Source organism: Mytilus edulis, chromosome 14 (genome assembly GCF_963676685.1).
Source record: "Mytilus edulis chromosome 14, xbMytEdul2.2, whole genome shotgun sequence".
NCBI lineage: Eukaryota > Metazoa > Mollusca > Bivalvia > Mytilida > Mytilidae > Mytilus > Mytilus edulis.
The window spans coordinates 32,585,387-32,729,565 of NC_092357.1; the positions used below are offsets into that span (position 1 = coordinate 32,585,387).

Below are 144,179 nucleotides of genomic sequence, written 5' to 3' on the forward strand. Positions count from 1 at the left end.
TAATTTGATCTCTTTATGAGAAATGTCTCATTGACAGTCATACCACATCTTCTTTTTTATAATTACCACTTTTAACTGATGCAATATATCTTGAAACAGATTGTACCTTCTGCTGTTGACGTTTATGTGTTCAATTTAAAAAAAGTTTCAAATGAATATTATAAACAAAGTTGGAACAAAAATTCTTACCAATTATTCAGTTAGGGACATGTACAGTAGCATGTGTTATATTTATTGCATTGGAAACAATATCCCAACAGGTGTTTTTCATTCGTAAATTCTATTATGAAGGAATTTCTATTTCTTGACACTGGCTTGTATTTCCTATCTTGATTTCATTGATAGATGATTGCTGCTCCAATAAACCAAGAGTTTTAAATTGAAATTTTACGGATGCCATCACGAGTTGGTTGACCATTATGGAATAACCGTTTCACAGATGATAACGGCTATGTTATGTATGTCGTAACTTCTACAATACCTTTCACTATTCACGATTGTGACCTACCGAATTAGACTTTTAAACGGATTTGTAATAACATAAGCAACACGACAGGTGCCAAAGGTGGACCAGGATCTGCTTACCCTTCAAGAGCACGTGTGATCGCACCCAGGTTTTGGTGGGTTCGTGTAGCTTAGTCTTTAGTTTTCTATCTTTTGTCTTCAGTACTATCATTTGTCCGTTTGTCTTTTATTTGTAGCCATGGCGTAGTCAGTTTATTTTATATTTATGAGTTTGACTGTCCCTCTGGCATCTTTCGTCCCTCTTTTATAGAATGTCTACATGTAGAGTTTTTGCAACACGTTTTATTTCTTCTCTGCAAGGGGTTAATGTCTTTAATATTCCTCTGTTCTAAATTAGTATATTTGTCAGCATTTGTTTTTACATTTTGATACCAAATCAAATATATGAATAGTTTTTTCCATATCCTCAATATACATAAGGTAAAGTAACATAAAACGTCCACACATGTACCTTTATCTCTTAAATGTATGGTAAAATAAGCCTCTCCAAAAGAGTTTGCAGCTTCAAATGTATAATTAGTAAAATCTGAACTTTCTAACGGAGGAGTCACAAACAGAATTTGGTATCCATCAACCAGCGCATTAACTCCATATGCTGTATCTCGGAAAACTGCACTTCTCTCTTGAAAAAGGTGAATGTGATTCTTTTTGCAAAGTTTCCATTGGTTTGTAGAGCAACACAATCTGTCATATTTTGGAATGCTTGTTATAAACAAGTTTAAGGTTGCAATCTTATGGTATAATCCATATTGTACATTTTCATTTCTATCAACAAAGACTGGTAATCCTAAAATATAAGTCTACCTTTATTTTTTCAAAAGTTCCATCCAATATATATACATGATTAACTTGTAAAAGATAAAATGATGATTTTTTTAAATTAGACTGAAAATTGAAATCATCGTTTTCTGATATATCTAAAATATTCGGTTCTGAGCGTGCTTGATAAAGGTAAATCCAGAAAAGCATTTCGAACGCATAATGTTATTTAACGTGCTGTTCCCATTTTATCATGCATACCGCAATGCAAAATTAGGGAAACTATTTTTGACATAGTTAAGTATAGTTTTTTGGGGGATTTTAAGTTTTATTTTGTAAGGTATATATTCATACGAAGATATAGACATTATTCTGAATGGCAACCATTACTGTACCTACCTCCAGAATCAAAATATGCAGAACCGTGTTGATATAAATGCCCATCTGTGTCTAGAATACCATTTTCAGCTTTGCATTTATAAATCCCCCTGTCTTGATCGCTGAAATTTAATGGAAATATCAACTCCCCATTGGCTGAACCATTGAGGTACCGGATATGTTGGCCAAAATATGACATGTGTTGCCATTTATCAAATCGATACCTACTTGGATTTCCATTTGGAGAGCATACTAGTTTGAACTTCTTTTCAAAAAATATTAGAGTGACATTTATCACTGGTGCATCTACAAATACAATAAGTATGAAAGACACACATATGAAAGTTTTTGTTATAAATAAGGCATATTCTACTTTTCTGGTGTTGCTCTTAACGTATATCACTCCAATGTGTGTTATGCGACAATAAAACCTTTAAATATCAAATATTTGAATTATGTTCCGTCAAAAATTATAATTTTTTTCATAGATTTGTTTAAGAAATAATTCATGGGGGCTTGAATATATCGTGATTTTACCACGGGTTGGTCCTTTATGACAAATATTTTTCCCTGAGCGATAGACGCACTATTCAATTTGCGTAAAAGAATGGAGCAAAGTGAAAAAGTGAAATGCTTAACCTATTTACAATAACATATTTAGATATGTTTGGATGAATCTAAATGATAATTGTACTTATATGTCGTATTGGTATACACAAATGTCTTATACATAACCAATAAGACATATAAGTAACACATTTTAGCATCGTTTGTTTACGTGTCCTTGTTGTGATGATTTTCGGTTTAACAAGCGTGTATTTTCCCGTAAAATGCTTATATTCTGACGTCATTATTCTATGACGTCAGGTAGCTCATTCATAAAAGAGAATATAACGTGGGAGTACAATCGGAACATCCTAAAAAATATATTCATATTTTACCACGGGTGTGTACTCAAAGCGTTTGAAGGACGTCATGTTATAATCAAAATTGGATCCTTTTTGTCGATCAAGTTACATTGGGATATTCTTTTTCATTGCAATTAAATATAACTACTCCAAACTGCACAATTAGAAGTAAGAAAGACATTGATAAGTATACACATGAACGCTAAAAATCATTGTCATGTGTATGTGGTGAAACAAAAAGTTGGTGCACTGTTATTTAAGGTAACATGATACATTTGAAAAAACAACAACATTTGATTAAACATTCATATTCATATGATGAAATCATAATCTTTCAATTAGTTTAATTGAAGTCTGGAGCTGGCATGTCAGTTAACTGCTAGTAGTCTGTTGTTATTTATGTATTCTTGTCATTTTGTTTATTTTCTTTGGTTACATCTTCTGACATCAGACTCGGGCTTCTCTTGGACTTAATTTCAATGTGCGTATTGTTGTGCGTTTACTTTTCTACATTGGCTAGAGGTATTAGGGGGGGGGTTGAGATCTCATAGACATGTTTAACCCCGCCGCATATTTGCGCCTGTCCCAAGTCAGGGGCCTCTGGCCTTTGTTAGTCTTGTATTATTTTAATTTTAGTTTCTTATGTACAATTTGGAAATTAGTATGGCGTTATTATCACTGTACTAGTATATATTTGATCAGGGGCCAGCTGAAGGACGCCTCCGGGTCCGGGAATTTCTCGCTACACTGAAGACCTATTGGTGACCGTCTGCTGTTGTTTTTTTATTGAGCAGAATAAATCTCCTTAGTGTTATTTTTAAGGGCCAATTCCGATGATATTATCATTAGGACTGAGAGGATAGACTGTTTGCAATTTTCGAATCCAATTTAATTCAAATATTTTCCATGATGCATATGGTTTCAAACTTTGAAAATTATTCCACAGGCTGCTTATTAATAACCTCTAAAAATTGGACTATTTGAAAATAATAACAGGATGATTGTGCTTCGTAATGTGCTTACAAATGATAATTTATGAGTCTTTCAAAACAATCAAGGTGTTCGTGTGTGTGTTCAGATAGATATCGTCACCTACGAACGGAATACGGTATCCCAGTTTGTTTCATGTAAGTAAATATATAATGCAGTTAGTTTTTTTCAAATTTAAATAAAACTGTGACAATTAAACGTTGACCTTACCGGATTGGTGTTGAAAAGACGGTGACATATAAGTCATTTTTTTACATGACACTTATAGATAGAAAGGTAACCACGATTTTCATTATGAAAAAATATTAGCGATTGTAAGATAAGTAAGATTATTATACTTACAAAGTACTGAGATGTTGATTTTGTATGAACCGTCACCAAGTTCATTATATCCAAAACATGTGTATTCTCCAGTTTGTGATCGATCTATCTTTGTCACATTGTAAACAGAAACATTCGCTAGCACTCGGTTATGCTTTTGCCATGTGTATTTCTTAACTTCAGGATTTGCATCGGCATTACATTGCAATGAGATATCCGAACTTTCTCTTATCTCATTGGAAGGATACACTTTAGCTATAACCGTAGGTGTATCTGTCAAAAAAGATAGGATACTTATATAAATTAGAAATTATGAAATGGTACAATAAATGCATGACGTATATGTACTTCTGTGAATTTTAAATACAAAAATGCGTTTTAACTGAAACATGTGAAAGTGAATAGTCGATTTAAATGTTTAACTAGGGTTTATAATAATTTTACTATTCTAACAAAATTTTACACACCTGCTACAAGTATAGTGCGTTGTTTACAACCCTGCTATACCAAGGAATGCCACGATATACACCCTGATTAGTTTTGCGAGAATAGCGCGGTAATTTTTTAAAAACTATTTTACCTCGTGTAAATGGTACATTAACACCCTTCCACTGTCAAGTTCATTGTCTAACATGGATTAATGTGATTGACTTAATTTATTAAAGTAGAACACAACATTTTCTTTTTCCATATGGATATGTTTGTTAGAGGTATAACATGTATAAAGAAGCATAGTAATGTTATCTTCCATTTTATCGTACTTTCTATTTCAATTTCCCTATATTTGATATTAACGATCAATAATCATTCCTACAAAATTTGATAGGAATTGAACTGTTAAAAAATATTTCATGACATCATATCATTGATTAAAAATTAATATATAAGGTCGAATTTCTTTCCTTTTGATACGATAAAATTGAGAATGGAAATGGGGAATGTGTCAAAGAGACAACAACCCGACCAAATAAAAAACAACAGCAGAGGGTCACCAACAGGTCTTCAATTGAAGAGGAAGGGCTATACAGGTGTAGTGTTATTGTAAATGGATACATGTATCTATTCAAGTACATACAGTAAACATTGAGGTACACGGTCTCCGAGAGCGGTTCTTCTGTAATGGAACTTTCTGCTGAGCATGTGAAGTTATCCTTATTGTCCTCCCTGGATGATACAAATGAATATTGGATGATTGCTATTTCAGAAATGTTATCTTTTGAGATTGATAGAGAGACATTTTGGTTCTGAATGTTGATGCCGTTTCGCGTCCATTGTAAAGTTTCAACAGGATTTCCCCTTCTGACTGAACAAGACAAAATTAACTCAGTGTGTTCAATACTAAATATGTTATGTGTGTTTGTCATATTGGTAATAGTCAGATCTGTAGGCAATCCTGAAAAAAATGAAACATGATTTTATTGTAAAAAATGCTGTGTTATTTTAGTATAGATTTTTTTTTAACGTGGGTATTTTTATTGTATTTCTTAGTTAAGCATTGTAATCTGATACAGTGTATGTTTTATGTTTTTGTCTTTGATTTGTTTTAATTACCATGCTTAATGTGCAGCGCCTTAAAGAAATCTTAATTAATTTCATTATTATTATTGCAAGAACATTAACACAAAATGTATGCTATTTTTACTTTAAATTAATTATGATATATTATCAATGCTGACAATGCTGTTAATATGAAATTTGTTTAGTATAAAACAATATGACTTTACAAAAGTATTCCAACACACGAAAAATAAAGTTTTTCACGGACTCCAAAAGTCTAATTTTTGAAGATATTAAGTTACGCAGCAGGAATGTGGATTCTGTAAATTTACGAACTATGTTATTTCCCTTGTGTTATAGCACATTTTTCAGAGGTTGAAAGAAACAAAGCAGTCTAAACATTTATAGTATATCTTACTTTCTATTTTTAATTCTGTATCATATTCACGAGGAGATCCATTTACAATAACACTACATCTGTATAGCCCTTCGTCTTCAATTGTAATATTAACAATTTGTAAATAGAATTCTCCACTAGAATGCTTTCCGGTAATTTCCAATCGATCACTTTTCCTTAGATCATTATTTATTTCTTTACCATCAGTATATGGAATAAGATTAGGTGGTCCAAGCCACGTCACTGAAGAATCATCAGCACCTCTAGGACAAAACAGTACTGTTTCTTCTCCGATTCGACAGTAAACTTGATCTTTCTGATTGTTTCCTGAAAGAAAAACGATCCGATATCCGACCCCAATTCAATAAAAAGATACAATCGGAATAGGGCACAGTTTAGATAAAACAAATGATATCTTAAGATCCGAAAATGTGAAGTTGACAATTGAATAGTTTAAATAATTACGTTTGTAATCTGCAGGAGATAACTGTATTTTATTCTAGGAACCGATGGAATCCATTAGTGACTTTGGGAACACAAATTAAGTTTACTGGCGACGCGTTAGCATAGCCATTAGTATTTACAGTCGTTCATCGGTGTCATTATCGAGTAGAATATCAAGATTTAATAGTATTCGTAAGCTCGAGGTGCACACTGTGCACTTTTCGAAATATCGACTCCGTGTTGAAATATCAGTCCATAAAACTCAACAAAAAAGATGTTAATAAAAATGGGTGCAGCATTATGATGATAGAAAAATGTTACGATGACAACTTTACAAAATTACACTTTAAGCAAAATTGACGATTAAAGGCTCTTCACAATTGTAGAAGTCAATGTTGTTTATGTACTTTTAATCGTAATTGGCTATTTGCAATTGAAATCCGTCAAAAATTTCCTTTTTGGGGAAATGAAACTTTACATGACTTGTGTAATGATGTATAAATGTATTAACGGAGAATTGAGGTACAAATGTAAAGGTGTGTTATTAACCGGGGACTAACAAGCTCCTTGCTGCTATTGCATGCTAGTAAAGCACACTTCATGAAAATGCACGTTTGGTTTCAATGTGATAAAATTCATCAACGGTTTTTGAAGTTGTTTTTGCTTATTGTGTTTGTATTGTTGGGGATCTGTTGTTTAGCTGTTCGTTCGCGCAATCTAGGAATAATTAAGGTGTTGTTCTCTTCTTTTTGGTTGTTTAAAATTTCTTTGGTATCTTTTGTGTACAAGAATAGGTATATTCTTTCTCAATTTGATTCGTTCAAATAGATTTTCATTCAATGTTATGAATGAATGTACAAATCTGTTTTTTTAAACAAATTTAATTGTACATAGGTTCTGTTTCTAATTCCATGGAAAACAGATAATTATTTGAATGTATCATATAAAAATAACAATATGACAAAATTCAGACAAATTCCTGAGAGTTAAATACGTGTAACAATTTGTAATTCAGCTTCACGAACTTAATTGACATACATGCTAGAATATACATAGAAACAGGAAGATGTGGTATGAGTGCCAATGAGACAACTCTCCATTCAAAAAACAATTTATAAAAGTAAACCATTATAGGTCAATGTACGGCCTTCAACACGGAGCATTGGCTCACCCTTAACAACAAGCCAAAAAGGGCCGTTATATATTTGAAAAGGTGGGAGTTGTCAGAACTTACCTTTAGTAACAAATTGTGCATATCCTGCAGATACAATAACGGAAAATGTGAATATTATTACAGGCATTGTGAAATGCAACACACATTAACTATGGGGAAATCAAATATGAAAAAATTCCTATTTGAGTCAGTACTTAATATTTATTAATAATTTTAATCGCAACACTTTGAACCATTTCCTATGAAGTTATTGTTTTAATTACGAACGCTTAAAGTTTCAAGTGTTATAAAACAAATATTTCCTCAAACAGAGTTTAATGTTATATAGTATGGTAATGACAATCATCGTTTCCAACATCCACTATATTGATTATTGCACATGTGTGTGCCTGCATATGTTTCGTGGAAATATATATAAAAGCAAGACACTAATATCAATTAAAAACACTTAGATACAAATATAAATCAATTGTTTATAAAACAATTGTTAGATGGTCTTTCCCCTCCAAAACATGAATAATTGATTTTTTGATTGATTGATTGATTGATTGATTGATTGATTGATTGGTTGGATGGTTGACTGGATTACTAATTAAACCCATTGATTGATTGATTGATTGGTTGGTTGGTTAGTTGGCTAATATACTAATTAAACCCATGGGATAGGGTCTCTTTGAACAAGCAAAGAAGAAACTAATGCGATCTTGGAACCCGTATTAAACAGATTTATTGATTAGTTGATTGGTTGGTTGGTTGGTTGGTTGGTTGGTTGGTTGGTTGGTTGGTTAGATGATTGATGATTGATTTATTGATTGATTGATTAATTGATTGGAAGTCTGCATGGCACTCTCCTACTCTTAGAGAGGCCTAGGACTTAAAGCCGATATTTTGACCGAATACGTGGCTGCGTACTTATACATCTTGCACTCTCAAACAGACAGCCTAAGGATATCCTAAAGAATAAAAGTCCTTACATCTTCTTTTATTTTAAATTTACTCTATTTTATATTGGAACTCGTACTTCGTGGTTTCTTTTACATGCTGTTTGCATTTTGTTCGAACTTGTAGAAATAAAAACTGAGTAACATTTTGTCTTGGAAGTTTCACATTCTATTTTTGGATATTTAATTTTCTATTCTAATTTTAGGTCCGCGCGCGCGAAGGTGTTTTGAAGTTATGTGACGTTCAAATATATATGTCTTAATTTCTTTTAAGGGGAGACCGTTGAACAGAGCACATGTGTATTGATCGGAGAAACACGATCACTATTGGTTTTATTATTTACAGGTCATTGATGATGGATCATGCATGCATCTTACGTTCACATGTTTACGGAAGCACAGACTTATATTTTACTGCATGTTTGGAAATTTGATTGTAGGATTTCAGCTGTATTAACGAATTTAGGAGCAATCTTTTACGTCATTGAATTTTATTTCTCAATCAAGCGCACCGCACCTAAAGGGAATGTTTTTTCTTGATTCAGTTTATATATTTTACAGGTTAACTATTGTCGTTCAATGCATTCACACAAACATACTGCTGTTATTTTAGTATTCTAATAAATCGATCTTCCATTAATTTCAGAAAACACATGAATTGGAGCAGATTTTTGCCTGGATGAATTTCTATTTTAGACGTTTGTTTATAAGAAGGATTTCATTTTTAAATTAAATTGTACAGGACTGAATTTCAAGGCGAAATGGTATTCCTCCAAAAAGAAAGAAACCAAGAAAAAAGTGTGTGGGGGGGGGGGGTTCTGAGGATGGCGAACCTTGGTTGATAATCACAATAAGATGCATGTATACATCATGATAGCTGCAAAGTTTAAGCCTAACATTCGTTCATTTTGTTCATTTTGCTGTTTCAGTGGCATGGAACCCCTTAAAAGAGGGACGAAAGATACCAAAGGGACAGTCAAACTCATAAATCTAAAACAAAGTGACAACGCCATGGCTAAAAATGAAAAAGACAAACAGAAAAACAATAGTACACATGACACAACATAGAAAACTAAAGAATAAACAACACGAACCCCACCAAAAACTAGGGGAGATCTCAGGTGCTCCGGAAGGGTAAGCAGATCCTGCTCCACATGCGGCACCCGTCGTGTTGCTTATGTGATAACAAATCCGGTAAATAGTCTAATTCGGTAGGTCACATTCAGGAAAGGAAAGGGGATTGTAGTTACGACGTAAGGAACATATCCGATATCATTTGTGATACGGTTATTCCATAACGGTCAACCAACTCGTGATGGCGTCCGTAAAATTTACGAAGGGATTTAAACCATGACGCATACCATTTCCACAAAAACTTACCACTAATACCATGTCGCGACTAACATTTTGGTCCAATTTTTTTCATACGGCTTACGGTTTACTTGTTTCAAAAATAATACTACAAATTTATGTGCTGAAGGCAGATAACTCATTTAAAATTTTGACGAATCAATTCGAACCAAATTATCCAAAATTTCCAGAGGATGTAACGATACAATATGAGAAATATCTAAGCGACATCTTGCGAAACAAACATTTATCGCACGAACAAAATTTGGCGGAAAAAAGATATTAATAATTAAAAACCAATTGTTCAGAGAACAATTGAAGGTATTTCCACCATTTAATATCTATTTTGATATTAAAATATTAAAAATCAGTCTAAAATATCAGTTCATATGGCCATGATGGCTTTATGATATAAAGATATGAATTTAAAGCAAAGGTCAAAATCTAGAACGTCAAATTAACCTATGACCTTGACCTCAATTTCAAGGTCACAAACTGAGGATCTCAAGTCAAAAGACCCTAGGTCTCTAATATGTATGGTTAGTAAGTTATATCACTTTACATATAATTTTAAAAATGATAGGGGCAAAAACTCCCATTCATTGTCTACACACCCTTTCAACTAAAATTATTAAGTTACGACATGTCGCAACTAACAATTTAGTCAAAATAATTTGTCGATATCTTATAAGGTTAATGAAAATGAGTGAAAATAAGCCAAATTCAAAAATTAGAATATGACCTTGACCTTTGATCTTGACCTTATTTTCAATTTTTTGGACCAAGGACCTCAAATAAAAAAATCCTAGGTCTGTATCACTTATGGTTTACAAGATAGAAATGCATATCCTTTATATCAAATGCATAAGGGGAAATAACTCTCATATAGAGCGTTCATTTCGCTTCGGTAAAAATAGGACAAATCATGAGAAGGATATAACTAGCAATTTTGTAAAATCAATTTGTCGTAATCTTTTACGGTTGTGAAGGAGTCGTGGACACAAGGAAAACAGTTTTTGGGGAGATAACTCCTACAAAAAAAGTATTCAGTTACGCAGGGTAAATTTCAAAAGCGCATAAACTGTTCGATGTCATATACCAAATATCTAAGCGACATATTGAGAAACAAATGTTTATCGCAAAAAACAAAATTTGGCGGAAGAAAAAAAAATAATCAGAAGAAAAACAATAGGTCTTTCCACAGAAAATCTATCTATAAACATGATTAACATATGAAACATTCTCATGATCCTGTACTGTATCTACTGTACTAACAGAGGGACGAAAGATACCAAAGGGACAGTCAAACTCATAAATCTAAAATAAACTGACAACGCCATGGCTAAAAATAAAAAAGACAAACAGAAAAACAATAGTACACACGACACAACATAGAAAACTAAAGAATAAACAACACGACCCCACCAAAAACTAGGGGTGATCTCAGGTGCTCCGGAAGGGTAAGCAGATCCTGCTCCACATGTGGCACCCGTCGTGTTGCTTATGTGATTACAAATCCGGTAAATAGTCTAATTCGGTAGGTCATATTCATGAAAGGGAAGGGGATTGTAGTTACGACGTAAGGAACATATCCGATATCATTTGTGAAACGGTTATTCCATAACGGTCAACCAACTCGTGATGGCGTCCGTAAAATTTACGAAGGGATGATTTCAACTTCACCATTTGGAATTCTTGGTTTAATATCTTCCTTGTGAGCAGCAAACCTCTATCAAGAAAATCATGATAGGAAATGCAAGCACGGGAATATCGTATCAATTGGGAGATATATACCCCGTATGCAGGTGCTGCTGGAATGTTGCTACTTAGAAATGGAAAGTTCACAATTATATCCATTTTTCCAGTTCATTTGGATAGAATCTTTTAATCTAATCATTATTTTCTTAGATGTATTCTTCTGACGTTTAGTCTCGTTGAAATCTCGTTCTGGAATTATTTCCAAAACATATGATACAAGTGGAAAATATCAAGGAATTTAAAAAAAATTATAATAACACTTAACTCTGTGAAAAAATTGTGTATATACAATATGTAGTTTTTGAGTAATAACTTTTTCAAATTGTATAACCAATTAAGTCAGTCCTTTTAGACAAAATTTGTTAGAAAATGGGTGATGGGCACAAGATATGATTTTACTAGAAACATGTACATCCCATATCACTTTTTTCTTTTCAAACTTCTTAGATATGTGTTTTTCTTTTTAATCATTTATAACTAAGAACTTGAACAATTATGCATTTTGTTCTTAAAATAGAGAAAAATCACAAATTTACAAAAATGACAGCATGGTTAATTTTACATAAAAAATCATTAAAATGTGATAAAACTTTCTAATATTAACGCCTAACTATAGTTTATTTAGTTGAATTTATTCAGATTAGTCGCCTTCATCTTTATTGAAAGTATGACAAAACGTTTAATGGTGGAACTGTGGATTTTTTTCACGATTAAAGCCCCAAAATAGGTCAAAATCGATGATTTGGGAAATTCATCAAAATTGGGTACTTACAAAGCGTCGTAGCAAACAAAGGAGTGCACCACCATATGATTTTTTCTCCACCATTTTTTTTACAGTCATATAACCCAAAAATCAGGTTAAGTAAAAAAGTTTAATTTCATAAATGTTTAGCTCCTCTGAGGTGCACATCCTTAAAGACATCATATAAAGTGCGGATCATGCAATGAAATAAATAGGCCCGTTTTTGTTCTCTTGCATTAGAGAACCTTCTTTATACAGTATCCCACGTCCGAATAAAGGAAAAAATAGGTCAGCAGATGATTAAAGTTGCTCTTATACTTTGTGTTGTATTTAGTCGTTACGAGTTTTAATAAGAGGGTCACTGGTGAGTTATTTATTTACAAAACACGCGTTTAGAGTCACATATTTAAGCCTATAAAAAAGAAGATATGGTACGATTGCCAATGAGACAACTCTACACAAGCGACAAAAAATGCCACAGAAAAGTATAAGAAAATAGAACATCAATCATGATGATGAAATAAATAGACAGCTCTCTAACAAGCTAACAAAACGCTGACTGTAAAAATATAAGGGCATACACTACAGGCACGGGGACACATTCTACTGCATCCACACATCACGAGAAACAAACCCTGCGGTAAATTTAAAAAAAAAGAAGATGTGGTATGATTGTTAATGAGACAACTGACCACAAGAGACCAAAATGACACATAAAAGTATAAGAAATAGATCATGAATCATAATAATGGATGAACTTGATAATGCTGAAACAAATAATGATCAAAAAAGTACACATAGATATTTTCCTTTTACAGTTAGTTAACGTCATCCCAAATTTGGAAACGTCCACATTATGCAACACAATACAAAAAGTTAAGTACTACAAGACTTAGTGTACTTATTCATATTATTCTGAAAGAAAGCTTAAGTCATCAATCAGAGCTGATGTTCCACATTATTGTTGTACTTGGCAATAAATGTCAGGCATCAAATATGACGGAAGTAGATATTACAGACAAACAATAGATAGAGCATGTTTTCGAGATGTCAAAATGTAAGAAGCTTATCAACTGCCGTGGTAAAGAATGCATGTGATGAGTATCTGTACATTCTATATACTGTTAAATGTCGTGTTTCCATTAAGCTTGTTTCCAAATAGAATTCATTTATACTTTGTTTTATTATTGTTTCCGTTTAAAGATAAAAAGAAAAAAAAATCAATGCACAACATAATTTCATTGAAAATTAAAGTTGATGCTTTCATTTTAAAACGTCTTATTCTAAATTAAATTGATGTCTTATCACCATCCTGCATAATTTAAATTGATTTAAAAATCTAATATCTTTTACTATTCTCACAGACAGAAAACGGATCGTTTTCCTCTTATAGTTGATGTGTTTTCTTCGGATTTAGTTTGTAACCTGGATTTGTTTTCTTTCAATCGATTAATGACAGCGGTATACTAGTGTTGCCTGTATTTATGTGTAAAACAACAGAAGGAATTATGTTTGTAAAATCTCCATTAATATCCCATCGAATTTAACAGGCTAATAATTTTGTACGCCAGACGCGCGTTTCGTCTACACAAGACTCATCAGTGAAACTCGAATTTCTTTTCTTAATTAGAAGAGAAAGGAAACTCAAATATGATCTGTTTTTGTGTTTGTATGTGGTTTGTTTGCTGCCCAGTTGCATATTCCTCCCATGTCTTTTTGTAAATAGTTTTATCATTGTAAAGCATATCACAACATACATTAAAAGGAACTTATTTTATTGTAAGTAGTATCCAACGTTTTTGTTTGATGGTGTGTTTGCTGTCCCCTTGCATACACCTTCTATCTCTCTCTGTTCATCGTTTGATCATTGTAATGCATATCACAACATACAATTCATGGATTTAATTTTATTGTAAGTACTATCAAACTTGGTGCAAACTTATCATGCTTATAGTACTGCAATCTTATATCGTTGTTAATATAATGGAATTTGATGCGACTGTCATACAAGTGAGAGGTTGAGCGCTATACAACCACGTTCAATACACCGTTTTCTAATTTTGAAAATGCCTGTAGCAAGTCAGAAATATGTTCATTCTTTTGATGTATTTTATCATTTGATTTTGACATTTGATTACATACTTTCCGTTTTCTAGAAAAGTAAAGTAGACAATGAGAAAACTCAAAAAGTAACTCTGTAACAGATCCGATGATGAAGTTTTTTTATCTGTGTAAATATCCGAAAATGGAAATTAATATAATGCATGCCCTTATAATTGTTGTATTAGCAAATCAGATTCGCTGAGATATATGAGATGCAAGTACTGGACCCTGATTCCTTATTAATAATTTTTAATGGAAATTTATAATTCTAAAAATTTGTTTCGAGTTTTATTCATTAAACCTAAGCTTATAACATTGAACATGTGTAAAGACAAAGAATACAGAAATCAAGAATTCTAACATTACACAATTCATTAGTAGCTTCAGTGATTTTCATACTGAAAGTCATAGAACATGAAGCTACATGTATTTCCATTTTCATCATCAATAACATTATCTTTCTACAAGTTGTTTTATTTTTTTAATCTTTGATCTGATTTTATGTGTTCGAAAAGAAATATCGATGTGTTATAAAACCTGATTAGTTTTCCTTGTTTATTTGCACCCTCCTTGTGCTGAAGAGATCAGTACAGTGATAAAAAAACTCAAAAAATAATATAATATATATAATATACTTGTATCTGTGATAACAACCTAAAACATTGCGAAGAAATTCAAAATAAATACGAAATCCTTGTAAAACATCTCTAAATTTCTATACGAACCTAGAATAGTAAAAGGAATAATTATATCATGGTTTCAGAGCATTCACTCTAATGCAAGGAGAGTGTGTTTACATTTAAGGAATAGCTGTAATATTTTTGATCTATAAAAAATAACATAAAAAATGTGGTGCACACTGAATAATCCGCGTAGCGGGTCATTTAAAGTTGTGCAACACATCTATATGTTATTTCGACAAAATATTACAGTTCTTCCTTATAATTTGATTCTAAAGATGGTTTACAACATGAAAAAACAATCATGACGTTACAGTCACATGACACAATTATGTCTATGAGCTGATAGACAAAACACTCTCAGCCAACCAGAAGACGCGTTACATCCAAACTTCATATCATCTATTGCAACATATAAATAACGTATCCAACCTCATGTTGGATACCATCGCACAATTCTTCATAGTCAAATATCAATCTACATTCCGCAGTATCCATACACGTTTCGAAAGCTCGGCAGGAAGTGGTGGATAAGCAATGCAATGCACAGTGTGACACGCTGCTTATTCGTATTACTCTCCTAGTCTGTGTTGTTAACTTATAGTCTTTTGCAAGTGCATTGTAGAAGGTATTTTGAATGTTCAAAGAATGAAACCCTATTAAAAAAGAAATAACGTTATTTTATTTATCAGTGTCGTTGCACTCATATTTTTTATTCAAATTTAGACGATTTTTAAAAATTGATCTGCATGGTTTTGTGGCAACAGAAAAATAATGCTGTTAATAAAAATGATACTTAAAATCACATAGTTTATAAAATTGAGAATGGAAATGGGGAATGTACCAAAGAGACAACAACCCGACCATAGAAAAAAAACAACAGCAGAAGGTCACCAACAGGTCTTTAATGTAGCGAAAAATTCCCGCACCCGGAGGCGTCCTTCAGCTGGCCCCTAAACAAATATATACTAGTTCAGTGATAATGAACGCCATACTAATTTCCGAATTGTATCCTGCGGACAAAGCTTCAAATAATATTGTCTTTGTATGTAAATCGTATTACTACGAATGTCTTGTAAAAGAATTGGGTATAAAGGAGCACTCAGGTAATCCCACATACAAAGACATATCATTTGACAAGGATGAGATTTTAGCAAATCATAAGTCCTTCATGGCTTCAATAAACATTGCATTGAACACCAAATCGGAGGACTTACCTTGTTTGTATTGGATACCAAAGCTTCATAAAATTCCGTACAAACAACGGTATATTGCTGGCTCATCTTCATGTTCCACTAAAGAATTGTCCATTAGATTGACTAAAATTCTGTCCGCAGTGAAACTGTTTACTCGCGTAGTGGTATTAACCATATGTGGATTCTTAAAAATTCTAAAGAACTTCTAGACAATTGTAAATCTCGGTCTTTTTCTGAAATTAGTTCCATCAAAACTTTTGATTTTTCAACCCTGTATACCACCATTCCCCATGTGAAATTGAAAAATCGCCTAAAAGAAACAATCCACAATGCCTTTCAACATAAAAATGGTAGCATACGCTATAAATTTATTACTTTGGGATTTCATAAGGCATATTTCGTATAAATAGTGACAAACAAAAAGGTAAAATATGCTACACAGAAGAACAAGTGGTCAGTATGCTGGAGTTTCTTATCGACAACATATTTGTTGAGTTTGGAGGTAGACTTTTCCAACAAATTGTCGGCATTCCTATGGGAACAAACTGTGCGCCTCTTCTTGCCGACCTCTTCTTATTTTCATATGCATCGGAGTTCCTCCAGACACTTGTTAAAAACAAGAGAATCAAAGAAGCCAGATTATTTAATTTCACTTTCAGATATATTGATGATGTTCTTTCCATAAACAATCCGAACTTTTCTGATTGGGTTCCATTAATATATCCCCCAGAACTAGAGATTAAAGAAACAACAGACACGGCTTCCTCCGCCTCATTTTTAGACTTATATCTCGAATTTGACTTACACAGTCATCTCAGTACCAGAATCTATGACAAACGAGACGATTTTAATTTTGAAATTATAAATTTCCCCCACCTTAGTAGCAATATACCAACTTCACCTGCATATGGGATATATATGTCCCAACTTATTCGATATTCAAGATCTTGCAGCTCCTACTCAGACTTTGTAAAACGTCATCAGTGTCTGAGTAGAAAGTTGATGAAACAGGGGTATGTCAAAGAACGTCTCGTTCTTTTTCTAAAAAAGTTCATCGGAAGGTACCAAGACCTTGTTGATAAATATTCCGTATCAACTTCTCAAATAATACACGATGGTCTTGATGTATAGATTCTGCGTACTGATGTTGTTTATCATCTTTACAACGTGTTTTATAGTTCTTTCATTTGTCTTTGTTCTATTATTAATATTACTTTTACTGTTGAATGGTTTCGTGTGATATCCGTTTCACGTGGCTCGGTACTTATGCATCTCGTCAATGTGTTTGTATTGGCTTTCATTTTTTTGTGGTTTGTTTTGTATTTGCGACTTTTTGTATTTCGTTTGTTCTTATAACGTGACTCTGTACTTTAAAAGATCCCGTCAATATGATATTGTTCTATTATATGTCATTATGATATATTTCTATTATGAATTACAATATACGTTGAACCACAAACGTCAAAATCATTCAATCGCGTAGTGGAATTAACTATTTTTGAATTCTTATAAATTCTATATATAACTTTTGGACTAGTTTAAATTTCGGTCTATTTCTTAAATTTATTCTTACATACTTTTGATTTTTTATCCCTGTATGCTAACATTCCCATGAAAATTTTAAAATTGTTTATACGCACATTGAACGACAAATTTATGTGACGTATAAAATTTTCTGACGTCAGACACTCAAATCAATAAATGTGTTCGTAGATAGTAGATGTTTTTGTGTTCTGTTAAATTGTTCCTTTTAAATTGGTTAAACGATGATGACTGATGTACCCATATTTTGACTATTTTATTTATTGTGTCTGTTTATTTAACGCATCAATGTAAAAATATCGGAAATTGATGAGACTGTCATTAAAGTGAGAGGGTTAGTGCTATAGAACCAGGTTTAATCCACCATTTTCTACATTTGAAAATGCCTGTACCAAGTCATGAATATGACAGATCTTGTCCATTCGTTTTTGATGCGTTTTGTTATTTGATTTTGCCATGTGATTATGGACTTTCCCAATTGATCTTCCTCTAAGTTCAGTATTTTTGTGATTTTACTTTTTGTATGAAATGTATAAGGGGAAATAACTCTCATATGGAGTGTTCATATTGCTTTGGTCAAAATAAATTTGTCGTAATCTTTTACGGTTGCGAAGGAGTAGTGGACAAAAGGAAAAACGTGTTTGGGGAGATAACTCCTACAAAGAAAAGTATTCGGTTACACAGGGTAAATTTCAAAAGCGCATAAACCGTTCAATATCATATACCAAATATCTAAACGACATATTGCGAAACAAATATTTATCCCAAGAACAAAATAAGGCGGAAGAAAAAAATAATCAGTAGAAAAACTATAGGTCTTTCCACAGAAAAGTGGAAAGACATAGTTATGCACCGAAATAACAGATAGATATTAAATAAACGTAGAAAATATAATCATTTATCAGACAATCAATACCTATTATTTCACGGTATCTTCTTATTAATCACAACACTTAATCCATTCATATGATAAGTCACCATTGACGTAAAATTGACTACTTATTCGATCCTTACATTTGGGATTTACACTCGTAACAAACTTATATATACCACTTGATAGTCTTGAAAACTGTAAATCTACTTTAAAATTCGTTGTTTCTATGTGTTATAGCATTGCTGTCGTATTGTTAAAAACTCTTACTCTTTATATATTATTCAAATTTAGTGAATGACAAACACACTTCTTTAACCTGTTGATTTATAGAACACAAACTATAACTTGTATAAACATATGAAACATTCTCATGATCCTGTACTGTATCTAATGTACTAAATATCCATTTTTCCAGTTCATTTGGATAGAATCTTTGAATCTAGTCATTATTTTCTTAACTATCAATGTAAGGATATATTCTTCTGACGTTTTAATCTCGTTAAAATCTTGTTCTGGAAATATTTCCAAAACATGTGATACAAGTGGAAAATATCAAGGAATTTAAATTTTTTTATAATAACACCTAACTCTGTGAAAAAAATTGTGTATTTACAATATATAGTTTTTGAGTAATAACTTTTTTCAAATTGTATAACCAATTAAGTCAGTCCTTTTAGACAAAATTTGTTAGAAAATGGGTGATGGGCACAAGATATGATTTTACTAGAAACATGTACATCCCATATCACTTTTTTTCTTTTCAAACTTTTTAGATGTGTGTTTTTCTTTTTAATCATTTATAACTAATAAGTTGAACAATTATGCATTTTGTTCTTAAAATAGAGAAAAATCACAAATTTACAAAAATGACAGCATGGTTAATTTTACATAAAAAAACATTAAAATGTGATAAAACTTTCTAATATTAACGTTAACTATAGTTTGTTTAGTTGAATTTATTCAGATTAGTCGCCTTCATCTTTATTGAATGCATAGCAAAAATTTTAATGGTGGAACTGTGGATTTTTTTCACGATTAAATCCCCAAAAAAGGTAAAAATTGATGATTTGGGAAATTCATCAAAATTGGGTACCTTCAAAGCGTCGTAGCAAACAAAGGAGTGCACCACCATATGATTTGTTCTCCTCCGTTTTTTTTACAGTCATATAACCCAAAAATCAGGTTAAGTAAAAAAGTTTAATTTCATAAATGTTTAGCTTCTCAAAAGTGCAATGAAATAAATAGGCCCGTTTTTTGTTCTCTTGCATTAGAGAACCTTCTTTATACAGTATCCCACGTCCGAATAAAGGACTAAATAGGTCAGCAGATGAATAAAGTTGCTCTTATACTTTGTGTTGTATTTAGTCGTTACGAGTTTTGATGAGAGGGTCACTGGTGAGTCATTTATTTACAAAACACGCGTTTAGAGTCACATATTTAAGCCTATAAAAAAGAAGATATGGTACGATTGCCAATGAGACAACTCTTCACAAGAGACAAAAAATGCCACAGAAAAGTTAAGAAAATAGAACTTCAATCATGATAATGGAATAAGTAGACAGCTCTCTAACAAGCCAACAAAACGCTGACTGTACAAATATAAGGGCATACACTACAGGCACGGGGACACATTATACTGCTTCCACACATCATGAGTAACAAACCCTGCGGTAAATTTAAAAAAAAAAAGAAGATGTGGTATGATTGCCAATGAGACAACTGACCACAAGAGACCAAAATGACACATAAAAGTATAAGAAATAGATCATGAATCATAATAATGGATGAAGTTGATAATGCTGAAACAAATAATGATCAAAAAAAGTACACATAGATTTTTTCCTTTTACAGTTAGTTAACGTCATCCCAAATTTGGAAACGTCCACATTATGCAACACAATACAAAAAGTTAAGTACTACAAGACTTAGTGTACTTATTCATATTATTCTGAAAGAAAGCTTAAGTCATCAATCAGAGCTGATGTTCCACATTATTGTTGTACTTGGCAATAAATGTCAGGCATCAAATATGACGGAAGTAGATATTACAGACAAACAATAGATAGAGCATGTTTTCGAGATGTCAAAATGTAAGAAGCTTATCAACTGCCGTGGTAAAGAATGCATGTGATGAGTATCTGTACATTCTATATACTGTTTAATGTCGTGTTTCCATTATGCTTGTTTCCAAATAGAATTCATTTATACCTTGTTTTATTATTGTTTCCGTTTAAAGATAAAAAGAAAAAAAACAATCAATGCACAACATAATTTCATTGAAAATTAAAGTTGATGCTTTTATTTTTGAAAACTCTTCTTCTAAATTAAATTGAAATCTTATCGTCATCCTGCATAACTTAAATTGAATTAAAAATCTGATATCTTTTACTATTCTCACAGACAGAATACGGATCGTTTTCCTCTTATAGTTGGTGTGTTTTCTTTGGATTTAGTTTGTAACCTGGATTTGTTTTCTCTAAATCGATTAATGACAGCGGTATACTAGTGTTGCCTGTATTTATGTGTAAAAACAACAGAAGGAATTATGTTTGTAAAATCTCCATTAATATCCCATCAAATTTAACAGGCTAATAATTTTGTACGCCAGACACGCGTTTCGTCTACACAAGACTCATCAGTGGAACTCGAATTACTTTTCTTAATTAGAAGAGAAAGGAAACTCAAATATGATCTGTTTTTGTGTTTGTGTGTGGTTTGTTTGCTGCCCAGTTGCATATACCTCCCATGTCTTTTTGTTAATAGTTTTATCATTGTAAAGCATATCACAACATACATTAAGAGGAACTTATTTTATTGTGAGTACTATCCAATGTTTTTGTTTGATGGTGTGTTTGCTGTCCCATTGTATACACCTTCTATCTCTTTCTGTTCATCGTTTGATCATTGTAATGCATATCACAACATACAATTCATGGATTTAATTTTATTGTAAGTACTATCCAACTTGGTACAAACTTCTGGTACTGCAATCTTATATCGTTGTTAATATAATGGAATGTGATGCGACTGTCATACAAGTGAGAGGTTTAGCGCTATCAAACCACGTTCAATCCACCGTTTTCTAATTTTGAAAATGCCTGTAGCAAGTCATTTTTTTATGTATTTTATCATTTGATTTTGACATTTGATTAGATACTTACTTTTTATTGGTGTTAACCTCCAGCTTAGGTGAGATATGTTAATGCCATACGGATAGGCAGTGTGAATGTTTCTGTTTAGAAAAGTAAAGTAGACAATGAGAAAACTCAAATAGTAACTATGGATCCGATGATGAACTTTTTTTATCTGTGTAAATATCGGGAAATGGAAATTAATTTAATGCATGCCCTTATAATTGTTGTAGTAGCAAATCAGATTCGCTGAGATATATGAGATGCAAGTACTTGATCCTGATTCCCTGTTAATAATTTTTATGGGAATTTATAATTCTAAAAATTTGTTTCGAGTTTTATTCATTAAACCTAAGCTTATAACATTGAATGTGTGTAAAGACAAAGAATACAGAAATCAAGAATTCTAACATTACACAATTCATTAGTAGCTTGAATGATTTTCATACTAAAAGTCATAGAACATGAAGCTACATGTATATCTATTTTCATCATCACTAACATTATCTTTTTACAATTTGTATTATTTTTTAAATCTTTGATCTGATTTTCTGTGTTCGAAAAGAAATATCGATTTGTTATAAACCCTGATTAGTTTTCCTTGTTTATTTGCACCCTCCTTGTACTGAAGAGATCAGTACAGTGACAAAAAAAAACCTCAAAAAATGATATAATATATATAATATACTTGTTTCTGTAATAACAACCTAAAACATTGCGAAGAAATTCAAAATAAATAAGAAATCCTTGTTAAACATCTCTAAATTTCTATACGAACCTAGAAGAATAAAAGGAATAATTATCATTCACTCTAATGCAAGGAGATTGTGTTTACATTTAAGCAATAGCTGTAATATTTTTTGGTCTATAAAAAATAACATAAAAAATGTGGTGCGCACTGAATAATCCGCGTAGCGGGTCATTTAAAACTTTGCAACACATCTAAATTTTATTTCGAATAGACAGACACAATATTACAGTCATTCCTTATAATTTTATTCTAAATTCAATTTTAAAGATGGTTTACAACATGATAAAACATTCATGACGTTACAGTCACATGACACAATTATGTCTATGAGCTGATAGACAAAACACTCTCAGCCAACCAGAAGACGCGTTACATCCAAACTTGATATCATCTATTGCAACATATAAATAACGTATCTAACCTCATGTTGGATACCATCGCACAATTCTTCATAGTCAAATATCAATCTACATTCCGCAGTATCCATACACGTTTCGAAAGCTCGGCAGGAAGTGGTGGATAAGCAATGCAATGCACAGTGTGACACGCTGCTTATTCGTATTACTCTCCTAGTCTGTGTTGTTAGCTTATAGTCTTTTGCAACTGCATTGTAGACGGTATTTTGAATGTTCAAAGAATGAAACCCTATTAAAAAATACATAATATTATTTCATTTATCAAGGTCGTTGCACTGGGTTTTTTTTTCAATTTAGACGATTTTTAAAAATTGATCTGCATGGTTTTGTGGCGACAGAAAAATAATGCAGTTAATAAAAAATGATACTTAAAATCACATAATTTATAACATTCTTTTCCTGCAGCTATCACTTTTTGCATGTTTGTTTTTCAAAACATATTATCATAGTTGGTTTTGTATGATCCATTAAACTTAAATCAGATACATGGAATCTGCAATCAAACATCATTGAACTTGAAAGTCAAATTTGATAAGTTAAAGTATACATTAATAATCGTTGGTATTGCTAATTATGTGGTTTACATGTTGTACTGTTATATTATATATACGACTGGACGTCGGTTTGTTTTTGCAACAAATGACGTCACATTGGAAGTTGAATATAGTTTTAAATTTTTGAATAATGATATGAAAATGTGACGTCAGATCTGGACGTCGATTTAAGGGACTAACTTTAATCTGAGTTTAGCAAATATATATCATTTATGCGAAAATAAAATAAATATCCAACATGGAGATTTTTAAACCGCATATTTTGATCGTTAACACCCTCTTCAAATAACCTGGTGAACATGATTAAACTGATACACACTCTTTTTTTATATATAGATCAGTATACTCATATAAACGGTACCCATTTTTGTTTTGGCACCAGATGCGCATTTCGAAAATCAATGTCTCTTCAGTGATGCTTGAGTCTAAAATATTTGAATATCTAAAGCTTATTAAGAAATACCTGTTTCATACACAGACATTATTCCACTTCCTCCACAAAATTGTGTTGAATCACCTCTACAATGCATAAAACAGTCGGAGCTTGGAAGATAATAATCGTCAGTCTTTGTTCTATTGAGGAAAGAATTGGTTCCACAATAGCACATGTGGTCATCCTATTGAATATAAGAGATACATTGAAGAATGTGCTAGTACTTGTAACTTTCAAAATCCCATAACTAAAACCGGAAGAGATCCTGGATTTTCTGATTAGCAAATTTTATAGATAAAAAATCACGCCTAGCTTCGTCGATGTTTAGTCTAGATCTCTAGACAAAACCCAAATACATGTAGAAAGGATATAGACAAACATATTAATTTAACTCCAAGAGAGAAGGTAACTTCATTTGCTACTAATTATATGTATAGAGCTGTTAATTTCTGTGTCATGTTGTTCTCTTGAAGAGAGTAGTCTCATTGACAATCAAACCACATCTTTTTTATATTCAAAAAGAAGTATTTGTATATACGATTTGATATATGTATTGTTGACTTCTTATTTCAGTCATTAGACATAGTATGCTTACAAGTGGGGAATACCCCTAATAGAGTCTAGAATCAGAAAGATACCAAGTGGCACAAGATATTGTCCAAAGGAATCCATAGTAGGAAGCATGACGTATTATGACGAAAAAAGAAGGGATTCAATAGGAAGACCATGCGTTGCCTCAAAAGTCTAGTGGCAAAAAACAAGATATACAATAAGGGGTTCTATATGAGTATGATATTGCTGTACTTATAATGGGAATTCTTATTAAGCAATTAGTTACAATTTATGGTACAATGATGAAAACTACCTTGAACTGATAAACCATATCAAAAACATTTAAATCATGTTACGTACTCACATTCACTACTACAAGTGCAATGTCGTTTAACGTATTTTGCTGATATTGTGCCTTTTCATTAACATTTATGTAGTTTACTCTCACCAGACATTTGTTTCCCTGAATGACAATATTAACATAAACCAAAATTGTCATGGAAATTTTATGTGTTTTTTCCATAATCAAAATTATATTCCAATATGTATTGTCATATAAAACTTCAAATTAAACACAAATTATGTTAATTTGCATCCATTTATTTGGTTCAACTATTCAATAACATCAAAATTACAACAACAAAAAACTCGATCTATATGACTTGAAGAATATTTGGGACCTGATTCCCTTTGAAAACATATGCCAAAAAATGTTGTAAATTAGAAAGAAGTTTTAAAATGTTATGGGTGTCTGTCGCTATATAGGATTGTAAAATCCAGAGAATCTGAGGTCATATCAAGTTAGGCAGATGTGAATTTAAAAGAACAAAATTTTAAGATTATAACTTATAAATATTAATTGTTTAACAAGTATTGATTAATTCTGTTTGATTTGCAATATTTTTAAATTGGCATTTTAAGGAAAGGTAACTCTGAAATAGTGCATTGTCTGAAGGAATCTACATGGAATTTTGCTCTTTTGTATTTTAGTCTGAAAAAAAACACACAGTGACCCTATCTTTTTTTTTGATATACTAACAGCATTTACTAAAAGCATCCTCCTCAGTTTTTTTTTACATTTTTATCATTAATAAATATAGTTTAGCATCTTAATACTTAAAGGTGCTTCTTCCTGTATAATACATAAAAAATGTGTCATTTTGTCACAACCAGTAGCTTAAGAAAATGCGCGGTGACCTATCATTTAAATAATATTTTTGAACATATATCAAAATATACTACATTTTTTGCAAAGTATGAACAAATGTTATAATTTTTAATTTAGACTCCCATATCACCTGAAAATATGTTTACATAGTTTAAAAACAGAGTTAGCAATGCAGCGATGAATATTGGATATATAAGAGTCAAAATGTTGCTGATTAGTAGCTTTTGACTTGTAGGAACCGGAAATTGTTTCATTTCAAATGTAAGTAAAAAAACTTGAGAATACGTAAATTCAACTATGTGATTATTTTACATACCGCCGTACCGGCATAATTGTAGCCCTTTTCCTTACAGTAAAGTATGCATCTACTGTTTTCCATTTTAGGATGATATCCATTTCCATTATAACGGTGTTGAAAAATTCTATCATAATTATAATTCGCAAAATCATAATTCGCAAAACAGCCTATGTAATTCGATGAATCTGTACAAATATAAGAAGAAGTATATATTAGCTGTTTAAATCTTACATAGAAGAAATATTGTAATTCATCGATCCTTTAACAATTTAGGATATTTAATTTTCTTTAAATCCTAACAGATGATTGTAACATGTTTTTATGTAAGGGTTAAAAAAAACATCTGATCATAGGTTTTAACATGATTTTGAAAAATAACTGGTTTTTTATTGAAGGTACCAGTATGTATGGTATCTGTGACATGCGGATATAACAGTAATAAAAAGAAAATTCACAAAAATACTGAACTTGGAGGAAAATTCAAAAAATGAAAAAACTTAATCAAATGAAAAAATCAACAGCTCAAACACATCAAACGAATAATGTTAATAATGCGCTAACTTCTGGTCAAAATTAAAGGAAGAGTTATTTACTACTGTTCAAATCTGTGTCTGAAGCTGGCATGTCAGTAACTGCAAGTAGTCCTTTGTTCATCTATTTATCATTGTCGTGTTGCTTAGTTCCTTTTATCACCTATTTTGACAAAAATTAAACCTCAAACACATCAAATAAATAATGTTAGTAATGCGCTGACTTATGGTTGAAATTAAATAAAAAATTAGTTTACCATTGGTCAAATCTCGTGCGTTGATTTAAAAATGATAAATCTAGGTAAAAACAACCATGGCTGATCTCGAATAACCAACAAAACCAATGCAACTGATGCGTTGACAGAGTAAAAATCTCCTGCTATGCCTGCGTAGCCAGCCATGTGCATCCAATCTCAATCAATGTATCAAATTCGATAAACTGGTAGATCATAAGGTATCTTAAGATAAACGTCAGAGAGAAACAGACCGCTAGTGTAATGATACACCTATATTTGTACCAATTAACCAATGCAAGTATGTAAACTGTTGATAATAGGTAAATGCCTGTATCAAATCAGGATATAACAGTTGGTATTCTTTCGTTTGATGTGTTTTTGATTTTGATTTTGTCATTTGATAAGTGACTTTCTGTTTTTTATTTTCTTCGAAGTTCGGTACTTTTGTTACACTACTTTTTCTCCGAATGACCATAATTCTGACTCGGAATAACCTTTTGATGTCATACTATCATATGTTTTGAATGTAAAAGGGAGTTGATTTATGACAGACGTGCACAAATGTAGATATGGGTTAAGTTTTTCTCATATATATTATGACGGTATAAAACTAAACCACGAACGGCAAATATTGTACTTGATTTTTATATGATGAAGACATAATCGTGCAATCATATTAAAGCTATTTTCCAAAGGCATGTGGAGTAAAACTTTGTTTGGTTAGCTTTTTTTGTTTGCATAAACCTGTTATGAAGGTTTGTAATTTAATTGACATCTTGGAACAATATATATTCAGGCATAGATAAACCTGTATATTATATTTAAATTTGATTGGAAATTATCCCAATTACAGTAGTATGATTTAAAAGCAAAGCAAGCAAATTAAATACAGTCTTGTTCTACATGCATTAGTAAATAAGCTATACATGAGGTCTGGAGCTGGCATGTCAGTAACAACTAGGAGCCTTTGTCATTTATGTATCATAATCATTTTGCTTAGTTCCTTTAGTAATCTATTATTACATCAAAGTCAGACTTATGTGAAGCTGAGTTTTACTGTGCGTATTGTTTTACGTTTCTTCATTCTATATTTGCTAGATGAGAGGGTTGAAATCTCACACAACATGTTTAATCGTTGCGCCTGTTCCAAGTCAGGAGCCTCTGGACTTTGTTGGTCTGGTATATAGATATAGGAAGATGTGGTAAGAATGCTACTGAGACAACTCTCCATCCAAATAACAATTTATAAAATTAAACCATTATAGGTCAATGTACGGCCTTCAACACTGAGCCTTGGCTCACACCGAACAACAAGGCCCCAAAATTACTAGTGTAAAACCATTCAAACGGAAAAACCAACGGTCTAGTCTATGAAAAAACGAGAAATGAGAAGCACGTAAAAATTACATAAACAAACGACAACTACTGTACATAAGATTCCTGACTTAGGACAGATGCAAACATTTGCAGCGGGATTAAACATTTTGATGGTATCATACCTTCTCCCTTTTTCTGAAACAATAGTATAACATCACAACATAGAAAAACACACAATAAAATATCAATTGAAAGGCTTGACTCAATCAAAAACGTAAAGTAACACACTATGAACGAATAAATGTGTATTTTTTTAAATTTTAGTTCATTTATATGGTTTGGAGTTTACTGAACTAGTACACAATTTTATTTATGGGCCAACTGTAGAGCACCTCCTGATTTGGGATTGTCTCGCTGTTTTGAAGACCCATGGGTGGCCTTCTGCTGCTGTCTGCTCTTTGGTCTCTTTGACATACTTCTTATTTCCATTCTCATTTTTTTTCTTTTCGTGATCGTAACCGTTTAACTTATTAGTTATTTATAGTGTCAAAAACATGAAATTTTTTTCTTCTAGCTCTCATGTATCACGTGCATCAGTTCTTGTAAAATGTAACATCCCGGTTTACCAAGTACAAAAAGTTTAAACATGAAGAATGAGAAGTAGACAATTGAAAATTTGTCCTCAGCAAGTTTGTGATCTTTTTTTGCTTAAAGTTGTGCCAATGTTGAGCTTCTCTGTACAAGTTGAAAGAGATGACTTTAATGTTTTGTTTTGTTTTTCAACATGCATTGTCAGTTTGGTTTCGACTGCTAAGTTAGGATCTTTCGTCACTCTTTTCCAAGGTCATTAAACTTTTTACACTACTTTACAAAGCAGACACACACACATCGATAAATACAACATAGATGGAAAATTAAACATAACAAAATACAACACTTAATTTATTAAGTATTTCATTTATTTGCTGATATGTTACTTGTAAAAAGCACAACTAATGTTATCTTACCGTGCACTTGTTTTGGACACTGAAAAGATACAAAACACAACATTGATAAAAAGTAAGTCAACTTACGAATGCCACTAACAGAGAGGGATCTACTTAACCTGCCGGAACAACTGCGATCATCTCCGGTTTTAGTTGGCTTTCTTGTTGCTCGGTCTTTGATTTTCTCTATCGTGTTTGATAAATGTTGCTTACCATTTGGCCATTTTCGTTATTGACTTAAGAGTTTTAATATCGCTTTTGGTTTTTTTTTCACCTCCGTATGAAATCATATCTGATTAATAAAAAAAACAATAATAGAAAAGCGACTGATATATACGGGACATTCGAATTCATAAGTCATCATAATGGCAATGCCACGGCAACAGTGTACAAAACACAACAAAAACTTGTCAATTTTTATAATTTCCTGACATTGAACTTTAGCTGATATAGATTTTGTATTGTCGCTATACATTATTTTTGTTATTTTCTATTCGTATGTAAAAGTAAAGATAATTAATCAACCAGTTCATTTATATGATTTAAGTTAAATGCAACTATATGCAAACTTTGCAAAGGATTTATTTGTTTCACACATTTTAATTTAGAATAAAAACCGACATTGTCAGATTAAACAATTAGTTACACAGTAATAAACACAATTCTTTATTAATATTCTTATAACATGCATCAAATAATACAATTACTAAACTAGTCTTGATGTATATTCAATTTGTAGAACTTTACCTGTTAAGTCACTTGTTGTGGCGTTGGTAAATTCGTGTGACTCACAGTTCGTTAATGACGTTACGCACGGTAGTGAGTCCGGATTAAAATTGCGTGATAATATGATTTTAGAACAACAATCATTCACCTATACAAATATAATCCATTACCATGTATATATCTACAGAAAGGCCTTCATGACATGTGTTTCTTGTTTTAACTTATTTCTTTTATGGTTTATGGCCCATTCCGTAGCCATTTTTGTACGAACTTTTCAAACTTCAATTGTATCAAAACTACAGATATAATGAATACTAAAAACAAAGTAAAAGAGATAGGCCATTTTGTTCATATTCCAAAGGGAAACTTGATGCAAAGCATTATTTTTTACTGTTTTCATTGCGTTTAATAGAAAAAGAGGACTTTGTGGCATATAAATCAAGATTTTTATAGAAAATCCACAGCATTTAATACAGAGATTTTTGTTATAAAATTTGAAACATAAATTACTCCCTTGATTTTCTATGATCGATGTTCTAGTGTTAATTTTTTACAAAAAGTTCTAAGCAACCTGTAAATTCTAAAACACTTCGTTCTGAGTCACTAAAGACGAGCGCAACCTTAAAAGTGTACTTGATTTGGTCCATATTTATATTTGTTTTAACCAATAACTACATTAATAAACTTGTTTTAAGGAAATCAATGCTAGCACTGTATGCAATAATTCTATATCTATCAGTCATCAAATTGCCAAATATGAGAGTACAAGGATAAAGGCTGTAGATTTCTATAAAATTTCCATATATTTAGCATTGAATCAACACAAAGGTACATAATCCTTAATTTTCGTATCACACATTTATTTCATCGATCACTCAAGTTGTATTTTTACTTAGATAATTGCTTGTCCGGTGTAACATTTACAAATGAATAAAATGCATGTTCCTATGTTCTGTTGTAATTTTATACATGAAATCTGCGACATGTGGTCAGCAACTTTCTACTAGATTTATATTCTGACGTCATATCCTTTTTTTGGATTTGGCCGAAATTTGAAGCAAGTCTTCAACAAAATATTACACCGATGAACCCGTCTTTCTTTGCGCGAGGAAATTATGCAAAGTTTCGGATTCTAAAATTATCACTATAATATTATTAAATCATATTGAAACTATACTCAGTAAAAATTTCTGAAAACAAATTATCTCTTTCAAAGTTTCAAATGTAAAAATAACTTTCGCAAGGAGCAACTATATTTTCTATGAATCGCATGTCTAGCCACTATGTCCAAACGTTATTTTTTTCCAAGTATGTAATATAAATAGAAAATGTGCATTTATAATACTAAATTAACATATTTAAAAGGTACAAACTTCAAGTTCATTAAAAAGGCAAAATAACTAACATCGTGACCTTTTAATTTTTTTAGTAAGCATTCCCTATGTCTAGCCGTTATGTCCAAGGGCGTCATTTAGACGTTTCTGAACACCGGTGTCTTTCATATGAATATACACTATTCCGTCTAGGCAGTAAAAATGATGCCGGGCAAATGTTCATTCAAAAAGTCTGAATCAAAATAACATTCAGATAAAAATAAAAACCATAAATTGTAAATAAAATTATGTCCTTAAAAAAAAGAGAAAGACTACTCTTGCAAATATAGTATTTTAAAACTTGCACAAACACATACAGATATAAGACAAAAGTGAGTTTTATCTCAAAAAATTATTTCAACTAAAATCGAGATATGAAAAATATTGTTAATAATAATATGACCGATTTTTATGAAATAAATACAATGCGATGTAGAAATATTAATGTTTTTATGTTTATTCTGAATAATAGAAATAGAAAAGTTTGCAATTGCATCTAACTAAAATAAAATTGAAAAAAATTGCATTTGCCAGTTTCATCTCATAAAAAACAAAAGAATGATACTTACGAAATTAGTGGTCTTATAAACAACAAGACTTGATTTCCTCATCTTATGGTATTCATTTGATAACATCAGTTTAGAAGGTACTCCACAAATTTTTTTTCAACGAAACGTTTTGCACAACTTTTTGGAATTTTAGATCCTCAATGCTCTTCAACTTTGTACTTGTTTGGCTTTATAAATATTTTGATATGAGCGTCACTGATGAGTCTTATGAAGACGAAACGCGCGTCTGGGGTACTAAATTATAATCCTGGTACCTTTGATAACTATTTGCGACAAAATACCGTGCATAACGTCTATTATAGTGTGATGTTTTTGTGTACTGTTCTAAATTAATTTTAGGTATTCGTTGTTATTCTGTCGTTACATGTCAAAAATGTTCTATTGTATCATTTATTTGTGCATTTCTTTGTCCTGGGTGTTTTGCTTCTATTTGTACTGTATTCCTGCCATGTAATGTTGTCATATAAGCGATACATTTTACATTGCCATAATGCGCAAGGTTTGGCTAGCCACAAAACCAGGTTCAACACACCATTTCTCATAAAATGTCCTGTACCAAGTCAGGAATTCCGCAGTTGTAATATAATAGTTTGTTTCAATGTATACTGTAATGTCGTTTGTTTTTTGTTGCACTTCATTGTTTCTGTTGTTTAGTTGTTTTCCTCATATCAAGTTAAACTCCGAATACATCCGATTATCATATACTACATAGTCCTAGAGTTAAACAACTGGGTAAAACTTTAAGAAAACACTGGCACTTAATTGCGAATGATGGCACACATTGTACTAGTAAGCGATATAAACATAAACATATCACTCGTACCTAGTGCCCCTTAAAATTATGATCACAACACAAAATAAAACGATAAAGTTAAGCGCAAAACTATTTCTCCGAGTTCAAATATTATTTATTTAATCACATTTGAAACGCATGCTTTGCCGAAGAGATCATTTTTTATTTTGTGCAACGTGCTCAGATTAAATTTAAAAAAAACACATTCAGTCGTTAGAATTTTAGAACAAAACCCTTTGTACATGACAAAACATGACTTCTGTTGAAATAATTCAGCGACATGATGATGTTTGTAAAATAAACTTCTCAATTCGGAATATCGAATAGTCTGAGTTTTATCACTAAGAAACTTAAAATATCAATAAAATAGAAAATAAGGGTCTTCATAAAGATTTAATCTTCAAAAATTACACTTTTAGAAAGTCATTTCTTCCATGAATGCAATTATTTCCGTAAAATCACAAAGTATGAAGTTTTTGTACGATTGTATGCTCAAATCGAAAATAAAAACAGATTGATAAAATTAAGTTGGTTGCAACTCTCTGAAATACCGGGTTTCTGGTTAATAGCGATTGCGAAATACTTTTAAAAAAAGATTTACATACTGTTACTTTGAACTCGATTTATTGGTTTACCTTCATCGGGACCGTTCACATCTAAAAGTTTATATTTATGAAACAAGGATGCATACAAACCGACACAGTTGAAGCAATTGTTACATTGTATAAACATTTGTGCATCAACCATATTTTTTTGTTTGATGAAGTTTTTAGTTGAACAATAAACAAAACATACAAAAGCAATCCTTCAAAAACTTTTTTTTTAATTGCATGGCTTGGTCCTCGAAATGAGTTCATATTATATTGCAAAAAGAACAGGTCAAGCATAGTTTAAAGATAATGAAGATATCACCTATAACTGAAGTTTTGAATGTTTCAATAAAATTACATTGATTCAAAATTTCATAATTTTTTGAAAATAGTCATGCTTTGATTGATAAGTCTACAACCTAAGTACTTAGTATATCATTTACCGTAAGCGAATTCCCATAATCCACAAGAATAATGACACACATTATATCAAGCAGAATAGATATCCTCAACATGACTGTACAATCACGTATAGACTGAAGTCTGTCTCAATACTGTAATAGATCAACTTATTCAGGTGATATATGCATATCTGCAATTTATAATTGTTTGTTACGTCATTAATTCGAAGATAATAATTGGTTAAAAGTGACGTATTATTTTGATTGATAATTGCTATACTCCTACTTGTCCTAAGTTGTTTATTTTAAGAAATAGAATTAAAAGAATAAACATTTTCAGTTGTACCCGGAGAAAATTATGGTAAATCTTTTAACAGCAAGATCTGCATCCAATTTATTTAATAATGAAAAAAGGTTTTTACGTTTTACTTCTGTCCGTTCGCCTGATAATTTTGAATACATACTTGCCTTTAACATTTAATATTCTCGAGTTCAATAATAAATACGTGGGTTTGAATGGTTAGTAATTTATTTCATTATTCTTTAATTTTGTATTCTATTTTTTTTTATATTCCTTGTATATTTTTAGAACACCCAGTATTGTCTATTTCTTCTATTTCTAATTTTTGATTGTCTTTTATTCTTTACTGTTGAATATGTTCCTCTATTCTTATATTTTTTTGTTTTCCTTTATTCTTTACTGTTGAATATGTTCCTCTATTCTTATAGTTTTTTGTTTTCCTTTATTCTTTACTGTTGAATATATTCCTCTATTCTTATATTTTTTTGTTTTCCTTTACGTTTTGCCAATAAATCATATTGTGCATTCCCTTCTCACATCTTCAATTAAAGTTCAGAATAAAAAATAATTATTTTTGTTAAGCATGTTGTTTTATATTTATTTCTGTTTTTAACACATTATATATTTAACAAAGGGTTCTAGCTATTTCAGCTAGTCTTCTGCAGATGCGGGCATATTTCAAATCTGCTACACGAATAGGTAGGGGACTTTCTACCCCATTTACAAGTAACTGGGGGTACTCCTGTTGATATTTGGACTATATATGCCTCTTTATATAATTGTGTTTCTAAAGTTTATTGTGTGAATGAGCAAAGAGGTTAGTTTGTGTATGCACTCAGCAACATGTGTTGCTATTTGAAGGTTTACTTGACATATTGCCTAGGTAGATTTTGATTTTTTTCTTGTTTGTTGAAAAGTCAGGAGCTAACGATTGGTGTAGTTTGTTGCACTGTTCAATATTTTTGGCATTCCTAATATCAATCTTAAGCAAAGACTTTATTTGTGTATGCGCTCAACAACATTGGTTGTATACAAGAAGATTTCTTGACCTCTCGGTCGATTTTCATCTTGTTTTTGGAAAAATTGTGAGTTGATTGTTGGTGTAGTTTGTTGCACTGTTCAAAATTTTGGGGTTCTGACTTTATATCTTTTATAATCAAAGAGGTCATTTTTGTATGAACTCAGCAACATGTGTTGCATAAAGGAAAGTTTGACGACCTGTTTCCTTGGTCGATCTTGATTTTTTCTTGTTTGTCGAAAAGTCGGGAGTGGAAAAGTTTTTGTGAAAAAGTCAGGAGTTGATGGTTGATGCAGTTTGTTGCACTGTTTAATATTTTAGGAATTCCTTCTATCTTTCAAAAGCAAAGACGTCATGTTTGAAGGAAGGTTTGTTAAACTTTTTGCCTTGGGCCATTCTTATTTGTCTTGTTTGTAGAAATGTCGGGAGTTGTTGGTTGGTGTAGTTTGTTGCACTGTTCAATATGTTTGGGGTTCCTACTCTCTGTTAAACATCGTTGATCAGTTTTAACAACCATTGAGTCGGTGCCATTGATGGGTGACATTGTCTTCAAGGATTTCACTCAAAAAGTATTCAGCTCTTTGTATTTACACGAGAAATATTCTCGATATTGTTATACTTGTTTTAATTTTCTTTGATAACAATCTGAATTGTTCGAACCACTAAGGTTATTTTAGCCATATGCATAGATTGCCTTGGTCGTATTCTTTTCAGTGAGCTACCTGTGAAACATTTCCTTCGTATTCTATTCTGTATGCTGCAGTTTTTGTATACTAAAAAGTAAAAATAATCACAATAGGAAAGCTATGGTTATCTCTTTGATTAGTAAAAAGTAAGTTCTCAACACAACCAAGTTGCATATAAGAAGATGTGTTAACCTTTTTCACTATGTTGAATTGTAGGTTAAGATATATAGTAGAGGTAAACGTGTCGTAAACAACTCTTGCACATCAAAAGTTGCGTTTCAACACCAAAACAGTACAAACATGTATAGATACTTCCATCAACTCGCAAATGAATACATGAAATATTTATGATTTGAGCTAATTGTGACAATGCCTTTATATCTAAGTCAGAAAAAGAAAAAGTGATTCAGCAGCATTCACTAAATTTTGCTATGAATAGACAGGAAGATTTCCTAGACTATCTTTCTTGTGACAAAAAAGATAAAACAAATTACATTTTTAAACATAAAATTGAGAATAGGAATGGGGAATGTTTCAAAGAGACAACAACCTGACCATAGAACAGACAACAGCAGAAGGTCACCAATAGGTCATTAATGCAGCGAGAAATTCCCGCAACCGGAGGCGTCCTTCAGCTGGCCCCCAAATAAATATATTTCTACTTGTATCAACAAAGAAGAATGTCTATGAGGCTTAGTATTAACCACTGTTAGAACATACTAAGAGAATACCTATAAACACAATATTTACAATAAGTATGTGTGCATAACTTCGTTGTCTTGATTATTAATAGAAACCGATGGTGTAGGTTTATTTGGTTGTGGTGAAGTTCAGAAAAGAAGCAACGTTCGGTAAGAATGGAACGTTAAGGGCATACGATACAGTTACAGGAGAGGTAATGACGTTGCTAACGTCAATTATTATTTTCGCGACGTTAAACTATGACTTATCGGAAAAAGATTCAGTTTTCGACTGATTTTTATCATTCAAACTTGTTTAACTTGAAAACGAGTTCATGGACCCCTCTTTTTTTAAAAGCCATTTGGTTTGATTACGCGACAAGATTATTTGTACCAATTTTCATGAAAACGTAAAGTGCAATTTCTTTTTAATTGGATAAATATACAGCATAAAATGATGTTTTTTTCTACGTTCATGAACATTTGATAAATATGAGTTATTTCTGAATAAAAAATGGTGTAAATTTTTAGGATACTTATAAAATACCGAAACTACAAATTATTTTACAAAAAACAATTTGTGTTTATCTTTCAAAACAAAAAAGTTATGTACTTCTTTCGATAGGGAAAATACGACCACAAATCCGAATTTTGAGCAAATATACAAAATGTCGACCTTATTTTACTCAAAAAGTAGCACATGAAGATATATTTTTTATAACATATTTGATTTTATCAGGTAAATAATATTCTATATCGAAATTGTTATCAAAATGTAAATACGGGAATAAAACTGTATCGTATGTCCTTAAAATGAAAGTGTCGTGTTTTGCAAGAAAACGTACTACTCTAACTCTGTCGGCATCTTACCTACAGTCTACCCTTACCCAGTTTATCTTTCATTCAGCGTTTATTCTGAATTGTATCCTATAATGACGTTTAACACGTTTTCTAGAACATAATATGAATTATTATTTTGATTCCTTAACACTTTGATGATAAACCAAATCACACTTTAACAATCATCCCATTTAAAAGTGAAATAATGTAGATGAGGACACGAATTTGGTTTTCGAAGAAGTGGAAAGTAAGACGGAACTAAAAGAAATGTATATAAGTATTTAATTTTAACAAAATAATAATGACTTGGGAATATGATATTAGGATTTAAAAATGTTAAATCATGTTTTTTAATTGTATGTAGTTCATAGTTTTCAAATGCTGATCTCAGCATTTCTTCCTTAATTAATATTCAAAATAGCCAAGTGATCGAAAAACATATAATAACTATTAGACTATTGGAAACGAGGAATGTGTAAATTATGTGTTGTAAACCCGACCAAAGAGCAGAAATCAGCTTCGACACAGCAAGAAAATCTCTCAGACAGATGAAGATTTCAGCTGACCCTTTGACAATAATGTATACAAATTAAGCGAAATGGACGCCACGTTAAACTCCCAAAACTACAAATAAAACAAGATTTTAAAAAAGCACACAAGAGTAACAAAAACAAGAGGTTCATGACTTGGGATGTGCACAATAATATGGTTGGGTGAATCATGTTGGAAATCGCAATTTATTGTAGTAGCTTAATCAGTGATATTTATTTGAATAGTATAAATAGATACCACTTTTACAATCAGTGTTCTGGCTAAGATTTCACAAGTCTTGGGTTTCAAATACCACATTCCCAGATTACGCGAACAAAATGGTGTTGTTCGGCTTTGTCTGCATCTACAACAACATCTTCTTATAATGTGATAGAACAAGTGTTTAGCGATATTTGACACTTTAAGATTGAGGTAGAACGAACGCTCATAGAAGCATTGCAATTTTTTTGTATATATAGTGTACATACTCACACCACATCTTCCTATATCTATTGAAACTTCTGTCAGTGAATAAAAAATCGTAATTTAAACTGGACGCCTATATACTTGATTTATTATATTGGCGTTTTTCAATAAAAGCGTAACTTTCAGACCTAAAAAAAATGGAAAATCAACTGGTCTAAAATTTAATTTCACAAGTTATTTTGAATACCTCTATTGTAGACTTGTTTGTAAACCAAAAGTGCAATCTTAAATATTCTTTAAAATGATATTATTTTCATAATTTGTGTACTGTTTCGTAGGGGACTTTTGTCCACTACGAAACTTCTTCTAAACACACATATTTTTTGCAAATTTAAATGTTCCCTATAGACATTCCAGTTTGTTTACTTTTAAATACTAGAAAAATCACATGTTTTCCTGAATTGGAAAACCATTTTTATCGATAAAGATTAGACAGTACTTCACATATGAAGGAACAACTCATGTTACGTAGTGGACATTTTGATGCGTTTCGTAGTGGACAAAACCGTTTCGTAGTGGACAAAAAGTTTCGTAGTTGACATCAACCCTATTATATATTAATAAAAACATAATAAAAATTACATGAAACTAACCCTTGTTATTTGTTTTGCACGAATATAATTGAAAAAAGATTAAAAAAAAGACTGCATAGTAGTGGTAGTGTCCACTACGAAACGTTTTTCTCCCATACTTGTTTCGTAGGGGACCGTTTCGTAAGGGACGTATTCGCATGTTTTAATTTTTTCCCCACAATCCCTATACTGCAATAGTAACAAGACTTATTGTATTCATCAAAGCATTTATTAAGCTGTACACTGATATTTTGTTCATAATTTTAAAACCAGATAGGAGATTTGACCCGTTTCGTAGTGGACATTAACAAAAATACGGTATCACTCTGGTCCATTTGATGTGCTCAATTTTTCTTACCAACAATTTAATTGGCGTTATAAAAGCATCACTTCTTTTGTAAGACCCTAATGTTTATATCTCTTGCAAACAAAAATTACATTGATTTTATAAAACTGTTTATTGGCAAATTTTAATGACTTCGTTTCGTAGTGGACATTTTGTGAGGGACACACCTTCTGAAATTAAAAATCCTGTATTGAAAGCTGTTTATTAAAATATGTAGGCTCTGAACATACTTTTGAGTTATTAAAGAACTTATTTTTCAGGAATCTGATGTACAGTAGTTGTCGTTTGTTTATGTAATATATACGTGTTTCTCGTTTCTCGTTTTGTTTATATAGATTAGACCGTTGGTTTTCCCGTTTGAATGGTTTTACACTAGTAATTTTGGGGCCCTTTATAGCTTGTTGTTCGGTGTGAGCCAAGGCTCCGTGTTGAAGGCCGTACTTTAACCTGTAATGGTTTACTTTTTAAATTGTTATTTGTATGGAGAGTTGTCTCATTGGCACTCACACCACATCTACCTATATCTATTATGTAAAGTAAAAATAACATTTATTTCTTCATTTTTTTATGATATTTTAGAGTATGAATGTTGAACAGGCGGTCTAGGGACATGCCATTTTGGTTGTTTTGGACCATTCAGGAGTCAATATCTTATCAATCCCTCTAAAAATAAACTGTTTCTTTGCTTTAAAATGTTAAATCTAATTCAATGTGCTGACTGCACAACAATTACTTGCAAAGATCAAACACATTTTTTTTAAAGAGGCTGGGACAAGAAAATACGTTTTTATTGAAAAACGCCCATATGTGCATGTGATTTATAGTTTTATAATCTTCAAACTTGCCCAAGAATATTGCAATATTGTTTTTGAAATAAGAGGCCAAATTTTTACAAATAAGTGATAATTAATGCCAAACGGAATGTTTGTGTTTTGATCAAAAAACATTTAATCTAAGCGCGTTGTACAGTCGGCACCATATGTTTGATGTTATTTAGTCGTAGACAGAAAAAAATTAACAGTCAAGCCTTAAAGATTATATATTTTTTTGTGTAACACCAAAATCCGTTTGACGTATCGGGTTATCTTGAAGTGTGCACAATATGTTTATTTTATTTCGAATAGACACAAAACAATAAACATTCAGTCCTTATAATTAAAGTTTAAATTCCATCTTAAGGGGTTAATAAAACACTTTAATGACGTAACGGTCACATAACAATAGTATGTCTTTGAGCTGATAGACAAAAAACTTTCGGCAAATCAGAAGACTAATTCCAAAATCCACGTACATTTCATCTGAATAACTAAACATTTGTGGTGTAGGTTTGCTGTCTCGTTGAACTTAACTATTTAACTTTTTTTTTTAAACAGAAATGTTTTATGAAAGCAATTCAGCAGTCTTTTTAAATTTATTTGAATCAAACTATTGACAGATGAAAGTCTAGTATATTTTGATGATCATGAAATGTGAATAACGTCATTTTTCCACTGAGGAGTTCTGAATTACCCATACAGTGTCATGTTTCTTTAAATTCATAACTATAGTAGTTGAATAGCTATGCCATTCATTCCCATCTGGTGATTCTGTACACGAATACAGCGCTCCATTATGTTGAATGCAAAAAAAAAGCTCCATCTGAGTCTGTAGATCTAATAGACAAAGATACAGACACTAAATAGGTTCCGTCCTTCTCACAAACAAATTTTCCATTGCTCTTAAAAGTAGCTAAATTGTTAATTACAAAGCTTAATTACACATCATTGAACTGGATGACATTACTAGATATAGATGTAGCGTGTGCCATTAAAACCACTGAAAAATAATAATCATGTATTATATCTCACCATTTTAAATTGTAATTGAAAATAAATGTACTAGAAATGTCTCATTGAAATAAACAAAGATGATATATTTCCTGTTTACTATTACATTGGTAGTTATACGGTTTTCTTTATTTGAATTTCGATGTGAATTTGATATTAACTTTAGATTTTCAATTAACTGTTGATTTACACGGGATTTTCTTTTCAGTCTTAGAAAAGCACATAGTAGAAATCAACAATATTGCGTCAGAAATCAATAACCATGAAAAAACCTAAATGACACTTTTATGTAATATAACTGAACAGTTTCTAACAAAAATGTCTAAGACAGAATAAGAGTTTTTGAATATAAGGGTAGCTTTACAAAAAAGTGAGGCTCCGGATTTTATTTTTTTTGACAAAATAGCAAATATTGTTAAGAAGTTAAAAAATTGAGAAAAAATTCGTTAAATTTTTTTTATTAAGAATAGGATAAATAGGATGATAACATATGTAAAAAAGAAATTAATTATAGGCAAAACAATTATCCAGATGCTAAACGCTTGTAAATTCCTTTTAATGCGGAACCTTGGAATCAAACTACCGTAAATGATGTCTGATAAATAATTACACTAATAAAAAAAAATGTATTTACAAACTTTAAGAACTCCTGCAACATGACAAAATGTACTCTTGGTATCTATATATTAAATACCTTGTTCTCCATTTAGAGTCCCTGCTTTTCTTATTTCCTTTAACGAGGCATTATAAGTTGTCTGCAGTTTCATCAGCTGATTGTTCGTGTATGTTTGGTGTTAGAGTATTCGACCACTGGTGTTAGTTTCTAATTCACTTAACCTTCTATTCGAGTCAGGGGTAATATTATACAGGGCAAGAAAATCCTGACGACGGGCCTGTTCATGCACAGACAAGAACTGAATGCTATCCGAGTTAGACTTGACACTTTGTTGTAAAGCGCTTATTTCGCGTGACAGCTGAATAATTCCTAGTTGTTGGAGGTCCTCTAATTTTCGAGAATGTTCAGATAAAGTATTATTCAAGGCTGACAGTGCATTTCATTTTTCATAATCATGTTTTCTCGTTTCAGATCCGCGTTATCATTTATCACGTCATTTAATTTTTGTTCCAGGGCTCGATATTCATTCGTAGTCATAGTGCTCTGGTTTGTTCCATTAGTGTTCACAAAAGCCAATTTTGTATCAAGAATGTCAAATTTATTTAGCTACTGAGTTGCAAATAACGCGATAGTTTTGTCCAAATCAAGTCGTAAATCGGTAGTTTTCTGTTGTAGCGACCGTTTTGCTTGTAGAAATTCCGATTGTGTAAGTAATTGATTACTACTCGGTGTTTGTCCTTTCCCTGTGTCCAGAAGGAAACCATCGCATTGTATGATAAGCAAAAAAAAAAACGGACATCATTTTTCATAGCTATGGTTTCAAATATATTATGTCTTCACAACAACGACTGTGATATAAGACTGTGACTGATGTAGGGTATGTTTATTTTATAAAATATTTTTCCTTACTAACGGGCTTATTTACAAAACTATAATTACATACTTTTATGTATATGTAGCAACTATACTATGTTGATTTCGTTTATCACAATATAAATCAATTATCATTGATATTGTTATATTTATAAATTAACTGTTTACAAAATTTTGAATTTTTTGAAATACTAAGGCTTTTCTACCTCAGGCATAGATTACCTTAGCTGTATTTGGCAACACTTTTAGGAATTTTGGATCTCAATGCTCTTCAACTTCGTACTTTATTTGGCTTTTTTTTTTTTTTTTTACTTTTTTGGATTCGAGCGTCACTGATGAGTCTTTTGTAGACGAAACGCGCGTCTAACGTATATATAAAATTTAGTCCTGGTATCTATGATGAGTTTATTCACATAGAAATATAGTAACTAAAATATGTTACTAATGTCGTATGTCACTAATCAAATAGAAAACCTGAATATGTACTGACGAACTTAACACATATTTTGATTATTTTTTATCATCAAATCATGACTTATATTCATTTTGAATTATTGTTCATTATACTTCCATCTTGAATACAAAAATTAATAACTGAATTTCCGTCAAAGATCAATCATAATAATTTCATGCGTGTAATGTGTATTTTAAAATGAAAACTAAAACACTAATCGAGTGTTGCGTTTCTAAAGTCTGTCAGTATAATTTATTTCAATACCTCACCTCCCATTATTTTTCAAACTTGGGGCAGTGGTGTAACAGCACACCATAAGTAAATATTGTGTTAAAGTCAGTGGGAAACAGAAAATCAGATTCCTCTTTTGGTGATAAAACTTTCTGAAATTTAAAACGAGTGTTGACTTATTAGCATACTTTAATTAAGTTTTACTCCGAGGTGAAATTATCTGATTGATGATAATTTTTATTGTTATCCGTTTTCTTCCCTATTATTGTATAATAACGGCGAAATGTTTGACGTAAAATTGGTTTGGGTAATTAACTCTTTAGAAAGTGGCAATTTCCCAATTTATACGGAAACCGTCTAGAAATTAACCCAAATGCTAAAATTTCTAAGATTTCAGTAATTAAGCATGACTTAATTATGTTAGTATCTGATACACGTGTATTGTGTTGTCCAAAACAGCCCATATTTATGGAACAGACGTATTTTACTTTCCAATAAATAGCTAAAACTTTACATTTAATGAATTTTGTTAAACAGCTATATTTTAGGGCCAAAAAGGGGTCTTACTGGGCTTAATTATGCACGCAGCGCCAATCACAGAATCACGTACAGATTCTGGAATTAGGATCAAAACTTATTGAATGCTGCAGGCGATCCCTCAATCTAACCTGGAACAATGGTGTCTCGGCACAACATTAAACCATATTATAAAAGTCATTTAAAAACGGCATAACTCATCAAAGTTTTCGGGGTCCTGAATTTTACGAGAATGCATTGAATCCATACATAATCTTGTTGTAAAAGTCGAAAATATGTCTCAGGAGTATGGAATGAAAACGATCCTTTTATTGGCGGGCTTGGTGATAATATACTCATGACGTGCTGCAAACCCTGTGTTTTCTTTGACGTAACTCTGTGCTTATGTATCCCATCATACTTTGAACGACAAAATTATTTTATGATGTGACTCTGTACCTATGTATCTTGTCATACTTTGAATGACAAAATTATTTTATTTATTAATATTACTTTCACTGTTAACCCACTTTTTTGTGATATACATTTGACGTGACTCTGTACTTATGTATCCCGTCATACTTTGAACCACACTATTATTTTATTTATTATTATTACTTTAACTGTTAAGTCAGTTTTTGGTATATCTATTTTGCGTGACTGTATTTATGCATCCCGTCATACTTTGAACGACAAAATTATGTCATGTCTACCTGTGCGAATTTCAAACGCGCAATTTTACACCAGTACTGAAAACCCTCCTTCCTTGATGGGTGCATTTTACATAGACAAATAAAATCGTATAATATAATCAAAATGAGGATGTTAATTTGATGTGTGCCTTTTTGTGCTTCTTCATTACATTTGTTGTTTTTATAGTGATTGAGATGATAACACAGTGTTGACTGCTGTACCCCTATTTTTGACATTTTTGCCTATTGTGTCTGTTTGTTTTGTTCACGCATCGGTGACAATATAATGGAATTTGATGTGACTGTCATACAAGTGAGAGGTTTAGCTAGCTATAAAACCAGGTTCAATCCACCATTTTCTACATTTGAAAATGCCTGTACCAAGTCAGGAATATGACAGTTCTTGTCCATTCGTTTTAGATGCGTTTTGTTATTTGATTTTGCCATGTGATTATGGACTTTCCGAATTGATTTTCCTCTGAGTTCAGTATTTTTGTGATTTTACTTTTTTCGGTTGATGCATTATTCAATGCTGACAGTGCATTTCTCATTGCTGCCATTTCATTTTTCATATTCATGTTTTCTCGTTTCAGATCCACGTTATCGTTTAGCACTTCATTTAATTTCTGTTCCAGTGCCCGATATTCATTCGTAGGCATATTATTCTGACTTGCTCCATTATTTTCCACATTAGCCAATTTTTGGTCAATTAAGATTGTCAAATTCATTTTGCAACTGAGTTGTCAAAAAGGCGATATTTTTGTCCGTATCTCGTCGTGGCTCATTAATTTCCTGATTATGTAACTTTTGGCTTCTAGAAATTCCGATTCTGAAAGAAATTGACCACTACTAGATATTTGTCCTGTTCCTGTATCCAGAAGAAAGCCTTGACAATGCATGATAAGCAAACAGAGAACAGAAATCATCATTTTAGCTCTTAACAAACCCGTGTCTGTTGTATTAAATATATTATCTTGTTTTTCAACAACGATTGATATAATCACTTCAAATATAGGGTATGTTTACACAGTGATAATTTTTTGCTTAATTTTTTGTTTATTCACACAATATTTGTTTTACACAATGATTATAAGGGGAAAGGCAACTCGTATATGTTAATGGTAATAAAGCTTGTCACAGTAATCTAACAGAAAATTAAAGTATAATAATAAAATGCATGGTTTGGTGTCAATGAAAAAGTGTACTGTACTACGACATTTGCTTGGAATTATATTCCATAATATGAGGGGACTATACAGACTTGATTATTTAACTTTTCAGAAACATCTAACTCCAATTTAAATTTATGGCCCAAAATCATATCACTCTTCTGTTAAAACATAAGGAAACAAAACTTACATATTAATGTTCTTTATCTATCATCACGGTGAAGCTTCAACTATAAAAAACATTCACAGCGGAGTTAATCTCTAAAAAAAAAAAAAAGGGGGGGGGGGGGGTGGAGGGCAATAATACATACCCATGTTTTTGCTGCCCAGAAATGTTTGTGAGGCCCTGTGTGCTATGACTTATCAAAATATAGTCTCGAGTTTTAAAACTATGTAAGAAATAATGTATAATGTCATTGTGGTATCCGTGGTACATATATAGTTTCAAGAATTTAAATTAATTCATGCTAATACGATATATTGTAATTGATGAAAACAAAATGATAAATTGTGTTACACCAAATGAGCATTTCGACAGTGAATGTCTCTTCAGCGGCGATGTTCGATGCTTAATTCTTTAAAGTCCTCATAACTAATAAGACTAAGTACAGCCAGAGACACACATATGTGTATCATGTCTCTGGTACAGCCAAACCCGGACAAAAAATAGACCTATGCAAGAGGGAGCTACATTCCTTAAGGAAACTTCTAAGTAACTTTTTTTTTAGTTTTCCTAAAAATAGTGTTACTTTTTTTTTCCAGACCACTGGGAACATTAATTATTGACTCTTTTTGAAATCATAATAAACTAAACATTGTATTGTAAATAAAATATCAGATACCATTGGCGGATTAAGGGGGCAGGGGGAACGCCCCCCCCCCTTTTCTGGGAAAAAATTTGGTTGCTTATATAGGGAATCATTGAAGCGTGACTAGAGCGGGCCCCCACTTATGTAATTTTCTGGATCCTCCACTGGATACGGGGATTAGTGCACGAACTTTTCGATTTATAAGTTTAAACAATCGTTTTACTGGTAAAAGATTATTACCTTTTGTCTTTTAATACTCCAAATTTTGGAGGTGTTTAATACTTGGCAGAAGATATACGGATTCAACTACAGTTCTTATCCGACATTGGTAAAGATTTATTTTATGCAGTTCCGAATAATCTATTTTTAGAATTCATTTTTCCTTCAGTTTCGGTTTACGAATCATCGTCGAATGACATGAATAGACAATGCCAGATGGATAAGCGGAATGCCAAGATAATGAAGAACTAATAGGTGATACATTTTCTTGTGATCAAGTTCGTTATATGTGTTTGACTTTGTCCCTGGTACCAAACAAACGAAACAAATAAATCTAAAAAAAAAAGTATAACAAAGAACAGCGAATAACTTGACCGATTTTTTACTGTGATTGTACAATCCAATATTGTGGTACACAATGTATCTACCTCAAATAGTTTAGTCTGCATGCTGAGAGTGGACATATCACTATCAGTACGACAATAGTTGATTGGTTGATTAAGTCTAGTAAACTTGAGAATGGAAATGGGGAATGTGTCAAAGGGACAACAACCCGACTGTAGAACAGACAGCAGTAGAAGGTCCCCAATAGGTCTTCAATGCAGCGAGAAACTCATGCACCCGGAGTCGTCCTTCAACTGGCCTCTAAACAAATACCTATACTGCATGTACTAGTAGCAAATATTTCATGCATGTTTTGTGTTTAGGATGAATCAATAGTTGAAAAAGCAATCTCCCATCCATCATGTCTATATAGAGGTATTTATTTCACATACATGTATATGTGCATGATTTTTTTATTTTACCTTATTGCTATTTATATTTTATCCACCGTTACTATTCTTCATCATGTTCATAAAAGGTTTCTGTTAGATATATTGCAATCAAATTGTCTGATCCAAAACTGAAAGTGATTGTTATATGAAGTCAATAGTTCATGCGAAGTAAATTCTTGGGTCAAGTGTTGCAGATTCCCAAATAGCAGTTGCACATGTTACACTATTGTCCCAGGCGAAGTGGGAGGGTTTGGCGTCTGAGACAAACATTAATTAACTTGCGGCATTCTATATATATGCCTGTCTCAAGTCAGGTGCCTGTAAATCAGTGTTAATCATGTTAATTGTTTGTTGCTGTATAATGTGTATATCAAATTTGTTTTTGTTTATTGTTTTTTACATTAATCATAAAATAAAATTGAAAATGAAAATAGGGAATGTGTCAAAGAGACAACAACCCGACCAAAGAGCAGATAATGGCCTAAGGCCACCAATGGGTCTTCAACATGTTCAATGCAGCTAGAAAATCCCGCACCAAGATACATGCTTTGATCAGATAGCCCCAAAACAAAATTGTATAGTTAGTTCAGTCATGTCAGTGTTAATGGACGTCACATTAAACTCCGAAATACATTATAGATGGCTACATGTATTTTGTTGAATTGTTTTACATTTGTCATTTTGCAGCCATTTTTAAGTTCACTATGTGGTATAGGTTTTGTTCATTTTGAAGGTCAATAGTGATCATTTGGTCTCTGATGGAGAGTAACAGTATATGTCTCTTCGGCAATTAAGGTCTCATATTACTTTATTTTGCTTTTTAAAACATAACCATCATGACCATAGGGCATCACAAGGGTGGGGTTTTATACATGTATGCTATGAGAATAAAAATAAAAAGATGTGGTATATGTGTGCTAATGAGACAACTCTTCACAAGAAACCAAATGACACAGAATTTAACAACTATAGATCACTGTAAGGCCTTATATAGCTTCCGTTACTATATGATGCAGTATGGGTTTTGCTTCACAACGTTACTTAAGGCAAAAATAATGTCTAATTGTCTGTTCACCAAATCCTATAAATTACCCTGTAATTAAAGGATCCCTGTTTAAGTTGTCTCCCTTAGCAGGAACATAAATTTACAATCGACAATGAAAAGCAACAATGTAGCTGAGTGAACAAATATATGTGTGAGTAATATGAGTAGCCTTTGAGTTTACAAATATTTTAATTACATTTAATTTGTTGTTAAGCTAGTATAGATACTTTTGCATGATTCCAGAAGTTATTTTTTGCTGAAAGATTGTTAAAATGTTAAAGCGCCCATATAAAACTTTTTACCTACCTTGCTTTTCGTGGGCAAAAGCCAATTTAGCGTGAGGTAGAACCAGTGTTTGTACGATTGACAAATTTTAAGGGAAGTTTTAAGTTTGTTTAAAACGTGTGTAATATTCACAGAACTAAATCTGTAATTGGCAAATGCACAATTTGAACATCCAAACTGACCACAAACTTTAAGGAAAACATTAAAATTACACTTTTAAAGGATAGAATGAATTGAAATAAGTTAAATCATATCCGATTATCATTATTATCATTTTTCATGTTTTATGTCTAGCATTTAAACATGATTTATATGATCTTAAAGTCAAGAATGAAAGCAAAACCATTTTTGGATTCCTCACGATTTTTGCAGAATTCACATTTTATTAATTGGAAACCGGGAAGGCGTCAAAAAGGCAACAACCCCACCAAGAGCAGAAATAGCCAAAGGCCAACAATGGGTTGACACGGTGAGAACATCCAGCACATAAAGGTGTGCTCCAGATTACCCCAAAAATAATGTATACCTACTTTCTTTACTTTTCAATTATCAAAAATAAAGGTTTAACAAGAAAGGTGGTTTATTAAGCACCATGAGCATGTTAAATTTAAGATAAGAACACATGATGATTAATATTATGAATATAAACATGATGAAAGAATGGTTTAATATCATGAATATATTATTAGGTACCATGTCTTGTGGCTCTGGTCTCTAAGTTGAAATGAAATCATATTTTAAGTCAATTCTTTCCCTTATAGAAATATTTAACATATATGTGTGTATTGTGTTCAATTGGTTTTTTTTTAATGCCCCCGATGTAGAGGAGGGGACATTAAGTTTTACCCTTGTTCATCTGCTGGCTGTTCATACTTCCCAAACTCTAACTTCAGTTTGCCTCAACCAAATGTTATGAAACTTAAACGTAGTGCTTATTATGTATTACCACAAAACACAGATCAAGTTTTAATTTTTGTGTCGTCACTTCAACTGTTCTACAGTTATGCCCCTGTATAAATGGAAAAATTGCAAAATGTTCAGTTTCTGTTCTTTATCTTAAGTTTGACTCAACAAAATGTTATGAAACTTATACAAAATGCTTATTACCACAAAACACTGATCACGTTTGAAAATAGTGGTGTCACTTTAACAGTTTTAGAGTTATAAATACCTCTTTATAAATGGAAAAATTGCCATGATTTTAGTTTCCATTCTTTAGTTTAAGTTTGCATCAACCAAATGTTATGAAACTTATAAACAATGCTTATTACCACAAAATACAGATCAAGTACACATTTGAATAGCATCTGACACTTTTATCTTTCTTGAGTTATGTCCCTTTATTATGTTGTATGCAAGCAGGGGTATCATCTGTGTCCATTGGGACACATTCTCCATTTTTTTTAAATAGGAAAAGCAATTTTGAAATAACATGCATATGATACATAGCTACATGTATATAGTGATTATAAGTGCCCCACCCCCATTACATTTATTGCTAAAATAGCCTTGACTTCTTATCATACTTAAACAAAGTTATAATTCTTTTGATTTCATTGCAGGTATGAGGTTACACTTTTATTATTGTGAATCATAAAAACAGAAGTTGAGTTGTGATACAAAGGACAAAATGGCTAATTTAAGGTTAAGACAAATTTTGGTGGAAATTTGCAGTGACCTTGGTAGTGATGACCTTGAGAAATTAAAATTTTTGCTAAGAGATGTGACTGGATCAGCAAAATTAGAAATGGCAACTATGGCAATAGACATATTTAGTGCCATTGAAAGAAATAAACATGTTGCATTACATGATGGTAGTTATTTAGCAGAGTGTTTTTGGTTAATTGGACGAATAGATTTAGTGAGAAAGTTAGAGTTAGATCCCAGACGTGTAGAGGTTGGCATGGAAACAGATCCTAGGCTATTACCTTTCAGGTTAGTAAACAGGATGATAGTTCTGAGGTGGTTTATAAATTTTGGGTTTTGACACTCTGAACATGCTGAATAGTCAAACTTTAATCTGAATCTCTGCTTAAATATTCCAGAATAATTTATTTCCGGATGGAGATTCGTCCAAATAATAATTATCATACTGGAACATAATTCTCATGATTGAACAACACTTTAAGCATTGTTTAGCACTAATTATAAGAAAGAAGAAGTGGTATGATTGCCAATGAGACAACTGTCCACAAGAGACCAAAATGACATAGAAATTAACAACTATAGGTCACTGTAGCACTATTTGCTATTTAGTGATATTCTTCTAAATGTATAATACTATATTTATATGGCATGCACATGTTCTAAATACATGAAATAAGGAAAAGTATGTTACTTAATTCCTTGAAACTAAGCTTTAAACTCCCCAAGGCAAAGTTGACCTTAAATGAATTTGGCCATTACTCTTAGGCCTTAAATAAAATATTGTTTGTTTCCCCAATCCCGACTGACCCTGTAAAAACGGTCCCACCCTCAAAATTTGATTGTCAAAACTAAGTCGCAGATTATTTTATTCATTTCCAATTTGCAGGCTTGCTGGATCGACCGACACTGTTCCAGCTTATTGGATAAAATAGAATTATTTACCTACCTACCTACCCACACCTAGATTTGCAGGGTCGGGATTGGGGAAACAAACAATATATTAATTTAGGCCTTAGGTTATTCATGGTGAAATAGCTGTACTTTTGACCTACATGTATAATGGTTTACTTTTATAAAATGTGACTTGGATGAAGAGTTGTGTCATTGGCACTCATACCATATCTTCTTATATCTAAAATATGTAGCACCTTAACTGATTTGGTTCCTTTACATCCTTGGTTTTTAAATATTCAGCTTTAAGAATTTCATTGCACCACCTTTTACAATGAGTAAAACTGAAAAAACAAATTCAGCTATAATAGACTGCTAAAATGATAATTTGTAAATTAGTTCAAACAAGAAAAATAATTTATGTACAAAATGATGAACAAAAAACAATACGATATACTGCAACAAACGCCAACCACTGAATTACAGGCTCCTGACTTGGAACAGGCACACACAGAATGTGGCAGGATGAACTAATTAGAAGGCGCGCCAACCCTCCTCCTAACTTGGTACAGTGGCTGAACAGTATAACAGTAAAATAAACTATAAACATCAGTTGAAAAAGGTTTAACTTGTCAGATTGATACAAAGCAATAATGCCACTATTATATTGATTCATGGATGATATGAACATATTTTCAAATATTTTCAAAGTAAAACATTTTACGTATTATTTGTTTCAGAATTTTACTATATAAGATATCAGAAGATTTATCTGACAAAGAATTTGAACAGTTGAAATACCATTCTAGTAAAGCATTAGGAATTAAGAGAGGACAATTACAGAAAGTTAAACATGTGTTTGACCTGTTTGTTCTATTAGAAAAAAACTCATTAATAATTCCAGCCAGTATAAATGTACTTAAAGACATGTTAAAAGTACTAAATCGAGGAGATTTATTGGAGCTTGTTGATGAATATCAAGGTAAAGATATTATATATCATAATTGTTTCTAGCTGTGTCCTAGCTTTGGAAATGTAGCATAGATTATCTTGTATCTTTTTTCTGATTTGCATATTCGTTTTTTTTATGCCCCACCTACGATAGTAGAGGGGCATTATGTTTTCTGGTCTGTGCGTCCGTTCGTCCGTCCTTTCGTCTGTCTGTCTGTCCTGCTTCAAGTTAAAGTTTTTGGTCGAGGTAGTTTTTGATGAAGTTGAAGTCCAATCGATTTCAAACTTAGTATACATGTTCCCTATGATATGATCTTTTTAATTTTAATGCCAAATGAGGGTTTACCCCAATTTCACGGTCCACTGAACATAGAAAATGATAGTGCGAGTGGGGCATTCGTGTACTGGGGACACATTCTTGTTTCAAATATAAAAACAATCTCAAATTTGAATTGATAGCAAAGTCAAATCTAATTGTTCCTCCAAGGCTCACTGATTTTTTAGACATTGTTTCTCAATTGCTATCTTATAAAAAATAAGGTCAGTTTTAACTTTTCATAAGGTTTACCTTTATATACATGTTTTCTGTATTGTTAATTGAAAATTTTGTTGTAAAGTTATTTTCTTTTATTTATTTAAAGCTAAAAGAGGGACCAAAGATACCAGAGGGACAGTCAAACTCGTAAATTGAAAATAAACTGACAACGCCTGGCTCAAAATGAAAGAAGCATTCTCATTAAGAAAAAATTCACACACCTAATTAAATGGGCATTCAAAAAATCAAAATGTGAATATATATGTTCAAACTCTTTTAGGTCATTTTTTAGTAGCAATAAACAAAAAAACTATGTTAATTGGACATGCTTTGATACTATATATGCCCTTGAATTTTTACTAGATAACATTTTTGTTCGCTTTGGGGATTCCGTATATCGTCAGATTATTGGAATTCCAATGGGGACTAACTGTGCACCACTTATTGCGGACCTGTTTTTGTATTGTTATGAGTTACAATTTATGACAAAAATAAGCAAAGACCCATCGAAACAACATCTGATAAACAAATTTAATAATACTTTTAGATATTTGGATGATATTTTGGCTCTCAATAATGACGACTTCAGTATGTATATTAATGCAATTTATCCTGTTGAACTTACTTTAAATAAAGCTAATACTAACAATGACCACTGCCCTTTTCTCGATCTTGATATCTATATCACTAATGGAAAGCTGAATACTAAAATTTATGATAAAAGGGATGATTTTTCATTTCCTATCGTTAATTATCCGTTTTTAGATGGTGACGTTCCCTTGTCACCATCTTACGGTGTTTATATATCTCAACTTGTACGATTCGCTCGTGTATGTAACAATGTTTTAGATTTTAACGAGAGAAATTTATGTATTACTGAAAAATTATTACACCAGGGTTTTCGATATCACAAACTAGTCAAAACATTTACAAAATTTTATCATCGGTATAAAGACATTATTCGTAAATATAGCTCAACATGCAGACTTTTAATACGTTCAGGTATTTCACATCCAATTTTTTATGGTAATATTCTTTATAAAGCACAAAGGTGTCAGTATTCACCTCAGAAACTTACAAAACCTTTGAATAGACTTATTAAGAAGGGATATAATTACGATACTGTTGTCAAGTCATTAAAGATTGCATATTTTGGCGTTAATATTGAGTCATTGATAAGGTCTTTGCATCGGAACTAAACACATTTATTCTAAAAACAGTTGTTGGCATGACACGGGTTATGTTCTTCTCATATATGTTATGATGGTATGATACTAAACCCCTAACGGGAAGGATTGTGCCTGATGTTCATATGATGAAATCATAATCTTTCAGTCAGTTTAGTTGAAGTCTGGAGCTGGCATGTCAGTTAACTGCTAGTAGTCTGTTGTTATTTATGTTTTATTGTCATTTTGTTTATTTTCTTTGGTTACATCTTCTGACATCAGACTCGGATTTCTCTTGAACTGAATTTTAATGTGCGTATTGTTATGCGTTTACTTTACTACATTGGTTAGAGGTATAGGGGGAGGGTTGAGATCTCCCAAACATGTTTAACCCCGCTGCATTTTTGCGCCTGTCCCAAGTCAGGAGCCTCTGGCCTTTGTTAGTCTTGTATTATTTTAATTTTAGTTTCTTGTGTACAATTTGGAAATTAGTATGGCGTTCATTATCACTGGACTAGTATATATTTGTTTAGGGGCTAGCTGAAGGACGCCTCCGGGTGCGGGAATTTTTCGCTACATTGAAGGCCTGTTGGTGACCCTCTGCTGTTGTGTTTTATATTTGGGCGGGTTGTTGTCTCTTTGACACATTCCCCATTTCCATTCTCAATTTTAAACAATAGAACACATGACACAAAATAGAAAACTAAAGAATAAGCAACACGAACCCCACCAAAAACTAGGGGTGATCTCAGGTGCTCCAGAAGAGTAAGCAGATCCTGCTCCACATGTGGCACCTGTCGTGTTGCTTATGTTGTAACAAATCCAGTAAATAGTCTAATTTGGTAGGTCACATTTATGAAAGGGAAGATGATTGTAGTTACGACGTAAGGAACATATCGGATATCATTTGTGAAACGGTTATTTCATAACGGTCAACCAACTCATGATGGCGTTCGTAAAATTTACGAAGGGATGATTTCAACTTCACCATTTGGAACTCTTGGTTTAATAGCTTCCTTGTGAGCAGTTACCCTCTATCATGTCTATCAAGAAAATCATGATAGGAAATGCAAGCACCGAAATATCGTATCAATTGGGAGATATATACCTTGTATGCAGGTGCTGCTGGAATGTTGCTACTTAAAAATGGAAAGTTCACAATTGGAAAGCTGAATTCATCTCTTTTGTTGTAAAGTTTTGTTTTCAACTAACGTTCTTTGTCAATTTCTAGATGTAAGTCATGTAAATATCATGAGTATATATATAAGGTTTAACTTAAACAAGTTATTCTGTATTGTTATACAATAGTATACTTAGAATATTGTTAGTTTTGCTGTAAAGTTTGTTCTTTTTATTTCTTTATAGCTAAGTATCCACATTTGATAGATGGTGAAAATAATACTGACAGTTTAAATATAAATGGTGCTACACAGACACTAGGTAAATAATACTGACAGTTTAAATATAAATGGTGCTACACAGACACTAGGTAAATAATACTGACAGTTTAAATATAAATGGTGCTACACAGACACTAGGTAAATAATACTGACAGTTTAAATATAAATGGTGCTACACAGACACTAGGTAAATAATTATTAACAATAGATGTCAGAATAGAAGCAGGGACCATTGGGAATGTGTCAAAGAGACAACAACTTCTACAAAGGAGCAGAAAACAAACGGCTATCAATTGGTCGTTATGATCATTACAAACATAAAAAAACACCATATGTGTGATACAAAATAAATAGTGTACATATTTAAGGAAGTTCGCTGCTCAGTTTCAAAATAAATCACTTTCCATAACACTAGTATATATTGATAGGGGATAAATTGAGAAAGCAAAAAAGCAAAAAATATATAGGGGTCAATGTGCTTGTTTTCCAGATATTAGCCATTGGAATTTTGGCGGGAAAATGTTCTCTCTTGATTTTTCATAGCTTCATCATTGACCAGTTAAAGTTCTCAAAACTATTAAATAAGAAATATTTTTTTTAGAACTTTTACAAATGGCTTATAATTATACATGAAAAAGATTTATAAAAAGAAAATGGGGGTTCATGGGCAAATTTTTTTAAGGTAGTCAAATGGATAAAACCAGAGGATTTTGAAAATCTGACAAAAATTCTGAAACATGACAAGCAAACATCCTTAAAGTCTGATCTTCCATCCTTCTGTCTAGATCTGTTCATCTAACAAATATTTTCATCCCTCTCTTCTTGGAATAAATGGAATAAGACTTCATGTGTGATCAGCAGTTTTGAAACAGTGATAAGTTGTAATGTGTGTGTCCTTTAAGATGTCAGACACTGTCTGTTTTCTAATATTATAAAATGGGGATATACATATACTTCACTTGTTTACATGTACAGTACTTTTACGTTTGTTGATTTACTATAGAAAAGGGGCTCTTTTCACAATACATCTTAAGTAGAGAATTGATGGAAAGTAATTAGACTGTGCAATGTTCATGAATTTAAAGTATATTTTTCTCAGAAAATATTGTATGAAATTAGTTGCTGGTGATAAGTATCTATGTACTGAGAGTAAAAATTTCATCCTAGTGTTAATTTTAACTCAATCACTCTGGATAACCAGTTTATTTGATCACTTTAAGATTATCATATAAGTTTAGATTTCCCTTTTAAAGGCTTTTTTCATAATGACCAAAATAATACAGAAATAAAAAAAAAGATCAATATCAGTTTCAATCAAGTAAGTGACATTAGAACTCATCTAAACTTTTTTAAAACTTACCAAAATTGTCTTTTTACTTTTTAATTTGAATTGAATAACAAACAAGAAATAACTATCATTTGGAGCACCTGAGATTTTGCTTGTTTTTTCATGGATCAACATCTAGAGTGTCCTGTGTAGTGTTTTGTGGGTTTGTACATGCTTTGATCATTCAAATTTAGGTCAAGTTGGATTTTAAAGATTTTGAAAATTACCATCCAAGAGTTATTTCCCTTTTTCATTTGCTTTGGTGTTGGCTATCTTTATACAGCTTTAATTATAACTGTCCCTTTGGACATCATGGACATGTTGAAGCTAAAACTATTTAAAAAAAAATCACCATTTATATATCATGTAAAAAAAATATATCTACATAAAATCCTAATAAGGGCTTTTCCAGAATTAATTGTATGGGGAAGGGGGGATGCGGGTCAGATGGCACTTTTATTAACATTTGATGGTTAGTGGTTTAATATTGCTTGAACATTTAACGGAAATTTCTTATTCAAAATTTAAGCATGGTGAGGTCAAATAAAAATACATTTATTTTTGAAAATATTTGTTAATGTTTTTTTCAGAATCACCTGTTGTTGACCAGTACCCATCATTACCCAGCAGGCCTCAGAATGGTGGACCACAGACTAATGAACCATCTCCAATGCATGCGTATGAAATGAATGCCTTCCCTAGAGGTATGTTAGATCTTACTCAATGTAGTTGAAAGGGAATAGCAGTAGTAGAATGTGAAAAAAATATTTATCCTCAATACTCCCAAGTCTCTCTTGTTACCGGCTAAAGGTTTCTAGTTTATCAATGGCACTCAAGTTTATGTAGCAAAGAATAGCCACTTTGATGTACAAGGATAAATAAGGTAGCACTTACCGACAAGCAGGAAAAATTGCATATTTCTTTTTCCTTTTAGCTCACCTGACCTTTAAAGGTCAAGTGAGTTTTTCTTATCGCTTGATGTCTGTCGCGGTCTTCATCTTCATTGAATTTTTTTATAAAAATATTCTCCTCTGAAACTACTTGGCCAAATTTGACCAAATTTTGCCACAATCATCGTTATGGTATCTAGTTTAAAAAATTGTGTCAGATTATGCCAACCCCCAACCAAGATGGTGGATATTGCTAAAAATAGAACATAGGGTTTAAACGCAGCTTTTGGCTTATTTCTCTGAAACTAAAGTATAAAGAGTAGATGTGACAGGGGGCTGGGGTTGGGGGTGGGGGGGGGGGGTAAAAGTGTTTATCAGGTTTAGATCTATCTACCCTTAAATTTTCAGAAGAATCAGACAACCCGTTGTTTAGTTGCTGCCCCTGATTTGGTAATTTTTAAGGAAACTTTGCAGTTTTTGGTTTTTATCTGGAATATAATTATAGATAATACAATCCAATCAATTTAATTAACACCCTTTGAGAAAGAATGGTCAGTGTTTTTACAACAATTATCTGTTTGACATTTTTATGACCTCGAGGCTTACACTTACCTGTGTAAACATCGAGGTTAATTTTTATATCATATTACATCATATAAACATGAAGGAAACTGTTTAAAACTTTATTCATAGACACATAACAAAGAAGTAAATATGAAATAATAATGAAAATAAAGATGCATTCATCAAAAATATACTCACCAAATTGCTGTTCCCGGTCAAAAATCTTGTCAGTTTTAACTAAGCATATCAAGACGATGATTATTGTCTATGCAATAAACCAAAAGGCCACTTGTCATCTTGTAGAGCTATGCATATAACTGGACAATTTAACATTAGATGAATTGGAAATGATTTTGTGCAGGAGAAAACTATGCAATTAACCACAATTATGCTATTAACCTGTATGCAATTAAGTGGAATCGACTGTAATTAACAAGATCAATATCAACAATGTATCTTTAGATGAATTGAGAGACTGTATTGTTGTTGAAATATTTAAAAATATCTGTTTATATGTTTATTTTGCAGGTTTCTGTATTATTATCAACAATAATAATTTCTATCCTCAGTCTGGCTTTGGATGTCGAGTTGGAAGTGATGAAGATGCTAGTAAATTAATCAAGAACTTTTGAACGTGTTTCTGTATGGTTGAAATTTAAAATCGACGCCAATTTATATTTACTTCTACTATGTATAAGATTGACAGCCTGTAAAGGCACAGCTGAACGCAAAAAAAGATAACTCAAGTTTTATCTATTTTCTCATTTATACAGAGTCTGATAGACTAACTCAAAAACTGTTTTCATCTTTTTAACTTTAGGATACTTATATTAAATGTAGGTCTTTTGAGTCATGGTGCAAAGATAAGAAGGTCTTTGAATTGGAAAAAAGGGGGGGTCCACTTTGTATCCTTTATTTTTTAATGCCATTTTTCTTTATATTAATAAGTTATCTTGCCAATAAAACTATACAAGAGTTATGTAAATAAAAGAAATCAAGGCTTATTAGCTCATCATCAGTAAACCAAAAGAAATAAACAGCTGCGCCATGAACGCATGATACGCCTGACATCTTGTGTGGAAGTTTTATGCAATAATCATGAATAGTGTCTGAGAAAGTTTTAAGCAATAACCATTTATTGTTTTTGAGACACGGCGTGACATGTGAACCCCCCCCCCCCCCCCCCCAACCCTTTTTTTTTTTTACAAATATCACTAAAATAAAATTTTGAATCAAATCAAAAAGTATACAGATCTTTAGATTAATATAACAAAGAAGTTTGTACAGTTTCAAGCAATAATCATAAATTGTTTTTGAGATACGGCGCGACATGTAAAAAAAAACCTTTTTACAAATATCACTAAAATAAAATTTTGAATCAAACCAAAAGTATACAGATCTTTAGATTAATATAACAAAGAAGTGTGTACAGTTTCAAGCAATAATCATAAATTGTTTTGTGAGATATGGCGCGACATTTAAAAAAAAAACTTTTTACAAATATCACTAAAATAAAATTTTGAATCAAACCAAAAGTATACAGATCTTTAGATTAATATAACAAAGAAGTGTGTAGAGTTTCAAGCAATAATCATAAATTGTTTTTTGAGATACGGCGCGACATGTAAAAAAAAACCTCCCCTTTTTTACAAAATACTCAATAACTCAAAAATAAAATTTTGAGTCATCACCAAAAAGTATACTGGTCTTTAGATTAATAATCAAAGAAGTGTTTACAGTTTTAAGCAATAAGCAGAAATCGTTTTTGAGATACGGCACGACATGTAAAAAACCCCTCCCCCTTTTTTACAAAATACTCAATAACTCAAAAATGAAATTTTGAATCATCACCAATTAGTATACAGATATTAAGATTAATATAACTAAGAAGTGTGTAAAGTCTTTTAAAGCAATAATAAAGAATCGTTTTTGAGATACAGTGTGACATGTGAAAAAAAAAACACCCCTGTTTTAGTTACAAAATGCTGTAACTCAAAAAGTTTATATCTTATTTTCACCAAAAAGTATACAGATCATTTGACCATCATAAAAAACAACTATATTAAGTTTCATGAAATTTAGATATGTCGTTCTCAAGTTATGGTGCGACATGTTTATGCCTGACAAATAGACGGATGGACGGACACTTGACATTTATATACCATAATACGTCCCGTCAAAATTTTGAGGGGCGTATAAAAAGAAAAGATTTAAAACTATTTCAAGAGTGAAAAAAGACAGTGCACACAGACAGCCGCAAAAAAGTGAAACATTAAAATTCTGGTCGCACACTTAATCTCCCATGGAGATTTTCAAAATTGGGCAGGTCTGTTATCATCATAATACAGGTAGTTCAAATTACTATTTTGGGTTATCTGATTTGACAAATAAAGCATTTCTACTAAATATTATCTAAATTATACCATATCATAAAACAATTTTTGTTCTCAGGCAACGACTTTTAATGATTTAATTGAATGGTAATAACAATTTGCTAATTATCATGAATTATATCGCTTATTATATCCCAGAAAGGTTGACTGCAATGAAGCTTGACTTACAACTTTACTGATTTGTAAAATTTGCCATTTGCAAATATCAATCATTGTAAACAAATTTGAACCTCTATGCACATATCATGCATATATGTTGGGGAGATATATGAATTAATCCTTCAACTATGTTTGAACCTTTAATTTTTGCTGTAAGTTAAAATCTGCTTAAAACTGAAATTTGTTTAATAACATGATTGTTGTCCATTTGGAAATGTTTTTTTGGTAAGAATTCTCCACCAAAATGGTCATAATATAAAAGCAACTGTATGCATGCATGCATCTTCATCATTTATTCAGAAAGCATCTTTCGACAACCTGTATCATGACAGTTACATGTATAAAAGCATGTAAAGTTTCTAGTAATAATCTACCAAAAGTTCAGAGACATTGCATTTGCTTTATTTAAAAAGAAGGCCTGTAAATGTGCTAATCAATCTCACAAAATCTTTGTTTCACATGACTTTTGTTTGATCTCATATTGTAGCTAGAATTTTAAGTTTGCTCTTGTAGTTTTTGAAGATGAGTCATTATTCATATGTAAGTTTTTCACTTTTGCTTACATTTTGACATTTTGCAAATGTGGAATTTAACAGGAAGTCTGAATTTCTTGACAAACAACGTAAAAACCAGTTTTTATGCCTCATTTATTATGTCCCATTTATGGGAATTATGATTTCAGGTCTGTGCATCTGTTTGTTTGTTCTTCCGGCCTTTCTTTCGTCCGTCTATCCTGCTTCAGGATAAAGTTTTTGGTCAAGTTATTTTTTAATAAAGTTGAAGTCTAATCAACTTGAAACTTAGTACATATATTTTGTATAATATGATCTTCTTAATTGTAATGTCAAATAAGAGTTTTTTTCCCCAATTTCAAATTGTTAGGTTTTTAATAACGATATTTCAAAATATTGTTGTAGGGATGCTGGATGAAACTTTCTGTAGGCTTGGATTCATTGTGAAAATATATAATGATTTCACTGTAAAAGATATGGCTGCAGTAATGCATGGTTTGTCTCGACTTGACCATTCAAAGTATAATGCTGTGGTTGTATGTATATTGTCACATGGCGGAGAACATGTTGTTTATGGAGTGGACGGGAAAGAGATTGCTATCAGATACTTAACATCATTCTTTAGATCCTCAAAGTGCAAGAGCTTAGCAAACAAACCAAAGCTGTTCTTTATACAGGCATGTCAAGGAAATGAAAGGCAAACAGGTAAGATTTTTCTAAGTGAGATTAACCGCCACAGTGGTTTCATGGAATAAAATTGAGAATGTAAATGGGGAATGTGTCAAAGAGACAACAACCCCACCATAGAGCAGACAACAGCCAAAGGCCACCAATGGGTCTTCCATGCAGCAAGAAACTCCACCCCGGAGGAGTCCTTCAGCTGGCCCCTAAACAAATATGTATACTAGTTCAGTGATAATGGATGTCATACTAAACTATACCAAACTAAAACTAAATTATACACAAGAAACTAAAATTAAAAATCATGTTTGCCTTGAGGGTGGGAGGTTATGGATTTTAACAGCCGCTGAGTCAAACAAAAAAATTTAAATTGGAATTTGCTGCTTCTCCGCTAAGCAGACAGCATTCAGGAGTAAGAGCAAAAGACTGATTGGAATAACGTGTCTGGATAAGGTGACATGTCTTCCTGTGAAATGTTACCTTGTGAACTAGCATGTTGAAAATCCAGCTCAGCCTGTAGGTCTAGTACAGAGGAAAGTTTATAGTCATATATCAGAAACATAGATTATGCATATTCATTTGCCCCTGGACGTTTTTGCCAGGAAGATTTATGATTGTTGACATTGTTTAGACAAAAAAACTTAACAGTAAGTCAATGTTGAAAATTTTATGTGATGCATAGATCAATATATTTTTTTTGACTGATAACTATTTTTTGTAGATTAAAAGTATTTCATCCTAAAAAATAATAATTCTGTTCAAACTAATCAATAAGTATGTAATAGTCACCAATTTGTTTTAATTTTTCAAGTATTTGAAAATCGTGAATATTTCCACGTGTTGAACATCACATACAGATGGATTGAATCAAAAAAGTAAATTTTTGTTTTTGAGTATTGGAAATGATATGGATATATGATGTTTCAAAACTGTTGCTTCTATGCATAAAAAATAAAAATAGATCATAGAACAGTGAAGATATAAAATTTTAAGGTTGAAAAAATAATTTTACTGGTCTTAAAATGATTTAACATTTTCTCGTATTGTGCATAGCGATTGTAAACATAGTCAAAGGAAAAAAATGTTTTGAAATTGAAACAGATTGGATTAAAAAATGATTAAAGCCAAACTCATTATTATAAAAGGTGTTCACTGTAGATTTGCTTGTTCTTATTAAAGACTATAATAATTATGGGCATAGGATTGGACATTTGCGCTTCAAATACTATGGACATTTGCGCTTTAAATTTTGATTCACCTGTATTAAATTGACCGGACATTTGCGATTTTTACATATTGTCGTCCACCTGTAATTTTATTGAGAAGTATTATCACGTAGATAAATTTATCTTAAATTTGTCATTGTTACGACAAATGGTCCAGAATCTTTCCATGTCCTTTATAATGAACAGTAATACTTGCTCTTCCTGCTATTTTTATCTTTTTGAAGAGTATCATTTAACAACAGTCGATGAACAGGCCCGTAGCCAGGAATTTCCAAGGGGGGATTCGTTGGACTCACAAACTCGACTTTAACAGTCACAATTCGAACAGAACATTGACTTTAACAGTGCTTATTTGTTTTCAAGGGGGGGTTCGTCCGAACCCCCCGAATCCCCCCTGGCTACGGATATGATGAATTACATAAAGATTTGTTATATTGATGAACAGGCACCCCAGAATTGAGAAATATGATTATTTATTTGAAATATGGGCGAAATACCAGTCAGAACAGGTAACAAGAGCTAAATATTTGTTCAGTCCTTGGGCTTCAGATATCAAGCGGAAACTGACATGAGATGACTGTACTTTTTTTATGTCTTTAAAATGTTTAATTTGAACTATTTTTAGCTGTATAGAAACTTTAAACATATATCAATGTGCTATGAAAAGGGCTATGCAATGATTTTTTAAAAGCAAAGCCTGGATAAAACAGGAGGATTATCATAAAAACCAAATGTTGCAAAAGTGCAAATGTCCTTTTTTTAAAAGCGCAAATGTCCTATGATTTGAAGCACAAGTGTCCAAAATAAAAAGTGCAAATGTCCTTTGAAAAAACGCAAACGTCCCGCACCAATAATTATAATGATGCAACATCAAAGGGATTATTAACTAAATTATTAAATAAATTAATATAATTAAAATAAAATAAATTAATAATAATTAACTGGGTACTAGCTTTTCTAACATAATGCCATCATTATCAAAATGAGAACCTGATGACATAGAATCATCAGTTCAAAGTAAAAGACCAAGAGTCAATGATCCACTGGTGTAGTTGATAGACATAGAAAGAAGTCTGTTATATATGTTGTAATGAACAATAACTATTAAAAGATCATCAATTTTATTGGATATAAATTTAATAAAAACTACCAATCCAACACACATCGTTTTAGTTTTATTTTCGTCATGTTTCATTACATTAAGACACAAAAAGTTACATGCATCATGAACTCTTCAAAATCTTTCAGGACTCACCATTTATCACCATGAAAAATTCCTAGTGAGAAATCTGCTGAGACATGGCTGTCTTGTCTAAAATTGAACAAGGGATGGGGTATTTCAGCTTGGGTTGATATTTTAAAAACTAGCAATTAGAGAAAAACTGACAGTTATAAATTGGTCAGACTAGAACAATTTTTATTTACCTTGAAAATTTTGGAAAATATCACCTATTTGAAGATATTGGCCCAGAACTGCTGATATCAAATTTATTAATTTTTGGTCTTTCAAAATTTTTTCTTAATTTTTCGAATGATTTTATCTTAAAAATCACTTAATATGCACATGTTATTTATATATAGTTATAACCCAATAATATAGACAAATTGAATTCAAGTTTCGTTACCTTGCATGGTCTTATATATATTTATTTAAAATGCAAAACCCCATGTTATAACAACTGCATAAAGGTGTAATACCACCATTGATTTTTCCCTATTAGTCTTTGTTAAATTGGCACTTTTAAAAAAATTGTACAGTATTTACCTTTATTTCAACCAAAGAAATACTTTGCATGTGTAAAGTTTAATCCTTTCCAGTGATACAGTGAAAATTTCACACTACATTTCATTGCATATAAGAAAATAATCATCGCCGGAAGTAAACAACCCAATTTTTACACTGTTATTTACATGTTACCTGCTTTGGTAACTACGTAACCTTAACGTTCCAAAATATTTTATAAGACCATCAAATAAAAAAAGAATGATGCTTTCAGACATCCAACATACATATTTACGACTCAGAAAAATTTAAGTGCATTGAAATGCAGGGTTAATTTTCTACAACTGTCAAATTCAAGGGAATATTTTTTTAGGCCTACTTTCGTATGCAACTGGATGTGACGTACCATGATTTGGTGGTATTACACCTAAAGAACACCTAAATGTCAAATAAACCTAATGTATTTTTTTCCCCTCCAATTGCAAGTTATTTCAAGCATAACTGTCAAGTTTTGTCTCAGTCAGAGCTATAGTTTCAGAGAAAATCACTATAATGTAAGGCCATATCCTACGGCAATTTCAGTCTAATTTCTTCGAAAAATCCTAATTTCAGTGTATTATTATAAAATGCAGTGTTGACTAATATCTGATCATAAACTCATGATCTATTCATTCAAACAATTATATAGAATACAAAAGACAACTTTAAGATGATAAACAATTTTATTGCACCTTTTAGAGTTCATTTGAAGGTCTGTTTTGGTCTGTTTTGGTCCATTTTCCCTCCTTCCTTCCTTTTTCATCAAAACTTGATATCTTTTGTCTAAAAATTAAAACAAATGTGATTATTTCCCCACAAAAATGAAATAAATGTAATGTTAAATCAATAATTAAAGTGTTTTAGCTGAAAGAACTGTCTCTATAAATGTTAACAGTCTACACGGAAGTTTCTATAAGCCCTTATGTGAAACTCAAGTTTTTGGTCTGTTCGCCTAGTGTGACAAATAACGGTTCCCTTTCAGTCAATCATTTATTGTTACTGGTATCAAAGTCTTTTTATTTACTCATAACAGTATATTTCTAATAGATTTACACAAAGAGTCCACTTTCTTGTATTTTACATTAGAAAATTGGGAGAAAGAGTAATAAAAAAATACCTCAAAATGTTTTTAAAAAGGGTTATGTCCCTTGGAATGCTGGTACAAAAAATAATTGGTAAGAATTATAAAGTTTAAGTATGTGAGACTGGATTCTGATGTGTGTAAATCCAGGGCAAATAAGTGTTTAGATGATTTATTGTCTGTGCAAAATGTAGACGGCACAATGGCAAATTGTAAACTTTTGCGGCCAAAAAAAAACAAAAAAACATGATGATAGTTGATACTTACTTTAATGCTGAAGTGTCATCTGCAGACCAATTCACATATGAGATTTTTCAACAGAATGCTCTTCAGAACATGGTTAACACTGAAATAAAAAAAATCACATGTTGTATAAACAAATCTGTCAGGGTAATTTAAAATTTAACACAGTAAACTAAATACAGCTTTGTCTGTCCACTCATTTGACTTAGAAAACACCCGTAAACCCTCATTTCAAGGCAATTTTACCTCAAACGTGCTCTCTGTGTCTAAATCCATTCCGAATAGTCCATGTTTACAATGTATGAACTGGTTTATTAATAACTTTTAAAAATGAAAGTACAATAAGGTCACGAGTGCATATGTAGTTTCCCTAAATAGGTGTAATACCACCATTGATTTTTCCCTATTAGTCTTTGTTAAATTGGCACTTTTAAAAAAAATTGTACAGTATTTACCTTTATTTCAACCAAAGAAATACTTTGCATGTGTAAAGTTTAATCCTTTCCAGTGATACAGTGAAAATTTCACACTACATTTCATTGCATATAAGAAAATAATCATCGCCGGAAGTAAACAACCCAATTTTTACACTGTTATTTACATGTTACCTGCTTTGGTAACTACGTAACCTTAACGTTCCAAAATATTTTATAAGACCATCAAATAAAAAAAGAATGATGCTTTCAGACATCCAACATACATATTTACGACTCAGAAAAATTTAAGTGCATTGACATGCAGGGTTAATTTTCTACAACTGTCAAATTCAAGGGAATATTTTTTTAGGCCTACTTTCGTATGCAACCGGATGTGACGTACCATGTTTTGGTGGTATTACACCTAAACAATCTTTTTTGCGAAAAACTTTTTATTGTGGATACTTTTTTTCTGTTTTACAAATTATAGCCCTTTTTAGTCCATTTCGTGACGATTTAATTTTGCAATTTTCAAATTAACCTCATTTAGTTTAATAAGGAAAGTTCAAAGTTTCAAATATTGGTGACTATTTATATTTGGTAAATTTTTCTACTCAGGAAAGTCACAATGAATTAAGTTAGTTTACAGTAATATATCTATAATGTTATCAATGTATATGTTATCAAGATTTAGCTTACATATAAAGCTTCTTTTTTTTTTTAATTGTAGGAATAAACCAAACTGATTTATCAATACAAGCTGATGGTCCATCAGATCTAGAAGAAGGTCAAAGCTTTCCTGAGACAGATGCTGAGGATGTAGGTCGGTCAAATAACTCCAAAATTATACCAGATGAATCAGACTTTTTGATTGGCTATGCCACTGTTACAGGTTATACATCCTTTAGAAGTCGAACAAGAGGGTCGTTTTACATACGGAAACTCACCGAAAATCTGAATCAATATGCCAATAGGTAAGAATGAACAGTTCAATTTGTTTTAAGGATGTACTTATGTGATGTTTGGACTGCTTGTCTTTTTCCCCATCATTACAGGGTAAAAAAAATGCCGCATAACACCCACTTTTCTTTTGATATAAGACTTCAATAGTTCATAAAACGTCATTTATCAAAATAAAAGTAGATTCTAGATTTCTTTTCTTTTGATTTGAGACCCAAACAATACCAATGCAAATATAAGGTCAAAGTCTGAGCCATCCTTTCTCCCGCCATATTTTATAATTCAAAAATCCCCAAGAGGAGCTCCATGACCTATCAATATTTTTAGAATATTTGTTTTTTAACTAATGCTCTTCTGGTTTATAGTATCAATTGTGAATTCTTGAATTTTTATACGACCGCAAAAATTTTAATATTTCGTCCTATATTGCTATCACGTTGGCGTCGTCGTCGTCCTGTGTCGTCTTGCGTCATCGTCATCGTCCGAATACTTTTAGTTTTCGCACTCTAACTTTAGTAAAAGTGAATAGAAATCTATGAAATTTTAACACAAGGTTTATGACCACAAAAGGCAGGTTGGGATTGATTTTGGGAGTTTTGGTCCCAACATTTTAGGAATTAGGGGCCAAAAAGGGCCCAAATAAGCATTTTCTTGGTTTTTGCACTATAACTTTAGTTTAAGTAAATTGAAATCTATGAAATTTTGACACAAGGTTTATGACCACAAAAGAAAGGTTGGGATTGATTTTGGGAGTTTTGGTTCCAACAGTTTAGGAGTTAGGGGCCAAAAAAGGGCCCAAATAAGCATTATTCTTGGTTTTCGTACAATAACTTTAGTATAAGTATATAGAAATCAATGAAATTTAAACACTAGGTTTATGAACACAAAAGGAAGGTTGGGATTGATTTTGGGAGTTTTGGTCCGAACAGTTTAGGAATTAGGGGCCCAAATAAGCATTATTTTTGGTTTTCGCACCATAACTTTAGTATAAATAAGTAGAAATCTATGAAATTTAAACACAAGGTTTATGACCATAAAAGGAAGGTTGGGTTTGATTTTGGGAGGTTTGGTCCCAACAGTTTAGGAATTAGGGGACCTAAGGGTCCAAAATTGAACTTTGTTTGATTTCATCAAAAATTGAATAATTGGGGTTCTTTGATATGCCGAATCTAACTGTGTATGTAGATTCTTAATTTTTGGTCCCGTTTTCAAATTGGTCTACATTAAGGTCCAAAGGGTCCAAAATTAAACTTAGTTTGATTTTAACAAAAATTGAATCCTTGGGCATTTTTTTGATATGCTGAATCTAAAAATGTACTTAGATTTTTTATTATTGGCCCAGTTTTCAAGTTGGTCCAAATCGGGTCCAAAATTAAACTTTGTTTGATTTCATCAAAAATTGAATAATTGGGGTTCTTTGATATGCTAAATCTAACTGTGTATGTAGATTCTTAATTTTTTGGTCCCGTTTTCAAATTGGTCTACATTAAAGTCCAAAGGGTCCAAAATTAAACTAAGTTTGATTTTAACAAAAATTGAATTTTTGGGCATTTTTTTGATATGCTGAATCTAAACATATACTTAGATTTTTGATTATGGGCCCAGTTTTCAAGTTGGTTCAAATTGGGTCCAAAATTAAACTTTGTTTGATTTCATCAAAAATTGAATAATTGGGGTTCTTTGATATGCTAAATCTAACTGTGTATGTAGATTCTTAATTTTTGGTCCCGTTTTCAAATTGGTCTACATTAAAGTCCAAAGGGTCCAAAATTAAACTAAGTTTGATTTTAACAAAAATTGAATTTTTGGGCATTTTTTTGATATGCTGAATCTAAACATATACTTAGATTTTTGATTATGGCCCAGTTTTCAAGTTGGTTCAAATCAGGATCCAAAATTATTATATTAAGTATTCAGCAATAGCAAGAAATCTTCAAGTGCAATAGCAAGCAATTTTCAATTGCACAGTATTGCGCAATAGCAAGAAATCTTCAATTGCACAATATTGTGCAATAGCAAATATTTTCAGTTGCACAGTATTGCGCAATAGCAAGAAATATCTAATTGCACAATATTGTGCAATGGCAAGAAATTTTCAATTGGAGTTATCTTTCTTTGTCCAGAATGGTCATCAATAATTGAAATTTGGTAATATCATATTATCATTGAAAATGGTAATCTCATTAAAAATTGAAATTGGTGAACTTTTTAATAATATAATTGAAGCATGTTTTTAGATGATTGATGCTGAAGGAACTATGAACTTTTTCAGTTATTTTATTGTAACTTTTGGTTAACATTGATTTTCGGATTGTGGTTTTCCTATCTTCTTTTGTTAGGACCCATTGACTCTAATCTGACATTTTCACATCAGTGTTCATATATATTGTCTTAATAATATTTATTTTATGTAATAATGTCAAACTACTATTTCAGGTTAGGGTGAAGGTTGGCACCAGTTAAAACGTTTAAATCCACTGAATTGTTGCACCTGTTCTAAATCAGGAATCTATTGTTCAGTGGTTCTGGCTTGTTGATATTGTCATAAATGTTTCTTGTTTCTCTTTTTTAGCTTAACGTTCCAAAGGAACAGTGAGCTTTAGCCATTACTTTGTGTCTGTCGTCGTCCGTCAGCGTCATCCATCTGGTGTAAACTATTTCAAACATATTCAAACATCTTTCAACTACTGAACCAATTCCAAAAAAACTTAAGCTGAATGATCCTTCGGGTATCTAGAATAAAGTTTGTGTTTTATTTTCTGTTTTGTCAAAAAAAACATGGCCTCCATGGCTAGAAATAGAACATAGGGGTAAATTGCAGTTTTTGGCTTATATTTCAAAAACAAAAGCAGTTATAGCAAATCTGACATGGGGTGAAAGTGTTTATAAGGTAAAGTTCTATCAGCCGTGAAATTTTCAGATGAATCTAATAACCCATTGTTGGGTTGCTGCCACTAAATTGGTAATTTTAAGGAAATTTTGCAGTTTTTGGTTATTATCTTGAAAAGTATTAATGATAAAGACAAGCTGTAAACAGCAAATATGTTCAGCAAAGTAAGATCTGCAAATAAGTTAGATGACCAAAATTGTCAATTGACCCCTTGAAGAGTTATTGCCCTTTAAGGACAATTTTACACAATTTGTTTATCATGTGAGCATCTTTAAGTCTACTGTGCATGCATGCAATTAATCACCTTTTACATGTTTTAAAACCTAACAAACTTAAAAATCTCACACCAAACACCTTTTTCTTTTGCTTTTGAAGAAAGTATGACAAAAAACTGCATTTTCAAACACTTATTAATATACATTAAACCAAAAAAACAAACTACGATGAAATTGGTCACCTAAACTCTTAAACAAAAGATAGATACCAAAAAATCAATGTGAGTGATTTAGGCTCTTGAGAGCCTCTTGTTTCATGCCCTATTTATATGCATTATGTTTTTTCTGGTCTGTGCTTCCTTCCTTCTGTCCTGTAACAGGTTAAAGTTTTGGTTGAAGTTTTGGTTAAGGTTTTGGTTAAAGTTTTTGGTCGAGGAAGTTACTGATGAATTTGAAGTCCAATCAACTTGTAACTTAGTAAACATGAGACCTATGATATGATCTTTCTAATATTAATGCCAAATTCGATATTATATCCCATTTTCAGGGTCCACTGAATATAGAAAATGATAGTCAGGATGGGGCATCCGTGTACTTGGGACACACTCTTGTTTATAGATGAGACTGTTGGATTTTCCTGTTTGTATAGTTTTACTCTAATCGTTTTGGGCCATTTAAAGCCTGCTTTTGGGTGTGAGCCAAGGCTTTGTGTTAATTGAAGGCTTTACTATGACTTGAAATGGTTCACTTTTTAAACATTTTGATTTGGAAAGTGATTGGCTCATTGAAAGTCATTCCACATCTTCTTACTGTGAAAGTACTTTTATTCAAGGGGTACCAATTTTCGTGGTTTTTGTGGATGACTTTATCCATGAATTAAGTGTCCAACGAAATAAAAAAGCCATTGTCCAAATCAAGACATGGAAAGATACCCATGTAGGTATGACTACTGTTATGATTTAGAGAATATATTGAATAAAGTGAAATATTTTACAATTCAAACACGTTTATAGCATTTGTTTATGTTACTGTTTTCTCTAGGTAACATGTTTATGACCTAATTAACACATTTAATGGTCTTCAATCTGTTGATCACTTTATCTTGGGTTAATAAGTGTTGTAACTACAATTTATATGAGTCAATGTTTACTTAGCAATGTCCTTCAATCCAGACTAAGTGTAACTGTCGGTTCTAATGGCTTCAATTTTTCATTTTTTTTTCTTTCTAGAAAACTTAAATCCACGAGTTTGAAAACCCACGAACATGTAAATATCACTGTAACAACAAAAATTGATACCCACCAATTAAAACACTTTCACAGTATTCAAATAAAAAAAAGAAGACGTTATGTTTTCTCTTGCTCAATCACTGTCTATTTAATTTTTATTATTTTTATTTTACAGCCAAGATTTGATATCCATACTAACCAGGGTGAATCATGATGTATCAACAGAAAATATCCCAGCTGGAAACAATTATGAAATAAGCAAACAAGTTCCTATGCCACAATTTACTCTTAGAAAACAATTATTCTTCAGACCTGAAAATTTACCCAGAGATGGGACTGTGCCACGATCAGCTGCTGGGTTGAGTATCATATCTCAATCAATACAAGCTGTAAGGACTATCGCACAACCAACTGATGCTACAAGTCAGTCAGGGGAGGTAACTAGTGGGAGTGACGCTACAAGTCAGTCAAGTGAAGTACAAAATGTAATTAGTCGGAGTGATAATTTGAGGACTGTTACTCAACCGAGTGATGCTAATATGTGATACCATATAATCTACTATGACTTTAGAAATGTATCAGTGCATTTATTATAATATGCTTGTTCATCATTGTACAAAAATTAGAATAGTTAAAGTGATACCAAGCAAAGATCAATACAAAAAATAATATCAAAATTGAAAATAATTTTATTTCCTGCAAATGTTTTCATTTTGCAAAAATACAAAAATCACAAAAAACTTTGATATTACAGTATTAAATTTTAACAGAAAATATGACTTGACATTTAAACTATTTCACTACCACTGAAGAAAATTTGGACATGTTAGAATGTAATTTTATATGTTATATATGAAAAACGGAGGTAATAGTTTTGTAGGGTTAAAAAGAATATTATGGACTGCTGTTAACTATTAACCTTGATTGTTGTAATGTTACTTTACAAACAGACAGGAAGATACTCTGCTGTAAACTAAGGAGATTAAAAGATAGATAACAACAATCTACACACATCTTATTTGTATTGACATCACAATATTATTGTTAAAAACATATATATTGATACTTATGTTATACAACACACTTAGCTATCAACCTTTTTAGTCACTAGATCTACCATTATCAACATACGCTGAACAAGCGTCAAAAGGTTGCAGCACTCCTCATTTCTATTTAATATACATTGTGAAAGGTTTAGATATATGTTTATAACAGTTAAGGATGTACTTAGGTGAGGTTTTGGAATTTGTGTCAAATGTTTGGACTCCTTGGTGTTTTTCCATACAATACAATGTAAAATATTTTGCCCCATAACACCCATTTATTTTTTCATACAAGACTTAATAGCTCATGAAAGGTCATTTACCAAAATTTTAGAAGATTCTTAATTTTCTTTCTTTTGCTTTGAGACCTAATAATACCAATGCAAATATAAGGTAAAAGCCCAAGTCAGCATTTTCCCACCATATTTTAAATCTAAAATATCTCGAAAAGGAGGTCCATGACCTATCCATATTTTTAGCTTATTTTTTATCCTTAATGAATTCTCTACCAGCTTATAGTATCAATTTCAAATTCTTGATTTATTAATTTTCACCCAACCTCACCTAAGTACATCCTTAAGCATGTACAGTATGTCATAATCTTTTTAAGGTGGTACCTAACACTACAGGGAGATAACTCTGTAAAATCAGCTAAACGTTTTAATTACGTTGTGTTGTTAAGGGAATATTACGCTTCTCAATGATCAAAATAAGTATTTGCCAAACTGCTATATAACCAGTGTATTTTTTCTGATAAAACTGTTGGTTCAAATTTTTTGAAATTTTTATATTTTTGTAAAAGGGTCAAAGTAAATACTTTGTCAAAATGTTAAGAAAATTAAACGAGCCAAATTAATTTTAGTTAAAGTGTTGGGTACCACCTTAAAATTGCTTCTTTTTCAGTTATTTTCATTGAGTGCGTATGAAAACTGATTCAATACCTGTATGATTGACAACTATCATTATCATTAAACATTTAAATGCAAGGACAATATTTTAGTTGGAATCCATTCCCAACATAAAATTATGCTGTACATTATTTCTCCATGATGAATGATTAAAATTAAGGACTGAGTTTTAGATGATGCCACCACTTTTATGCCAAAATTTTGAAAAGCTAATAATTGAGCAGACAATTTATAACACAACAATACTCAAACCACACTTCTTGAACTTAAAAGTATTTTAGATGTTTGTTATAATGTAATGTTAATTTTAAAATGATTATATGTATTAACCTGTAACTTTTGATATACTCTACCTGAAATTATGCTGTAAATTATTTGTCAAAGATAAATGACTATAGATTTATTTTTTTTTGAAATAAAAACGAAAATAAAATCTGTATGAATAAATCAACTGCAAGTGGGGTCCATTTAACAAGCAAAATCAGTCCTATAAGTTTCTCATTAATCAATTATTTATACCAATGTATTCCTTGAAAAAATATAAAAAATAAAACATAAATCCGTTTTCATAAAAAAAAAGAGGCCAAAGATACCAAAATGATATCTAAACTATCGGAAACAAACTGACCATGCCTTGAGTGAAAATTGCCAAAAAGACAAAAAGTACACAAATTACTATGCAGAGAACTATGGATGAGCATCAACAACCCCACCAAAACTCATGGTTCATCTCAGGTCCTCAAAAGGGATAAAGCAGAACCTATGCAATCAGCAATTTGCTTGGCTACATGTTAAGATATTTGTATAAAGTAGTCAGTTAATGGAGAACTGCTACAGGAAGGTCACTGATATTTGGTGTGTGGTTGTTTAAAAATTGGCTCATCTCACTTCTATGGAGATTATTTGTCGCCCCTTAGTCATGGTTTATGGACTTTGAAACTTTTGCTTTATATACATGTATAAGATTTTAATTATGCTAGTTTAAAGTTATATTGCCCTATCTCCTCAGTCATGGTCTCTATATTGACTATGAATCTTTTGCTTAGTTGACATGTATTAGGTTGTGATTAGGTCTTTTTATTTGAAACCACAAATGATTGGTCATTAACCTGCAAAATGCAATTTGAAAAATTGCTTTTCAAATTGAGTAACCCACTGACATGGACACAAATTAACCCATTTCCTTCGCTAAAAATTTGCCAGGAAACTGGGATAATTTATCTAATATACAATACTGTCATGTCAGTTTGTTTCCAACCCCATATCTCGTGTGTATCTAGATAAAAGAAAAAAAAATGAAATTATGAACACACATTGTTGGGGCATTATGAATTAAAGCAAGGAAAGGTAGGCTTGAGCTTGGAGTTACACTTATATAAATTAATTTGTGACTACTTCCTTGATATATTGAACGTTAAACAATTGAGTTCATCATTGCATTCTAGTACAAAGCATGTTAGTATTCATACCACATCAACAAGTCCTCATTATTTTTTGCATGTAATATTTGCTCTTAGACTTGATTTTGGCACCAATGCAGCCGTCAATAAGTGTTTGATCTGTTTTATGTTTGTCTTGTTTTTGACATCAACTCAGGTTAACTAAAGTGTGGAAAACAATCACCGATTAACAAGGGGGAAGATACTAGAGGGACATTCAAATTCAAAAATATAAAATAAAATAACTAACAACCCCATGGCTAAAAAATAAAAAGACAAACCGACCAATATAAGTACATAAGACACAACATAGAACACTAACAACTTTAAGCAAATAAACTGTTAACGTACACCCAATAAAACGTGAAATCGGCGATATCAGCATAAATTTGATGATAAAATGGGAATCGTAATGCAAGTTTCAAACCACAAACATGTCTTTACAATTAACTGCATTGAATGCATTTTAAAGTAGATACATTGTCAATTGTCCCAGCATTCAATTTTGCAACAGGGTTTTCTAGTTTTCGCTGAGTACTTTCTTTGTTTATTTTAGGCAGTAGTAGATTCAGGTATTCCGAGGTGCGATTCGTACACAAAAGGTTTTAAGGTGTTGTTTAAATCATCATATCATTGCATTTCTATTTTTATAATCATCAATTTATCGAGAGAGTTATTACTATATACGGTATGTACTATCAACCACAAATTCCTTTAGTTTTAATGGTGATGTGTCTCATTTACACTAATGATGAGTCTTACTGCACCTTTTTGTCGACGTCTTTGTTAGATTGTTTTGGATAGATGTAGAAATAATTAATCAAATATGTGTGTGTCTGTGATGTATATTAACAGTTTTGACTGCTCGATTCCAATTGTCACATTTACATATCATGTCTGTTTAGGTTGCTTACACAATTTCATCAATATAACGGAACTATTAACCACTGTCGCTTGTTCCGTTGATGATAGTGTTTGACTATGTCACTTTTATGAACTTCCCCTTCTGGAAATTGCCTTGAAGTTCAGTCTTTTGATAGACAGTATATAAACGTCTCTTGATATGCATTAATCGCCAAACATGCAAATCCAAACACGGTCAACTTGCAACAATCGTTAAAGTGTCAGTCCAAACAACTATTATGGTATATAGGTCTGCATAGTGTGAACAGATACGAGGTTGCAACTTTTCGAAATAAGTGTAAATACATCATGCCCCAATATGTGCAATCGATTGACTGAGGCTGAGAGATTGGAAGTATCTAAACACCTCCTTGGACATGTTGGATTTAAAAAAATTTCAGCACTATAACTATTCTCAGATAAACAGAACTTGCTCTCAACCTTATAATTCGCTCAAGTTATCTGTAGGAAAATATATATCTTCATGTTGCGTGCCGAAGGGTAATAAAATTGTCACTAATTTACCTGTATGAAAAATTTTCATCAAGTTTGTTGTAGAAACATTTACAAACAGAACATCGGTCTTCTGATGACATATAATAGTGATGAACATGCAGATTGAAATTAACTTTGTGTCTACTAATCACCCTCCACTCAGTTAACGTATCTAGAACAACACCTGGTGGGGCAATAATTAAAGGTAGTTATTCCAACCTGGTGTGCTTCGTGTACCTAAGTTTTGGTTTCTATGTAATGCTTTGTATACAGTTGTTTTTGTTTTGGTCGTTTTTTAGACAAATTAACTATATACTGCTGTTGAATGTTTTTGCCATGACTTTGTCGGTTTGTTTTTTAGACAACTATATACTGCTGTTGGATGTTTTTGCCATGGCTTTGTCGGTTTGTTTTTTAGGCAACTATATACTGCTGTTGAATGTTTTTGCCATGGCTTTGTCAGTTTGTTTTACTGCTGTTGAATGTTTTTGCCATGGCTTTGTCAGTTTGTTTTAATGCTGTTGAATGTTTTTGCCATGGCTTTGTCAGTTTGTTTTTTCGACTTTTAATTTTGAATGTCCTTTTGATATAATTGTTTTATTTGCCTTTTGTCTTTTTAATTTATTTGTTTTTGCGGCAGTACATAATATATCACGTTTATCTTATTGGTTAACTATTAGCTTGTATCGTCATAGTTTAAATTTCAACCCAATTGCCATTATTTATTTAGTTGTTATACCCCCGCTTTGAAAAAAAGGGGGTATACTGTTTTACCTCTGTCTGTCCTTCCGTCAGTCCATCAGTCCGTCAGTCTGTCAGTCAGTCCGTCCGTCCCATGAATATTTTTCGTCACATTTTTCTCAGGAACTACACTACCAGGATTTCTGAAATTCGGTTTCAGGCTTGATATAAGTCAGCTATACTGTGTGATGCGTTTTCAGATTCATTACTCGACAACTTCCTGTTTACCGAACACTTGTATCATTTTTACACCTGATAGCCAAGTTGAAAATTTTTCGTCACATTTTTCTCAGGAACTGCACTACCAGGATTTCTGATATTTGGTTTCAGACTTGATATAAGTCAGCTATACCGTGTGATGCGTTTTCAGATTCATCCCTCGACAACTTCCTGTTTAACGAACACTTGTATTATTTTACACATGATAACCAAGTTGAAAATTTTTGTCACATTTTTCTCAGGAACTACAATACAAGGATTTCTGAAATTTGGTTTCAGGGTTTATATAAGTCTGCAATACTGTGTGATGCGTTTTTAGATTCATCACTCGACAACTTCCTGTTTACCGAACACTTGTATGATTTTACATATGATAGCCAAGTTGAAAATTGTCGTCACATTTTTCTCAGGAATTACTATACAAGGATTTCTGAAATTTGGTTTCAGGATTTATACAAGTCAGCTATACCGTGTAATGCATTTTCGGATTCATCATTCAACAACTTCCTGTTTACCGAACACTTGCATATTTTTACACTACTAAAATTATCCACTTGCGGCGGGGGTATCATCAGTGAGCAGTAGCTCGCAGTTTCACTTGTTTTGTTTCTTCAACCACTTTTGAATTAATTATCTTTTAGTAAAAATGTGTGCTATAACTACGTTGATCTGAATTAAGTGCATGTACTATAATCGATAAAGAACTTTTTATACTGCTGATATATTGTTTGTTCATTTTTTTTAAACCGTCATTACTGACTAATCTACATGATTCAGATGTCATTGTTTTGTTACATTCACTGCTTTATAAAAAAAAATATGTTGCGGTTAATGCAATCAATAAAAGTACATGAACCTATTTCTTTTGACAACGATTGTTAATTTAGTTAACAATTGTAAAAATGTGAAATTTTAATGTCAATCGATAGCCATTTCGATTGTAGGAAAATAGAATTAATTAGAAATAATTTTGAAGTTTAACAAAGAATATTTCTGGAGAAATACATAAACTATTTTCTTGTTTTGTGGCAGTACAGAATGTATTATGTTTTAACCTTATTGTTCAACTATTGGCTTGAATCTTAGTTCGTATATGGTTTTGTTGAAGTTTGGTCATAGGAATTAAAACCAATTTGGATTATTTGTTTAGTTATTTGTTTCGAAAACCACCTGTGCATTAATTATATAGTAACTACAACTAGCAAATGTTGTGCTATAACTATTATGCTATAATTAGTCATCAAAGGTACCAGGCTTTTATTTGATACGCCAGACGCGCATGTAAGTAAAGTAAAGTGCATGTACTATATTAGACTACGAGAAGAAATAATTTTTATACTTCTGATATTGTTTGTTCATTTTTTACTGGTCTACATGATTCAGATGTCATTTACATTCTTACATTCACTGCTAAACAATGTTGCGGTTGATGCAATCAATAAAAGTACACGAACCTATTTTATTTTGACACCGATTGTTAATTGAATTCATATTGTAAAAATGTAAAATTTTGATTTCAATCGAGACCTTTCAATTGTATGAAACCTGTGAAAGTAAAATTAATTAGAAATAAGGTCTGAAGTTTTACAAAGAATATTTCTGTAGAAATACAAAAAAATATTTTATTTGACTTTTGTCATATGTATTTTCTCGTTTTGTGGCAGTACAGAATGTATCATGTTTTTACCTTATTGTTCAACTATTGGCTTGAATCTTAGTTCGTATTTGGTTTTATTGAAGTTTCGTCATAGGAATTAAAATCAATTGAGATTATTTAATTGTTTAGTTGTTTGTTTCGAAAACCACATTTGCATTCATTATATAGTAACTACAACTAAGTGCAAATGTTGTGCTATAACTATTATGCTATAATTAGTTATCAAAGGTACCAGGCTTTTATTTAATACGCCAGACGCGCATGTAAGTAAAGTAAAGTGCATGTACTATAATCGAATACGAGAAGAAATAATTTTTTATACTACAGATATTGTTTGTTCATTTTATTACTTATCTACATGATTCAGATGTCATTTTTATTACATTAAATGCTTTTAGAAAAATGTTGCGGTTAATGCAATCAATAAAAGTACATGAACCTATTTCTTTTGACACCGATTGTTAATTTAATTAATATTTTACAAATGTGAAATTTTTGTATCAATCGACAGACATTTCGATTGTATGAAAGTAAAATTAATTAGAAATAAGGTCTGAAGTTGAAAGTGTACAATATGTTGCTTTTTAATTAGCAAAATTAATTTAATTTTGTCACAAACATACGAAAACCTTTGTATTGCAGACGCCTACATATACAGACACAATTTGATTGAAGTATTAATAAATGCATGTTTTTTCAATAACTACAAAAAATAAAGAGCAATATTTCTTTATCATTCATCTTTGAATAAAAAGAGACATTTCCTTGATTTTACAAATATATAGTCATACGACACATAGTAGTGTGGTCATAGGAATTAGAATTGTAAACGTTGAAGTAAGTTATATTGATAATGTGATCTCAAAAACATGTTAAACGAATACCGTATATTAAGAATTTATTGTGTCGTTTTTATTATTACGAAATTGCGACAGGGTTATAATCGCAATAATTTAAGCTCGAATTTTAAAATTTTTGATATGAACTAAACGGGATTTTTCTCAATTTCGCAAAAATTATAATCACATTTTAGTCTTAAATGACTAAATCGCAATAATGAATGCACGCAATAATTTCTGAATTTATTTAACCTTTTTTTTTAAAAAACCAGGATAACACTAAATTTGTTCGCGAGTTTCGTCTACAAAATACTTATCAGTGACACTTGTATTAAATAAGTTAAAAAGGCCAAAGTATACGTTTGTATAGAATTTTTAACTTTATACCATTTAAAACGTGGTTACTACGTTCATCTAACATAAAGGGTATGTAAAGTAAATGCAATTTGTTTAGGAAAATTTAATATGATTTCGCGTCATTAGTTGGTAATGGATTTTATTTTTTATTCACATTTCGACGTTCTTTTTTATTCGAGTTGAAAGAAAATAGACCGTTTTTTTTTCCATATTTCATTGTCATCAAATCTTGTAATACTATATGTGAAGACAATCATAGCAATTGATATGTTGCATTAAACCTGGTATCATTAATGAATTTTAGTAGTTGTTATATCTATTAAGTCAACACTTCATTTGAATTTTGTTTTCATATTTGGTCATTTGTTTTATAGCTTTTACTGAACCCAAAACTTCAGAACGAATTCATGATATATGTTTTCATAGTTAGATAAGGACTTTTCCTATTTTATTTGCCGTGAAGTTTTATATATTCGTCATTCTTTGTTCATATAAGTTTTATAAATTGTCATCAGCAAACCATTACAATATAAACAAAGGAAACATAATTGCCTGTCTGGTTGGCATTAATTTTTTATGTATCAGTTTAAAGGGGTTTGTATCTACACTATGCGGTGTGTCAGGGTAACGCAAAGTATTATCGTAGTATAATTAACTGTTAAGCAATAAATGAGAAATGAGTTGATCCCTAAAGGGCAAGAATTCTGTTTCTCCAACTCAAATTTACACTTCAAATAGTAAACGAAATTTGAATGATACAACGTAAGGGCAACTTTGCACCATAATTGTCTTATTGTGAATTCAATGTATTTCAACTTCTTATCCCGACGCAAGTCCGGCAGTAGCTTTAGTTCTTTTGTTCATTTTTATTATTACTATAAATAAAAAGTAAAATCACAAAAATATTGAACTCCGAAGAGAATTCAATCGGAAAGTCCCTAATCACATGGAAAAATCAAACGACAGATAAAGGCAACAGTAGTATACCGCTGTTCGAAATTCATAAATCGATAGAGAAAAAAAACAAACCCGGGTTACAAACAAAAACTGAGGGAAAAGCATCAAATATAAGACAAAGGAATGGACAACAACTGTCATATTCCTGACTTGGTACAGGCATTTTCAAATATAGAACATGGTGGATTGAACCTGGTTTTATAGTGCCAAACCTCTCACTTGTACGACAGTCTCATTAAATTCCGTTATATGTACAATGATGCATGAACAAAACAGACATAATAAATTAAATAGTCAAAATATGGGTACAGCATAAAGGAAACAGTAGTATAAACCGTTGTTCAATGGTCATCAATTGATTAAGTGAAAACAAATCCGGGTTACACACTAAAAACCGACGGACACTCATCAACTAAAAGAAGAAAACAACTGACACAAAAACTGCTCAGAAATATGAACGAAATCGATCCTGCTTTACTGTCACAATTGTGGATATGTTGTGTTTTCCTCTCAACTAACTAGCAATAGGCGCACAATAAATCCATGGGTCTGTCCGCTTACATTTCTGCTCTTTTTCCTATAATGCCTACTTCATTTGTCATGTTTGATAAGTTATTGATATAGAATGATAGGAAGTCACAGATCGAGTTTGAATTTCGTTCTGTATGAGATATTTCAATGCAATGTTCGTCCACTTATCATCTAGCTTATAATTCAAATAGAAATCTTTTAACATTAACTAAGTACTAGTATACTATTTCTGTACAAAAAACACCAAATTGAAAGGGAAAAAATACTTAGACAAACTTAGACGAGATTCCTATCATATCTACTTCGTCAGAATAAGCATAAATCAATACCAAGAAGTGCTGAATATGTCAGACAAGTCTAATGTATGTAGAACATCGTAGATCGTTATTACAGGAAAATAAACAACCCATATCTAAATATCAGAAATCTTCATTTCAAATGAACTAAATACTTCCTGTTTACCAAGGCGACAACTGTCTACCGCAGAATAATCATACTTATCTACATTTCACAGTCCTGCCTTCGATGACTAGAAAGTCCATATTGGCTATATGCATGCTTAAAAAGTCATATGAATAATATCTAAAAGACAAAACTTAGCCTTTAACTCTTTTTTATGAAAACAACTATGGCAAACGGTGACCAACGAAAGTCCTAGACTATGGACCGCCGTATAATGACCGATAAGATAATGTTGCGCGGTTAAATATTTTAGTGAGCGCCTAACACTCCCTCAAAACGAAGACAGTGGTGTTACACAACAGCATAAACACAAAGTCTAAAAATGATTTAAAAAAAGACGGGTTATTAGACTGACTTATTAATTATAACCAGTACACTTATACATGCATTCTACTTGTGTAATCACCCTCCGTTATTCTTTTTTTCGAATTTTATATTCTAAAATCCCCGAAAAGATAAAATGTTGATAATTGAGTACGCTAGACGACGAATGCGACTTATTATTTCATTGCTATGAGCAACACAACGTTTTTTCACATAAGGGAGCAGCAAAAGCTTAAATATATGGAAACACTGAGTTACCCACGATATTTGTGAGGGTTTGTGTTACTCAATATTAAGTTTCCTGAGTAGTGTTTTGTGGACCTGTTTGCTTTTTAGTTGTTTTACTTGAAATGTTTCTTTGCGTGCCTTGCTCTTTTTGTCATGTTTGCTTTGAGTACGTTTCTCTTCTTTCTGGGTTTGCTTTTGGGTTGTTTTTCTTGTCTGTTTGCTTTAGCATTGCTCTTCTTGTCATGTTTGCTTTTGCGATGTTCCTGTTTGCTTTGGCGTTGCTCTGATCCTTTTGCCATGTCTGCTTTTAAAATTCTCAGCTTGCCATGTTTGCTTTTGAGTTGCTCTGCGTGTCACGTTTGCTTTTGCGTTGTTCTTCTTGCCATATTTGTATTTTCGTTGCTAAATTTGTACCGTTTCAATGTTTGTTTTCAATTGATGGGGGGTGGATTGCATCGAGGCATCGTGAATTCACATTACTATAAGACGGGTCACGGTACTTTTCTATCCCAAATGCATGTATTTGGTTTTGATGTTATATTTGTTATTCTCATCGGATTGTGTCTAATGCTTAGTCCGTGTCTGTGTGTGTTACATTTTAATGTAATGTCGTTGTTCTCCTCTTATATTTAATACGTTTCCATCAGTTTTAGTTTGTAAACCCGATTTTGTTTTTTTGTCCATCGATTTACGAGTTTTGAACAGCGGTATACTACTTTTGCCTTTATATTTTGTCATTTTTCCTGGTATGCATTTAGTAAGTTCATTGAAAGATCACAAGGCGTCACTTCGAACAAGGATAAGGTGTTCAATATTGTGAGAGAAAAAAAAGGCCTTAAAAGACAGACGAAAGATACCAGAGAGTCATTCAAAATTATAGATCGAAAACAAACTGAAAACGCCATGACTAAAATAGAAAAAGACAAACAGTCAAATAAAAGTACGCAAGACGCAACGTAGAAAACTAAAGATATGAGCAACACGAACTCCTCCAAAAACTGGGAATGATCTCAGGTGCTCAAGAAGGGTAAGTGCATATCTTGCTCCACATGTGGCATCCGTTGCTCATATTATAACGAACCCGGTAAATAACATAATTCGGTAGGTGATCATATTCGTCCTAATAATTGTGCTACTTTTATGTGCTGCCCTAAGTTGTTTTACGTGTTTGTTTTTATTCTGTGGTTAGTCAACACTTCGGTGTTGACATGAATATCAATTATATTATATGTTTTTGTTAAAAATTTACTCTTTGCAAAAGTATGAATGGTATCTTTGATAACTATTAGCATGTCGAATGTCGAATGTATTATTGGTTATTTGTGTATTTCTCTGTCCTGAATGTTCTTGCATTTATTTGTACTGTAGTCCTGTAAGTAATGTTCTCATTTTAGTGTTATATTTAACATTGCCATAAAAGTACGCGGTCTGGCTAGCCACAAAACCAGGTTCAACCCATCATTTTTTCTTACATTATCCTGTATCAAGTCAAGAATATGGCAGTTGTTGTCTTGTAGTTCGTTTCTGTGTGTGTTACATTGTCGTTTGGTTTTTTGTTGCACTTTAGTGTTTCTGTTGTTTCGTTGTTTCCCTCTTATAGTTGATGTGTTTCCCTCGGTCTTGGGTTAATACCCGGATATGTTTTCTCCCAATCGATTCATGACTTTCGAACAGCGGTATACTATTGTTGCCTTAATTCGGTTTATCGTCATAAGTCTGAGAAATAATTAATTGTCTAGCAAATGAATAATGTTTCGGTTGGATAAGCAATATACCGGATTCAAATTCTCTGTTTCGATCTATGAGTGGATGACCCATAATTTGTAATTGATAGCATATAAGTAGTCTATCGCTATCTAGAATTAGGTTACTGAATCAAATTAAGAGTCAATGACTTTTAACACCTATAATGTTTCACGGGTCCCATTTACATTTGTACTAATGACAAATTAAAACACTTTATTAGGAGGTTTATTATCATTTTGACGTAGAAATATTTTTCCGATCATTTGTGTTGTCTAATTGATAAAACCCTATTTCTAATTCTAGCATTGACTATACTAATTAAGAGCCATATAAGCCAACTGACGATAGGAATGAAAAGCATATGTTGATTGAAATTTGTAGTATAGATATTTCAGGTTTCTTATTATATCATTCGTCTAGATCTAACTGATTTTTTGTTATCTTATAAGTACATTTAGTTTAGGGAATTCCCTATAAAGGAGGCGATATTAATCTTTTTGAAATAATACGTTATTAAATACTTTGTTTGCAAGTAAAATACTGCAACTGATAGATAATCAATTTCTCTTTTATTCAAGATCTTGACAGAACACTTTCAAATCTTGAAACGAGAAATATATTTTCTTGAAATTAATCTTAAGTAATATTCTAAGCCACATGAGAACGACAATTGCTTTACATTTTATTATGCATGACAAAAAGTACCATTGAACTTAATCAATTCAAAAATTTCAACAATTTGTGGGATTAATAATCACTGCTAATAAATGAAATGAGTTTGTAACTTTTCTAAATTTACATGTACATAAATAGCCTTAGGTATTGAGGCTCAGCTGTTCCGAAACTTGGCAGATTTAAATAACAAAATATTATTGTAAATAACCAGTTGATATATTGTGTAATTCGACTATAACTAAAATTGCAACTATCTCAGGTAAGATTATTCAGTATTAGCCAGGCTGTTTTTTGGCCAATTTATGGGCATTATGGTCTCTGGTCTGTGCGTGCGTCTATCGTACGTTCGTTCGTTCGTGCGTCCGTCCGTCCGTCCGTTCGTCCGTCTTTACCGCTTCAGCTTAAACTTTTTGGTCGAGGTAGTTTTTGATGAAGTGGAAGTCCAATCAACTTGAAACTTAGTAAACATGTTCCCTATGATATAATTTTTCTAATTTTAATCCCAAAATAAGAGATTTTATCCAATTTTCATAGTATAGTGAACAAAGGAAATGATAGTGCGGATGGGCCATCCGTGGACTTGGGACACATTCTTGTTAGTTGTTCAGTTAAATTTCTTTTTTGCTTTTATATCCTTAAATGGTTGATAATTTGACCTCAAAAGTTTTTTGTCAAACAAACTAACTGATTTAAGGTGGCTCGGGTGTTTTCCTCCATCTTTGATTTTTTTTAAAACAGATGACAATCGGTCTAGATCTTTCACGAAATGTGAAAAATTCGAGAGTAGTAGGTGATTCATGGGTAAGATTTTTCATGTAAATACAGAAAACACCAAGTTTTATCGGATATATTTATCGTTTATGCCCGAAATTTAAGATATTGCGTCTTCTATAGTGGGATACTATACCCAATAACATTTTTGCCACAACTAGTGATAAATTTCGGGGCGCCGACTGGGACTCTTGTGGTGTTGTACAAAATTCAATTCTGTCATAATAAAATCATTTTTGTCTTACAAAACTATGTGATACAGACTTGTTTTATGAGAACTTCAATTTTGTGATGACAAAATTCATTTTAGTAGACAAAATTCATTTTTTTCATATAAACTTATTTGCATACAAAATTGACTCTAGTGACACAAAATTGACATTTGTGACAAAAATGAATTTTGTGACACAAAATTCACTTTTGTGTTAAATTTTCGCTTCTGTTTGACAAAACTCAATTTTGTCTACACAAAAATAAACACAAAACTGAATTTTGTGAAAAAATCTCAGTTTTGTATGCAAATTAGTTCACAGAATCCAAACTAAACCAATTTGCATACAAAATTGACTTTTGTCGCCCAATTTTCAATTTAGGTAATAAAAGTAGTCTGTGTTACAAAAATGAATGTTGTCATGACAAAACTGACTTTTGTTCACTGAAATATAATTTTGTAAGACAAAATTTAAATTTGTAGTATGCTACAAATTTAGTTAAACTGAACTCATTTTTGTTGAACAAAACTCACTTTTGTCCGTACAAAATTGAATTTCGAGTACAAAACCACAAGAGTTCCATTCGGCGCCCGTACATATTGACTTCAAATATTAATATTCTTTTGATAAAAAAAACCAGTATTAACGTTCTCTTACAATTCGTATTAAGCGACTCTTTACTATGACATTCCATCCAAATGGCTATAACCGCAAAATTTCCTTCATCGATAAAAGGAAAAAACGCCCTTAAACACGTTTTGCTTATCATGCTTCTAATTCCAAACCCAGAAGGAAAATTGTCTCAGCAAGTGACACACGTTCTTTGTATATATTTTTTTTTTATCGCCATATATAACAGTTTACTACAAACAGCAAATTTCATAAGCATCTAATAATCACACATATTTGATCCTATTATCTTTGATACCTAGTGAGACTTGACGCCAATGACATGAGTTGTTAGGAAATATGAACTTTCAAAGAATAACAAAAAATAATACCAGTAGAATTGTATTTCAATCCGTCATAATTTTATGGTTATAAAATCGTACGTCTGTTTAATAAACGTCATCATCCAATTTTGTAGATCGTAGTAGTTTGTTGTAATCATGATGATTCGATTGGTGATTGTTGTGTTAATGTTAGAAAGTGGACAGGGACACGCGAAAGGTCAGTAATATATTTAAAGCATATGTCAAAATATGTACGGAATAAACATCAATCATAAAATAATTTGATAACATGTATTGTAGTTTAAAGTCCTTTTTGTTTGGGCAGCTCTTTACATTTGTAATGGGTTTTGCATTTTGATATATTTCGACCTCAAGCAACTCCAACTAGACATAACTTATCGAAATTCGCATATATTGCAGAAAAATTTGTATCAAACAGTTTTGTTAGAATTCATAGACCACATTTTCGAAAAGATAAAACCAACCGAAGAAAAACTACGGACTGTCATGAATTATTTGATTTTATTTTTAATGAATAAAAATTAGCAGCTTTTTTTACCGGGAATGTATAGCTATCAATTTGAACGTTACTAGTCAGCAATCATATATATGAGCTACGGGATCGCTAGTTCCCGAATTTTAATTACAATCATGAGAAACAGAGTAATGACTGCATTGGTTGACATCTTAAGGCTGGAGCGTCTTTTCATCATCTATCAGTCATGTCAGTCAATGACGAGATTAATTCGATCAAACTTAAAGAAAGTAAAAAAAACTTAACAAAAATATTATAAATTGTTCTATGACTTAGGAACAATGTGATTTTTTATAATTCAATGAACATTCTTTTTTAAACCTTCAACTGTCCTGCAAATGCATAAACTATTTACAACTGGACGTTTAGCCAAAATCAATAAATTAAATTGAGAATGGAAATGGGGAATGTACCCAAGAGACAACAACCCGACCATAGAAAAAAACAAAAGCAGAAGGTCACCAACAGGTCTTCAATGTAGCGAAAAATTCCCGCACCCGGAGGCGTCCTTCAGCTGGCCCCTAAACAAATATATACTAGTTCAGTGATAATGAACGCCATACTAATTTCCAAATTGTACACAAGAAACTAAAATTAAAATAATACAAGACTAACAAAGGCCAGAGGCTCCTGACTTGGGACAGACGCAAAAATGCGGCGGGGTTTAACATGTTTGTGAGATCTCAACCCTCCCCCTATACCTTTAGCCAATGTAGAAAGTAAACGCATAACAATACGCACATTAAAATTCAGTTCAAGAGAAGTCCGAGTCTGATGTCAGAAGATGTAACCAAAGAAAATAAACAAAATAATACATAAATAACAACGGACTACTAGCAGTTAACTGACATGCCAGCTCCAGACTTCAATTAAACTGACTGAAAGATTATGATTTCATCATATGAACATCAGGCACAATCCTTCCCGTTAGGGGTTTAGTATCATACCATCATAACATATATGAGAAGAACATAACGCGTGTCATGCCAACAACTGGTTTTTGAATAAATGTGTTTTGTTCCGATGCAAAGACCCTATAAGTGAATCAATATTAACGCCAAAATATGCAATCTTTAATGACCTGACAACAGTATCGTAACTATATCCCTTCTTAATAAGTCTATTCAAAGGTTTTGTTAGTTTTTGAGGTGAATACTGACACCTTTGTGCTTTATAAAGAATATTTCCATAAAAAATTGGATGTGAAATACCTGAACGTATAAGAAGTCTGCATGAAAACTCCCAAAATTATATTCTAATACTGTTACTTATATTATTTATAACAAACAATTAACAAAAATATGTTGTTTTATGAATAAATATACCGGTGTGAGAATGTAATCACGGTTTGTTTTCCATTTTCAAATTGCATGTCCTAGTTCGTGTTTCAGTAAGTATCCTCTGTGAAATTAGTTTTAATTGTGTTTAAAAGTTAACTTAATGTCAAACGATTACTGAGGTCGATTATAATAATATCAAAATACCAATTACAAGGTTGTTCACTGATCATGACCTTTACGCGTCTGGCGTATTAAATTATAAGCCTGATACCTTTGATAGCTATTTAATTCGGATATCTTCATATATTCATCTACCGTTTAATTTGACGGAAAAACATGCAGCGTATTTATTGTATATGGTGTTAGTAACTGCAATCATACCCAATACATTGTTACTGGAAATTTCAATTGCTTGTTACAAGCCGAAACCCAGTGGCAATAATTTCAAGAATACTTGATATTTATTTAACATTAATCCGCTAAGATGAATTTTTAACCAAAAGGTCATATGAGATTTGTGTAAAACTTATATAATTTCAAGGACATAACATTGGTTTTTAATTTTTAGTAGACTCGAAACATTTTCCGTAATTATATCCTTTTTTGTATTTCAGAATGTAAAACTAATAATATAGACTATATAAATAACTCAAACCTTGTCAAGCTGACCGGCTGTACAAAAATCATCGGGAATATTAACGTTGTAGAAGCTACATTTGAAGGGTAAGTACGATCTCCTTTGCTTGCCTTGCTCAGTACATGTATAGTACTGTTTTTTTTTTTGGCAGGATAAATATTGTCTCCTTTACCATGTTTACTAAGTAGGATTTTTTCGGTCTCCTTTATTTGACAGGATAGGTAGTGTCTCCTTGGTCTGACAGGGTACGTTCTGTCTTATTTGTTTTAAATGGTACGTATTCATGGCATTGTATACTTGGGTTTGCTTGGTACGTACTGTCTCCTTGGTTTGACCTTGTACGTACTGTCTCCTTTGTCTGGTTTGGTTAGTACTGGCAATTTAGTTTGACAAGGTATGTACTGTCTTCTTTGGACTTGGTACATACTGTCTCTGTTGGACTTGGTACATGCTGTCTCCTTTGGACTTGGTAAGTACTGTCTCATTGGTTTGACAGGGTACTTACTGTCTCCTTTGTTTGACAAGGTACGTACTGTCTCCTTTACCATGTTTACTAAGTAGGATTTTTTCGGTCTCCTTTATTTGACAGGATAGGTAGTGTCTCCTTGGTCTGACAGGGTACGTTCTGTCTTATTTGTTTTAAATGGTACGTATTCATGGTATTGTATACTTGGGTTTGCTTGGTACGTACTGTCTCTTTGGTTTGACCTTGTACGTACTGTCTCCTTTGTCTGGTTGGTTAGTACTGGCAATTTGGTTTGACGAGGTATGTACTGTCTCTGTTGGACTTGGTACATACTGTCTCTGTTGGACTTGGTACATACTGTCTCTGTTGGACTTGGTACATACTGTCTCCTTTGGACTTGGTAAGTACTGTCTCATTGGTTTGACAGGGTACTTACTGTCTCCTTTGTTTCACAAGGTACGTACTGTCTCCTTTTTTTGACAAGGTTCGAACTGTCTCCTTTGTTTGACAAGGTACGTACTGTCTCCTTTGTCTGGTTTGGTTAGTACTGGTAATTTGGTTTGACAAGGTATGTACTGTCTTCTTTGGACTTGGTAAGTACTGTCTCATTGGTTTGACAGGGTACTTACTGTCTCCTAGGTTTGACAGGGTACTTACTGTCTCCTTTGTTTGACAAGGTACGTACTCTGTCATTTGTTTGACAGGGGTCGTACTGTCTCCTTTGTTTGACAAGGTACGTATTGTCTCCTTTGTCTGGTTTGGTTAGTACTGGCAATTTGGTTTGACAAGGTATGTACTGTCTTCTTTGGACTTGGTAAGTACTGTCTCCTTTGGACTTGGTAAGTACTGTCTCATTGGTTTGACAGAGTATGTTCTGTCTCCTTGGTTTGACAGGGTACTTACTGTCTCCTTTGTTTGACAAGGTACGTACTGTCTCCCTTGTCTGGTTAGGTTAGTACTGGCAATTTGGTTTGACAGGGTATGTACTGTCTTCTTTGGACTTGGTAAGTACTGTCTCATTGGTTTGACAAGGTACTTAGTGTCTCCTTGGTTTGACAGGGTACTTACTGTCTGCTTGGTTTGACAGGGTACTTACTGTCTCTTCTGTTTGACAAGTTACGTACTGTCTCCTTTGTTAGGGTTCGTATTGTCTCCTTAGCTTCACTGGGTAAGTGCTAGCACCTTGGTTTGACTAGGTTTCTTCGTTTGATTTGCTTTCTCGTGTTTTTGACTTGGTAAGAACTTCCTCCCTCTTAATCTGTTAAACTTGGTAAGTACTATCTCTTTCGTTTGACTGGTTACAATTGTGTTTAATGTTGGAGATCGTACTCTCAACTCAATTATTCATTATGACATTTCACTAATATATAAAAACGGAAGTCTTCTAGTATGGGAATTTTAAAGCTTTTGTGTTGTTGCTTTTAAGATTTATTCTATTATTTTTTTTGCTTTTTAAATAAATTTATGTTTTTAATTGTGTCATCTATTGCAGAGATCCCTATTTGAATATTCCTGCATTACATCCGTACCAGTTAGAGGTATTCAAATCAGTGAAGGAGATCACTGGTGTTTTAGTAGTGCAGGGTAAACATAAAGACTTCAAAGACTTGTCTTTTCTTGGAAATCTTACCACTATCTATGGAAGAGGAGCTAAAAGGTTTGTAAAAGGGGCGGGAACAACGAAAGTCATCAGTCAAAGAACAACTGTTACTTTCATGACCAGAACTAAACTAAACAAATAAAAAAACAATATTTACAAAACTGACGTGATGCTAACAAAATGGATAAAAGCGAGACATATTTTAGTAGCCACAGTTATGTATTACTGTTAATGTAGTTTTTTTTAGGGTATCATTTATATGGTTTTTGTTGTTGCAAAGTTGTAAAAAAAAAATAATAGTTTAACAATATATCTGGTAAAACAAGCTTTCATGTGCAAGTTTGTTGGTATGCATGTTATTATATGTTTACAGTGTTATTTACTATTGGAAACAGATTCACAAGGAAAAATTCTAGTCTTGACTGTTGAAATATTAAACTTCTAAGTTTTCCGACGGATAAAACATGTTGATTGCCAAAACATAAGAAAAGTTCAACTAATGTTTTTCAATCTTTGATATGTTGTTACTGATTTAAATATTTCCTGTTAATCATCATAACTATGTATTTATATAAAAGATATTTTCTAATAAAGGAAAACAGATGAAACCATGACACATATTTCAATTTAATGCCAGTTTTTAATATTTGTTTGAATACATTTATTAAAATCCAATCTAACAATGGGGTGATTATCTACTTTCAGATACCAAGGGGCTTCATTGTCGGTTGCCTATTCATCAATAGAAGCGTTGAATCTATCTTCATTGAAGAGAATCCGAAACGGAAATGTTGTAATAGCCTTCAATGATAGACTTTGCTATGCTGATACTGTTAAATTTACGAATCTATTCCGACGAAAGGAACAACAAGCTACAGTTGTAAAGAACAGATCAAAACTAGAATGTGGTAAGATTTTTAATTAATTAAAACTTTGTCATAGTGCGTTCGTTTTAGTCTCAAAAACGGTTGAACTTTGACCTGAAGTTTCATTTCCAGTCTCCATGTTTTGCTATGGTTAAGGATGTGAATACTTGGAAATCTAGAAGATGAAGGATTTGTTTTTAACTCTTGGCATATGTTTCGATTGCTACTGTACTCATTAATTTGGAATTCATTATTATTTATATGACGTTGAATAAAAAAAAAATAGTTAACACATGTACTGTAATTGAGCTGCGACAGATAGAAATCGACCTTAGATGCTAATAAATATCAATACATGTGATAACTTATTTCGGGTTCAAAAAATATTTATGCAAATTGATAAAGGAAGATGTGGTATGAGTGCCAATGAGATAACTCTCCATTCAAGTCACAATATATAAAATCTGTAACTGTTTGAAAATTGATTTGATATAATTAAGAATCCATATGACTATGATTAACCATAAATAGTTAGTACATATATATAAACTGAGCTACATCGGATTGATACTGTATATTCCTTAATTGAAATAGATATCAATACATCTGTTAACTAGTTTCTACGCTAAGTGTATTACTGTTTGGAAATTGAGTTGATATACTAGTATAACCATACAAAACAGACCAAAATTCATCTTTTATTACGTATTTGAATTAATAAGGACTCTAGCAAAAGGTCAGCAAAGCTCGTAATTTGTCTCTTTTCTCCATTACTCATTTGACAATTGTCATTTCAGATTTAACGAGAAAACGCTGCTCCAAAGTTTGTGGTACGAACGGATGTTGGGGACCAAGAAGGGAAAACTGTGTGGGGAATATCACTGAGAACAATTCAATCGAGGACTCTTTTAATATTGTTGATATGTTGTGAAATAAATTGTATCTGAACAATTTTTTTGTATGTGTATGAAACCATTAAAGAATACATCTTAAAAAGCAAAAACGACTTGAATTTGTAGGTAAAGGTTATATCTTTGGGAAGCTTACTTACTAGATGAACCATGAAATCATGTGTAGTTAGGCAATGTTAGTTACCGCCATTTTTTTAGGCGGAGTCAGTTATAATAGATAGGAAAACCAATCAAAAGTTTAGAAATATAGTTTCATTCTAGATATAAAAGAGGGACGAAAGATACGAAATGGACAGTCAAACTCATAAATCGAAAATAAACTGACAACGCCATGGCTATATATAGATATAAATTCAATTATAAGCTTAAAATGTATCCATAAGCATGATGTATGTGTTTGATTTGTCAATTTTAATTTAATCAAAACATTACAATACTATTTACCTTTTTTTTTTTTTAAATAGTATGGTGATAAGAAAATCTCAAAGATTTAACCCGATCAGATTTATTTTAAAACCTCAGTTCGGAATCACCCCCTCCCCTGGAAAATCAAGCACATCAAAAGCAAAGATAGTGGTATCCTTATTATATATATCAACAAATAAAAAAAGGATTTCAACAAGTGTTTTTAATCGATTCAATCATAATGTTATATAAAATAACACATGTAAATAATCTAGTTGTAGATGAATAATAATTGATTGAAAGGGAATTAACAAATAAAACAAATACAAAATCTTAAAAAAAAAGTAAACTAACTTGTAAAACTAGTTTCACCATATTAACATACTGTTTCAACTTTTAATTGGTTGTGTCCTTAACTGTTGGCTCTGTCATAAGGAAGATCGTACCTTTACTTGTAATGATTTTATGGTTCAGCTTACAAGCAAGCTAGCAAAAAAATACGACCTTCATCAACACTCAAAGCAATGTGTTAAGTTGAGAGGTTTATTTAGCAATACAACCAGGTTTAATCAACCATTTTCTAAATAAAGAAATGCATGTCCAGAGGCAGGAATGTCATAGCTGTGTTCTATTCATTTGATGTATTTGAACTTTTGATTTTATCCATTTGATAAGGTACTTTCCGAGTTGAATTTTCCGTGCAGTATTTTTGTTATTTTACTTTTGTTTATGTACTAGTATTTGTTTCACTTAGAATTAAATAGTTCATCATAGATACCAGGACTAAATTTAGTATATACGCCAGACGCGCGTTTTGTCTACAAAAGACTCCGTGACGCTCGAATCCAAAAAAGTTAAAAAGGCCAAATAAAGTACGAAGTTGAAGAGCATTGAGGACCAAAATTCCTAAAGGTTTTGTCAAATACAGCTAAGGTAATCTATGCCTGAGGTAGAAAAGCCTTAGTTTTTCAAAATATTCAAAAATTTGTAAACAGTAAATTTATAAATATAATCATATCAATGACAATTCATGTCAGCACACAAAGTGCTGACTACTGGTCTTGTGATACCCTCGGGGAAACTGTGGCTTCTAAATATCAAAGACTTATTATGTACGACTAGTCGTGATGGAATTCTATAAAACTGCTTAAAATATTACGTTTACTTAAAATAAATATTTTGAAATGATATATTGTTTGGAATCTGATATAACAAATGCAATTATGTCGGATTAAAATCAGACGATTTGTTAATCCGCTGAGCATGATCGTGTCTTTATTTAGTTGATTTCAATTAAGAACAGAAGACGTGATGGGGTAAGTCAAACTCGAAACTGTTTGACTTGTAATAAGTATTAGGCAGCATGCATGTTACAACCATTTGTAATTCGCCGTTTCAGAATCTAATGCATTCTGGGTAATATTTTTTAAAATGTACACCGAAACGTCGTGATTGGTTTAAAACGTCCAAAACAATGGAAATTCAACCAATGTCGTGACGTTATTTTCATTTTGGGGTACGAACAATGAAATTATCCATCGTCCTTTAGATTCTGAAACGGCCAATTCAAAGAAGCAGCAAACAGGAAGAAGATGCCTGACAGCATTGAAGAACTAGTGGCCATAAAGAGCCTGCTTCGCTCACTTAAAACAAAAGTAAACTGTCAATGCCATGACTAAAACAGAAAAAAAACAGACAAAAAGCAGTACACAAAACAAAACATAGAAAACTAAAGTGCAACACGAACCTCACCAAAAACCTGGGTTGATCGCATGTGCTCTGGAAGAATAAATAGAACCTGCTCAACCTGTGACACCTGTCGTGTTGCTCATGTTATATATAAACCCGGTGATAATTCTTATTTAGAAGGTTATTAGGGGAGAAAGATTCTAGGTACAATGTACGAAAATTGGAACTTATCCGGTGTCATCTTTGAAACATATATTTTACAACTCGTCACGATGGCTCCTGTAAAATTCACTAAGGGATGATTTCAACTTCAACACTTGATCTTACACCTTCCTTAAGCTTGTGAGTGTCAATCATCTATCAAGGGAATCGTGATAAGAAATACAAGTTCTAGAATAAAGTTTCACTTTGGAGATATATACTTCGTATGCAGTATGTAGGCGCTTCTGGAATGTTGCTACATAGAAAATGAAAGTTTACAACTGGGAAGCTGAACTCATCTCTTTTTTTGTAAAGTTTTGCTTTCAACCGACCAGTATTGTCAACATCTAGATCATTAGATGTATATCAAGATATGATGCAGATTTCACATTTAAGGGAACTAACTCCTATAAAGAGTAAACCAAATATTTCAATAATTAGATATAGGAAGATGTGGTATGAGTGCCAATGTAACAATATACATGTATAAAAGTAAACCATTATAGGTCAAGGTACAGCCTTTAAAACGGAGCCTTGGCTCACACCCAACAGCAAGCTATAAAGGGCCCCAAAAATTACTAGTTTAAACCCATTCAAACGGGAAAACCAAGTATAATCCATATAAAACTAATCCATATAAAAACGAGAAATGAGAAACACTTATGAACTACATAAACAGACGACAACTACTGTACATCAAATTCCTGACCTAGGACAGGTGCAAATGTTGACTTATTTGTTAATATGAAATAACACAGAAGAATAGGTAAAAATCATCATTTAAGGAGAGTGACTCCTATATCAGAGTCATCAAAAGGTTTTGGTATCATTGGCTCATTTTTAAATCTTGTCTTGATGATAAATTTTGCTATGTAAAGTTTCTATCTTTCTATTATAGTTTTAAAGAAAATAACCATAAACATAAAACAATGATTAAAAGGAACATTATTAGGAAAAACTCCAATGCAGAGTCTACTGACAATTTATGCTAATTTGAAGACCATGTCCTTTCCATCAATTTTGCTATTTAAGTTTTTTTCTATCTATTATAATTTTCAAGATAATAAGCAAATATGAAAAAATTTGTAAAATTCATTATCTAAGGATAATAAATCCTTTATGAAGTAATTTTAGCAAACTAGGCAAATTATTACTGAAATAATATGGTACAAATGTTGAGTTAAATAGCCAATTATCCCAATTGAACAAATCAATTCAAATGATCACACATCTCTAAAATAGTTTAATTGTTTATGGATTTATGATTAATGACATATTTTGTGTTAAATAAAAACAATCTATCATGCTGCAATACATATATTTCTAATTGATTCTGAAAACAAATGACACAAAATGACACATATCATAGATTGTACCTTGCATACATAATGAATTTTAACATAAAATAAACTATATCACATATTTAACAAAAAATCTCAAAGTGCATAATGTTTACAAGATACATAATATGTATACAATAAATGAACTTATTTTGTCCCAAAAGAATACATTTACAGGGGCAGATCCAACCATTTTTTAAAGGAGGGGTTCCAATACAGGACAAAGGAGGGTTTTAAACATATGTCCCCATTCAAAAACATTAATCATATATAAAAGGAGATGATTTAGAAAAGTGAGGTAACAATCTTTATTGGACTTACTTAAGGTGGTACCCAACACTTTCACTAAAACTAATTTGGCTCGTTTAATTTTCATAAAATTTTGTCAAAGTATATACTTTGACCCCTTAACAAAAATATAAAAATTTCAAAAATTTTGAACCAACCGTTTTGTCAGAAAAAATACACTAGTTATATAGCAGTTTGACAAACACCAAATTTGATCATTGAGTAGCTTAATATTCCTTATACAACACAACGTAATTAAAACGTTTAGCTGATTTTACAGAGTTATCTCCCTGTAGTGTTAGGTACCACCTTAATCAACCTACTTTAACTGTTTTTCAGTCGTCCAATATTTATATAATTATGAAGAGAGATCAATATTTATGAAATAAAATTTTCATTTCTGTGGATTTTGAACTTTGGATTTTACAATGATCTGACAAAGGCTAGTTCACTGGTCCAAAATTTATCAGGAAATTGTACGGAAAGCACCAAGATTATTAAAATATGGATGGTTGCATTTTTTTAAGAATTTATTTCAGAATTATAAGCAAAATGATTTTTTTACAAATTATGGGTGGTCCAGTCTTAGAAATTTGACCCCAACAGTCCAGAATAGCTTTAAATTCTTGAACAGTCACAATATGGATGAAATACAATGTATACTTAATCGATCTTCTTTTGCAGCAATCTTTAAATAGATAATTTTGTCAACAGTGAGTCATTATTTGAAAATCCATCTTTTATTGTATTTATACCATGAATTAAACAAAAAATCAATCAATATATTATTTTTGAATTCAGTAATGTATAATTTAATAAGAACATAAACTAAGATACTCTAAAATGGAAAATGTCATCAAAATGAAAAAATGCTCACTATCCCTGGTACTCAGAAATTATTGTGATGTTTTTATTATTGCGAAATATTGGGCAGGGTTATAATCGCAATAGTTTAAACTCGCATTTTGAATTTTATATATGATTCAAACAGGATTTTCTCAATATCGTGAAAATCACAGTTTAGTTTAAGATGGCAAAATCACAATAATAAATGCACACAATTATTTCTAAATTTACAGTAGTTCTTTACAAATTCACAGTTGGTGGATTCGGATTTTAATCAACTTTTTATTGTTTGGATTTAGATTGATAAAATTATCAAGGGGAAGTAATGCCAAAACATTTCATCCATTCAAAAATAAGTTTTGTGAAAATCATGACCCATATAAATATTAAAATGCAAAATTATATCCTATTCAAATATTAGATTTTAGTAGAGTATTCTGATAGGAATATCAAAATGTATAACCCTATGATATATTACCTTTGTGAACATGACCCCCATTGTCAAATACATTGATATACATGATATACAGGCAGAACTATATGAATAAAGGTCACTCTTATGAACTGAGAAATCTGACCTTACAAGAGCGGTGACCTTCATACTTATTGCTATATTCAAACACTAAAAATGTTTCACCTTTTGCAAAACTTTGTTGGGACTTTGGACACATAAGAAAAATACAGGAAGATTGGTCTTGAATCTAGTACATCTAGTTGGAAAATATTTAATGCAGACTGAATTGTGTTTTGCTAAAATTTTAACCATAAAAAAAGACAAATAGATTTAATTTTAGAAGGTACAAAAATTGTAATAAATACAAATTATGAAGTATAACCCAAAATGTATAAGGGGTTCACCAGAAACCTGTGTCACACAGTCACTCTTAAATTATCTTTATTCAAATTCAGTTGCAAACATCATTAATGAAAAAACAAGAATGTGTCCACAGTACACGGATGCCCCACTCACACTATCATTTTCTATGTTTAAAGGACTGTGAAATTGGAATAAATTCTCTAATTTGGCATTAAAATTAGAATGATCTTATCAAAGGGAACATGTATACTAAGTTTCAAGTTGATTGGACTTCTACTTTATCAAAAACTACCTTGACCAAAAACTTTAACCTGAAATTTGCACTATCATTTTCTATGTTCAGTGAACCGTAAAATTGGGGTCAAAACTCTAATTTGGCATTTAAATTAGAAAGATCATATCATAGGGCACATGTATACTAAGTTTCAAGTTGATTGGACTTCAACTTCATCAAAAACTACCTTGACCAAAAACTTTAACCTGAAATTTGCACTATCATTTTCTATGTTCAGTGAACCGTAAAATTGGGGTCAAAACTCTAATTTGGCATTTAAATTAGAAAGATCATATCATAGGGCACATGTATACTAAGTTTCAAGTTGATTGGACTTCAACTTCATCAAAAACTACCTTGACCAAAAACTTTAACCTGAAGCCAAAAACTTTAACCTGAAATTTGCACTATCATTTTCTATCAGTGAACCGTAAAATTGGGGTCAAAACTCTAATTTGGCATTTAAATTAGAAAGATCATATCATAAGGAACATGTGTACTAAGTTTCAAGTTGATTGGACTTCAACTTCATCAAAAACTACCTCGACCAAAAACTTTAACCTGAAGCCAAAAACTTTAACCTGAAATTTGCACTATCATTTTCTATCAGTGAACCGTAAAATTGGGGTCAAAACTCTAATTTGGCATTTAAATTAGAAAGATCATATCATAAGGAACATGTGTACTAAGTTTCAAGTTGATTGGACTTCAACTTCATCAAAAACTACCTCGACCAAAAACTTTAACCTGAAGCGGGACAGACGGAAGAACGGACGAACGAACGGACGAACGAACAGACGGACGAACGGACGCACAGACCAGAAAACATAATGCCCATAAATGGGGCATAAAAACTTAAAATGAGCTTAAAGTGGTACCAAATACCTTGACTTTAATTAGTTGAGTTTGTTTGATTTTCATAAAATTCTGGAAAAATATCTTCTTAGAAAAAAAATCATCAAAAAAATCTAAAAACTTGAACCGAACACTTTTTTGGATAAATTTCATTGCACAAACACTTACTTTGGTCATTGAGAAGCTTATAAATATTTCCTAAACAATAGAACATGATTAAAACGTTCAGATGATTTGTACAGAGTTATCTCCCTACAGTGTTATAATGTACCCCTCTAAAGGACATACTATTAGTAACAATTTTCCCTGAAGAATTTATTCCACAACTCAATCATGCAACTTTGACAACCTTCATAGTCATTCTTATATATCTACTATATAAGATAAACTTGATTGGAAAATGTTTAACTGTACTGTACTGTACCTTCAAACAAGGCCTTCCACAACTCTTAGTTAAGTAGAACACTACTACAGATTACTTAAGTGAACATCATTTTTAACATTTTCTATTTATCTATAACACATTAAATTTTCAGTATATGTTTGCATAATATGTGTGACCTTTATAAAATATGACTAGAATGCTCAACAACTTTGAAAGTTATCACTGATAATATGAATAGTGAGATAATTAAAAACACATATTGTTTGTTGTCCATAAATAATATCATTGGTCACTGTGGTCAGTTCTATTACTGGACATTATTATCATTTATCAGACTTTCTGTTTGTTCTCTGTCCACTTCTCTGTATCTGTAATTAAAATATATCTATGCATAAAATTGATAAATTATATATAAATAAAACAGCTGCATTGTACATATTTATCTGTCAATATCTCAAAACAATTTTTTTCTTATCTTTTAAACTTTTTAATGAATATCTTCTTCTTCTTCCAGGTAAGGAACTGAATTCAAATTTTGAATTTATGAGGTCCCGCGAAAACTAACGCAATGTCGGACAACACAGAAAGTTTTCTCTTGGCTATTTACAGGATAAAACGTTCTCTATATATATACAATTAAAACTATGTAACTTATCTTTTAAGTTATGTAAACATATATGTATATGTATACAAAGTATTGCCTGTTGTGACCCCTACATTGATTGATTTGTGTTTAACGCCACTTTCATCACTATTGTGTTATTTCCTGATGTTCAATTTTTATCGGTGGAGGATGCCAAGTCAATTAAAATTGGGGTTAAATGCACCAGTAAAGTGTTGAGTTTGAAGTCACATCCTCAGTGTTGACAAGCTAGTGATACAGTTGTTTGACTACTTATACCAGTCAGTCATCACAGACTTTGTTAAAGTTAAAGTTATCAGACAAATACACACTTTAATAGTTGCTAACTTTTTTTTAAAATTGTGAATTAGATGGGGAGTTGTATCACTGGCATTCATACCAAATCTTCTTATTTATATACACTGCATCAGGGCTCACACTACTTCAGAATTATAGGGAGAAGTGACTTCTCTTTTTGAAACTGATAGGGAGAAGTGGTGAGATTTGAAAGAGAAGTGCTCATTCGTGCGGTGCGCTACAATGTTTGGATTTTACAATAGTATAAAGGGCCATATGTAAATAATGTTCTTTTTATGTTGTTCAATTCATATGAGTAAAAAATTACAATTAAAGTAACATTTGAAATTAAAAGTCGTTTAAGTTTTACTAACTTAAGGTTCTTGTGAGAAACTACCAACTAAATATCTAGCACTAAAAAAAAAAATTTTATTTTAAAAAATGTAAAGAAATTATAATATATATCAATTACAATTTAATTAAAAATTATCTTGCTTATGAAATTCAGTGTTTCTCATAAAAAAATATAAAAGTTATTAAGCTGGGCTATAATATATTGATATTAGTATAATAGTCTCAGAGTTAAGCAACTTTAATCAATAGTTTGAAACAATCCATAAAAAATATAGGGAATTATATACATCAATCAATTAGATGTAACCAAAAGTCTCTTAATGCGTGTGGAATGCGTAATTTTCCCCTTTGGGATCAATATTCTTCTGTCAGCTGTTCCATCCGTGCGTCCGTAGTCATTATTGTAAAAGTACGGATTTCGGTCATAGCTGGTCCGGTTCAGATCCGTAGTTTAGAAATCGGTCAATGGCGGACGAATGCAAGATAATTTACAAAAATAAACGATGTTTGACAAGTTATTTGGAAAGGAACTTGACGGTTTTAATGCAATAAATGGATTACACATTTACTGGAGGCAACTTTTATCACGTTTAAATGAAGTAACAAACTTATTTTGCCGCCGAAATTTAGGTTAATGTACGTTTTCGAGTAACAAGCACCGGAACTTGCGGAAATGCACGAAGTGATAAAAAGTTGTATTTTTATCAAATAACCTGCTGCACACTGCGAAGACAATGCTTCAACCTCTTTTCCAAAGATAATGAATCGTTTATGTCTGAATTTCTTTAATTATCAGTAAAAAATTGATGTTTCATCAACTTGGTAAAAATTGAAATTGTCCGATGACGGAAGCGACTGAAAGCGACTATCGTCAAGAACAGGGCGACTTGTTTTCGCTTTTGGGGGTCGGGGAAAGCAAAGTGACGGTCGGGAAAGCGACTTCTTCTCCCAAGTCGCCTGGTAGCCTGAGCCCTGTGCATATTACTTTTCTTACCTTGGCAAAATTCTTTTTCTGCATATACAATGTAGAATTTTTTTACATCCAATCAACACTGGATCCCAGTTTTCGTAATGGGTTAGTAAACTCACAGCAAAGAATGCAATAAAAACTGGTAAAGTACCAACATAAAATAACCAAGTGTATGGAATCTGAAATGAAATTAAAATTTCTTTACTAAAAATTTGAACTTTTAGCCTCCTCATGACGTTTTAAATTAAGTGATTACCATTTTTATAGTGATTATTTGATTATTATACCAAATATTTCATGATTATTTGATTATTTGATAATCTAGGACTGTATTTTTTATTAAGTCATTATCTTGTTTAAAAAAAATATATAACTATGTGATCATGTTGGCATCAAATTTGTGATTATTTGGTTACTTGGACAACCCCATGGGTGGCTCTTAAATATTTAATTGAAGGTTAATTAGAATCTGATTTTTTTATTTTGATCAATTTTATCTCCCTTGATTTTCAAACAACTATAACAGAATTTTGTTCTCAACACAAACACTTTTCTATTTTCAGGATTCTTATATTTCACAACAAAAATATGCCTTTATTGAGGTATATATGTTTTATATATATATTGATATACAATGTGCAGAAAGTCACCTTTATTGAGGTATAAATGTTTTATATATATATTGATATACAATGTGCAGAAAGTCAATCTTTTTTATTTGACAATTATTTCTTTAAACGGCAATTAATTTGGGGATTTATTTGGCTTTTGTTTTATTATTAAAGATTTCAAAAAACAGACTATAATTATGATAGTACAATAACTAATAACTATTCTTCTACTTCAGGAAAAAGGCTTTCAAAAAAAGATACTAATGTAGCTTTGATGTCATACTTTGACTGTGACACAATAAATGGGATGTCATAAGGGAGATTATCCTAAATTGTAATGTAAAATAAGGCTTTTTTCCTGATTCTTTTGACTCATTTGATAAGGAGCACAAGCATCACTGAAATTCCATGTGAGATGCAGTGAAGATACAAATTCATAATTTTAATCAAAATTCACAGCCTTAAGGAAGTACCAAGCACCTTGAACGAAATTATTTTTTGATCGTTTAATTTTCATACAATTTTGACAGAATATTTTTTATTGACCCTTTGACAAAAATACAAAAATTTCAAACCACTTACGGTAAACCAAAATTTATTATCAAAATTTCATTGGATGTATAGCAGCTTGACAACTACTAAATTTTATTAACATTTCCTTAACAATAGAATGTAATAAAATGTTCAGGTGATTTTTACAGAGTTATCTCCCTGTAGTGTTAGGTACCACCTAACATTACAGAGTTACCTCCCTGTAGTGTTAGGTACCACCTAACATTACAGAGTTACCTCCCTGTAGTGTTAGGTACCACCTAACATTATAACAAAAGTTGAAGTTAATGGAAACTTACTCCTTTAAAAATAACATCTGCTAACATAGTAAGCGGTATAGTAAGACTCAGTGATAGTGTGGCAATGAGTGATGATGTCAGAAAACATCCCCTGAAATAAAAGTTAAACATGTATTATAGTACTTTACCTGTTGGTAGTTGAAGTGGTCCATGAGTGTTCTTTTTTCTTATATATATAAAAATTATACCATTGGTTTTCCTGCTTGAATGGTGTTACAACTGTCATTTTTTGGGCTCCATTATAGCTTGCTATTTTGTGTGAGCCAAAGCCCCGTGTTGAGGGCTGTACTTTGATCTATAATGGTTTACTTTTAAGAATTTGTGTTTTGGATGGAGAGTTGTCTCATTGGCACTCATACCACATCTTCTTCTATCTATATGTTTTATAAAAACATCTGATATCATAATAAGCATAAGCCTGTAAAGCAAAAAAACTTTACTGCAATTCCATTTTTTGCATGTTTTGTATATGTAGTAACATAGTTGACCATGAAAATAAACCGCTTGCATTAGATTTTAAGTATAATTATTTTTCTCAAATTCTTACCACAGCCATAAAAATTCGGACACAACAGTTCCTATTAAACCATTTATACATATAAACAGCCATTGCTTCCCATTTGGCCACTGGAATGTCTCTTCTTTACTATAGTGAGTTATGAAAAAGCCTGGCCATATAAATATCACACAGAAAAACCCTACAAATCCTGTAAAACAAATTACAGTGAGTTATGAAAAAGCCTGGCCATATAAATATCACACAGAAAAACCCTACAAAACCTGTAAAACAAATAATATGTTGATTCTTACATTTGTTTCTTTTAATCTTAGCTGATATAAGCTTTCCCTGACCAGCTGATCATTTTCATATAACTGTCGATTCTTTGTTATTTATGGGATACAAATTTAAGTAGATGTAATATGTTAAAAAAGAGCTTCAAATTTGCATTTGTTTACCAATTTTCGTAGATAAATGAAAACTTTCATGACCATGAATATCTTATATTCATGATTTTTGCTGAAGTCTGCTTTCAAGCCTATTGAATATTTTTTTAATACTTGAACATTTAAATATGATGTTCACAACTTCACATGTACATATATTTTGGAGAAAAATGAAAACTATATATATTATAATTAGTTATATGCTAACTTACCAAAAAACATAGGAATATCTAGTTTATCTTCATGATCAACATTTCTTCGAAGAGAAACTAGATAAAAAGCATAGAGCATTGAACCCAGCACAGCCCATAGAGCTCCTGCTGGTATCCCTTTCTCCATATTCATATCAGCTAGGCTCACCATCACAATGCCACCAATACTGCAATAAACCAGTTCAATAATATACCAAAACTAGAGGCTCTTAAGAGCCTGTGTCGCTCACCTTGGTCTATGTGCATATTAAACAAAGGACACAGATGGATTCATGACAAAATTGTGTTTTGGTGTTGTTAATGTGTTTGTAGATTTTACTTTACTGAACACTCTTGCTGTTAACAATATATCTATCTATAATGCACTTTGCCCATTAGTTACAGAGAAAAACATTTTGTAAATCGTTATCAAAGGTACCAGGATTATAATTTAGTACGCCAGACGCGCGTTTCGTCTACATAAGACTCATCAGTGACGCTCATATCAAAATATTTATAAAGCCAAACAAGTACAAAATTGAAAAGCATTGAGGATCCAAATTCCAAAGAGTTGTGCCAAATACAGCTAAGGTAATCTATGCCTGGGATAAGAAAATCCTTAGTTTTTCGAAAAATTCATAATTTTGTAAACAGGAAATTTATAAAAATGACCACATTATTGATATTCATGTCAACACCGAAATGTTGACTACTGGGCTGGTGATACCCTCGGGGACGAAACCAGCAGTGGCATCAACCCAGTGGTGTAAATCGTTATCAAAGGTACCAGGATTATAATTTAGTACGCCAGACGCGCGTTTCGTCTACATAACACTCATCCGTGTGTAAAGTTTTAAGCAATAATCGTAAATTGTTTTTGAGATACGGTGTGACATGTAAAAAAAAACTCCCCCTTTTTTTACAAAATACTTAATAACTCAAAAATAAAATTTTGAATCATCACCAAAAAGTATACAGATCGTAAGATTAATATAACTAAGAAGTGTGTAAAAACTTTTTTTTGAGATACAGTGCGACATGTGAAAAAACACACCCCTGTTTTAGTTACAAAGTGCTGTAACTCAAAAAGTTTTAATCCTATTTTCACCAAAAAGTATACAGATCATTTGACCATCATAGGAAACACCTATAATAAGTTTGATGAAATTTGGATAAGTCGTTCTCAAGTTACAGTGCCACATGTTTACACCGGACAGACAGACGGATGCAGGACATTTGTATACCATAATTTGTCCTGTCAAAATTTTGACGGCCGTATAAAAAGGCATTACCTCCCTTTCTTTTTATTAAGAATTTCTTCATTTAAAACACTGTTTATTGGTGGGGTTCATGTTGCTCAGTCTTTTTTTTTTTTTTTTTTTTCTATATTGTTTTTGGTAAATTGTTGACTTCTTTTAGTTTTTTTTCCCCTTTTTGCTTTGGTTTTGTCACTTTATTTCTGACTTGCAAGTTTGAATGTACCTTTGGTATTTTTTGCCTTGCTTTTAAAATGAACAGTTTATTTTGATAGATTAGAGATGAAATTGATTGCCTTTAAAATAAAATAGCTGTTTATCATATATTTAATGCAATAATAGTATGTGTTGATATTTTTCATTGCAAAAGTATTTCATGAACTATTTTTTAGATAAATTCCATGAACTTAAGCATATGCCCACACATTTGTTTGACCAAAAGAGGCAGAATAATCAGAAATAATGGTGGCCATCAAAAGGCAAAAGCAGACGCACAATTAATGTAGATTATTATGAAATTTATTATAAAACCATTCATAAAATTCAGGACAATCAACATGTGTTTAGTATTGCTGCCATTGTCAAATTAAAGAAACATGCTTCCATGTAATCATCCTACCTGACTAAAACTGTTACTAGTTTTGATAATGAAAATCTGTCTGCTCCTGAGCTTGGAAATATAGCTGCACATATTAAGGTAAACAACCCTGACGTAGATGATAGCACGTTCACAACTCCAGCTTGAGTATCCAACAAAGCTTGCTGGTAGGAAAAATTAGCAAAAAACCACTGAAATATTAAAGGTATTATGAGAATAAAGGATACACTTATATGGTGTTCTAATAAAGCGAGACACAAAAATATAAATTGATGGATTGCTGTCTCAATAACAATCTATTCATATTTCTCTAACAGAAGTCGATCCAACATGTTTCTCTGGTTAAAGTATTACGTAAAAAATTGGTATTTGCTTCATTAAAAACAGGTTAAATGTACTGTAAAACTTATGGTAGACCAAATTACCTCCCTTTGACCAATAACCAAACAAGAATGTGTCCTCAGTACACGAATGCCCCACTCGCACTATCATTTTCCATGTTCAGTGGACCGTGAAATTGGGGTAAAAACTCTAATTTGGCATTAAATTAGAAAGATCATATCATAGGGGACATGTGTACTAAGTTTGAAGTCGATTGGACTTAAACTTCATCAAAAACTACCTTGACCAAAAACTTTAACCTGAAGCGGGACAGACGGACGGACGAACGGACAGACGGACGGATGAACGAAAGGACAGACGGACGGATGCACAGACCAGAAAACATAATGCCCCTCTACTATCGTAGGTGGGGCATAAAAATTATGCATATCTATCTTGTAGTATAAGAAGCAGCTGTCAGTAGTTTCTTTAAAAGGATTGTCTTTGTTATATTTTTCATAACTTTTCCAGACTAGATGCTGTTAAGAGATTTATACATTTTAAAGACAATTCATTGTGTAAAGAAAATCATGTGTTGACTTATAATCGTCTTTAGACAATTGTGAATAACTTATGTATACCCCAGGTTTTCTTTTATTCTAAATTAAAATAAATCATTTGCAAATTCAATCTAATACTAATTAGGGTTAGCTTTTTTTAAACCCTGAAAAATATAATCTTCTGTTAGATTTGTCTTTTTAACATCAAATCTTTTAAAAATCGTTTGTGAAATCTGACAGTATTCTGTTAATACTGTAATGTTCAAACTCACCAATATACAGAAAAATATAGCTAACTTCATGACTTGTTTGACAGATAATTTGCTCATAGATCTTAATCTTGCCTCCTCCGCCAGCAGTGAGGCAGAGTAGGACAATCTAGCAAGATTAGCATCCTCTGCATAGGTCTCTGTATAAGGAAAAAACAATAAGTTTATCATAATATTTTTATACTACTAAAGAAACAGACTGATTTCATAGAGCCCCAACTACTCTGAAACCATACAAAGTTGGAACTATTTGTGATATGACTTGAACCACACTCTTTGTTGGAGAAACATCATTGGATATGTCATAACAGCAGTTTGACAAACACTTATTTTGATGATTGTAAAGCTTAATATATTCTTAACAATAGAATGTGGTTTAAATGTTCAGCTTATTTCTACAGTTATCTCCTTATATAGTTCATTATACATTGTACATCTATAGTAATTGAAAATTAACTCTTATCAAGATTGTGTCCTAAGTACACGTATGCCCCACTCGCACTATCAATTTCCATGTCCAATGGACCGTGAAATTGGGTAAAAAATCTAATTTCAGCATTAAAATTAGAAAGATCATACCACATAGGGAAGATGTGTACTAAGTTTCAAGTTGATTGGAATTCAACTTCATCAAAAACTATCTTGACCAAAACTTTAACCTGAAACTCCCACTTTCAATTTCTATGTTCAGTGGACCATGGAATTGAGGCCAAAAGTCTAATTTGGCTTTAAAATTAGAAAAAATCATATCATAAGCAACAAGTGTACTAAGTTTCAAGTTGATTGGACTTCAGCTCGATCAAAAACTACCTTGACCAAAAACTTTAACCTAAAGTGGGGTGAACAGTTGCAAGGACAAACAAACAGACGGACGGACGAACGGAGGCAGAGACCAGAAAACATAATGCCCCTCTACTATCGTAGGTGGGGCATTAAAAAAAACGTAATGCCCTAAAATATTGATTGATTGAATGTTGGTTGCTTAACGTCCAGTGGCAAATATTTCATGCATGTTTAGGACAAGAACAAGTTTGGAATGCCACTGGAAAATGAGGGTATATTGGATAGGGACAGAAATTTTGCCTTGCAACAGGTCACCTACAGACCCTTCAAGTTGCTCATTCATTAGTTTTTTATGAAGTTTTTTTTTTGGAAATGTTGTGTTTTTTGTTGTTTTTTAATATTTGGCATAAGTTTGTCATTCTCTTTGTCATTTTTTTATTTTACATGAAAAATAAATTATTTCACACATATTTATAAATTCTGAACCTTTATTGAACCTCACAACATATGATATTATTTCCTTGTCCTAATAAAATAGTTACCTGAGAGATGTCTTACTTCTGAAACTTTATTGAATCTGACTGACTTTCCGGATGATACTGAAATGAGATAAAATATTGAATGTATAAATGTATAAAGTTTTGACTGCAACTAAACATCAAGAATGGATGGATCATTAACCAAAATGGACTAAAATACTTTGGTTACTAAAACCCTAAAATTTGAAAGCTTATGATGCATACATACCTGACTACATAAACATAATATGACACAAAGGGATCTTAAAGCAATAGTCCAATTCATCTATGGTCAACTGCCACTAGTTAAGTTATCCTTGATCAATACTTACAGCTACAATCATCAGATTCAGTGCCACTGGTTTTATCCTCACCCCTCCTAACTGGTACATAAACTGGATCACTCTGTACAATGAAAATACAATTATTACAAGAAAGCAACACATGTACATATATACTTATAGGGTCTTTGCATCGGAACTAAACATTTTTTTTTAAAACAGTTGTTGGCATGACACAGGTTATGTTCTTCTCATATATTTTATGATAATATGATACTAAACCCCTAACGGAAGGGATTGTGCCTGATATTCATATGATGAAGACATTATCTTTCAATCAGTTTAATTGAGGTCTGGAGCTGGCATGTCAGTTAACTGCTAGAAGTCTGTTGTTATTTATGTATTATTGTCATTTTATTTATTTTCTTTTGTTAAATCTTCTGACATCGGACTCGGGCTTCTCTTGAACTGAATTTTAATGTGCGTATTGTTATGATTTTACTTTTTTACATTAGCTAGAGGTATTGGGGAGGGTTGAGATCTCATAAACATGTTTAACCCCGCCGCAATTTTGCGCCTGTTCCAAATCGGGAGCCTCTGGACTTTGTTAGTCTTGTATTATTTTTAATTTTAGTCTCTTGTCTTTAATTTGGAGTTTAGTATGATGTCCATTATCACTGTACTTGTATACATATTTTCTAAGGGGCTAGCTGAAGGACTCCTAGGGTTGCGGGAGTTTCTCGCTACATTGAAGACCCATTGGCGGCCTTCGGCTATTGTCTGCTCTATGGTCGGGTTGTTGTTGCTTTGACACATTCCTTATTTCCTTTCTTAATTTTACATACAATCTCAGTAAAATATTGCTTTTAATGAATGTCTTTTTATTAATATTGTATTAATAATGTGTCATAGATCAAATTTCATCCTTCCATGTATGTTTAATTGGTTTTGTGAACACATGTAACATTTGTTTTTGATTGAGTTAAGGCATTTCAATTGATATTTTATAGTGTGTCTTTCTGTATTTTAATGTTACAATGTACACTAATAGTTCAGGTTAGTTTGAAGGTTGGCACCTGTTAATAAGTTTAAACCCTGTCCTAAGTCAGGAACCTGCTGTTCAGTGTTAGCTCTTTTTTTATGAGGTTTATAAATGTTTCTATTTTTTTTTTAAAGATAAAATTGTTGGTTTTCCTGTTGGAATGGTTTTACATAAATAATTTTTTAGGCCCTTAATAGGTTGCTGTAAGGCATGTAAGGTGTGAGTCAAGGATCCTTGTTGCAGGCCGTACTTTGACATATAATGGTCTACTTTTTACAAATTGTGACTTGGATGAATGAAAAAACTCATTGTATCTAGTAAAAAATACATAATGCTGCTTTGCAATTGGTTGCAGACTTTTTTCTTTTATCTTATTACCCAAACAAATGAATATAAGTATATATATTCAATTATATTATAATTAAGACTGTAAAGGAGTAGGTCCAGTAAGACCCCTTTTTGGCCCCAAAATATGGCATTTCTATAAAATTGGTAAAATGTATACTTTAAATTATTTATTGGACAGTAGAATGCTTCTGCTACATAAATATGGGCTGTTTTTTACAGTACGATGTACATATATTGAGTACTTGCACCATTAAGTCATGCTAAATTACTGAAATCTTCACAATTCTAGCTTTTTTGTTAAATTTTAGAAGGTTTCCATGTAAAACGAAAGTGGCCGCATTCGTGTTCATCCAAAATATTTAGAAGTAAGTTGTATTTGACGATAATACATAACATATATAAAGGTTGAGGATGAACACGGATGCGGCCACTTTCATTTTTGACAAAAAAAACATCTTAAAAGTGACATTTTTCAGCATATTTGGTAGATTTTTCATATTTGAGCTTGAATCCGAGCACTTTTAATGGCTAAATTAGTTAAAATCTTTCACATTTATTAATTGAATCAAATAAAATAGACATTTAAGTGTTTAAAAAGTGGTCAACATCTTTCGTCAGATGAACCTGAAATTTGAGGCCAAAATCGGTCCTTACCCTAGTCCTTTAGAAATTATTGTGTGCATTTATCATTGCGAAAATTTTGAGAAATGACCACAAAATTCAAACTTCAAAGTTAACAAGTATTCTGAGAGTGTTGCATTTAAATACATAGTTCCCTACCAGTTGAAAATAATTCTACTGGAACAAATTGCTAACATAATCTTTAACTTGTCATGGTGTGAACTATACAACAAATATCAAGTCAATCCCATCAAGCATGACAAAAAAAAGTGAAAAATTTATAATTTTAGTGAATTTTATAATTCCAAGGACCATAACTCACCATAAAATCATCTTTAAAAAATGCCTACCGGTACTTCCTGTCATCCTGTACATAGAATAAGACTGCTCTTAAAGAAAAGAATGAGGTACTATAACATCAATCTTACCAGAGTATGATTAGAGTCTGGACTGCTAGGTCTTTCTTCTTCAATGTTGTCATCTTGCAATTGAGAAATTAAATTCTGAAAATGTAACCACATACACATAATATGAAACTAACCTCATAATAAGAAAGTAAAAAATCTTAGCTTGTTGCAAATAAATGTATCAAAAAGAAGTCGTAATATTCATGTCTATTTTGAAAAAAATATGCTTTTGGGAAACATGGGAAAGACGACAAGATATTCAAGCCAGGGTTGGTGCTCTTAACTGTGACGGTCCATGCCAGTGTTCTTTCTAGGGGGTCTCATTGGGGATTCTGATAGGATACAGAAATCCTGCTTACACAATGTACTTAAACAATTCTCATTTTTTGTAATTTCCCATGTCTCGCTAGACTTCATTTCCCGTTTTCACAGCACAATGATTTGACTTAAACTTGTCACACTAACAAAAAATCGACAATCCAGTGTCACGCTTACAAACAAGTGAAACTGTGAGCTACAGTAACTGCTCACTGATGATACCCCCGCCGCAAGTGGATAATATTTATAGTGTAAAAATATGCAAGTGTTCGGTAAACAGGAAGTTGTCGAGTGATGAATCTGAAAACGCATCACACAGTATAGCTGACTTATATAAATCCTGAAACCAAATTTCAGAAATCCTTGTATTGTAGTTCCTGAGAAAAATGTGACGAAAATTTTCAACTTGGCTATCATGTGTAAAATCATACAAGTGTTCGGTAAACAGAAAGTTGTCAAGTGATCAATCTGAAAACGCATCACACGGTATAGCTGACTTAGATAAACCCTGAAACCAAATTTCAGAAATCCTTGTATTGTAGTGTCTGAGAAAAATGTGACAAAAAATATTCATGGGGCGGACAGACTGACTGACTGGTGGACTGACGGAAGGACAGACAGAGGTAAAACAGTTTACTCCCCCTTTTTTAAAGCGGGGGTATAAAAATAGACAATCCAGTGTCACACTTACAAACAATCGACAATACAGTGTCACGCTTACAAAAAAATCCACAATCAAGTGTCACGCTTACAAAAAAATTGACAATCCAGTGTCACGCTTAGATCCCAAAGAGATTCACTCACTAGGGCGGTTAAGCATTATGGTAATGAGATGCTATATTTCTTGAATGTGACGCTATCTGTTTTGGTTTTTTCTTAAAGATTATGTAATAAATGCGATGCTATAGTTTTTAGAAACAAGATAGTATTTCAAAGTTCTTTATTTACCAGGATGTTAAATGAAATATCTGGGGAGAACACTTAACTTTTCACTAGAAAATATTTTGCACACTAATCATTGCATGCTGATAAGGAAATGTCAAAATAGCACAAAAAATAGACAATATATATATATCAACTGTGGAAGATACAATCCACTTTATGTTTCACTCCACTAAAAGTACGGGTATTAATCGACATATAACTTACAGGTAAATTACCGCCATTTCTACACTGTCTTCGCCATGGTTCCCAAAACAGGAAGCCAAACAAATATATCATAAACATGCTAGTCTTGGCATAAGTTGTAAAAAATGGTTTATTAAAATCTTCTTCTTTAAACAGGTACTGAAAATATAAAATAGTCTTGTATCATAAATGTATTTTTCAATACTAGATCATTTATATAATTTGGAGTTTGGACTTATACACATTTTTGTTTAAGGGCCAGCTGATTCTTGCATCTAAGTTCATAATTTTCTGTGTTTCGAAGACCCATATTGGAGCCCAGTTGGACTCTTTTCTGGTCTTTATTTGGGTTGTTGTCTCTTTTTCCATCTGATGTGATATAAATAGTGCCGCTTATATTATCATTCTGATGAATCAGAATGTCATTTATTTTAAAGCAATGAGTGACGTTTAATGGTGTTTTAAACTAAACAGTCTCTATTATTTGGTAGCATGTTTATTTTTATAAAAATCATTTGTACATATAGCCCAAAGGTGTTGATATGGCATATCAAACATTCTTCTAGTGAGTGTATCAGATGTTGGTATTAGTTTGGTGATGTACTCTACACTGGCGGGTCCAGCAATTTCATAAGTGGGAGCCCACTGACTGCCTAAGAGTGATTCCCAATATAAGCAACCAATTTTTTTCCCAAACAGGGGGGCCTGGGTCCCTCCCCCTAAATCCACCTCTGCTCTATTTGTGTTTACACTAAATTGTGGTTAACAATGTGTGTCTCCTCCAGTTTGCATTGAAGGATGTTGCCTTTTCTTGTGTTAAATTTTTGGCAGATACATGTATTCAAAATCCTCTGGTTTTATCATTGTAAGGCCATTAAAATTTTGCTTCCTTACTTCTACTTTTTTTATTAAATTCTTGTTCTTTATTTCATACTTTTTGGCAGAAAAAGGGTGCCAATGTTCAATGTATGCGGATTCTTTTCCAGGCAAATTTTCAGTGGCTTATACATGTACATTTATCTCGAAAACACAGACCATTCATTTTTTTTATTTATTTATATACTATCAATTTATAATATTCTTTTTAAATGCTTGTTATTTTTAAACAGAGAAGTGACCATCCTTAGGCCAAATAAAAATATATATGTGGTTCCAGTGACCCTACCTTCCCTACTATTTTGTCTTGAAATCAGCCAACCCTAAAGATTTTATTGTCATTTTTCATTAAGCACTGTTAAAGTCAGAATGATGCTCCCATATACTCAATGTAAAAAAAAAACCTAAAATAAAAAATAAAAAATCCTACCTACATGTACCTACTCTAACTTTTTTCATATGTACAAATGTAACTAGAACCACACATACTATTTTATTTGGCCTTAATACATTTGTAATAGCATGTGATCTGAAATATTTTTTTACTTTCTGACTTTACCTCTGTTAACTCTGATGATCCAACCCAGATTAAATCTACAACCAATAGAACTATTATACCAAGAACCAATCTCTGTACTTTGGTCAGTCTAGTTGTTCCCAACATCTTGATGAATAGGTTTTGAATTTCTCAATGATGGGTCTTGGTCATTTTACCAATTGAAGATACATGTAACCCACTAAAAGGGACAGTAACTAAACATAATTCACTATTTCAGTTAATATACATTTGGTCACATGTAGTTCTACATATTGTTGATTTTTCTTATAAGATCTTACTATCAAAATCTGAAAAATAAAAAAATAAAATATTACATACCCTCCTACATGTTCTAGATCGAGTTCTCATGATTTTTTGGGCAACAAAAGTTAGAAAAATATGAATGATATAATTTCACTAAATCATGTAAATGTTCTACCTAAAGTTGTAAACTGGTATACTTTGTAATTAAATCAAATATGAAAAATTAAATGATGTCTTTAATGATTTTGAATGAAGATTTTTTTGTTTGTCATACATTTGTCATATACATGATATATGCATCAGTCAGGGGACTTACTTAAATAAGTGATTTTCTAAATCACTGATTCAAGTAAAATTATTTCCATAAAGGTTGGAAGTTAGAGTTGTCTTTCTTTAATAATCACCTATTTAAGTAGTACAAATTAATCACTAGAAGAAGTGATTTAATTTTATTGTAGCTTTAAATATAGAATACTAATGATCCATGGACTAATTATATTTCTAAACTTATCAGAACCAACATCTGTGTTGTCTAGGATGACCAGGTCATTTCAGGTGATGACCTTGTACTGAATCTAGGATAATGACATAAAAATCACTTGTTTAAGTATCAGACCTCAATTTCCTTCCCAAAAATCACTTCTATAAATATCATTCTTTTAATAACCCCCACTAATTTTAACACCCCCGAACAGTGAAATTTTTATAGCGAACAGTAGAATTTTATTACATAATCTGAAAGATGAAACCTTGAACTTCACAGGAAAAATACTCCCACTGCTGTGAAAAATCTTTTAAGAAAGTGTCAGTTCATTATGTAAAGCCATTATTATAGCATTTTTTCAACTAAAATAGAATTTTCAGCTAAATGATAGCATCAAAGGCATAAACCTTGCTACTTAAAAGAAGCAAAAAGTTCATTTTTTTTAATTTTAATAATTAAAAGATATTATTTAAACCTATGTGTTTAAAATTTTGAAAAAAACTACAAAATCCCAATTTGTGACAAAACCTTGAATTTGCTACTCAAATAAGTGATATAAAAATCACTTATTTCAGTAAGTCCCCTGACTGTGCATGTTACAAATGTACTAGCATACATTTGTACATCATGTATCATGTTTTGAAACATATTTTTTAACACAAATACGGTCATCGCAATGTAATAAAAATTAGGAAGAATAGACCCTTGGCGAACTGGTATCAGGGCGAACAGGTACTCTGTACTAGAAGGAACATGATGAATCAGGGTGAACAGACTTTGGATTCGCTAATTTTTAGATACTAAAATTAGATAGCTATGATTTATATTTTTATCTGCATGAACAGTATTATTTTATTTGCTTATGTCATGTATGTGTTTTAAATATCCTGCTATAATGTATGTATGTTTGTCTTAAAATGTGTGTGTTTGTGTACAAGTTATTTGCTTGTGTGTAATTTATTATAATGTCGATTTTAAAAGCTCACTAGACTTTGTTTTACTTTGTTTACTATGTATGGACAATAAATAAATTAAACGTTGATTTGATTTAAAAGACACAACACTGCCAAGGAATAAACAACTGACATTGACTAACATGACTAAAGCCCAAGTGACTAGGTCATGTAGGTGATGCTTAAAGTTTTCTTTACTAGTACAAATATTATTGTTGTACCCTTCTTTGGCCATCATGTGCCTAATTTTTTTAGAGTATTGTTTTAAGGTTCATCATACATGTAACAAATAGACAAACATGGCTGTATTTACCATGTTTACACCTCATCATAAGGTCGTTTAACTTTTTCAACTCACAACTGCACAGGTTATGACTGTACTCAGTACTTAGAGAATTTTTTGAGTTGTAAATACTATCATGTTTTTTTTAAATTTCTTACATGTTTGATGAACCTTTAGTTACTGATTCAAACGCTTATTCTAGGTGTAAATTATGCACATCGACTTTTTTGTCTATTACCATTGACCATACATTAGTTATTAACCAGTTGTAAGTTGTTAAGCACAAGTTAACCCTCATAATTACTTACTAGGAATATTTATTATTCAAATTCTATATAATTTGGTGTCTGTGATACAGTGTAGTAAAACTATCTGCGATCCAGGTGAAATAGAGATTAAATTTACAAAAACGTAATCTGTCAAAGACCCGGAAGTGGTTAATCGAAAATAAACAAAAATCGAAACCGGTTAAAATAAGTTGTTACCAGATTGTTCCTTCACTGGATACATTAAAGAGAGATATAATAGCCACCAAAATCTATTTCATAAATTATACACAGCAACGTACATATATGCCAATGAAATTAAATGCCTCGCAAAAATGTGATTAAATCAATAAATGACGGGTATAAATAAATCAAAAGATATTAAGGATGTTCTAAGGTGAAATTTAAAAATATAGATAAAAAAAATATATATACCTTACGTTTGACGAGCATTTCATAAGAAACAAATTTAATTAAAATAAACTAAATATGATCAAATATATTGATAGGTTATGGAGCTTCATGTCGAGATTGTAATCTTCTAAAAATGGTTTGGAAAAGCTGACTTGAACTTTAACCTTTTATTTGCAGCGTTATTATATGGGTCTCAATTTGAAATATAAGAAATTGAGAACCTGCTGTAATTTTGGTAAATGAACTTTATTGAGCTATTGAAGTCTTATATGAAAAGAAAAATGGGTGTTATGGGACAAAACTTCTTATCTTGTATTAAAGAAAAAACTACGGAGTCCGAACATTTGAAAAAGTTCACAAACCTCACCTTAATTAGTACGGGTAGATAGGGGTCTTAATCTAAATCCTCAGAACTTTTTAAATAAGTTTTCAAAATACAGTGTAAAGGTCAGATTTTGTATGGATTATCCATGGAAAACCTTAATTTTGTGTGATTAAAAGAAAAATACACCATAATATTTTAAGATACAATGTGAAAAGATAGCTATTAATTAATAATTTGCTTTCAGATAAGAAAAAGAAAAAATGGGATCATTGATATAAAAAAGATCAACATGAAAAGTCTCAGACACAAATTTCATACTACTCTCTCGAAGTTTGCACATTTGTATCAGACCGAGTTTTATAAGCTATTTCAAAATCCAACATGGTGGAAGATACCCCAGCAATCTAAACTGTGCAAGCGGACGAATATGTAAGTTTGCCACATAAACCAGTAAGGTGGCATAAAATTAATGGCTACCACTTCATTATAACTCTGAAAGATGGTTGTCTCATTTTTTGAGAATATGATAAATGAAATAAGTGAGAAATGTATTCGTCTTATTAATTGAGGTGTGAACCAGGTTTTTTAATTTCTTTTACAGTTGCTGTTGATAAGCAAGCCGAAAAATGAAATAGAATATGCCATAGATTTGGAATCCGCCATAGATTTGAATCATACAAATTTTACCATTAGAACATGAAAATTTTACATTATGCACACAAAAGACAAAAGATCAATCAATCAAAATCGAATAAAAAATTGGTAAAATAAAATACCAAATAAAGTACGAGGTTGAAAAGCCTTGAGGACCCTGTCTCTAATAATTTGTTCCATGCATAAAAATTCCCATATAATCTATTGGTTATTTTCATTATTATTTCTTTTTTGTCAGCATAACCCTTATTGGGAAAAGGCTTCTAAAATTTAGAAAATGTAATCCACCATTTGCCATATGTTTTTATACATAAAGCGTATACATTACCGTCCTTTTGTATATGTCGCCTTTATAAGCAAAGTTATAATTGTCCATTGTATTCACCGAAAATATTGCATTTGCATGGTTGAGAATTTTGATTCTTATTTTGGTCAAAATAAATCAGTGTCATTGGACCAAGCATTATTAGTATAACAGAGATATTATCCGATTTAATATTTGCAATTACGACTTTTTTTTATATTGACGTATACATAATTTAGAAATATCCTATAATAAAAAAGTGAAATATCATAATTTGAAATTGATCTGAATATAAAAAGTGTTTGTAAATCCGTTTAAATTTGATATTTTTGCGAGTTTGCTATTGGTTGGTTCCAGCAATGATGTTGAAAAATATAACAAAGGCCATTGCCAATATAACACTACTAATTTTGGATATTAGAAACTTAGAACCAATTGAATTCGCTGTACCTGTATATATGGATATTTATCGCCTTTGTTATTTGCTTGACTGATTTTACAAATCCATTTGCCTGTGTTGTTCCTCTGCAGAAAAACATGCGATCTCCAATAATATATACAGATTTATATATTATTTTGTAAATGATGTTTAACTCACTTTTCCTAATTGCAAGAACCATTCCAGGTGATGCAAACATAACAGGAAACACTTACCCTGCCAACACAAACGGCTACAGTATAATTTGATTAAACATGCATCTATATTGTCGAACGCCAGGAATTCATCATTTATTGTCTTACATATCGTATATTTTCATTCAACCTATGTAAACACTTTTAAAATTAGGTGTACAAATTTAATACTAAACTTGAAACTGGGGTTTGGTGTGGTTAGAGTGTCATTCCTTATTATTCTATGTTGTTAGATATAAGAAGATGTGATACAAGACTTTAGTGCTCATGAGAAAATTCCCTATCCAAGTCACCATTTGTATAGGTAAACCATAATATATCAAAGTTCGATATTCAACGTCTTTGTTTGTATACTGTGGTTTGCCTTTTGGTCGTTTTTTTTTCTCGGTTTTACCATTTTATTGTCGGTTTGTTTTTCGACAGTTTGAATATTCCTTTGATGTCTTTCGTCTAATTTATGTGCTTGACAAGTTGGATTTATCGATATACAGAGAAACCTGTTGAAACCGAACCTCTTCGGGCCTAAATTTTGTTCGGTTTTGGCCGATGTTCGGGTTTATCAGGTTCACAACGCATACAATTTGATATGACGGTGCTGAAAAACATGTTTGGGTTATACAGGTTTTTTGGTTTATGCAGGATTCGGTTTAGGCCGGTTTCACTGTACAACATTTAGGAGACGGTATTTCGATTTTATTGGGGATCTACTTATTGATAACAAATTGGTAAAAGTAAAATTTAGTAAAGGTACATATATAGTCCGTGTCCATTTATCTTGACGTTTGTTTTTGTAGCAGTTCAGTGTTTCTGTTGTTCCGTTGTTTTCCTCTCATAGCTGATATGCTCCCCTCGGAATTGGTTTGTGACCTGGATTTGTTTTCGCTTAATCGATTCATGACTATTGAATAGCGGTATACTCGAGTATACTCATGTTGTCTAACTTTATCTTTCATTGAGAATTACAAATAAACGTTAGATTCAAACACCGATTAAAAGGGTTTTAAAGTCTACAAAATGTACTTTATCGTTTAGTTTTTTTTAGTGCAATTTGTATGGTTCTAACAATAAACAGGTAGAATGTATGTTTGTTTTTATTAAAATGTACGTACCCCCTTACTTTATATGCCGTCATATTCAATGGAAATAATGCATTTAATTGACCATTTTGATTCCCGTGCTCTATATTGTATATAAATGTAACTGGCAAATCGTTGTACATAATCTGAAAATAGATCCTACTGTTTTAATTTCTTACATATACATTCTTAAATAGAAACTTTAACCTCTTAAAACATTCTACTTTGTATTTGAGCTAAACAAGACCCTTGCTCTACATACTATTTTTATTTCTGTTTTTTATTTTGATATTTTGATACCATAAAATATAATGAAAAAGAAACATCTAAAGATATAGACACTGCTGGTCGAAATAAATCAGTATCATAGGACCATCAATAATTAATATAAGACTGATAATATTCTGTTTGCAATTAAAATTTTAACAACTGACAGTCAGTTTGTTCTTTGGTTCAAAGTATCGTCAGATTTACTTGATGTTGATGATGACATAGTTTTTGGCATAGTATATATTCCTCCGGAATACACAAACTACTCATTTCAAGATGCTTACAGTCAGTTAGAAAATGAATACATTATTTTTTCTGATAATTATAAATATGTGTCATTACTTGGTGATTTCAACAGACGAACAGCACACGACGACGATTTTGTTATTATACATAATGATAAAGATACTGATAATATTACAGATTTTATAGAAAAGAAAGTGCATATGCTTGACGAAAAAATATTCCAAAGAAAAGAAAATCTTTGGACAGGGTAAAAAAGGATACGGGAAACGATTATTAGATTTATGTAAAGGAAACAATTTATTTATTGTAAATGGTCGAATTGGTGATGATAGACAGTATGGTAAATTAACATGTAGAAATAGCAGTATTGTAGATTATTGTATTAGTAGTGTTGAGTTGTTAAAATATTTTACTAATTTTCATATGCACCTTATATTCTGATGTTCATTCGCCATTACAGATAACTTTGGCGAGCACTAAACAAGATGTTGTGAACAATCAGTGTTTAAATACTGGAACAGATATATGTAATCGTCCAGAAAATATTAAAAAATGGGATAATGATAAAATTGTTGATTTTCAAAATGGGATAGATGTAGAAGAGATTCACGCTCTAATTGAAGATATTAATAAAGTTGAATCAAATATGGACACAAATGAAATGAACCTGCTTGTTGATAAAATGTGTGATTTATTTTTGGATTCTGCTAGGGCAACATTTGGAGTAACCAAAACTAGTGGGTTAAAGAAATATAAAAACAAGCCTGTAAAATTGGATAAAGAATGGTTTGATTATGATTGTAAATTTGCTCGCCAAAATTATCGCAAACTCGAAAAAAAAAATTAAGAACAGTAGTTCTGAAGAAAATCGTCAAATCATGAAATCTTCGAAGAAACAATACAAAAAAACTTGAGATAAAGCAATTATCGCACATAGAAAGAAATTGGCAAAAAAATTAACACATTGAGATCCAATAACTCAAACGAGTATTGGAAATTACGTAACAGTAAAAAAAAAAGAGAGACCAACCTCATATCCCTATCAACAAATTATTCGATTTTTTCAAAAATCTGAACGCCGCCCCAGAAATTGAAGAACATACAAATATTCCAACTCTAAACCCGAATGATGTCGATAGGCTTAATGGAAATTTAAAAAGAGGAATTTCTAAAGACGAAATTCTTAAGGCCATCAAAAACCTGAAAAATGATAAAGCATTTGGGGATGATCGTATAATAAACGAATATATCAAGTCTACAGCTAGTTTATTCATTGAATTATACGAAAAATTGTTTAACGTTATATTTCGCACTGGTATTATACCAGACAGTTGGCTAATTTGTTACATTAAGCCTGTTTATAAAAATAAAGGTAGCAAGTTGGACCCCAAATATTTTAGACCAATTACCATTTTAAGTTGTATGGGAAACTTTTTACCGCAATTTTATGCGAGAGACTAAATCTTTTCTCTGAAGAATTCATGATTTTAAAAGAAAACCAATGTGGTTTTAGAAAGGCTTATTCAACAACCGATAATTTATTTGTGATTCATACATTGTTCGAAATTTTAAGGTTAAAAAAGAAAAAAACTATTTTGTGCATTCGTCGATTTCGAAAAGGCTTTTGACACGATATGGCGAGATGCACTATGGTACAAAATGCTTTTAAATAATATGAATGGATGTATGTATAATGCAATTGTAAATATGTATCAAGGTACAAAGTCATGTATTTCATATAACAATGCCTTATATGGTTTCTTCCCATGTAGTAACGGGGTAAGACAAGGCGAAAATGTATCGCCTTTTCTTTTTTCTTTATTTTAAAATGATCTTGATTCTTTTTTACAAAACTGTAACCTTCAGGGCATAAAATCAGTGTCAAAAGAGCTTGAGGAAAAACTTGACATTTTTTAAAAACTTTTTATCATTCTGTACGCCGATGATACTGTTTTGATGGCCGAATCAAAAACTAAACTCCAAAAACTTTTAGATTGTTTCCAAGATTACACAGATGTATGGAAGCTCAAAGTTAATGTTGATAAAACAAAGGTCGTGGGTTTTTCAAGAAGACGACCATCATGTTATTTTCAATTTCTATTTAATGGCAAAAAACATGATATTGTTGATGAACTTAAATACTTAGGAATAGTTCTAACAAGAACAGTCAATTTTAATAAAACAAAACAGTTTAATGTAGAAAAAGCTACCAAGGGTCTTTACGAAGTGTTAAGACTAGGTCTTCTACATAATCTTTCTATATATAGCAGGGTAGATTTTTTTGATAAAATGGTAAAGCCAATACTACTGTACGGTTGTGAAGTATGGGGTATTAGCAATATAACGACATGATTGAAAGGGTACATCTAAAATTTTGTAAATTGTTATTAAGTCTGAAAATATCTACACCCTCTTATATGATTTATGGGGAGTTTGGGAGATATCCTATAGACTTGGACATACAAACTTGATTGATTCCATTTTGGGGAAGATTAAACTCTGGTAAAGAGACAAAACTATCCTATATTTTATATAAATTGTGTTCTCACATGTCTATTAATGACAATGTGAATTTTTCATGGTTAAACAGAATAAAGACTATTCTGAACGAATGTGAAATCCCAAATGTTTGGGAAACGCAATCTTTTATAAATTGCAAGTGGTTAGTTTCATTCACCAAACTTAGACTTCAAAGATCAGGCCCCGGCGCCATAAAACTTTTTTTTCTGAGTAAAAAAATATTCTCAGAATGAATTATTTTACTCAGCTAAGAATGAGAACTTTTTCATCCACCATAAAAAACATTCTCAACGTTGAGAATATTCTTAGCTGAGAATTTGTTTTCTTTGTTGAGATTTTTTTTCTCAGTGATGGAAGCGGTAAAATAGATGTTTGAAAACTAAAAAGTATACCAAACTTCGCTAAAACTCAGTTTTATCTCTTTAGCAATAATGTAAAACATAAAAAAGAATCTATGATAGATAAAATGACAAGTAGCATTTTGTAAGCATCGGTAAATGGAAAGTTTGTAAGCACCTAACTAGTAATGGACAAAAAGTCACAGGATACTGTATAAAGTTGGCAATTGTTTGAAATTATAAGAGACAATTCCTGAGATATTTTGAGTTATTTACTCGTACGTTCTTATAAATACGTGAAGAGTGCTTTCTTTCACGTCAGCACTTCTATCGTGTATGACATGCAAGTATACATTTGTTACGGATCAATAACATGCATTATGTATTTATGACTACATAAGAAGACACCATGTGACAATTTAAAGTCATTTGTTTATTAAAGTGAAACAGTCTCAGCTACCAACATACAAAAAAATACATAAAAAAAACTAGATGTTTTTAGGCAGCAATTGATCATTTGATTTACGGGGGGGGGGGGGATTTTTTTGGATTTGTTTTCAGTTTTAGGAGAAAAAAATAATTTGTTTTTGACCCTGAGAATATAAAATGTTTGTTTCACCCTCAGCTGCCACTATAGTTAATGCTAAAAGTGACCGATGTTTTCGACAAAAAAAATAATTCGTTTTCAATATTCGAGATATTGATACTTGATACAGAATTTAATAGTTTTAATACAATTTAACAATTAATGCAAGTAGTAAAAAAACTGCTCTGAGTTAAATATCATATTGCCCTGTCAGAAAGAAAAAATGGAAGTACAACATCGTGTGAAAAGGCATGGTATATTTTATTGGTCATTTCATTTATTAACAACACCTTTTAAAAATATTTTTTTCGCAAATAAAAACTGTTTAATTTAACAAACAAAACTATCAGTCACAATGATTTATGAGGGTCTTGAAAAGGGGAAAAGGGGAGTGGGGTGGTTCTATTTTTCCATATTCTGTAACTCTATTGGCCCTTTTTCTCTATTCAGCATGTTCAGTTTGAAATGTTTTCTGTAAAATTCTTGTGTTCTGATCGTGCATATTTTTTTTGTCTGTATCAACGACATATATATGACGACACTACCCAGATATCCCCCCCCCCCCCACACACACAGACACACTTTTCCCCTTCCCCCGAAGCTGCACAAATGATACATTAATAAATTTTGACTACGATCTGTTTAAAACCAAACAAGGGGGGATTATTTAACTTTCTTCCTAATAATTTGGATATTTGAGATATGAACAGTAGATATGGTGACATCTGGTATATATGATTGTTATACATGTATTTGGTAAATGGACATCAAGTTAAGTACCCCATTATTCAGTCTTATTTCTTTTTCTGTTTTTTGCACATTTCTTTATTTCTTTGTATTCTGAAAATCACCTTGTATATCCAGGATATCTTTGGTAAATTCAAATAAAGATCTTAATTATATTTTTTCGAAGATATGCATTTTCATCATCCAACTTGAAAGACTGTCGTCAAGTAATTTCAGTAAAAATATAGCTATTCGAACACACCTTCTCTGTTTTTGTGACTCATTAGATAGGTATTTCACTTGACCCATATATTTCATCTTTTAGTACTGTGATTTTTTTGTGTTATAAAATCAACCTGTAGCTTTGATATATAAAAATGATAGAATCTGAAGCGAGACGATGCATGAAATATTCTTACTTTGTACGATATCAAGACAAAATATTCAACTCAAACACGCCCTAACATAAAAAGGTGCACTCGATTTTCTCTTTTCGATACAATGGTTACCCATTTTGGGGATTTTTTCTTGAGTCACTTAATGGAAGGGCAGACACGAAAATTACTGAACTAATAAATTGATATGTTTTCCGTCCGTGGTATTTTTTTCAAAAAATTGGAGGTTATGCATTTTCTTCATCCAACTTGAAAGATACCCATGTCGTCCACTTGATATCTAATTGTTCTGATTAACTATGTACTAGATAAATTGAAACTTATGCAAATGGTGTTTTTTTAACATAAAACACCTCGTAATTGAGAAGAAAATTGTAATTTTGTTTGTTTATATTAACTTTTAAAAATTTTGTCACTAAAGTAAACAAAACATTAAACCTTTATCGCCTTCTCTAACAAAGAGCTTCGTTTCTTTTGTTCTATTTCAACCTGGTTTCTGACTGTATCATCTATGGGCTTATCCCATGCATTTGATAAAGATTTATAAACTCAAGGGATGACCAATGAGTTCTGAGAAGGGGTTGGCAAAGTTGATTATCTCAGAATATTTATTTCCAACATAAAGACAGCCCAAGATTTGAAATATTTTCTCAGATGCCGCCAGAATAGTTATGTTCTGCCTGTGTATAAAGGTACAAAAGACTAATCACCCTCAGATTGATGGTTGCCCCCTGAAGTATTGTTTAACTTTTTTGATACAGATGAACTGTTTGGGAGAATACACATACAACTTGGATTACATCTTCACAGTAAAATAGCAGTCAAAATGAATTATAGAAATTTAATTTTGATTGAAATCAATATAAAATAAAGTAAAATTACAATAAAAGGCAAATCCAAGGTTCTAGGAAAGGGGTGTTAATGTTCAAAATGGTAAAATAATATTGTGATTTTGGCAATCCAAGTAATCCAAATATATTTGAACTTTTTAAGCATTTTGGGCCACAGTTTATTTTTAGGTCTGATAAGGCAAAATTGTTTATTTCCAACAATGAAGACCAGAGTATTTATTTTCAGAATGTGTCAGCCCCACCAAATTCAAATGGTCACCCAAATTATTCGACAAAATTCAAAATCTTTTCGGATCCACTTTGAAAGTTGTCATTTTCTCCAAAATCTTTGCTAATAAAACTTTTTGTTTCTGGTTATATCCTCCAAAAGCAAACTAGAAAAAAAGGAGAAAACATTAGTTGTTAATTATCACCAGTTAAACTGGGTTATAATTAAGTTCTTAACAGAGATATGAGTTAAACAATTGTTTACTGTGGATTCATTCATTTTCGTGGGTACCAATTTTCGTGGTTTGAGGAAAATTAGCATATTTAATTTCTTGGTTTTGACAAACATGACAAAGTCTGCACACATTCCTTTAGAAAATTTGTAATTAGTTGAATATTTGAATTCATGGTTCTCCTGTACCCACGAAATCCATGAAAATTGGTATCCAAGAAATATTAATGAATTATTAATTTTAGGTTGATGCAACTGGATATGTCAACCTGAAAGAAATGTGTCTACTGGTCAATATACTTCTTTAGTTGTTTTTCCTCATAAATATTAAAATATAAACTTTTGTATTTACAATACATCATTCTTCAACATGTCTATTATGTCACCACATATTGAAAAAAAGAAACTTGTAGACATGAATGAAATTTAAACGAGTCTCTGTCTTATACATTTTCTTTCCTTTACGGTTTAATATAATGGTTTCAAAAAGCATCTTATGATATATGATTTTAAAAGAATATAATTATTATAAAGAATTATTTTTATCCAGAAGAATAGTTATATTATCAAGAAGAACTTTAAACTGTTTACAATAGTGTAATGAAACGTTATCTAGATATAAAACTGTAATATAAATACATTTAAATCTATATATATATATTATATACCTGGTCAGGTTTATATTGTAATCACCTGGTTACAATCAGGAAGTATTATAACATCCATAATGGCGTTTTCTAAATCAGTAATAAGAAGCCAGATACCCATTAACTGTAATTTATGTGAAACTGAGAAGAACATCAAATGGAAATGCCTGACCTGTGGAGTTCTAATGTGCAGTACATGTAAAGATAAAATACATCTAAGAATAGCTAAGGATCATAAGGTAGTAGACATAAAGAACGTAGGACTGCCTGTTGAAGAGTTGGACTTCAAAAACATTATATGTCCAGAACATTCAGAACAATCTTCTTGCCTATTTTGTACAAATTGTGACAAACTTGTTTGCCCTACTTGTGTTGCTACTGTTCACAAGAAACATGATCTAATCGAAATAAGTGATGCATATAAATCGAAAATAGAAAGACTAAAGAATGGACAATTTAGTAAACTGCAAGAAGAAAAAAATGCAATCATTGCAACCAAGGATCAAGCTAATTTGCTTCATGATGCTGAAAAATTAAGTTATGCCAAAGTTAGCGCAGATATTCTTAACCATGAGAAAGTTTTGAAACAAGCAGTCGAAAAACATATCACAAAACTAAGAAATGAGTTAGACCAGAACCACAAAGCATGTACCAAAGCAAATGAAGAAAGTATCAATGCCATATCAAAAAGTGAAAGACAAATAGATAAAAAGTATAGAGATGTTCAGGATTTCATTAATACCACTGACTTTACTAAATTTTTTAAAGAAGTTTGCCAAATGGAGAGCTCAATAGAAGTTTCCATCCCCAAACCTGAAATATCAAGTAAAACATCACTTCAGTTTATTCCAGGAGGGATAACTCAATCTAACATTGGAGTATTACAAAGTGTAGACATACCATTACCTGAAGTAAAAGTTTCTCTTAATGTTGTAAATCAATATCAGACTAATCTTTCTTTTGTTGGTAATATATCTACATGTCATGATGATTCACTGTGGATAGCTTGTGATGACGATACATTGATACAGAAAGTAAAACCTGAAGGAACCAATCTGAAGACAATATCTACCTTCAACATCAAGGTCTTTGGTATGGCAATAACTGAATCTGATGATATACTTTTGACAACAGGGGAATCCAGACTAAAAATGATCAGCAGTACCACCAGTAAAGTAACAGACAGTGTGTTTGACATTAATCCTTTCATCCCTATAGCCATTCATGTCACCAGTGAAAGTCAAGTCATAGTAGGAGGTATTAGTTCTGAAGAACATGAAGAAGGAAGAGGAGCAGTGTTTGTAATAAATAAGAATGGAGACCATGAAGCTGTGTATGAACATGACCAACATAAACAGACAATATTTAATTTTCCCAGCAATATTACTAAAACCAATAATGGTAATATACACGTGGCAGACTATACTACAGATGAAGGCAGTGGTAAAGTGGTAGTGTTAGGACGGGGTGGCGATGTGATAAATATATATAAAGGGGATACAGAAATCAACAAGAACAAACCATTCATACCAGAAGGAATAGTGACGACATCAAGAGACAATGTAATTGTAGCTGATCTTGATACGTGTACCCTCCACATCCTGAACAACTCAGGACAGCTGATTACACACATAAAGACACCAGACAATGGACAAGAATATCCACATGCCCTAACTTGCTCTCAAATGGGACAGCTCTATATAGGATGTTCTCAAAGAAAAAGAAGTACATCTAAGGAAGCCAAACTATATAAAGTGGACGTATCAGGATGCTGAAGTAATCCATAATTAAACAATATATTGAATGTTATTCATCAGACTGCTATTTAACGCTTGAATGACTTTATAAAAACACATTCTACTTGTAAAACATTTTAGATATAATCAAATAATTGAGTTGTTATCACAAAATTATCAGGAATCCAAAAATATCAAAAACAAACTTTACTAATATAAAATACTAATTAGAAGTTTAAATGAGCTTGTACCATTCTCTTGGTCTTTGATATACAAAACGTAGCCTAAAGAAGACTCTAAAAAAACAAGCAGAAATTAAATAATAAACTACCGGTACACTTGTTTTTTTAAATGGCAAAAGAGCATTCATTCATCAGGCATTTACTTTCGTGGATAACATACTTTATGCTTTTTGTAAAGTATCAAATCACAATTTCGAATACATGTACAAATAAATGATTCGCCAAATATTAAGAATTACAGAAATACAAACCTGACTTTATAGGGAAAAGAAAAAGCATATAGAGTACATGCACATGATGCAAAATTTTTAATTTAAAGGCTAACAAGAGTGTGTCCACAGTACACGGATGCTAAACTCGCACTATCATTTTCTATTTTCGGTGGGCCGTGTAATTGGGGTAAAAACTCTAATTTGAAATTAAAAAGATCATATGATAAGGAACATGTGTACTAAGTTTCAAGTTGATTGGACTTCTGGTACATCAACTAGAGGCTCTTAAGAGCCTGTATCGCCCACCTGACTCTACTTCGGTTTTTGAAATCATATAAAAAAAAGATAAAATTTGGCTACAAAGTAACAACACTTGGCCACCACACCAATAGGAAAGGAACAGTTATGCTATGTTTGATTTCATTCAATTCAGTGGTTCTCTAGAAGAAGATTTGTGTATGCATTGCCCTTAGAGTCCTATGTTAAACAAAGTCACACAACTGGCGGCCATCTTGGATGCTGGATAAACTACAAAGTAACAACACTTGGTCAGCACCTCATAAGGAACATTCATACTATGTTTGGTTTCATTCAATTTTCTGGTTCTCTAAAAGAAGTCATTTGTATGCATTTTCCATAGGGTCCTATGTTAAACAAAGTCACCCAACTGGCGGCCATCTTGGATGATGGATCCGCTACAAGTTACAATACTTGGTCATCACATCATAAGGAACAATCATGCTATGTTTGGTTCGATTCCATTTAGTAGTTCTCTAAAAGAAGACATTTGTATGCATTTCCCAAAGGTTCCTATGTTAAACTTAGTCCCTTGATGGTGGCCATCTTGGAAGACGGATCGGATACAAAGTAACAACACTTGGTCAGCATCTCATAAGGAACACTCATTCTATGTTTGATTTCATTCCATTCATTGGTTCTCTAAAAGAAGTCATTTGTATGCATTTTCCATAGGGTCCTATGTTAAACAAAGTCACCCAACTGGCGGCCATCTTGGATGATGGATCCGCTACAAGTAACAACACTTGGTCATCACATCATAAGGAACGATCATGCTATGTTTGGTTCCATTCCATTTAGTGGTTCTCTAAAAGAAGACATTTGTATGCATTTCCCGTAGGGTCCTATATTAAACTAAGTCCCTTGCTGGCGGCCATCTTGGAATTGGAAGACGGATCGGCTACAAAGTAACAGCACTTAGGCAGCACCTCATAAGGAATATTCATGCTAGGTTTGGTTTTATTCCATTCACTGGTTCTCTAACGGAAGTCATTTGTATGCATTTCCCATAGGGTCCCATGTTAAACTAAGTCCCCCGCTGGGGGCCATCTTGGATGATGGATCGGCTACAAAGTAACAACACTTGGTCAACACCTCATAAGGAACGATCATGCTATGTTTGGTTCGATTCCATTTAGTAGTTCTCTAAAAGAAGACATTTGTATGCATTTCCCAAAGGTTCCTATGTAAAACTTAGTCCCTTGATGGTGGCCATCTTGGAAGACGGATCGGATACAAAGTAACAACACTTGGTCAGCATCTCATAAGGAACACTCATTCTATGTTTGATTTCATTCCATTCATTGGTTCTCTAAAAGAAGTCATTTGTATGCATTTTCCATAGGGTCCTATGTTAAACAAAGTCACCCAACTGGCGGCCATCTTGGATGATGGATCCGCTACAAGTAACAACACTTGGTCATCACATCATAAGGAACGATCATGCTATGTTTGGTTCCATTCCATTTAGTGGTTCTCTAAAAGAAGACATTTGTATGCATTTCCCGTAGGGTCCTATATTAAACTAAGTCCCTTGCTGGCGGCCATCTTGGAATTGGAAGACGGATCGGCTACAAAGTAACAGCACTTAGGCAGCACCTCATAAGGAATATTCATGCTAGGTTTGGTTTTATTCCATTCACTGGTTCTCTAACGGAAGTCATTTGTATGCATTTCCCATAGGGTCCCATGTTAAACTAAGTCCCCCGCTGGGGGCCATCTTGGATGATGGATCGGCTATAAAGTAACAACACTTGGTCAGCACCTCATAAGGAACAGTCATGCCATGTTTGGTTTCATTCTATTTAGTGGTTCTCTAAAAGATCTCATTTGTATACATTTCCCATAGAGGCCTATGTTAAACTTAGGGGACGACCATTTGATATTCTGGGGGGTGGGGGGGGCAGGAGGATTTTGAAAATAAATAACTAAGCCTTGATAATCACAAAAATAAATGGTTTGTTCTTTGGTAGTTTGAAAATAAATTACCTGACTTGCAATGTATTGAAAATAAATAATTCAGCAGGTCTTTAGTTCTTGGGCCTTCAGCGGTTCCAAAAACCTTCCAAAATTTTTTTTGCCTCGCTCCGCTCCGCGAAATAGGTTTGAAAATACTTTTGAAGGAGGCTAGGTAAAACTAAACTTCAATACTATGTATGTATGCATTACATGTATATTGGTTGTGAGTATAAATGATTCATTTCGTGAAGAAAAGTATAAAATACTTAATCTAATTATACCAATTGTCTTTTATAGTATACTATGTATTTGTGTTTCGTTTATCATCTGTTTTGCTATGCATTTTCTTTTATATGTTTGCATATAATTGTCCTCTTGTACACAGGTATGTGTCTGAGGTTATGAATAAAATCTTGAATCTTGAATCTTAAAATTTCTGCAGGGGATAATGATTAATTTTGTTAAATGGTACACAATAACTTGACTAAGTATACATGTATTATTCATAATTAACAAATAGTTTAAAAATTGTATGTTTTCGAATATCATGAATATAGTTGTGAAAATGAATAATCAGTCCCTTGCTTTAATGAAAATGAAAAATCTTGCTTCGTTAGTGCAGAAAATAAATAATCTGTCCTCTAAGTTTACAAAAATAAATAACCAATCAAAAACAAATCCTCCTGCCCCCCCCTCCCCAGAATATCAAATGGTCATCCCCTAAGTCTGGCCCTGGCGCCATAAAACTTTTTTTTCTGAGTAAAAAAATATTCTCAGAATGAATTATTTTACTCAGCTAAGAATGGGAACCTTTTCATCCGCCATAAAAAATATTCTTAACGTTGAGAATATTCTTAGGGACCGGTCAAAATTTATCATCACATAGGACCGGTGCAAACAATAAAAACATTTAATAAAAGTTACGACCCTATGGCTTTCTGACTGAAAAAAATGATGTTCTATGCCAACTTAGAATTAAAAAAGTTGGTGTCCTATCCTACTTTTCCAATGTATTGTAAATAAAAGTATACTTAATAGAGGCATTTAACATATGTTGTCTTTATGATATGATCAAAAGCAACAGTTTCATGTTTTATTTTGTTGATTCACATACAATTACAGGCATGGCATTATCATAAATTATACTATGAATATAGCATTGAAAAAAACAAAGACATGGCATAATGCAATCAAACCACAAATAGGTGTTTGTTAAACTGAAAAATTAATGAAGCTGCATGTATTTTATATAGAATTTTATCAATACCTTTAAATATTAATTATAAAAACAAGCTCCAGGAGAAACATGAAACTGAATAGCATTTGGTTTAACTCTCTATATATATTTTAACATGAAGACCCATAGGTTGCCTTGGAATGTTTTTTTTTTATTAGAAATGGTAATAAGTGGGTCTCATTGGGGTCTAAGCGTGACGCGGGATTGTGGATTTTTTGTAAAGTGACACGTGAAAGTCATAATATTGTGTCGTGAAAACATAAAATGAGGCCTTGCGGGACCTGGGAAATGACCAAAAACTGAGAATTGGTTACCTACATAGTGTAAGCGGGATACGGGAATCAGACAAAACCGTAAGCGGGATACGGGATCGGAACCCCCCAATGAGACCCCCTAATAATTTCTTTAACATTTTCCCATTTACTGAAAATGTATCTGATGTGGCCCCCGAATGATTTTTGCTACTTTGTTGGTTGATGTAATGTACATGGTGTACATGATGTATGTTCGTTGCACTTCACCATATAAGTGAAACTAAATTTTACAGCAAAACATCAAAAAACTAAATGACATGGGATTCAGTAGGCTTGATATATATCTAAGATACATTGTGTGTGTGTAGCTGCATAGTTTGATGAAAATTCAAGTTAAATCTAAAAAGTTATAAAAAATTAAAGTGTACTTTCTCTATTTTGTTCGAACTGTAAATTCTAGCTTTTTTTTTACCTAGATTAATTCAATTCTTGAATTTGACAGCAATACAACAAAAAGACAAAATGAAATAGGATTTAGTAAGCTTTATATATATCTAAGATAGTTGCATAGTTTGATGAAAATCCAAGTTGATTTGAAAAAGTTATAAAAAAAATTTAGAGTGAACTATCTCTATAATTTGTCTGAATTGCAAATCCTAGCTTTTTTAACAAGATTACTTTAATTCTTAAATTTTACAGCAAAACATCAAAAAACTAAATGACATGGGATTCAGTAAGCTTGATATATATCTAAGATAGCTGCATAGTTTGATGAAAATCCAAGTTGATTTGAAAAAGTTATAAAACAAATTAAAGTGTACTATCTCTATTTTGTCCAATTAACAAATCCTAGCTTTTTTTACCAAGATTACTTTAATTCTTAAATTTTACAGCAAAACAACAAAAAACTAAATTAAATGAGATTCAGTAAGCTTGATTTATATCTAAGATAGCTGCAAACTTCGATGAAAATCCAAGTTGATTTGAAAAAGTTATAAAAAATATAAGTGTACTATCTCTATTTTGTCTGAATTGCAAATCCTAGCTTTTGTTTACAAAGATTACTTTAATTCTTAAATTTTACAGCAATACATACTGCTATATAACATCCCGCCCCCAAAACAAAAATTTACTTAATTTTTACAATGGTCAATATGTTTATGTGTTATAAAAAAAAATACAATATATTATATATAATAATTTCCAAAATTGAAATAAAATTGAGAAAGGAAATGGTGAATATGTCAAAGCGACAACCACCCGACCATAGAGCAAACAACAGCCGAAGGCAACCAATGGGTCTTCAATGTAGCGAGAATTCCCGCACCCGTAGGTGTCCTTCAGCTGGCCCCTAAAATATGCATAATAGTACAGTGATAATGGACGTCATACTAAACTCCGAATTATACACAAGAAACTAAAATTTAAAATCATACAAGACTAACAAAGGCCAGAGGCTCCTGACTTGGGACAGGCGCAAAATTGCGGGGTTAAACATGTTTATGAGATCTCAACCCTCCCCCTATACCTCTAGCCAATGTAGAAAAGTAAAAGAATAACAATACGCACATTAAAATTCAGTTCAAGAGAAGTCCGAGTCTGATGTCAAAAGATGTAACAAAAGAAAATAAATAAAATGACAATAATACATAAATAACAACAGACTACCAGCAGTTAACTGACATGCCAGCTCCAGACCTCAATTAAACTGATTGAAAGATTATGTCTTCATCATATGAATATCAGGTACAATCCCTCCCGTTAGGGGTTTAGTATCATACTATCATAAAATATATGAGAAGAACATAACCCGTGTCATGCCAACAACTGTTTTTTTAGAAATAAATGTGTTTAGTTCCGATGCAAAGACCCTATCAGTGAATCAATGTTAAATCCAAAATATGCAATCTTTAATGACCTGACAACAGTATCGTAACTATATCCCCTTTTAATAAGTCTATTTAAAGGTTTTGTTAGTTTCTGAGGAGAATACTGACATTTTTGTGCTTTATAAAGAATATTTCCATAAAATTTTGGATGTGAAATACCTGAACGTATAAGATGTCTGCATGTTGAGTTATATTTACGAATTATTTCCTTATACCGGTGATAAAATTTAGTAAATGTTTTGACCAGTTTGTGATATCGAAAACCCTGGTGTAATAATTTTTCAGTAATACATAAATTTCTCTCGCTAAAATCTAATACATTGTTACATACACGAGCGAATCGTACAAGTTGAGATATATAAACACCATAAGATGGTGACAAGGGAACGTCACCATCTAAAAATGGATAATTAACAATAGGAAATGAAAAATCATCTCTTTTATCATAAATTTTTGTATTAAGCTTCCCGTTTATGATATAGATATCAAGATCGAGGAAAGGGCAGTGGTCATTGTTATCATTAGCTTTATTTAAAGTAAGTTCTACAGGATAAATGTCTTTAGTATACATACTGAAGTCGTCATTATTTAGAGCCAATATATCATCCAAATATCTAAAAGTATTGTTAAATTTTTGTATCAAATGTTGTTTTGATGGGTCTTTGCTAATTTTAGTCATAAATTGTAAAAGTTTACATGAATAAAGTTAATCTCTCGACACTCTAGTAACCATTTTAAAACAAACGTATCAACGCTGCAAAACCGAAAGTCTGGCATCTCGGACTCCTCCCTCGGATGACCTTATGCACGCATTACTTTCACACAAACAATTACAGTGATACACACATATTAATGGCATTTCCTACTAGACAAACATAATATAATTATAAATAGCTGAATACACATTTGATAATATCATCAGAGACCTTAAACTCTTAAATTTAACAAGGTTTTATTTATGATAAATATCACACCGCTAAATGATTAACACGTTCACATTAGCTTAAATTCAAAGTAAACAAAATTAGCATGAAAAGTATCTGGATTCATAAAATCAACATAGTTAAAAATAAAATGTTCTCGTACAGAATAAAAATCATCAGGGTTTCTTTAAAGTATGTCTTCTTGGAACTCTTCAAAACTATGGCGATACAGTTATCACCAAAATACGGTAAATATAACAGTTAATATAGGTTACGGCGGAATGAAACACAACAGCAATACAGTCAACATTACGCAATACACATCAGGCACACGTGTAGTTCAACGGGTTAATCTGGGTCAACGAATGTTATGTAAAATGGCTCTTCCATGTGATGAAATCGGAACTTGAGTATGCATGGCGATACAGTTATCACCGATACAAATTGAATAATGTCAAATGAAAATAGCATATAATAAATGTATAAACAGGATCCAAACGAATGTTACAGAAATAAAATGCATGATCATAATGCATTGAGATAAATCTCACGTGCTTCAGGTTTAAAACGGGATACAGGTAGTTGACATTCATCACAAATCACAAAGACAGTACGTATACAAGACGAGACATGGTCTGTTCTTCTTTCCAAAAAATAAATTTAAATGTTGGTATCATAATAAAAGTTCATGTATAAATCTTTAAAAACAACGAAAAGTGTTCAGCATCATGGCGGCATGGCAGATCTATCAGGAACAGTCGGTCAACTTTATATGTAAAAATATCCAAAATCCAATGAAAAAAATAATCCAAAATATGTATAAATCATTATTCACGATCGTTAAGGTCACTCCACCATATTACAGACTAGGGGAATAGCTCTGGTAGCATGGATGGAGGCGATTATATACGGACACATAAAAAGACATCAGCTTCCATTTCTACATTTTAATCAGACAAAAATGACGTCACAAACATAAATACAAAATACTGACAAAAGGGGAACAACTCTCTCTCACATACAGAAACATAATCTGACCATACATACTGATATATAACATCCAATAATGTTCCATACCATTTCCATTTGGCTGACTACGACACTGGCTATTCAAAGATATATTCATGTGTGTAGACCTTTAAATGCTCGAGTCGGGGAACGCGCTGAAGTACGTCCATTATTCATAGTTCATTATTCATTATTCAATAATGAATAATGAAATAGTTCATTATTCACTATTCAATATTGAAAAATGAATAATGAATAATGAAATGGTTTATGTTTCATTATTCAAATTGAAGCGGTGAATAGTGAAAAAAATATAAAAAAAATTGACCGTGACACTATAGCTATATTTTGATTCGCAATGACCATAAGAGGGTTTACGGACGACCTAAATGCCACAATATGCATAAAAAATGAGGAAATATAAAAAAAAAAAGAAGGTGTGGTATCAATGCCAATGAAACAAACATCCACAAAAGACCAAAATGACACAGACATCAACAACTATAGCTCACCGTACAGCCTACAACAATGAGCAAAGCCCATACCGCATAGTCAGCTATAAAAGGCCCCAATAAGACAATGTAAAACAATTTAAACAAGACAACTAAAAGCCTTATTTATTTTATAAAATAACGAAAAACAAATAAGTAACACATAAACAAACGACAACCACTAAATTACAGACTCCTGACTTAGGACAGACACATACATAAATAATGTGACGGGGTTAAACATGTTAGCCAATTTTGAATAATGAAATGGATATTTTGAATAATGGAATGGACTGCTGCGACCCTTTAGCCCCTAATTATAGATAAACTTTTTACCTCATTCGAAAGCTTATAACGGAAGGAACAAAATGTATATAGTCAACATGTTCCGCAACGCATATTAGAGGACTTAAATGTCGAAATACGCATGAAAGTTAAGAAATAGCCAATTTTGAATAATGAAATGGATATTTTGAATAATGGAATGGACTGCTGCGACCCTTTAGCCCCTAATTATAGATAAACTTTATACCTCATTCGAAAGCTTATAACGAAAGGAACAAAATGTATATAGTCGACATGTTCAGCAACGCATATTAGAAGACTTAAATGTCGAAATACGCGTGAAAATTAAGAAATAGCCAATTTTGAATAATGAAATGGATATTTTGAATAATGGAATGGACTGCTGCGACCCTTTATCCCCTAATTATAGATAAACCTTATACCTGATTCGAAAGCTTATAACGAGAGGAACAAAATGTATATAGTCAACATGTTCAGCAACGCATATTAGAGGACTTAAATGTCGAAATACGCGTGAAAATTAAGAAATAGCCAATTTTGAATAATGAAATGGATATTTTGAATAATGGAATGGACTGCTGCGACCCTTTAGCCCCTAATTATAGATAAACCTTCTACCTCATTCGAAAGCTTATAACGAGAGGAACAAAATGTATATAGTCAACATGTTCAGCAACGCATATTAGAGGACTTAAATGTCGAAATACACGTGAAAATGAAGAAATAGCCAATTTTGAATAATGAAATGGATATTTTGAATAATGGAATGGACTGCTGCGACCCTTTAGCCCCTAATTATAGATAAACCTTATACCTCATTCGAAAGCTTATAACGAGAGGAACAAAATGTATATAGTCAACATGTTCAGCAACGCATATTAGAGGACTTAAATGTCGAAATACGCGTGAAAATTAAGAAATAGCCAATTTTGAATAATGAAATGGATATTTTGAATAATGGAATGGACTGCTGCGACCCTTTATCCCCTAATTATAGATAAACCTTATACCTCATTCGAAAGCTTATAACGAGAGGAACAAAATGTATATAGTCAACATGTTCAGCAACGCATATTAGAGGACTTAAAAATCGAAATACGCGTGAAAATTAAGAAATAGCCAATTTTGAATAATGAAATCGATATTTTGAATAATGGAATGGACTGCTGCGATCCTTCAGCCCCTAATTATAGATAAACCTTATACCTCATTCGAAAGCTTATAACGAGAGGATCAAAATGTGTATAGTCAACATGTTCCGCAACTTATATTAGAGGACTTAAATGTCGAAATACGAGTGGAAATCAAGAAATAGCCAATTTTGAATAATGAAATGGATATTTTGAATAATGGAATGGACTGCTGCGACCCTTTAGCCCCTTGTTATAGATAAACTTTTTACCTCATTCGAAAGCTTATAACGAGAGCAACAAAATGTATATAATCAACATGTTCAGGAACGCATATTAGAGCACTTAAATGTCGAAATACGTTTGAAAGATAAGAAATAGCCAATTTTGAATAATGAAATGGATATTTTGAATAATGGAATGGACTGCTGCGACCCTTTAGCCCCTAATTATAGATAAACCTTATACCTCATTCGAAAGCTGATAACGAGAGGAACAAAATGTATATAGTCAACATGTTCAGCAACGCATATTAGAGGACTTAAAAATCGAAATACGCGTGAAAATTAAGAAATAGCCAATTTTGAATAATGAAATGGATATTTTGAATAATGGAATGGACTGCTGCGACCCTTTAGCCCCTAATTATAGATAAACCTTATACCGCATTCGAAAGCTTATAACGAGAGGAACAAAATGTGTATAGTCAACATGTTCCGCAACGCATATTAAAGGACTTAAATGTCGAAATACGAGTGGAAATCAAGAAATAGCCAATTTTGAATAATGAAATGGATATTTTGAATAATGGAATGGACTGCTGCGACCCTTTATCCCCTTGTTATAGATAACCTTTATACCTCATTCGAAAGCTTATAAGGAAAGGAACAAAATGTATATAGTCAACATGTTCCGCAACGCATATTACAGGACTTAAATGTCGAAATACGCATGAAAGTTAAGAAATAGCCAATTTTGAATAATGAAATGGATATTTTGAATAATGGAATGGACTGCTGCGACCCTTTATCCCCTAATTAAAGATAAACCTTATACCTCATTCAAAGCTTATAACGAGAGGAACACACAATGTATATAATCAACATGTTCCGCAACGCTTTTTAGAGGAGTAACGAAGGACTTAAGTATCGAAATACGCGTGAAAATTAAGAAATAGCCAATTTTGAATAATGAAATGGACATTTTGAATAATGGAATGGACTGCTGCGACCCTTTAGCCCCTAATTATAGATAAACCTTATACCTCATTCGAAAGCTTATAACGAGAGGAACAAAATGTATATAGTCAACATGTTCCGCAACGCATATTAGAGCTCTTAAATGTCGAAATACGCGTGAATGTAAAGAAATAGCCAATTTTGAATAATGAAATGGATATTTTGAATAATGGAATGGACTGCTGCGACCCTTTAGCCCCTAATTAAAGATAAACCTTATACCTCATTCAAAGCTTATAACGAGAGGAACAAAATGTATATAGTAAACATGTTCCGCAATGCATATAAGAGAAGTAACGAAGGACTTAAGTATCGAAATACGCGCGAAAATTAAGAAATAGCCAATTTTGAATAATGGAATGGACTGCTGCGACCCTTTAGCCCCTAATTATAGATAAACCTTATACCTCATTCGAAAGCTTATAACGAGAAGAACACACAATGTATATAATCAACATGTTCCGCAACGCTTATTAGAGGAGTAACGAAGGACTTAAGTATCGAAATACGCGTGAAAATTAAGAAATAGCCAATTTTGAATAATGAAATGGATATTTTGAATAATGGAACGGACTGCTGCGACCCTTTAGCCCCTAATTATAGATAAACTTTATACCTCATTCGAAAGCTTATAACGAAAGGAACAAAATGTATATAGTCAACATGTTCCGCAAGGCATATTAGAGCACTTAAATGTCGGAATACGTTTGAAAATTAAGAAATAGCCAATTTTGAATAATGTAATGGATATTTTGAATAATGGAATGGACTGCTGCGACACTTTATCCCCTAATTATAGATAAACCTTATACCTCATTCCAAAGCTTATAACGAGAGGAACAAAATATATATAGTAAACATGTTCCGCAACGCATATTAGAGAAGTAACGAAGGACTTAAGTATCGAAATACGCGTGAAAATTAAGAATTAGCCAATTTTGAATAATGAAATAGCTATTTTGAATAATGGAATGGACTTCTTCGACCCTTTAGTCCCTAATTATAGATATACCTTATACCTCATTCAAAAGCTTATAACGAGAGGAACAAAATGTATACAGTCAACATGTTCCGCAATGCATAATAGAGGAGAAATGATGGACTTAAATATAGAAAAACGCTTGAACATTGAAAAATAGTTGATTCTGAATAATGGAATGGACTACTGCAACCCTTCCGTCCCTAATCAAAGCAAAATTTATACACCAAATTAAAGCCGATTGGTAGAGGAATAAACTGAGTATAAACATTATGTGCCGCAATGATTATTAGAGGGGTTTCGGAGTACCTTAATGCCAAAATACGCGTGTAGTTATAGGACCCTTCAACCCTTAATTATAGATCTACCTCATTCGGAAGCCTAATAAAGAGAAGAAGACATAGTATATAGTCAATTTATTATATAATTTATTTCTGCTGGGACCGGACCTAAAAATCCGAAATATTGCACGCTCGTTGACGAGATTAAGCGGGCAAAACGTGGGTGGTTGGGGTTGAATGGAAAAAAGTGGGAGGTTGGGGTCGTGGAAAAATGAACCTTTTTGGAAGAAAGAAAACACAAAAAAAAACCCATAGATGGAATAAAGACAATGGCTTGTAAGGTTACAAATATGTCTGATCAGAGAGAGAATATGGCACAAGAGGTAGACATTTTGGAAAATACTGATGAGGAAACTCTCAAATGGCGAGAAGTAGATCAGGACTCGACCTGGATTGTCAAAGACATTTAAGATTTTGACACAAAGTGTGGTTCGGAAAAATTATAACCTTGTACTGAAAAGAGAAAACATATCTGCACTTGGGGATGTGAAAGACTAAACAAACACCTTACCACCGTCTGGGCAAAGAGAGAGACCGACGGAGCTGTGCAAATCGTGAGCTATGGGATGAAAAAAAACAGGCACGCCGGGTATATGATAACCACAACTTGTATATTTTTTATAAGGACGGTATGATTTGAAGTGTAAAGATCTATTGTTTAGGCCTGAAAATCGGGTCTAAAACCATTTAATTGGGGATGGTGGGAAAATCATAAAAGGAACATTTTGACAAACTTTGCTTAAACTGGACATGAGTTGCTGCAGCTGATCTTTATGGTCGTAGTAGTTTTTGAGGCTGGTGACGAATTTCCCAAACTAGGCATCATCGATCTGTTCATCATCAGCTAAAGCAGAGCTGACACATTGCTCAACCAAGGACTTTTTGGACTGGACCAATCGCGAGGTATCGTGGTGTTTCTTTTTCTTTTTGGTTGCATGCCTAGTAATAAGTGTGAGATCCATTACGGTTGTAGCATTCAAGCAAGCTAGAAACCCCAGAGGAAAGGTGGCTATAGCACCTGTACCGGTCAAAGCTAAACCCAAGGTTCTGCTGGTTAACACCAAACTACCAACAGAACAAGCACCCAGTGCTACAGATACAGCTTTGTCCAGACGTTTATAGGAGTTCAAGGTAGTTTGATACCTTCAAATTTCTGCATCGAGTTGAATCTACACACATTCGACTTTAGTCTGCCGGTACCTAGCATCTAATCGTTCATTTGTTTTATAGGAGCATACCGAGGAGGGGAATATTTTTGAAGGGGCTGTTAGCATCTAAATATAAGACCAGACCGGCTCCGCTTCTACCTGAGGGCACCGATTACCTCAGGGCATACAGCAGCGGACCTAACTGCCACCTGCGCTTCAAGTAGAGACAATACCCATAGGTAATCGAGGCGTTTGAAGATTTGAGGTAGAGACCGTTGCCACTGGGATTCACTGTGTAAACGCATCCACCACGTTTCAGGTACTATCCAGACCTTAAGGCCTTGTCGACGGCTACATCACCCAAACAAACCAAGAGATCTTACTCAGGTTGATTTCTGCTACGTCCTCAGGTTGATTTTCGCAACGTCGTTCACGGCAGCAGCAGGATGACATTGTCGTCCGAGGTGCGCACGAGTGACAATTCGTGCTTAAATCCATACACAATCTTGTTGTAATCGTCTGCAAAGACGAAAATGTGTCTCAGGGGTATGGTGAATGAAAACGATCAAGTATCTCTGCATAGTCGCCAAGGTCGTCGAGCTTGAACGATTCTGGTTTCTTTTTTACCATGACTTCCCAGAGGCCAAGGGTTACTTTGTATTTCACACTCTCCATGAAAAAATTATCACCGTCATAAGTAAATGATGACATTCTGGTGAAGATACCATCGTTTTCAGAAGGGTGTGGTCGGGAGTAGTCAAACTGAGCTACAAATGCTGCTGTTCTCGAGCTCCGAGGACGGTGTCTGTAGTAGGTGGTCCAATGAGTAGTAGTGTCGAGGATTGCGGGAACGTTATGCATTCGTATGTGTGCTGTCGCCACGGACGATGTGACGTCGCGTTTCTATGTATATTGTATTTAAGATTCTATGCTTGTTTGAATGAATGTTGAACCACACGATTGTATTTATTGTTAGCCAAACCCTAAACGAACACAACACGAAGTACTAACACACTTAAAACCCAACATTGGTGCCGTGACTA

General features: G+C 32.1%; 5 protein-coding genes and 1 long non-coding RNA gene across 9 annotated transcripts in view; 3 read left to right on the top strand and 3 right to left on the bottom strand.

Annotated features, from left to right (window-relative positions):
- LOC139504482 (kin of IRRE-like protein 1) overlaps positions 1 to 7,577 on the bottom strand; it is an 11,749-nt gene extending 4,172 nt beyond the window's left edge. Inside the window, exons 1-6 of the mRNA XM_071294586.1 lie at positions 7,454 to 7,577; positions 5,797 to 6,102; positions 4,957 to 5,274; positions 3,903 to 4,154; positions 1,684 to 1,968; positions 977 to 1,312 (exon numbers count right to left, since the gene is read on the bottom strand). Coding sequence (XP_071150687.1) covers positions 977 to 1,312; positions 1,684 to 1,968; positions 3,903 to 4,154; positions 4,957 to 5,274; positions 5,797 to 6,102; positions 7,454 to 7,520 — 1,564 coding nt within the window. The 5' untranslated portion in view covers positions 7,521 to 7,577. The remainder of the gene's footprint in view (positions 1 to 976; positions 1,313 to 1,683; positions 1,969 to 3,902; positions 4,155 to 4,956; positions 5,275 to 5,796; positions 6,103 to 7,453) is intronic.
- A 38,819-nt stretch (positions 7,578 to 46,396) lies between these two features.
- On the top strand, positions 46,397 to 72,519 carry LOC139503019 (caspase-8-like). The gene is made up of 9 exons (XM_071292685.1): positions 46,397 to 46,523; positions 49,937 to 50,309; positions 51,653 to 51,894; positions 54,930 to 55,004; positions 56,882 to 56,995; positions 58,274 to 58,354; positions 61,215 to 61,514; positions 66,949 to 67,192; positions 71,688 to 72,519. Exons 2-9 carry the CDS (start codon positions 50,005 to 50,007, stop codon positions 72,055 to 72,057), a joined length of 1,731 nt encoding a protein of 576 aa, XP_071148786.1. The 5' UTR covers positions 46,397 to 46,523; positions 49,937 to 50,004; the 3' UTR covers positions 72,058 to 72,519.
- Positions 65,143 to 66,369, bottom strand: LOC139503022 (uncharacterized). 3 transcript variants are annotated; one of them, XR_011659001.1, is made up of 3 exons: positions 66,258 to 66,369; positions 65,827 to 65,905; positions 65,143 to 65,261 (listed from the first exon to the last, which is right to left on the bottom strand). It is a non-coding gene; the product is annotated as an uncharacterized lncRNA (long non-coding RNA). The 3 variants fall into 3 exon arrangements; XR_011659002.1 differs by lacking the exon at positions 66,258 to 66,369 and adding an exon at positions 66,049 to 66,126; XR_011659000.1 differs by lacking the exon at positions 66,258 to 66,369 and having other exon boundaries at positions 65,827 to 65,957.
- Positions 72,520 to 79,665: 7,146 nt separating the features above from the next.
- LOC139503021 (epidermal growth factor receptor-like) lies at positions 79,666 to 93,359 on the top strand. 2 transcript variants are annotated; one of them, XM_071292687.1, is made up of 6 exons: positions 79,666 to 79,754; positions 87,107 to 87,189; positions 89,402 to 89,510; positions 91,383 to 91,547; positions 92,196 to 92,398; positions 93,154 to 93,359. In XM_071292687.1, exons 2-6 carry the CDS (start codon positions 87,129 to 87,131, stop codon positions 93,285 to 93,287), a joined length of 672 nt encoding a protein of 223 aa, XP_071148788.1. In that variant the 5' UTR covers positions 79,666 to 79,754; positions 87,107 to 87,128; the 3' UTR covers positions 93,288 to 93,359. The 2 variants fall into 2 exon arrangements, with proteins under 2 accessions (XP_071148788.1, XP_071148789.1); XM_071292688.1 differs by lacking the exon at positions 79,666 to 79,754 and adding an exon at positions 85,213 to 85,295.
- Positions 93,360 to 100,438: 7,079 nt separating this feature from the next.
- On the bottom strand, positions 100,439 to 117,516 carry LOC139503020 (solute carrier family 35 member F5-like). The gene is made up of 13 exons (XM_071292686.1): positions 117,365 to 117,516; positions 115,094 to 115,380; positions 113,680 to 113,817; positions 112,234 to 112,308; positions 109,846 to 109,918; positions 109,538 to 109,594; positions 108,216 to 108,352; positions 107,084 to 107,253; positions 105,230 to 105,396; positions 104,620 to 104,779; positions 104,073 to 104,163; positions 102,635 to 102,789; positions 100,439 to 100,735 (listed from the first exon to the last, which is right to left on the bottom strand). The coding sequence occupies exons 2-13, from the start codon at positions 115,196 to 115,198 to the stop codon at positions 100,675 to 100,677; spliced, it is 1,389 nt and encodes a 462-aa protein (XP_071148787.1). The 5' UTR covers positions 115,199 to 115,380; positions 117,365 to 117,516; the 3' UTR covers positions 100,439 to 100,674.
- A 10,310-nt stretch (positions 117,517 to 127,826) lies between these two features.
- LOC139504128 (uncharacterized) lies at positions 127,827 to 129,521 on the top strand. The gene has a single exon (XM_071294189.1). The coding sequence runs from the start codon at positions 127,827 to 127,829 to the stop codon at positions 129,519 to 129,521; it is 1,695 nt and encodes a 564-aa protein (XP_071150290.1).
- Positions 129,522 to 144,179: the final 14,658 nt, after the last annotated feature.

Excerpts from the sequence above, each read along its gene's own strand:
- LOC139503020 (XM_071292686.1), bottom strand. The coding sequence starts at position 115,198 with ATGTTGGGAACAACTAGACTGACCAAAGTACAGAGATTGGTTCTTGGT. Across the intron at positions 113,818-115,093 it reads GATCATCAGAGTTAACAGAG|TACCTGTTTAAAGAAGAAGA; the intron begins GTAAAGTCAGAA and ends TTATATTTTCAG. Across the intron at positions 109,595-109,845 it reads TGAATCTGATGATTGTAGCT|TATCATCCGGAAAGTCAGTC; the intron begins GTAAGTATTGAT and ends ATCTCATTTCAG.
- LOC139503019 (XM_071292685.1), top strand. The coding sequence starts at position 50,005 with ATGGCTAATTTAAGGTTAAGACAAATTTTGGTGGAAATTTGCAGTGAC. Across the intron at positions 50,310-51,652 it reads CCTAGGCTATTACCTTTCAG|AATTTTACTATATAAGATAT; the intron begins GTTAGTAAACAG and ends TATTTGTTTCAG. Across the intron at positions 67,193-71,687 it reads CTGAATCAATATGCCAATAG|CCAAGATTTGATATCCATAC; the intron begins GTAAGAATGAAC and ends TTTATTTTACAG.
- LOC139503021 (XM_071292687.1), top strand. The coding sequence starts at position 87,129 with ATGATGATTCGATTGGTGATTGTTGTGTTAATGTTAGAAAGTGGACAG. Across the intron at positions 87,190-89,401 it reads TGGACAGGGACACGCGAAAG|AATGTAAAACTAATAATATA; the intron begins GTCAGTAATATA and ends TTTGTATTTCAG. Across the intron at positions 92,399-93,153 it reads CAGATCAAAACTAGAATGTG|ATTTAACGAGAAAACGCTGC; the intron begins GTAAGATTTTTA and ends TTGTCATTTCAG.
- LOC139504128 (XM_071294189.1), top strand. The coding sequence starts at position 127,827 with ATGGCGTTTTCTAAATCAGTAATAAGAAGCCAGATACCCATTAACTGT.